The 143,312-nt window shown below is 40.6% G+C and overlaps 8 protein-coding genes and 1 pseudogene across 14 annotated transcripts in view; 4 read left to right on the forward strand and 5 right to left on the reverse strand.

The window, feature by feature from the left end:
- The first annotated feature begins 14,392 nt into the window (after positions 1–14,392).
- On the forward strand, positions 14,393–59,891 carry lzts2a (leucine zipper, putative tumor suppressor 2a). Of its 2 annotated transcripts, XM_072390951.1 has the most exons (9): positions 14,393–14,683; positions 35,303–35,417; positions 51,502–52,152; positions 54,279–54,935; positions 55,063–55,185; positions 55,352–55,498; positions 55,822–56,337; positions 56,789–56,893; positions 57,008–59,891. In XM_072390951.1, the coding sequence occupies exons 3-9, from the start codon at positions 51,535–51,537 to the stop codon at positions 57,188–57,190; spliced, it is 2,349 nt and encodes a 782-aa protein (XP_072247052.1). In that variant the 5' UTR covers positions 14,393–14,683; positions 35,303–35,417; positions 51,502–51,534; the 3' UTR covers positions 57,191–59,891. The 2 variants fall into 2 exon arrangements, with proteins under 2 accessions (XP_072247052.1, XP_072247051.1); XM_072390950.1 differs by lacking the exons at positions 14,393–14,683; positions 35,303–35,417 and adding an exon at positions 39,493–39,850.
- Positions 59,892–62,455: 2,564 nt separating this feature from the next.
- Positions 62,456–78,836, reverse strand: pdzd7a (PDZ domain containing 7a). The gene is made up of 15 exons (XM_072390368.1): positions 78,606–78,836; positions 78,051–78,188; positions 77,748–77,922; positions 77,169–77,345; positions 75,605–75,752; positions 73,608–73,668; positions 72,497–73,024; positions 71,038–71,193; positions 68,811–68,971; positions 68,103–68,194; positions 67,927–68,018; positions 67,692–67,760; positions 66,085–66,720; positions 65,181–65,281; positions 62,456–62,890 (listed from the first exon to the last, which is right to left on the reverse strand). The coding sequence occupies exons 1-15, from the start codon at positions 78,796–78,798 to the stop codon at positions 62,714–62,716; spliced, it is 2,904 nt and encodes a 967-aa protein (XP_072246469.1). The 5' UTR covers positions 78,799–78,836; the 3' UTR covers positions 62,456–62,713.
- Positions 78,837–80,911: 2,075 nt separating this feature from the next.
- sfxn3 (sideroflexin 3) lies at positions 80,912–87,025 on the forward strand. Its single transcript, XM_072390952.1, has 11 exons — positions 80,912–80,984; positions 82,248–82,420; positions 82,699–82,869; positions 84,219–84,317; positions 84,976–85,051; positions 85,151–85,236; positions 85,320–85,447; positions 85,859–85,908; positions 86,074–86,123; positions 86,219–86,266; positions 86,357–87,025. Exons 2-11 carry the CDS (start codon positions 82,257–82,259, stop codon positions 86,451–86,453), a joined length of 969 nt encoding a protein of 322 aa, XP_072247053.1. The 5' UTR covers positions 80,912–80,984; positions 82,248–82,256; the 3' UTR covers positions 86,454–87,025.
- Positions 87,026–89,937: 2,912 nt separating this feature from the next.
- On the reverse strand, positions 89,938–95,193 carry selenou1a (selenoprotein U 1a). Of its 3 annotated transcripts, XM_072390953.1 has the most exons (7): positions 93,688–93,734; positions 92,959–93,208; positions 91,897–92,079; positions 91,380–91,471; positions 91,142–91,282; positions 90,769–90,933; positions 89,938–90,684 (listed from the first exon to the last, which is right to left on the reverse strand). In XM_072390953.1, exons 2-7 carry the CDS (start codon positions 93,152–93,154, stop codon positions 90,589–90,591), a joined length of 873 nt encoding a protein of 290 aa, XP_072247054.1. In that variant the 5' UTR covers positions 93,155–93,208; positions 93,688–93,734; the 3' UTR covers positions 89,938–90,588. The 3 variants fall into 3 exon arrangements, with proteins under 3 accessions (XP_072247054.1, XP_072247056.1, XP_072247055.1); XM_072390955.1 differs by lacking the exons at positions 92,959–93,208; positions 93,688–93,734 and adding an exon at positions 95,108–95,193; XM_072390954.1 differs by lacking the exon at positions 92,959–93,208 and having other exon boundaries at positions 93,688–93,762.
- A 625-nt stretch (positions 95,194–95,818) lies between these two features.
- Positions 95,819–97,737, reverse strand: LOC140312593 (peroxiredoxin-like 2A; annotated as a pseudogene).
- A 6,799-nt stretch (positions 97,738–104,536) lies between these two features.
- mat1a (methionine adenosyltransferase 1A) lies at positions 104,537–113,206 on the forward strand. The gene is made up of 10 exons (XM_072390956.1): positions 104,537–104,785; positions 106,144–106,221; positions 106,447–106,569; positions 106,655–106,767; positions 107,423–107,566; positions 108,435–108,560; positions 108,652–108,744; positions 110,146–110,328; positions 110,449–110,582; positions 111,597–113,206. The coding sequence occupies exons 1-10, from the start codon at positions 104,719–104,721 to the stop codon at positions 111,697–111,699; spliced, it is 1,164 nt and encodes a 387-aa protein (XP_072247057.1). The 5' UTR covers positions 104,537–104,718; the 3' UTR covers positions 111,700–113,206.
- A 295-nt stretch (positions 113,207–113,501) lies between these two features.
- Positions 113,502–133,574, reverse strand: LOC140313026 (transmembrane protein 150A). 2 transcript variants are annotated; one of them, XM_072390957.1, is made up of 8 exons: positions 133,350–133,574; positions 132,726–132,973; positions 127,787–127,834; positions 127,076–127,162; positions 125,993–126,060; positions 121,566–121,693; positions 117,313–117,490; positions 113,502–116,828 (listed from the first exon to the last, which is right to left on the reverse strand). In XM_072390957.1, exons 2-8 carry the CDS (start codon positions 132,788–132,790, stop codon positions 116,569–116,571), a joined length of 834 nt encoding a protein of 277 aa, XP_072247058.1. In that variant the 5' UTR covers positions 132,791–132,973; positions 133,350–133,574; the 3' UTR covers positions 113,502–116,568. The 2 variants fall into 2 exon arrangements, with proteins under 2 accessions (XP_072247058.1, XP_072247059.1); XM_072390958.1 differs by lacking the exon at positions 133,350–133,574 and adding an exon at positions 133,103–133,228.
- A 2,000-nt stretch (positions 133,575–135,574) lies between these two features.
- On the reverse strand, positions 135,575–138,584 carry ftr14l (finTRIM family, member 14-like). The gene is made up of 7 exons (XM_072390959.1): positions 138,122–138,584; positions 137,918–138,013; positions 137,555–137,788; positions 137,283–137,442; positions 137,052–137,165; positions 136,508–136,644; positions 135,575–136,204 (listed from the first exon to the last, which is right to left on the reverse strand). Exons 1-7 carry the CDS (start codon positions 138,518–138,520, stop codon positions 135,821–135,823), a joined length of 1,524 nt encoding a protein of 507 aa, XP_072247060.1. The 5' UTR covers positions 138,521–138,584; the 3' UTR covers positions 135,575–135,820.
- A 2,540-nt stretch (positions 138,585–141,124) lies between these two features.
- LOC140313030 (uncharacterized) overlaps positions 141,125–143,312 on the forward strand; it is a 6,183-nt gene continuing 3,995 nt past the window's right edge. The window contains exon 1 of one of the 3 annotated variants that reach the window (XM_072390961.1): positions 141,125–141,315. The gene's annotated coding sequence lies outside the window, so the exon portion shown is untranslated. The other 2 variants (XM_072390962.1, XM_072390963.1) reach the window with 2 other exon arrangements.

The following is a 143,312-nucleotide window of genomic DNA, read 5'->3' on the forward strand; positions in this document are numbered from 1 at the left end:
GGCTTCTGCTGGATATACGATACAATTTACAATATACAATAATAAGTCAGCGAGTGACTGGCTGACTGACTGTTTCTGGCTAGCGTCTCTCGCTCGGATCAAAAACAGAGAACCTTTCTGATTGCATGTGAGAAAAAAAGTGTGAAAGTTGGCAAGCCTGACACAGTCAGGAGAGAGCCAGGAGAGTAAGGAGATGGACCTGAGTGCAGACTGGGTCAGGCTCTCTGGTAAAAAAAAGCTTACAGGCAGGGTGGCAGACAGAGGTACAAACCTGGAGGACTGAGACAAACAAACATTGATGTCAAACTGATAGGGATTCTGACTTTTAAAAAAAGAAAGTATTTTCCTGGTTGATAAAAATGTCAAGTATGTCATTAACCACATCATACTAGACCTCAAATTGGCAGAAAATCCCTGCTGAGGTTATCAAACAAAAATTACCACAAAACTAACGCCCAAACTTTTTTTTTTTTGCTTTGCTCAAGTGAGTCTCTGCACGTTAGGACTCGTCCATGCGCCTGTTTTTGTGGAGTCCTCCTTGTTCATCGTCAATTAAGACCAGCCTTATGCACCATCTTTTCTAGTGCCTGCTTTGAGATGTTGGAACCAAAATTGCTCACATTCATCAGGGTGGCCCTGGCAGTGATCCTTGGATCTTGGATAATATTTCAAATATATTGAGCCTTTGAAGAAAAACTGGGAGGCTGCCTGCAAAAAAATAAAAAAATTGAGGCCTTGGGCAGCATTAGACCTTCCAACAAGACAAGAATGTGAAAGATACAGAAAAAAAGGAGAAGATATTACAAATAGAAAACAGTTTCACTCTTATTGAGTTGCTTAGAGTTTGTGAACCGAACTAAAGACCAAAGTGGTGACAAACAGCCCTTCAAACCCAAGCCAGAGCATCATTGGCAATTATACAACGTGTTTGACTGCTGTGATGGTAAATTAAGGTTTTCATACTGATCACTGGGAAAGGTTCTGAATGATTTCAGATATAAGGTATTGTTTGTAAAATGTCAACAAAAAAAATCGCTAATAGGCACAGAAGCCATTATAATTCATCTTCAATATCACAAACACAGCATTTTGAGTCAGAAAAAAACATGCTAGTCGAAGTGAAAAAATGTCACTGTAAACCAAAATTCAGTGGTGTTAACGTTCATTTTGAGTTGACTCTATGGTTAGGGACTTTATGAATGTCAATGCAATCTCTTCTGAAAGGAACACAACTTAGACAGAGAGAGTCCATACATGAGTGTTTGATGATGCTGTGTGAAACTGAATATAAAGAGCTGGCATGGAGTGATGAGCTGAAGCTGAAGTTGGGTTTAGTTGGAAGTATGTGCGTACGTGTGTGTTTGTGTGTGTGTGCATCCTGTAAAACAGAGAAGTTTAAATGAGTTAGAGAATCCAGCTTCAATCCTGGATTACTGTCCCACTGGAGCAACATGGGGATGTGACCTAGTTAGCCCCCCCCCCCCCCCCCCCCCCAACACACACACACACACACACTTGTACAACACAGCTGACAAAAGCACACACAATTGAGGCTTAGAAACTTCAAGGAAATTTAATGGAGATCACTGCTCTGGTGATTGATTAATAGAAAGAACAGTACCAGGTGTTGCAGCAGCAGGGAGCAATGAATGACTTGTTATCTTCACTTAAGACTCAGTGATGCTGCATGATCCTGTGAGATCTGCATTGCAGCAGATGAGTCCTTCCCCCCACCATAACATTGCATCCCTTCCATCTTTATCAATACCTGGTTGAATCACTGGGTGCAGTGCAGTCAGTTAGCTGGTTAAAGTGAACATTAACCAGTAGCCACCAACTTTAATCACCAAGTTCTATGGAGAGGTCTGAATTAGACTAGTATTAGAGTAGCTGCATGCCTGTAGCATGGAAGGATATTCCTCCAGATGTCACATTTGTGAGATATGAAGCTGGACGATTATATTTGAACTCCCCAGGGTTGATATTCGTGCAGCTCTGGACTTTACAGCACAGGGGAGACTTTTTATTCTCTTTCCGTCCTGAATTCTCTTCTTTCCCTCCTTCCTGTTGCAGCTGATGTAATTTTTAACGGTGTTGCAGTTTGGTGTTTTTATGTGCCCCCGGTCAGCCCAGAGGCTCCAATAACAACATGTGCTTCTCACACTCCCGGCCCTTCTGTGTTCTCTGTGTAGCAAATAAAACACGATGACGATGAAATGATGGAGTCATCCAGAGAGGCTTTTTGGCGCCTTCAGCAGAAGAAAATAAGCACAGGATTCAGGAGAGAACATGTGATGAAAATCTGTAAAAATCAAAGGAAACTTGCAGACATAAGAGTTTAAGTGGCTGAAATCTTAGAGCAGTAAGATAAAATTTAAACTATAAAATTGCTGTGTATTTATAAAAATGAAAAAAACGCATCCAGGCCCAATCTACTTATATAATAATGGTTCACACATGCACACACCCTTTGAATTATTTCTCAGGCTCTCAATGTAAAAACAATTCAATATTTTTATAGCATCGTGCTATGAGAAAGAGCGGCCCTGACTATCCTTGAGCTGCAGAAAAATGACTGCAGCCTTGCCGGCTCCACTCAACATTATCCAGCTCCACTGGGAGAAGATCCTGGTTTTAGCTTTCCGGACAGGGGCTGTTAGAGCACGCTATGGACACAAAATGAAAGGGAGGCTCAGAGAGCGATGGAGTAGTTAAAAATTTAGAAAAAAGCAAAAAAAGCAGAGGGGGTCAGGAAGAGGAGAATAACTGAAGAGGCATAGTTTATAATCTCCAAAAACAGCTTCTCCCTTGACTGGGCCTGTCTCCCCACATTAGTGCAGAGTACCCTCTTTGTTCTCCTTCTCTGGACTTTCTACTACCTCTAACTTCAAGCTCTTTCCCCCTGACATAAATGATATCTCTCAGTCCCTCTTTCCCTCTCTGATGCTGCCTTTTGCCGTCCTGAAACCATTTACATGCTTTGAACCCTGATGACAGATTACATTAGTAGTTCAAGCATTGAACACCTTCAGTTAAAGCATCGTCTTTGCAGTTAGATGTGTTCAGCTCCACCTCTTCTGAATGAGCTATATGAATGAACCACGAAACAACTCCTAATTTACTTAACTTTTCTCTCATGGCCTCAAAGTGTTTTATTTCTCAAATCAGTCAGCGTTGAATATTTCACATTGCACAGGGACACCTCTGCTGTTTCCTTGTGTGTGAGGAATACACAATGCTTCGGTTAAAATAAGAAAAGACTAAAAATCAACAAATCAAACCAGGCAGCCAAAAACAACAGCAGCAATTGCTTTTCCCCCTAAAGCTGCCTGTGGAATGAATGGCAGTTCCTGAGGAGCGGTGAGTCGAAGTCGCAGATGTGTCCACCTTTGAGAGTTGCTGCTGATCTGAAATGGAATCTGAAAATGTTCGTGTTTAAACACTTTGATGAGCCTGATGAGTGTCTGACTGGGATTGTAATACATTTCTGTTTCAGAATAAGCATGTTTTTGGCTGTTTTTTTTTAATTATTTTGTTTTACAGTGAATATCAATATTTTTTATGATTATAATCTTTGCGTATAAATATATTTCTCCTGCATATCTAAACTTTTCTTTTAACATTTGCTGTGGAGCTACATCTATGAGTTTGGAACTACACTGCTTAAAAAGATAAAGGGAACACCTAAACAACCCAATATAACTCCAAGTCAATTACACTTCTGTGAAATCAACCTGTCCAGTTAGAGAGCAACACTGATTGTGAGTCAATTTCACCTGCTGTTGTGCAAATGGAACAGACAACAGGTGGAAATGAGAGGCAATTAGCAAGACAACCCCTATAAAGGAGTGGTTCTTCAGGTGGTGACCACAGACCATTTCTCTGTTTTCATCCTTTCTGGCTTATGTTTTGGTCATGTTTGCATTTTTGTCAGAGCTCTCACCCTAGAGGTAGCATGAGGCGGTGTCTACAAGCCACAGAAGTTGCTCAGTTAGTGCAGCTCACCCAGGATGGCACATCAATGCGAGCTGTGGCAAGAAGGTTTTCTGTGTCTCTCAGCACAGTGTCCAGAGCATGGAGGAGATGTGGGGGGGCAACAACCCAGCAGCAGGACCGCTACCTCCTCCTTTGTGCAAAGATGAACAGGAGGAGCACTGCCAGAGCCCTGCAAAATGACCTCCAGCAGGCCACTAATGTGCATGTTTCTGCTAAAACTGTCAGAAACAGACTCCATGAGGGTCGTATGAGGGCACAAGTGGGGCTTGTGCTTACAGCCCAACACCATGCAGGGCGATTGGCATTTGCCAGAGAACACCAAGATTGGCAGATTTGCCATTGGTGTTCTGATGAGAGCAAGTTCACATTAAGCACACGTGACAGAGTCTGGAGCCAGAGAACGTTCTGCTGCCTGCAACATCCTCCAGCATGACCGGTCTGGCAGTGGGTCGGTAATGGTGTGGGGAGGCATTTCTTTGGAGGGCCGCACAGCCCACCATGTGCTAGCCAGATGTACCCTGACTGCCATTAGGTACCGAGATGAGATCCTCAGACCCACTGTGAGACCATATGCTGGTGCAGTAGATCCTTGGTTCCTTCTGCTGCATGACAATGCTAGGTCTCGTGTGGCTGAAGTGTGTCAGCAGTTTCTGCATGATGAAGGCACTGATGCTATGGACTGGCCTGCTCCTTCCCCAGACCAGAATCCAATCGAGCTCATCAGTGACATCCTGTCTCGTTCTATCCACCAACGCCACGTTGCACCACAGACTGTTCAGGAGTTGACTGATGCTTTAATCCAGGTCTGGGAGGAGATTCCTCAAGAGAACATCTGCAGCCTCATCAGGAGCATGCCCAGGCATTGTAGAGAGGTCATACAGGCATGTGGAGGCCACACACACTACTGAGCCTCATTTAGACTTGTCTTGAGGAATTTCCCCTGAAGTTGGATCAGCCTGTAATTTGATTTTCAGCTTTTATTTTGAGTACGATTCCAAATCCAGACCTCCATGGGATAATAATTTTGATTTACATTGATCATTCTTATGTTATTTTGTTCTCAACGCATTCCACTATGTAATGAATAATGATTTTCAACAGGAATATTTTATTTATTGAGATCTAGGAAGTGTTATTTTAGTGTTCCCTTTATTTTTTGAGCAATATATGATGAAAAATATAAATCATGTCTCTATAGTCAGCCTTTTTCACAAGTGTATTTAAAGTAAGAGTTTGGCAACATCCAAAAGTTAGAAAATAAGATGCATAATCAGTGAGAGGAGAAGAGAAGAATGTCTTAAATAGTTTCTCATCCAGCATTTGTGAGCTGAAGTTTTTGGTTCACATTTTAATCACACTTTTCTTTTATTTGCAATAAAACCTTGAGAAATGTCTTTGGTTTCACGCCAAGGTCTATTTCATGATTGCAACCTCATTCTTTCCCATGATAAAAACCTAAAAGCACCTCCATGGCAGAGTAACCGATTTTATTTTTCATCTTCCACAACACAAGAAGACCCCTTGTGCTCGACTCCTCCTCTTGACCGCCTCCATTTCCCTCTGGCTCCAACACACACAAAGAAACCCTCATCTCAGGCGTTTTGCCTTGACAAACAAAGAGGTGTGACTCGAACTGTGTTGCTCAAAGTTCAAGGATCCAGCAACAACAGTTTGTGTCTCCAGCCCTGACAGCATAGCATTAGCTGGACAGACACTAATGATAAATGTCTGTGTGTGAACATGCACGTCTGTAGAGTGTCTGGAGGCAGCCACACTGTTTGCATCATCACAGCCAACCCAAAGATTTCCACAGCTGCTGTTTTAAACTTAGACCTTACATTCTGTTTTCCACAGAGCGACACATCTGTGTGCACATGTGCTCTGCTTAAGAAATGTTTAGGAGACAAAGTTTTAATGCAGAGATGATTTATCTGTTTTTATATAAACCCACGCTCATTTTTAAAGCCATTTTTGAAGAGGTTGTCCTGCAGCAAAGGTCGATAACCTGTCTGGATGCTCAGACAGGCCAAGCACACAACCTGCAGCTGCACTTTCAACCAAGTGAAAACAGAAGAAGTCAGTTGAAAAAGAAAGTACACCCTCTTTCACTTGTGAGGTTTTATGTATAAAGTCGTCAGGAAAAAAAGCCATCTGGTCCTTGCATGCTTACAATCAGACAAACAACAATGCATGACATGTGCATCGTTATTAAATTCACATTTACAAAGCCAAAAAATGTCAGAAACTAAGCCCAACATTTACTGCTCCTAAAGGAACTACCGTGAGAGGGTAAACAGCAGCCAGGGGCTGCTAATCAAATGCATTGGCCTCAGTTAGCCTGTTAAATGTTCAAGTCTGTGACTATACAAGAAGAAAAAGATTGAATAAGTATGGCTTGTTTGGAAGGGCTGCAGGAGAAAGCCTATTTTCTCAAAAAGAACATGGCAGCACGGCTTAGGTTCGTAAAATTGCATCTCAACAAACCACAAGACTTCTGGAACAATGTCCTTTGGACAGGCAATGACGAAAGAGGAGATGTTTGGTCATCATGCACAACAGCAGCTTTAGTGAAAATCAAACACAGCATGTCAGTACAAACAACTCATTACAACTGTCAAGCACGGTGGTGCAGCTACAGGGCCTGGGCATCTTGCAGTCACTGAACCAGCCATGAACTCCTCTGTATACCAAAGCATGTGAGACCATCTGTCTGACAGATAAAGCTTGGCTGAAACTGGGTCATGCAACAGGATAATGATCACAAGCACAGCAGCAAATCTACAACAAAAAGACTGCAAAATAAAAAAGTATCAAGGTGCTGCAATGACCAAAGTGTAGACCTCAACTTGAATGAAATGCTGTGGTAGGACTTTAAGAGAACTGTGCATGAAGAAATGAATGAAAAGCTCAATGAAGAGGGAGACAACATTTCTCCACAATGAGAGAGTCGTTATGCCCTGCTGAAAACTTTTCAAGTTATTGCTGCGAAGGTGGTTCTGTAAGCTATTTGATCATTGAACATACTTACATTTACACACACTGCGTCTGCTTTTTGTTAAACGGTGTCACAGTATAGTATATCACGTGTTCCTAATCTGAGGTTGTGTTCATCATATTATAAAACCTGGTGAAGACCAAGTGATTTTTTTTCGATGCACCCTGTTAAGTAAAACATTACAATTGAACAAAGGTGTATTTTCTGTTTCACAACTGCCTTAACAGGGACAAATGTGTTGTCAGATTCAGGTGAAAAAAAAGCATTAAAAGTCTTTTTGGTTCTTATTAGGCTGTTGTAAAGGTCAGTAAACTTAGAATCAACCAGGGTCACTGAGGCACAAAACCTTATTATTCATGAACTGCTGATGACTGTGAACCGAACGTTAATAGAGAACTTGCAGAGTGTAAAATCTGTGTGGCTGATTCTTACATAATTTTATTTTTTCCCTCCAGTGCTCTCATTCATCATTTCCCAAAATGTGCAGCAATCTCATCATTAACCTCCAGCAGTGGGCCATTTTCTTGCAGCCAGATTTACACAATATGACAGCAAGCTGCCTGCAGCCTGCGCCTGACAAGAATAACCATCTGCACCGAGTTCTGCAGGTCACGGGCTGCCTGATTCACACACGTACTACTGACACAGACACACATGTGCACGCTCTAATCTGGGACTCCTACGATGACAACATAAACTTGTTTCATCGCAGTGTACCAGTTGCAGCTATTGTGATTGTATGTGTGACCTGGCTTTATCAGCTAGCAGTTTTTTTGTCATTGTGGGTGCTTGCACATGCCTTTGTGTAAGTAGTGACACGAGTGACATGTATGAACACTGCATAAGAATAGGTCAGGCTGTTTCTGCAGTGATTCTGATTTGTGAACAAACATGTCCTGAAGGCTGCAGCTGCCCCAGCAGCACAGGACACTATAGACTATATTGTATAGCTACTGCTAGTGGAGGATAATAAATCTGGTATTATCATCTGAAATTAGTATCCTGCTTATATGAGACACAGCAGCGACTTTGCACAACTCAAATATTTACTTGCTCTTAAACACACCGATGCTTGACTGCATGTGGAAGAATGTATTTTGTGTCCTTGAGTGCATAAATGGAGTGTTGTGTATTACAGGGTGTAAGATTACTTCTACTCAACCTGCAATCTACCTTCTCGTGTTACATAAAGCAGCAAAACCTCAAGACTTAAAGCACATTCGCTGCGCTTACATTCTCCATGTCCAAATACATATGTGGCAGGTCCTTACTGGTTATGATGACATTTACTCACTGGTTTTTCCCATATCAATGATACAGGATTAAAATTGCTCCCCTTTGAAGTGGCTGTTTAAATAATCCAGGGAGGATTGCTCTTGGCATCCTATTTTCAGCTCAGCGAGTAAAAATGAGCCTTTGGAGTTAGAGAAAAAAGAGAAAAAATATCCTGAATGAAGAGGTTGAAGCTGAGAAGAAGGGGCTAGCTACTGGAGGTAGTTAGCTTTAATCTTGCAGGCTGAAAATCTGCTCTGCTGTGATTAGAGCTTACAGTGAGCTCACATCAAATGGATATGCAGAAAAGGAGGCATTCTTATCGAGTGTTACCTGAAAGCAAACATTAGTTCAATGATCTTTAATGTTCTGCACACTCGGGCAGTTGAATATTAGTTGTGTACACACTTTATTGCAGTATATGAGTTCTTCAATAGAATGTGGCATTCATCTGTAAATTGTGACAGGCATAGAAAGTATGTATAATTGAAAGTGTATTGAAAAATGTGTAAATATTGAAAGAAAATTGTTGAGTAGTAGAAGAACAAAACTGAAGGTGCTGTGGGACGGATTCAGGCATGAAGAAACTACGTTTACGTGGATAGCACACTTTCATTGTTGAGCTAAACATGACACTATTTTGATCACCGGCACATAAACAGTGCTCTCTGTCCATCCTAACCTTAACATGGTCAGATTCAGTGGAAGTGATAATTAAATTAGAATTAGTTCAATTAAACACTAAAGACTCTCTTGCTACCCAAAACATACCCATGTGGCATTGTTCATGCTGGCAGATTTAACAAATACTTAATAATCAAAGAATATGCAACCTCCAGCAGATGTAAGAACAACTGAATGTAAAGAGTAACTATGGCATCCATGAAGATGACGGTTGCAATGTTAAAATTAATGTATTTTAGCCCTAAACCTGATCATTTCTTAACTCTACCTAAAGGATAATATTGCCTAAACAACAGAGTTATAATGAGTCATAATTAGACAATACACACATTTACATGGAAATATGAGTGAAATTGGTCATCTACAACTCATATAAAACACAGTTTTCGGAATATTATCTTATTTAGTTCGTAATAATAACTACATAATGGCTAACAAAAAACGGGTGACTGGCAAAAAGTAACTGAGACCTGGACTCTGCTTGAACAAACATTTTTGCTTAGGAAGGTTGTGAGCTGAATGAAATGACCTAGAGGTATCAGAGCAGCAGCCACAATAAGAGCTGTTCAAGCTCTCCAAATGCTGAGGAAAGGAGCTTCAGTGCTCCCTTTATCATCTCCATTAGCATTGGAAACAGTGGAGCATTCTTTATGAAAACGTATATTATTCTAATCCACAATTCCTTGCTGCCACAACTTTTAAAATGGTGCTTGATTATTTTCATCCAGTCATACAACATATAATATGATAACAAATAATATCTTATTACACTAATGTGATATACATGAGATTGAATTAGGCTAAAAGTATCTTTTATAAAGCATCTAAAGCATTTTTAATTCATGCTTAGCTTATCAGAACACTGCATGACCAAACCAAAAAAAATGCTTTTGAAAAACGTTACATCACCAATGGTTGTTTTCAAAAATGGAATTTCCCAGAAAGATACTTTCAAAAGCTGCTGTTCTTACTTATTTGTCAACTGTTTTAAAGCTGAATTTCATGCAACCTTTCAGGGATCCCTTGCAAATTAGCCTTGCACAATAGCTAAAAAAATATATATACAGGCCTGCATTTAGAAGGAAAGTTTTGTCACGTGCTGTTTTAAGAGAGACAAGTTGTTCTTTTCAAGGACACTTTCGAACTTTGACCAGGTATACATGGTTGTATTACAGAAAATCTTACAGGAAAAATGGCAAACTAAGTGAATGCATGTACTTTCGTCCTGTTTTCAAACTGATTTGGATGCCGTGAAAAACGTGAATACATCAGAATGCAAAATTGCATATAATGCAAAATAGAACAAATACAGGATTTTAATGATTTGCAAATCTGCACATTCCCTTCTTTTTGCTTTGTTTTATTTATTTCTCTTTTTTCAAATGAATGACAGTGTATTTATGACACATAAAGCAGATTACCCAGCTATCTTATTCTGGAAATAAGAATGTAGGCCATACTATATTAGTATAATACTATGTCTCTTCTATCCAGGGGTTTTGTTGAGGGCAGAGTTCAGCTACAGTTCCAGCTCAGCTGGGAATGATGGAACATATGAGACAGCAATTAAAATGTATGAAAGCACAAGTGGATGGGGAATACCAAGGAAGATCAAAGTGGTGGCTGGCGACTGAATAAATGATCTGTGTAGAATTTTTGTTGCACAGATATACTCTGGCAAACACGTGTAGAACAGTGGCATTAAATAACCATCTCCAGAGTGTTCCTGAGTGCGTTTGCACTGCAAAAGACCTGACCGCAGCAGCAAAGAATTCACAGAACAGACAGAAAATGAGCTGTCACATTTGAGAACAAGACCAACTTTGACGGCAAAGAGATGAGAGGTTCTGAACAGACGGCAGTATGAAAACAAATGAAGCTGTTTTCTGCCCCAGTTCTCGGCAGCCGGGCCGATTCTGTTCGTAGATAAAGAGCTCAACATTGGATGAGCTTGCGAGCTCAGACCAGGCCTGGCATCTGAGGGAATAGTGTTTCATGCTACACTGCATTCTCCTGATTTGACTATAATAGAAATATGTGAATAAACTTCTGCATAGCACTGGGTGGGCAGGGGAACTCTGATCGGTAACATAGTAGAGATGTCATTTTTAAATGGCCGAAACAGAAATAATTGCATCACTCAAAATAATTGCATCTCATACTGTTTTTTTTTTGTTTTTTTTTTAGTTTGGAGGATTCATCCTTGATGCTCTTTGAGCTTCATTGTTTATTCATCAGGTAAAATTCATCCACTTGGCAAATGAGGCATGAACAATTTATGAGCCATTAAACATAAAGGTTAGAGAACTAAGACATACACTGAAGAGAACCAAAACCTGTTGGAGGAATGCTGTCAAGTTCTTGTGAAAATATTTAGGAGCGCTGTTAAAAGCACTTTGATACCCCTGAATCAGGTTGAGGCTGGGGGCGTGGGGCCTTGGTCAGTTGTCTGGCGCTGGATGAAGACCCTGAGGGAACGGAGTACGTGTGAGTCATATGATCGGCTTTCACAGGGACAGCCGTACACAGAACAAAGCCCATTGAAGTCAAAGGCTTGCAGGGTAGTGTTTCTGCTGAGGCATGACTGTGAGGAATTCTCCATTAATCTGTTTTCATCTTGTTTTAAAAAGCCCTAACACCAACTTGTGTGACAGGATGAGTCAGAGGCGTTGTGTGTCAGAGTCCCCCCTCTTTGAACCCTATACCCATTCTCAGAGTGTTAGTGGTGAAGGAAGCATATGTGTACTTATGTAATCTAACACAATATGTATGTATATACTGTAGCACATGAAAAGAAGCAAACACATAAGAAGTCAGAAGTTTTTTGAAAAGTCAGCATGAGGAGTGCTGCCCTGAAATCCACCATAGAACATGTACACCTAAACAAAACTTCATGATGATCCATTCAGTGATTTTGGTGACCGCACCGTCTGATGTAAACCAACTTTGCTGAAAGCATTTTAGCAGAGAAAAATGACATGAGCATGATTCCTCCTGGTGATTAGAACATAAACATCCTTGTCTTGCTCAAACCTTACTGGCTGCTAAAGGCAAGGACTTTCATTCATAATACACTCTTGAGCACACAGAGAGCTGCGCTTGCACACATTTGGAAAGGTTCACATGCATTCTTTGCATATTGTGTAAAAAAGACAAACCAGCCAGGTCGCTCCACCCCGTACACATGAGGCCCAGCAAATGTTCAACTTCCATCCTCTGCAATTCAAATCAATAAGATTATACACCAAAATCTCCACCCACCCCTGTCAAATGAAGTGGACCCCATTGGGAGCCCACTGGCGATGAGGAGAGATGACAGCACATTTTGCACGTTTCATTTCAGCTGGAAATCGTATTAGTGTTGCAGCCTGCCGAAGCCTGAAGTTGAAATGAACCATGGAGATGATTTAAAGGAGAAAGGGGTTGAGAGAGGAGGGGCTGTGGTTGTGAAGAGGGTGGGTGGAGGTTGAAAATGCCAAAAAGGGAAAAAGAAGGCGATTAAATACAGGAAAGAGGGCTATTGAGACAGAGAGGGATTAGGCAAAAGAAAAGGAGCTGAGGTGGTTGTGACGAGAAAGAAGATCAGGGGGAGAATTAGGTAGATGAGAAGGAGGTGGCAGCAGGGGAAAGGTGGGGGTTACGTACTTGGCATGGGTGCAGAGAATAAATTGGTTTGTTGTACATGGAGAAGAAGAGGTCAGCTGGAGTTCAGCAGCGACAGGACTCCTCAATATTCTTCTCCTGAGGCAGGAGCGCCAGTTGCACATCAAAAGCAGGGTGATGCTGTGGAGGCTGCAGTGTCATAAAACATAATGCAAGTGAAGGTTTTTACAGTAATATGAAGACATTTTTTGCTCACTTTTTGTCAGGATTATTTTTTATCATAGAATCAAAGATGACTAGAAATCCCATCAAGATATAAAGCTGCACTACAGACGTTTCCACCTTAATGAGCTCCTTAGTGCCGCACAAAATCATAAAAATACAGCTGAGAAGGAGCAGAGGAAATCATCTGAATCATAATAAAATTCTAAACCATGAGAACTTAAGGGTTGTTTTGTAACTTTATAAGTGAAACAACAGCAGAGAGAATATATCAAATGTGGGTAAACAGTGGGACAGGGACATACGCCTACACAGACATTATTCCTTATGGTGACACAACAATAAATACACCTCTTATTTGGTTTATGGTAACAGAGATCTTCTTATCTTTGCTTGTTTTCAACTTTTCATGCTATGAACTAAATACCCCAATTCAACTGCTGCCACTGCTAAGTGGTAATGTGCAAAACCAAGATTTTTGTCCACACGCATGACCTAAAAACAGACAAAAAGACAAAGACCACGACAGGCTAAAATCTCCCACCTGCAGTGTACTATATAAACTTCTGCCGCTGCTCATTTTGACTGGCAGGGATTTTCTTTCCACCTGAAAACCTCGTGGAAATGAATCCAGACTTTCTTCTAACAAATTGGGCCATTCAGGCATTTGTACAGCTCCTCTTTCCTCGATGAATCAGGCAGGTGACTGTGTATTGTGAGGAGCAGAGGGGGCCTAATATTGTGTTTCCAGGGAGGAAATTAGCAGGAGTTCAAAGGAGTTCATCAGACAACTGACATGATTGACAATCTGGGACCAGGACGTTAGCAATAGATCTTTTGAGTCCTTTGGGTTTTGAGGTGGGTACTTAATAAATAGGCCCTTTCCCCCCACAGATGCCATCAGACTGGAATCTGGACAACTGGAGACTGGACTCTGTTGTTATTTTTTTAACCCTTCCTTTTTCACAGGACCCACAGCTGTCCTGCTGCTGGGGGAGGCTGCTACTGAGTGCTGCTGCTGTTGTTTTGGGGTACAGGGGTAGATGGCAAGAGGATAAATGTTAAAGTAACAGCCATGTGAAAACCAGGTGGTTGTTTTCCACAGTACAGTTGAAAGCACTACACTAAAACATATTGATACAAGACTTTCAAAGAAAAGGTAATAGTAGGGCATCAATGTGAAATCAATAATAACACTGACCTTGCAGCCATAACAACACAACCCAAAGAACTGGCTAAGTTAGTAAGAATTCAGCTTTGTTGCTCTGTTGTTCATCGTCTGTCGAGCCCCAAAAGTTTCAAAGTTTTATCTTATTTCACTGTTGGATCTACTTCCGTTAGTTATGAATTTACAGATGGATATCATAGCAAGTCAGAACACCTCTTTATAATAAAAACAATCGACCCACTAAAAACATTCTCAAATTATATGAATATGAGGTGCAAAACCAATATGACCCCTATTCTGTTATTATCAACACAAAGGCAGGACAATGTCACTGTGTGGAGTAGAGAAATAACGTCACCGGCTGTCGTAGGCCCCCTTTGCCTGGCCCCTGCCCTTCCTTCCTCGGTCTTAAACCTCTCTGTTGTGGACCAGTAGTAGAGCCTCTGCTGGAGCGCAGAGTGCGTCCGCTTCGCCGAGCAGCAGACCGGGCGCAGACGATAAATGTACCAAACACGCACTCAGTGTGAGCAGCTGACTCTCGGAACCGACTGGACGGGTTTGGGGGCAAAGACCAGGATAGAACTACAGAAAGAGGAGGAGAGTAGGCTGTTTAGGCTTGTTGCTGTTTGAAGAAAAGTTGTGTCTTTTCGGGAAAGGGGACCCGACCGGATACACGCTCAAGACATTTACTGCTGGAGGAAATACTGCTGCACAGACTGCTTAGAAAGAACATATTGACTGAGGTGAGTAGCTGCGCGCCACACTGATTTAGTGGATCTTGTGTTTTTGAACAGAAAACTTATTTACTTACTGTTCCAAGGATGTGCCACCCCGTGTCTGCTTCTCAAAAATGTGCTTGTTGATATTTCTAGTTTTGAGGCTGTAACTTAAAGTTGTTTGCTGTGCATTGGCTGCATTATTGTTGGGAAATTTGATATGTCCGAGCGGTTAAAGTGCTGGGAGTATTCAACCAGAACGCATAGATTCAGTTAAAAAAAGGAAAACAAATGGCACGTTTCTTCTGTTTTTCTTTATCTAAATTTACTTTTTTGTTTCAAGAGCTGATGTGTGTGCGTGTGTGTTTGAGGGAGAGACAAACCCGAGAATAAGCATTGCTCTGTTGTCATCTTCCAGCTGTTTCAGTGAGTCCACACTGTAGCTGGTGCACACACGGACACACACACGCAGCTGCTTTTGGAAACCACTGCTCTTGTTAAGCCATTCCCCGCTGCTAATATATGCAACTGCTTCAGTGTTGTGATGAAGACAGAAAGAAGCAGAAGAAGGGAATATGATGAGAAGAAAGGGTCACACTACAGCAGAGAGGGAGAGACCTCAGAGCTATTTGTTTTCTGCTCTCAAGGCCGTCTTAAATTTATGGATTGGTTTTGGAGTTGAATTGGAAACAGCCAGAGTCTGATTGGACCATAAATAATTCCCACAGGACGAGATATAAACGTTGGAGGAGCAGCATGCCTGAAATTCTCTCCATCGCTCTCTGGTCTGTGGTGAACTCTCTCCCTGCAGGTGATTGATGGCCTGGATGTCACATTGTCACAGCTTTAATCTGAACGCAAACATTAGTGTAACTGCTCTCCTCAGACTAGCGCCATTAAAGCTCCTGAATATTAACTGAGCGTTCGAGCGTTATGTCATTTCATAGTGAAACCCCTTCATCATCCCTGCATGGTCACCACAGCACATCCAAAGCAGAGCGAAGGAGAAGAATGGTGGTTTGGAGGATGGAAGAGTTGATAACCCAGCTTTTGGACAATCAGGATTTGAACAGCTAAAGAAGAGGGTGGAGGACAGGTAGGTAGGAGGAAGGCATGTGGCTGCCTCATAGGGCAAGAAGCAGAAAAGTGAAAATATGACCAAAGCTATTGTCAGTTCGTATGACAGCTTGAAGTCCTAAATCAGTTAACTTTATTCAGTCGTTTTTAACATGATGATGAAAACCTGCTTCTGCTGCAGAACAGGCTCACTTCCCGTGATCTTTGTACACATTTAGACTAAGCTCATAAACAGCTAGGCACAACCATAGCTGAAGCACATCTGTGAAAACTTAAAGACACTAAAAAAAATTCACACGAAAATTCATGGCAGCTTTTACAATGTAATTTGTTCATTTGTTGATCTCATCTGAAAATAACGCATTAAAGTGCACACATGGGCGCATCTATGCACTCCGATGCACTCTTACATAACAAAGTAGTGGAATATCCCGCGTAAAAAAAGGGAGACATCATAACCCACTTTAAAACGGTGTATAGAAGAGAGCAATCTGACACACCTCTGATTCTCATCTTGAAAAAAGCCTCTAAATCTATTTGGGATTGAAGGGATAACGTGACAGTGGATGGTCATTTAATGTGTTGCAGTGATAATGATGATGACATTAAGCATGCAGTGTAATTAAAAGCAAGCAAGCATAATCTTTCCTGCTCATTCTGCTCTTATTCAACATTGCTGCAGGTCCATTTGGGAGACAACAGGAAGAGTCCTGTCTTTGCTCTGCTGTGCAAAGTCTTTTTTAGTCCTTTATTCCTTTCAGGGAGTCATGCCTTTTCTCTCCCCTGTAACCCATTTCATGTTTTAAATTACATGCCAGATCAAGCAGCTGTTCGATGTAGTGCTGCAGTTTAGAGTCTAATGTGCAGTTATGGTTTGTTGGAGTCACTTTCAGATTCCTCCTCCAGCTCCGATGTACCCATCAGCAGATTTCCATCAGTCTCGTTGTCGGGTCATTAAAACCGGACAAGAGTGAACACACAGCAGGGGAGAGACAAGCTGTCAGTCAGACTCACACATGCGCACACATAAACGAACACAAAGGCCGCCCTTGTGTGTGAGACTGTATTTAGTAGCTGCCTGGGTTTGCAGTGACCTTTCTTTTTCTGCTTTCAAAGGTCTATTCTGGAGTGTCTGAGATGCAACATCTCCAGTGCCTTTGCTCTTACAGTGTGTTCACGCATTTTCCAGTGATTTTCCGAGTCACTTTTTCCGATGTGTTGCACCAGATTGACTGTTTGTATCCTCACTTTTACTGTTAATCCAGCACTGTGACGTTGTCGCTTTTCTCGGACATTGTTCACGCAGGTCAGAATGGGCTCATGATAACCTGCAGAGCTCCCTAAAGTTGACACCGAAAATGAGTTCTCAGGTGTCGTTTTAAACGAAGCATTCAAATGTGGTTAATTTGTAAATGCTTGCTTTCAGGGATTTGGGCTGTTCCTGTTATAGAAAAGGGATTTTCCAGTTGATTTTATTTTTTTTTCCAGTAATAAATCATCTCTGTCTGTCATGCAGATTGCTTTTAAAGTTTTGCTTGTAGAATGGCTCAACAGTACTGTGCATAAGCCCCTCAATGCTTTATGATACTGCCAGGAAAAAGGGAACTACAGTAGGTGCTGGGATTTGCTGGAAACATATCAGAGTTTGTATAATATTTAGTTTGAGCACGTTCATTCTTCAACACAGCCTGAACCCTTTTAGACAACCTTTCTTGTAATTTCTTTAAGTAGTCTTCAGGAATAGTCCTCCAGGGTTCTTGAAGGACATTCCAAAGCTCTCCTTTGGATGTTGGCTGCCTTTTTTTCAGTTTGCTGTCAAGGTGATCCCACGCTGCTTCAATAATGTTGAGGTCTGGGCTTTGGGGAGAATCCATCACTCCATAAGACCTTTTGCTACTGTATTCAGTTCAGTTCTTGTATCATTTGGCATACCTCAGTCTTTTCCCTTCCTTAAGAATGTTTTTTTTTTTTTGGTTAAGTTATGTTTAGATACAACACAGGTTCATCCGTAGAGTTAGGTGCCTTTTCTTGGTTGAATTCATAGGTTTGCGTTTAGTGTCTTAACAGACATAAAAGCAAATTCTCCTGAAAATAGTCAGGAACAAGGACTTGTTCGAAACTTTGGATTATGTCCAAAGAGAAAATTTGAAGGAAGCCTGGAGCGGTGTTGCACAAGACAACTTTAAAGGATTACAGCAAGGTCTGGCTCCTTGGAAGTCAGATATATAGAAAAGAGGAGTGGTTCAAGACTTTTGCACAGTGTTTTATGTAGAGTGATGTCCATGCTCTTAAAGTACTGACAGACTGCTATGACAAACATGTTCCACCAAAGCAGATTTGCAGAGCTAGAAGATTTATCTAAGAAATAATTTGTGCTGCTGTAAACATTTCAGATGCCTTGTGAAATTTGTTAGTAGCAAGTGAATCACTTTTTCTTTGGATTTAATTTAAGTTTGTTGCTAATGCCCCTCAATCATTTCTGCTCCTGACCAATGAGGACTGATATTAAATTACATAATTTAGCATCTATTAGGAGGCTCCTACCACAGTAAATCTAAATTATCCTTGTCTAATTCAAAGAAACGTTCCCAAAGCTCCCACATTGGATTTAGTCAACTGTTAAGTCATTGTGTAATGTTGCGAGCCAAAACGCCCCTCAACAAACAGACTCTGGATCTTAAGATAACACTCAGTGACAAATTATTCTGCCATCACTCTTTGTAAACAACTCAACTCTTTCATTATTTTCTTTTGGTGACATTACAGAGGCGAACTACTGAACAAATTAATTCAGTAGTAGGGGAACTATTTCATCAAGACAGAATATTAAACAGTCAGAATTGGCTCTTTTTACTGCATCACTCCAAATGACCAGCATTTGTTGAGTCATGAATAATATGTTGAGGCAGCTTATCCATCAAGCTACAAGAGGTCAGATCGGGTCTGCAGGGGGAGTTAAACAGGTTATACAGTGGTTTAGTATTATATTCCTATAAAGCTTCTGTACATTTTAAAAAAGAATGGCCAAAGTTAAGGCAGCAGAGGCTGAGATATACTGACTCTGCATGTAAGCGTGCTGTAAATTGTGTCATCTGTCCAACTTCGTGGGGCTCTGCAGGGACTCCCCTGCAAGATGTGCATGTGTGGCTGAAAAATGTGACTGTGCAGATTGTTTGTGCTTCAGCCCGCCAACTGAGTATATGCACGAAAAGAAAAGAGATACATGCTTTGAAGAGAGGCTGTGTGGCAAGAAATCATTCCAAATCCTATGATATGTGTGCTCACTGTGCAGACAAAAAAAGCAGAAAAAAAAATTCCTGCCGCAAAAAAATTCCTGCTGCAGGCTATTCCACAGTACTTGACACATTTTTGGAAATGATTTCTGACACTGTGCTTTAGCCCAATTTGTGTCTAGCCGCTATGCTTTACTGCCTTGTGTCTTTCTGTGTTCGGTATGAGAGGCAGTGCAATGTGTTTAACAGACAGAACTGTACCACAAAATTGTAGAAAGAATGGAAGTGAATGCACATTTGCTGTCAAAGTCTTTATCGAGTAGCCTTTCTAGTCTCTAGTGTGGACTAAATCACTAAAACACAAAATCCTTAGATACCTATTTCTTTTTCCTCCATCAAGGGAGACGGAAGAGTGTCTTTTAGTTAAATCTTTTCTGCTTGGTTAACTGCAAAGCCTTAAGCTTTCAATCCAGCCCCATCAGAAAACTAACCCCACCAAATCTAGTCTGCTATTGCCCACTAACATCTGATTTTTGAGTGCAGTGGTGCACTCCCCATCCCGTGTCAAACGACTCTGCAGCACTCGGGGATATTAATTGCATCTGACTCTAATTGGCACTGAACACAAAACCTGGCTGCATATGCTAATCTTTGCAGAAAGTGCTGCGCTCGGGGCTGCAAGACTGGGCACAGCTCATTTAGTCTTTAGTGAAGCGCATTTACCTAATGTACCGTTTCACGTGGAGGCTTTGAAACTGACAGCAACAACCTGACAAAAAGAGATTTCATTTACTTTAAAAACATGCATTTGTATATGTGCTTCCCAAGCTATCATTTTCGATTGCAGCTGAAAACAGCCAGAAATATATTGTGTTTGAAAATTAAATTTGATCAGTTGCACAACTAAAGTTTGCAGTTTTTTGCAGCTTTTTTTTCATCTGTAGCTACTCAAACTGATAGCTCAGTAAACAGAGCATCGCATTAACAGTTTGTAGAGACTATATGTGTCTTGTTTACATTTGTGAGGCAAAATATCCTATAGAGCTCATCACATAGTGATACTTCTTGGGGAACATGTAGGATCTTGAAAGGAATGTATTGTATGTCAAATTCTGATCTTTTCCTGAACATAACCAAGTTGTTTTGGTACCACAACTTAATCAATCAGGGGATAATCAGGGGGCATCCAGACTGAAACAGTCAAAGGCCAGACACCCAAAAGTAGCCATAAAATGTCCCATGAACTTGCACACTGCTGATCTCTTATAATGGCCTATCATAACTTTTTTAAGCATGAGAGGAGACTCAAAATGTGGTTGTTTTTTTTGTTTTTTTGCGCAAGTACATTGCAGTTCAATTAAATTGTTGTTGCAATCTGATAGTTGAGATGTCAGGCGGAGATGGACTCTGAAAGCCGTTGCAGTCTGTAAGAGGAGATGGAATCAATGCAAAGTGGAGTAAGTCTGGGTATAATTGATATTAGAGGGCAGAGGTCTGGCACAAGTCACATAGGAATCAGGAGTGCTGAAGTCTGCTAAGTGCTCCAAACATCCATTAGTGCACCAATCAAACTGTGTTTGCTCACACACTTGTATATTTTAGCTGAGCACCTCAGAGATACTGAAGAGAAACCTCTCCTTTAGTCTCCTAAACTGCAGTTAGGAGTCCTGATTATGCTACAAGAAAAAAAAAAAAAACTGCTGTTACTTTGTGTACAAAGATGTCAACCTCAAATATATGAGTGTCTTGTGTGGAAAGTATGAGTGCCATGATCACACTTTGAAACAGTTTTTATAAATCTGAGGACAGTGCTGGTTTTCTCCCTATCTCCCTTTCTCTTTCTGAAGAGCAGGAAAAGTAGCCTCATATGTCACAAAGTGTCACTTGTCTTCTGTCAGGAGGTTGATGTATGGGAACCCAAATGGCTAGTGCTGAAACAGCAGACCACACACAGATACAGCCAAGACTGATGGATGACACAAGCATTAGGTCCAGAATTGAGACTCATTGCCTTGTGGCAGATGAATGATTTGGGAAGCGATGACCTGCTTCTGCAGCAGTTGGATGTTTTTATTGGTTGCAGTTTTGCTTCTGAGTAGATCTGTTGACTCCAGAGACGTTTTCTGCAGTTTGAGGCTTGAGAAGAGATTCTGTGTCTGTGTAAAGCTCTTGACATTACTAACAAAGCCATCCTTCTTCACTAAAGTGAGAGCCATTGATTAATTTTTTGACAAATTTTCCTCTATTGGAAACTTGCTTTGGGGCGGAGAGGGAAACAAAACATGAATTATTGATCCGATATAAAAGCTCATCAAATGCTGCTGGTGTGGTGATGCCGTAAGTTACTTTAAACGCCTCAAAGAGTATCTCAGATATGGTTTTGTTTGTACAAACTCCATCTCAGTTGAACTGAATCTGGATTTTTTCAGCTTGTTACGCTTGGACCGCTGACTTAAAGACATAAGCAGAAAACTGTTTACACCCAGTTGTTTGGACATATGTTTGATTTATAGATTTGATTTATCTGCACCCTTTTGGCCGGCTTCTTCCCCTGTGTGTGCATGTTTTGTAGAGAGCCCAGCTTGGAGGATGCATCTGCCAGATGACCCCAGTGCAGAATGAGTACCACTCAGACTCCACCCCCTCCTGTGTCCCGACCAGCTTGGGCAAACTGTGGTCAGCTTGCCACGAGGAAATGAAGAGAGGCGGAAGATGGGGGAGTCTGGGAGGCATTAACCATGAAAAACATGTGTGCATCAGGGCCCTAGTGTATCTCTGCAGACTGTATCTCTTTGGTGTAATCATGGGATCAACTCCTCCTTTTTAATTGGTGACAGATGTCTCCCCCTCATCATCAATTACTCCACTCTCTTTTCGCATACACGCATGTTGGGTTCCCAGAATTCTTTAGAGAACCTCTGGGATGCCGTCCCAGATCTTGGTAACTCCCACCACCCTTTCGTCCGAGCCAGCCCTCTTCTCTCAGCCAGCCCAGAATCTGTCCTGCGCTTATAAAGCGTTTGGCACATTTTGAACTTTCTTGCAGCGCTGTTGATGTCAGTTCAGTCGGGCTCAGACTGACAGAGCTGAATCCTGAAGGTGTTGCGTGCCATTATGTCATGCCATCTTTGTCTGCTCTGCATTATCCTGCTGAGAGTTGGTTCTGGAGGATTGTGTCTATCTGCTAAATGAGATTTCTTGGAAACGAGAGACACTGAACAGATAGAAAGAAGAAAAACAGGGTTTGTCTTACAGCTGATCAGCAGAAAAGTGAAATCAAGTCCTCAGCATGAGATCTACAGTATGTGTGTCTCTGTGTGTTCAGCTGAATTTCAAATGCACTGTATGAGACCTGAGTCCAGCCTTCCATTCTTTCTTTTACATGCACGCGTCCTCAAGCCTCCCTCAGCTTCCCCCTGGGATTTGACATTCAAAAGAAGTATTGTTCAAGTAAACCTTTGATATTCATATTATTATCATTAACAGGCTGGATCAGCATGAAGCTCCCTGTGTTTGGATTCTCAATGATGCCTCACACCCCCCTTCCCCTGGCTTCTTGGGGCTCAGACTGTAGCAGACAGAAGTAGGTCAAAGTTTAGTGGAGCGTCCTGTCTGAGCAGGAAGACGGGAGAGGCGGAGGGGGGTTAAAGGGCATTGTTGGTCCCAGGGACAGCCTTCCTACAGGGTAGAGTACTGTTCTGTGTCATATTAAAACACCATAGACCATAAACATCTTAGAAATTACATACAGTTAAGTAATAATCTACCATGTCATGTCAAAAGATTGAGTTGGTCACAATGTGTTTCACATAGTTTGCTAATAGATACAAGCTTCTGTTCAGACAAGAAACGGACGAGAAAAATCCAAAACAGTCCAAAGAATCAGACAACGAGGAGTAACAGCGAGGAAGCGAGAGGGTGAAATCAGGAATGGACAGTATGACACAATAATCATGGAACTGAAAGAAAAGACAGAAAGCTTGACTGCGCTGTACCTAGATTGGCAAGAAACTGAAGAGTATAAATAATGAAGTCATTGATAATTAACAAAAATCAAGTTTGAATCAAAAGTAACACAAGTGCATGAATTAAAAAGGATTTCAAAAAATAACAGAAAGTGAACAAAAAGTTACACTTAGGTGAATAGAACTGGCGACCTGTTTGAGGTGTGCCCTGCCTCTTGTCCTGTGGCAGCTGGGATGGGTTCCAGCCCCCACTCACAATCTTCCCGTGAGGGTCATAGAAATAGATAGAAGACACTTTCAAGTTCAGTTTTTGCTGAACCCCAGCAGCTGAATTTCTCATTGTAATGCAGAAATTAGCTCCATTGTGTCTGGCATCAATGTTGACGGTGTTGGGAGCGGTGACAGGTGAAATGAAGGACTAACTCATGCCAGGCTCAGGGTGAAGCAACTTCTCACCTGAAGAGGGCAGTACTCCTCTCCAACGTGATGTTGTGCACATTAAAATGGTGGTAAATAGTTTGTTATGTGAACATATACTGTACAAAGAACAAAGTCATCCTCGCTCTGTGTGCATTGTACGAGCTTCTCTGGCACATGTCCATATTAGTGCATGTGTTTTCATCCCATGCAGTCTGGAGAATTCAGCTGGAGGCAAACTTCAAGATGTTTCTTCACTTAAAAAACAATGCTGAGATTGACATAGGTCAGGTTTTCCCAGCCATGAAAGAGTCTCTGAAGGGGCTCCAAGTGAGTTTGGTTTTCAGTTTTATTTGTATTAGTTGTATTAGTCTTAGATGCGCAGATTAGATTAGATCTTAGTCTTAGATTCACACTCCACTGTGACACACATTCTCCATCTTCATCTCAATCTCTATCTGCAAATATACAGATGTGAAATATTCCTTTAATTCATGGAGCATTTTACTTATTGATAAAGTGTTTCTATTCATTAACTTTTTATTGAAGACAAAATACACACTATTTTATTTAGCAAGCCTAGTTTTCTGAAATTTTCCTTGTGTTTCCTTGTTGGAGGATCCAGTCTGTGATTATATGCTGTTACATTGATTGGACCAGGATTATTGAGCACACTCCGGTGGTCATATCGACCCTTGTGAACAAAGCATACTTCTGTAGATTAAGATGTCTGGGCTGATAAAAGGTCAGACTGCTAGGTTAAAGTTTAACCGAGTGAATCTGGAGAGGGGGGATAGTGGGGCAGACCGTTATAGGCCTTAAAGATTCAAAGAATTCTATCCTAAACTTTGACCACTTGCTTTAGTTCCTCTTCGAACTCTCACTACTATAGTCTTTGTAAAAAATCATGTTTTGATCGGCGATTTAAAAAAAAAACACTCCTGAAACACTCCTCCTCTTGGGAAAAGCAAAAGCTATTGGACTACTTTTGTTTCCTAAGCCTAATTGAGTAGTGATAGTCATTGGAAATCAGTTGAGTTTTTGATTTGAACACCTCCAAATGTGTAATTTTCCTAACAATTTGGTGATAATGTCCTACTTGATCTCCTGGGTGGTGGTGGGTGGCATCACCTACTATGTTCACATGAGGGGATAAAAAATGATAGCATCTATTTTATGGGCTGGTAACCGAATGAGACATGTTTTTATTGCAGCTCCAACTGTAAAGTTTGTTGTTACCATGCCTATAAGATGTTATTTTTATGTGTTACAAGTCTTATCATAATCCAAATCAGCCATCAATGCTATTAGTGTGGATTGCTGCTTTGAATCAAAGGGGGGATGTCAGGCAGCTTGTGTGTGCCACAAAAATATTTGAAGAACCTATCCTGGCAACTTGCTGATTGGGGCTTTACAGCTATTTTTTATTTGAGATGCCAAATAAATTATAGGCTAATGCAAGCTATGAAGAGCAGTTAACACAAGCTAAAAAGACACTAGAAGCAAGGAGTAGAGGCTACTTGGTGTGTATTTTTTCTTGTTTTGAAGATGGCAGACCTCACATATTCTATTTATGGCTGTCCTAGAACAAAGTCCTCATATCTAAATCCAAAGATGTTAAACTTAAATATGTGGATTCCATTTGTTTGGAGACATATCGGTATCCCATCAAAAAACACCAGGGAGAACACTGTTCTGTTTCTTTAGGGCAGCCACTTCATAAATTTGACCTAAAGACAGCTGGGTTTTGCCACTAAAGTAATTAAGCCCAGTTCACACTATTAAAGTTGTAGTGGTGTTGGAGCTTCGCATTGTTCACACTGCTCTGGTGTTTTAAAATCTATTAAAAAAAGAAAAAGCACATTTCATCTTAGACAGAGGATCACAAACAAGGTTTTGCTACCATGCACCCCTGATTTTTTTTACCAATCTTTGTCGAGTAGATCCAGCTGTCATGCAAACAAGTCTGTTGTCATGAAGGTTACAGTACATTTAATACAGGTAGATTGTAATGATTCAGTCTTACCTCGCCTGATCATTGAAGACATAGTGGCAGTTTTTTATGGCTGCTTTGTCTCAAGTCTGTCATGATATTTAAAGACTAGTGGGTGTTCTCACCAAGATTTACCTAAATTTTAGTTAGTTTCCTGAGTAGACTGTAGTTTCTTCACCATGCTCGCTATCATATTTGCTAAGTATTTATTTTCTTTTTCTTGGTTTCGCTCCATCGTGTCCCCTGATCCCCTGTCTCCAGAATATGAAACACACTAGATGTTCTGTTGGAGGCCCATAGCCTCATAAATCGCACCTTTGAAACATTCACACTTAGAAATTGATATTCGCCGATCGAACCACCAATTTGCCTCAGATCTGGGCCATTTATTTGTGACCTTGTGTCTATTCCAAGTATTTATCAGAGAGTAAGACCAGAGCAGGTATGTCCATCAAACTATAACTTTATGTATTTATCAATTATTTTTACATGTTTTCTCTGCTCCCCTCTCTCGTTCTGTGAATTCTCATTCATGGAAATGGTCCATAGTCAGACCCAAGACCCATATTTATATCTAGCCATAAGAGTTTTTTTTGTCGTCTTTTTTTGTGATGTGAATTTACCTGGATTGGAAATACATAAAATGTTCAGTTTATTCATTTTTTTAGGGAATAGAAACTGCTGGAGTGAGACTAAAACACAAATTTCTGGCATCTGGTATTAGAAAGGATCTGGGGTTAGGGTTTTATGGATTTATGGCTATTGGAGTTTCTTTTTTTTTTAACAGGAATGTTATAAAAGTAAACATCACTCACTGTCCCGGTCGACCTGTGTTACATAAAAGAGCTTTCGAAAACCAGAGGTTGATACGAGGGTAAAATTGGTTTTCCGGGAGCATCACAGTTGATCCAGGAATAGCTCATCTGCTGCCTTAGACCTACACATATTGTCGACATACTGAGAATTACTGGTTTGCAGAGCTTACAACTATAACTGTAGTCTGCTGTCATAGATCAAACAGATAGATTAAGTAGAAGACCGAGTGGTGCTGAGGGGTAACAGCTGCAGATGAACAGATGAAATGAGGCCAGTGTCATCCTGTCTCATTTACTATGCAGGGTTGGGAGGGGATTAGCCTCACTTACATAACTCCATCTCCCTCATCTCCCCCCTTAACTAGCCTCTCTTCCCCTTTTCCCCACCACCCACACTCTTATGATCTCAAAAGAGAGGGGGGGAAGATTGATGTTGGCTTATTTGTTATTCCAGTTTTTAAGATTTATTTCTCTCTTCAAAACCAAAATAATTAACTTCTTCAAAAAGGAAGAGGCTGGGTATGGTGAGGGATTAAGAGAGGGACTACCATCAGGAATGGAAAGAATTATACAACAAAAGCAGAGTTTTATTCCCAGATGTGGTAATAAAGTGCAGATGAAGCTAAAGGAAACGAGGAAACAATAGGGAAAAGGGAGATTTTGGAGTTGGATGAGATGGTCTATTTATAGATTATCCCTGCTGTTGGGTTAGACCGCTTGGCCCAGTGCAGCACAGCTCAGCATCCATGTCCTCATGTCAGTCTATATTAGCTCTGCACACACATGCATATACATAACCTGAGGGTGTAAATACAAGCTGTCACGGAAACGTGGGTATGCTGACCTCTGCCACTGAAGTATGAGTAAAAGAAAATTACACACCAATAACTCTTACCATGTGTGTGAGAAACATACCGAGGAGTTCGAGTACAACAAGCAGTTTGGAACAACTATGAAGGAATCTGCTGCCCCTCAGCTCAGTGGGTAAAAACATACCATTTTGAGACAAACGATGCATTTTAGATAGCAATGGCTTCAATTTGAAACACACGCAGAATCAGACAAATACTGGACTTCTTGGGAATGAATTAGTTTCACTATCTGAAACTGTCTTTCAAGCTCCTCATTGTTCTGGGATCACATTTGCATATCTTCGCACTTCCCTCGTTTTTTTGGTTCTCTCTTGTTCATACAGCTGAAGGCACGTGTACCAGTGAATGCATGTGTTTCAGCTTTCATCTCAATCTAACTTCCCTTCTGGCTGACTCTGATGACTCATCATAGGCCCTGTTTATAGGTTCCGCTGCAGGCCAATGCGCACAAATTCACAGTCATTTGATTTAGCTGCAACCTTGTATCCAAAAAAGAAAAAGTTGGGATGCTGTTTAAAATGTAAATTAAAACAGACCTCAGTAATTTGCAAATCATTTGAAGTCTGGATTTAACTGTGAATAGTTCAAAGACAACATATGAAATGTTGAAACTGGGAATTATTTTCTTTCACAGATCTATGCTCACTTTGAGTTCTATGTTAGCAACACATTTAAAAAAACATTGCAACTTTTACATTGTATCATATGTTTGGGAAATAACGGGATGTCAGCAATACCTTTCCTGTACTGTCTGGAAGGCAGCATATGTTGCATCAAAAGCGGTTCATACTGTTCAGTATCAACACTGCCTTCACAGATGACCAAGTTGCCAATACCATCTGCACTAATGCACCGCCATACCCTCAGGGATGCCAGCTTTTGAACTGTGTGTTAAGAACACACTGGTTGGCTGCTCTTCCCTTTGGCCCAGAGGATTTTGTGTCCATGATTTTCCAAAATTAATGTCAAATTTTGATTCATCAGACAACAGGACAGTTTTGAGCTTCATCTCTGTTCCTCTTAAATTAGCTCAGGTTTTAGGTTTCATTTGTGGATACAATGACAAACTGTGTTAACTGACCGAGGCCATGCAGTGATTCCCATTATAGATATTTTTAATGCAGTTCAGTCTTGGCTCTTGGTCTTTTAATGATTATGTGTACCGTAGATGGCCGAATTTTCAGTTGTATAGTAGCTGAGTTTCCATCCGGCTGCAAAGTGAGTTTGAAACAAACATCAGATATGAAGAAGCAAATGCGCATGGTTTGAACAGAACAAACTAGACTGTGTGGTTTCTGATGCAGACTGCGGTGTAGGCCACGTTACACATGGCTGCCACAAACAGCAAAGTAATCTCTAACAGGAAAAGGAAGAAGGCACAAATAAAACCACTTGTCTTGGCTATATACGAGAGTAAAAGGGAGAGAGGTTTTCAGGAATTTCTTTCACATCTGTGGTTTTGGCTGATTATGAGCTTTCTTTCTTTGTTACAACACTCTGATCTGAGTGCAGACTCGGGGTTGGATGGCCCTGCACCATCAAGTGAGTGTATAAACTTTTAAATTTTTTTTATTTTAGCATTATACAACTTTATTTTATAATTGTGTGGCTTCTGTTCCACATTTCTTTAAATGTATTAGCGTCAGAGTTCATATGAAGTAACTTTTCAAAAGTGTATATGTTATCTTTTTAATTATATGGTTGAAATGATTTGCTAATTGTGCTGACGCCACACAGTTTATAAGCAGGATGTAGGAGGTGCAGGAATGTAGTATTTCTCTAGACATTTTTTTTAGTTTTGTTTTCATGTCTGCTTGGTCATATGGTTGGATCAACTATTTATATTTAGCTTTATTTTCACAGAGAATTCTAGCTAGATAAAACAAATTGGATTCCATTTCATTAATCAGTCCACTATATGGGAGACTTTCCATGGGAAGTTACTGTGAGTTTCAGTAAGAGAGAGCTAGCCAGCTACTACATAAGTTTTTGGGTGATTCATGGAACAGTCTCAGGGTTGCACAGGACCTCGTTTGTTTCTGCTGTTTCTGCCCCCTCTCACCCTGCTCCAATAACACACTTACTGTGGCGTGGAAAAAGACTCACATTCATGAAGACAAAAATAATGCAAGCATTCAGTATATGCACATTTCCCACATTGGAATCAATGTTGAGAATTTAGGCATCTAACAGAAGTATTACTTTTTTTCCTTTAAGATTTATTTTTATTCTGCAGGCAATGATGGTGAGCTGATAATAAAACAGAATTAAGATGCAAATATTTCAATTTTCTGCTGCTGATGTGAGGCATGACAGCAGATGCTCTTGTGTGTTGTGTGTTTCTGACAAATACATGCAGTTCTCATGTGTGCCTGCGCTGCAGCAGCGTCACCCTCCTCCCTGTGCTTCCAGCGATAAGAAAGAGCGAATCCGTGCACAGAAATGTTTTTGAAATTATGAGGACAGAGGGGCTGAGAATAATGGGAAAGGAGACAAAGTGTTGAAATGAAAAGCGATGGTCCACATCCTCCAGTCAGACAAATTGTTACAACTGTGGCAGGCTGAACCAGACAAAAGGCAAGACAAAGCTTTTGTTTCCAGCTTTGATTTAGTTTCTGAAAAGAAACATTTAAATGTTCCAACGATCTTTGTTTCTAATTTGTTCATTTTCCCCTGCTTGCCCCCCCCCCCCGTGTGGTCACCCTTAGCCTTTCTGCAGAGGTCTCACTGTCTCCGCTCAGGAGACCCTCATTAGTCATCAGCTGTCAGTGAACATGCAGGCTCATCATTTCAAAGATCATCATAATAAACGTGATCATGTACAACTGTGTCTAAGCTGCAGCTGCTGCTGTTAAGATTGGATTCAAGATAAACTTTACTCACCGCTGCTGCTGCTTGATCTCATGTCTTCTCATCTAATCTGGCCACCGAGGTGGGCAATTTAAGGTCTTAGAGGAGCATTGCAGTGGGGGAAAAAGTAGAGTTAGAGAAGGAGTGTAGCAGTGAGCTGTTTCAGTTTCTGGTCATATTCCTCTGGATTTGATTTTATGTTGTCAACTTCCTTTAATTTCAGAAGTAATAATTGTACTTTTACATACTTGATCTGTTTCTTTTCATATGAACAAGCTTTTCATGAGTAAGAAAAAGCACTATCTAGTTGGGGCCTCTGGTCATATGTCAAATGTGTAAAGCAGGATTCACGGTAGCATCTGCATACTTGTCTGTGCTGATCTCATCCCACACAGAGTGAAGGATTATGGGAATTCAACCAACACAGAGGCTTTGGAGAAAGGCTTGTTTGAGGTTCCAAAAATTTAACACCTCTGTTTCTGCACGTTGATCAAACACTTATTGGTTTAGGTTTGGTTGAACTGGACTGCAGATGATCACAACCGATTTCATCAGAAAGATGAGTAAGGATGAAAAACTGAAAAAAATTCAAGTAAAAAGCAAAGACAATTGCTGCACTGGACAGTCTTGTGAATTTTAGTTGCTCAATTTCACTCTTTCACAAAGCAGTTCTGTGTCTACTGTCACTTCTTTCTGTTCTACTGAGATTTAGCAGTAAGTTTGAAAAGGTGGGGCTGGAGTGAGGATGGGTTGCAAAGCAGCCTTCGGAGGAAGCAGCAAAGGTAGGCTGGATAAAATACCTTAGATTGTAAGCTGTGTGTGCATGAGATCTACCAGTTGAATGTGCAGAGGGGAACCAGTCAAGTACATGTACCACCCATCTGAACGCCGTTGCAGAACAAGCATGCACCTCCATGCAAACGGTTATTTGAGTGGCTTCCCACACCACAAAGCAAAAAACTGCTCAGGAACAGTTCAGAAAAGCACAACAGATAGCTCAGTGTGCTGGCCCTTGCTTAAAATTCTCCAGATCCAAACTGATTTGGCATTTGTGGAATAAATGAAAACCAGCCTGATCCAGGAGGCCCTGACCCACAGCTCAGGTCGCTAATGATCTGCTGTCAGCATCCTTGTACCAGACAACCATAGAGATCCAGTGTCCATGCTCAGATAGCTCAGACCTTTTTGGGTGGCATCAGAGGAACCTTATCAGTATCAGGTTGGTAGTTTTAACGTTGTAGCCAATCAGTGTACATACAACATTATCAGATTGTAAATTCTAAGGCTTTCTAAGGCCTTTAGAATTCTAATAATCTGTTAAAACACAGGTTTTTAATTAGAATTGCTATGCCCCTTGAGTGGTTTCGAGTATAAAGAATTTGTAAGGTGATTTATGAGAGTTAGAGGCCTTAATCTCAACAGTAAATAAAAGTAAAATGAATCTATGATGATAAGTGATTCATTATTATTATGTGTAAGGTGTCTATTGCTGAATAGAGTTGAAACAGGTGATTCAATTCTCTAATCCAAATGATACATTAGATTAAAGTTTACTCACTGTGACGTCCTCCATTTGTTGCTACATGAAACCAAAATATCAGATGAGCCTGAGAACAGCCACCAGTACAGTTGCCAGATTTAGACAGGGTGCCCTCTAGTGAACAATACTGGATCTACACAGAGTTTAATGTGATCTCCTTGATCAGAAGTGAAGTGCAAACTACCGGGATTGGAGTTTAAACTATACAGCACTTAGATCTATCAGTGCAGCACGGGCAAATACAGTTCACATTGTTCTCTTCTTAACGTATAAGATGAATGTCCCCCATTAATCATGGCCATTTGTCTTCAGTTCTAAGTCCAGAGGTCAGTGATTAAACCTTGTTCTCTGTAACAAAGCCAGCTCTTTCTCTCTTTTCCATCCTCACTCAGAGGTTCAGAGGCAGAGTTGCATTTTGCCGCTACTCCGCTCTGCTTTTCATGGCTCTGATGTTGTCTGCCACCAAATCCCATCTGAATAAAAGTCAGAAATTGATGCCGCAAATCATGTTTTATGTATGTGTGCTTACACAATGAAAGCAGGCAGGAAAGTGGGCCAAGCCTCACACAGGACATATTATGGCAACAAATCAGCTTTGCACTTTCTTGGAAAAATGACAGCAGCAGCGGACAATGTGCTGAGCACAGACTGGGCACAGGTTACAATACGAGTGTTGTGTTAATGACACAGGAAATGAAAGAGATACACAGAAATTGCATTATCTTACTGCTCTATTCCTGGGGAGTTATTTTTCTGCTTCCACTGATGCTATTCTGGTGTGGAAACTGTGCTGTTGACTTGTCAGTTTTTATTATTTGATAGATGTATGTGAGGAAGGGAAATATAATGATAATACAACTGTGAGATTATGGAAATTTGTTTTATTTATTTGTTCGGAGAGGAGCTTATATGTGCAAAACTCCAGTAGAATCAGACTTGTGCTGCAGCTTTTTCCCATGTTAGTCATCAATTTCTGTGGTTATTTTCATCATTATTCAGCTTAGTTACAGTTTGACAAAAATAAAAATATTAATTTTGCATTGACACAGAGAAAATTACTCAAAATCTTTCTGTCATTTTAATTTATGAAATTGACATTTGAGTTCTGTTTCCTCTGAACAATGCTGTAAATAACTTTATATCAATTGAGGATAGAAGTTGATTTGTTAAGGGTTTGCATCAGTCTGGTGAGTAACTTATGTGGTTTGTGATTCACGTATGATTAGAAAAATAAACTTGTTTTGTCTGGTAACCTTTAGAGCTAAAGCAATTAGTCATTTAACCAATTATCTTGTCAAGTGGGAGAAAAATCAGTGGTAACAATTTTGATGATCACTAAACTGGTTTTCAAGCATTTCCTCCTTGATTGTGTTCTCTGGTTTGACTGCCTGTTAATGTTTTCTTGCCTCTTTCGTCTTCTCCAGCAGTACAAAACTGAAAATAGCACTCCTTGGGCAGGGATGGAGGTCACCTGTAGGAGTGTGGCATATACCACGTTGTTTATGTAATTACTCTTACTGCCAGAAGCAGGAGGCAGAAGTTACACACTAAAGGTTTGACCTTTTCAAGATCCTCAGTTTACAGTAAAGTGTGCAGTCGACTGTTGGAAACAATTCTGTTAATCTTGGAAACATAATTTGCAAAAATGGCCAAAAACTTTTATAGGAATATGATTTGCAAAATCAAATAACCATTGATGATGTCCCCAAAGCGTTCTTCCCATGTTTAGCACTCAGCTGAGCACTTTACTCAGTTTACTGGCTAAAAGAGTCACCTTGACAGAGATTTAGTCACGCCTTTTCTGTGACGGCAGCTACTTTCCTCTTCACCCATCATTGTTCTCCTCTCATCCACACTGCATACTGTATCCCTCCAAAGTGAAGAGGCACAGTGGAGTAAATGTAACAAAAGAACCCTGAATCACAGTGTCTCAGTGTCCAGACATAAAGTGTCGACCCTGCACCGAGGACATATGCTGATATTGCAATGTAATCTATCTACCAGCGATATAATGGATTGTAATCTCTATCTAATCTGGTCCCATTGGTTTACATCAGTCCATCATACAGAGGGAGATCTCATCTTCTGATTAGAGACAGTGAATGGACCAGAATTCTATGTGTGTGTGTATGTTTGTGGGCGTTTATGGCAACATAGTGTTGCAGGAATAATGAAAACATCCCAGATCATGTCCTCTGGCCTTGCAGGGGGTTTTATGAAAATTAAGACAAATCTCTGCAGTGGTTTGCATACTGTAAATGTGTATGTGAATGTTTATGCAAATTACAACCTCGAAAGCTCTTTCCTTATTATTTAGGCTCTGTAGCAGCGTGTGGGAATGGCTATGGGTCACTCTTCATATTACTCTTATCTGTGAGATTTATGCATGCATTAGTTTAAAAATAAATCAGTTTAAAGAGGGAGGGACATCTGTTATGTCACTGATTTAACCCCCAAAGAGACCCCTGAGTCCGTCTATGAAGGCCTTGAACCCCCTCCCCCTCTGTTAGGACAGACTGATGCACCCACCGCCCTCCTCTTTCCCCTGCTTTGCTTTATGCCTCGTGGTGCTCACAGTTACAACAACATGGCTTTCAAATCAGCACTGAAATAATCTTCTAATGGCAGAAATCCCAGATCCTCATCGCCACTTTATTTGGTTGTAGGTTGGCCCGAGGCCTGGCTGAGCTCCAAATTGAACAACAATCCATACGTACTGCATCAGATTGGCGGACACAGACGACTTTTTATTTAGTGTTTGATCTATGTTTATGATATCCGAACATCCACTCAGGAAAATATCAATAATTGTGCTTTATCTGGTCGTTTTTGTCATAATAAAACCGGTTATTGTTTTTTTTTGTTTCACAAACAGATATGACCATAGCTATTCTCCACTGATGACTTTTTCCAGTTCATTTTTTTTTTTGTCTGTTTTTTAATGGATAGGAACCATATGAAAGTAGTGTAACATTTAAACTGCTGTCACCAACATTCATGTGTGAGCCTCATAACACATTCAGCTTGTGTTGATCATAAACTGACCATAAAAGATGATTTTCTGTGCAGCCAAAGTATATCAAACTGGTAAGATTTGTCCGCATAAAAAAAGGAAAGTCTGTCAGAAAATCTGTCTATATTCTTACAGCCTACCTATTTGTGACAAAAGCTGTGAGAGAGCCCAGTCAGCATCTGTCTGTGGTTCTTGACAACAGCTCTTCGGCTAAGCCTGGCAGTTGGGTAATGTGGCACAAATGACCCCTACAACAGTAGCATGAGGGCCAAAATCAATATAGTATCACTTATCAGACAGTAACAAGCTGACCGATTACTTCATCTGCCGATAAAATGAAGAGGTTGTTGGGAGGGAGCAAAGAAAAAGAATGGTTTGTACAAGAAGATTTGTAAAAGTACAAATGAAATCAATGTGCATTTTTGGAAAAAAAAAAAAGAAGAGATAAAACCCTCCGAACAAGAGAAAAGAGCCTATGTTTTCTGTCCATGCATACTGGCAATCTTTCTTATAATCACCACATTTCAGCTCAACTCAACTTATAAAGTGTAGTAGCTTTTTTCTTTTTATTGAGGTACTCTCTAGCCCCATTATCAAAACACCAGATGAATGGAGTTTGAGAGATTTGTCGCCTGACTGCCAAGGCACCTTTCTGTTCTGGTGGCACATGGTCCGACCCATCGCTTTTTCTTTTGATTTGTGGTCTACACGGACAGATTCCCTCACTGCTTATTTCGCCGATTTCAAGCATGAACGGTTTTATTTTCCATCGATCATTGCAACTCGCAAAACTAGATAAAAACTCTCAACTGATGTTACATGAACTGCTGAAAGCAACATTTTAACATACTGCAATGCTGTTTTTCCTCAGGCCAAAGTGTAAGGGGAGAGGCCCAGAGAGAAGTGAGTTCCTGGGATGAGAACTCCCGGTCGTTCCACTGTCTCTCCCAGACCTCCAGGAGGAGTACGCTGGGTGACACGCTGAGGTAAAGAACCACACAAAAGAAATAAAACTCTTCTGCAGACAAAGCCCTTCTCTGATAACGATGACCTTCAATGTTTGCTGACTCAAGCATCCCCCACTCCTCCTACCGCTCTTGTTTCTTCTCCCTTTCTCACCCTCCCCTTTTGGTTTGGTTCTCTTTCCCTCCTTTCTTTTTGGGAGTCGAGGACACTGATCAATAGACTGATATGGTAAAGGCTAACTTTAGAGTGACATGCTGACCTGATCACACATTTATGGAAATAAGGGTCTTGTCCTCTTTGAAGAGTCTAGTTAGGGATTAAGTTTGGAATAGCAGTTGCCATGTGTGACACGATGGTGGTGGGGGGGTGTAAAAGAGGAGATGAGGGGTCAAGGGGTCAGAAATTTCTACCAGAGCCCATTTTGCTCCATACGGCTGCCAGGTGCCTCACATAAAGCAATAAAGAATAAAGATGTGTTTGTATCTTTGCTTCTGCGACAAATCAAATGTTCTCACAGTGCTAACGCAGTTTTCTGTAAACTGCACCTTTTTGTGAACAATGCAACACAGAATCAGTTATGTCCGTATGCAACACTGTTTTTGAGTTGTTTTCTGGCCAAGAACAATCAAACAACACGGTGCTCTGACATGAACTTCTTATCGTGTCTATCAGCTCAAGGCCTCACAGTAAAGGGCGGTGTTTGTAAAATATGTGGGGTGATAATAATGTGTGGTCAACACAGCAGCAGCAGCTGTCTTCCTCTCTCATTTCCACCATATCCATTACCGATCCTCTGTCTTTGCTACGCTCAGTCCGTCTTCCACTCCAGCTGTCCGTTTCATTCATTATCTGTCCTGCTGCATTTCTCACCATCTGTGTTTAAGGGTCCCTTTCAAAACACACAGACTTTGTGTCAGTGCTTCATTTTTGGTTGATACATAAACAGTTATAAGCTAAAGATTAAAAAATGTGTAAAGATGTAATGCGAGAGACAGGACACTTGTTGTGAGTTGTCACAGACATGGCCTCAGATGCTTTTGGATTTTTTCTTTTAGTACTGTGAAGTATTCATGAGCAGTCAGTGCCTAACCTGCTGTAGACGTAACTCAGATCACTCTCAGTTTGGAGAATCAAGGAGGAATTGTGACAGGGAACCTAAGCTAACAGCTGCTCACAAGGAGGCCAGCCAGTTTTCTCCTTCTAGAACAACTCAAAACTCAAAATGTTTACAGTGGATCAAGAGAACAATACATAAAGGGGATTTTACACCATGTCACTTTTGCATCAGACAAAAATGGTTTGTTTTGCCACTATTAACTTAACCAAAGAACATCCTTGTTGCTATTTGTCACAATGACTGTCCAGCGTATCCCTCCACTGAATAGCTATGACTCACAGTTCCATCAGTCTAATCCCAAAAGCCTAACAGTAAAATTCATTAAAAACCCTGGAAAAGAACAAACGCTTCCATCTTTTAAAGGATACATATTTTTAGTTTTTCCAGAAGTTGACACAATTTCCTAAGGTCTTAATGAATGGTCTGTGACATGCTTTGGTCAAAATAACAGAGACACTTCAGCAATAGTTTTTCCTGCCATTCATTTACACATGTATTCAGACAGGTTATTTTATTGTTACCTAATAAGGGGAAAGGTATGTTGAAAGAGGTTTTGTGCCTAGTTGAAATTTTGGTGAGAGATGTTGTTAAAAGATATATGAATGCACTCCATACATTCAAAACAAATTGTGGCTAAATATGACTGTCGAGTTTTCACGTTAATATGCTCATAACGTAGTGATCTGTTTGGCTGTACATTAGAAGCTAGTAGTGGTTTGTTTGTCTAATGCCTACTTATTTTACCCTCTGACACACGTTGTGATCTCTCAAAAGTTGAAGTTAACGTACTAGAGGCAAATTCTAAAGGAGAAAAACAGGGAGACAAAGTTTAACTGGGAATTATGGGGATGTGCATAGATATGAATGGACTTCCAACTGATTCTCATACATGCATACATGTATGTTGAAACAAAGCATTTACAGCAAGTACGAACTTCTGACTGCAAAAAATGCAAAGGCACAAATGTCTTTTCTCTGAAAAAGATAAATGTGCATAACTTATTACATGATTTGTAGTTTCAGCTTTTCTTATCATTCTTTGATACATCCAGGGTCCTGTTCTGTGCTGACTCCTGTTATTCTGAGCTGATGCACTCAATTTTTAGGTTATTATTACCTGTTCAGAGGCTGAAATCGAAGCTCTTGCTGACTCTCTCTCTCTCACACACACACACAACCACACACACTCAGTGTAAGACACATTTAAAGCTTTCTGGTGTGGGCTGTGTAAATGGCAGTAAAGTGCCAAGTCAGAGTCCACAAGTGGGCTCTTTTCTCTTGTTGTACCACTACAGAGAAGTTCCAGTAAAGAGAATCAAAGGACACATACACACACAAGTACACACACAGCATTATTCCCTCCACCTACTGGTTTTTCCATGGCAGCACACAACAATACACCAAGACTGGTCAGTGTTGTGCGAAAAAAATAAATAAAGGAACTGGATGTCAGTGGTCCGCACTTGTTGTATAAAAGTACTTTTACCCTAACAAGGTTCTACATGGCACTTTATGATGTCTTTATACTATTTATCCTTATGCACCACTTATGCACACCAGTAGGGATGACAATAGAAGGTATGCTGTTGTCAGCCATTTTATTTTTGTCAGTGTCTTCAATAAATGTTTTATTCCCACTTAAAACAGTGATGCTGATGTTGACCAAAAATGAAAGAGTTCTTCCTTTGCCCCTGCTCCACCTCTAACCCGTTCCTTGAAATTCGATCCAGTGGTCTGTAATCTTGCTGCTGATAAAGAAAGGGAGATGACGTGCATTATGAGGCCAAAGATCTAGACACAAACCTGAGCCTCCTTCTACAAGAACTTTCAGTCTCTGCACAACCAGTTCAGCTGCGTTATGCTTAAGTCTACAAGGTTTAATAGAATCTGGTTGTTTAGACATCTCAGTATGAAACTTTTAGCCAAGCCTAAAACGCATGTCCACACTTTATTGAGGGATCACAAGTGGCTTTATCTGTCGGGGGACAGCTTTGGAAAGCTTTGTAAAATGCTCAGGCAGATTAAACGATCATTTGTTGTAACAGTCAACAGATCAGTTGGGGCTTTCTAATTAACTTGAAAGTTGAGAATTAAGTCAGACTCCAGCTGACAATGACCTTATTAATAAATTGAATAATTAGTTTGTTTTACTCACTGAACAGGTTTAGCTACTCTCTGCAGTACCAGTTGACAAGTTTTTTTTTTTTCCTGGTGGTGAAAACTGATTTTATGAGGTTTTACATAAACTCTAAATTACCACTGCTTCAACACTTTACACGAGGCAACCATATCAAATGGTGAGATTGAGGTTGGACAGATTCGTCTGACTTTCTGATTTGCAAAATGTGGCCCGAGTGGGCAGTTCCAGTTCAGATTTCACAAAAGGAAATAATCTGTTCTTCAGATATGTCTGTCTTGCCTTACTCTTCACTATCATCAGTCCAAAGATACAAGTTTCAGTGTTGTGATTTCCCATTCTACTGACTTATATAATAGCTCTAATGAATAATAATACCCACACTCACCTTCATGTGCATAGGAGAGCGCGACGAATGGGCAACTACCAAAATGTGCAGAAACATGTTATGTAATTTACCCCATCTGAGTTTATCGACCCGCCCCCCCATGCTCCATATGAAGCGGCTGCAGCTCTTGATGTAGTCGATGTTGTTTGGTTATTACTCTGCTGGGGGTTACTGCAGTGCTTTTTATCCAGAGTGTAAAAACTGAAAACTGTTGGGGGATTGCAGTGTTCCCCTGATGCCCAGGGGCCGGAAACAGTGAATAATATTTCCCCCAAATTTTAAATCTGACGCAAGATTGAGTTGATGCAGAAAATCTCTGTGAAAGAGAAGGGTTGGTTAAATCTTAGGCTAAAAAGAAAAAAGGGGGAGGAGAACAGTGTGTGTGTGCTTGTGTGTTAAAAGAGGCAAACTAGAGGCAGAGGGGCTGGCAGACAAAAGTGGTAGAGGGGAGGGAGGACTGAGGAGGAGGACAGGGGAGGCGGTGCTAAGGCAGACAGCAGGGAAGGAAAGCTGAGAGGAGGAACAGAGAAGTGAAGTGAGAAGACAGGGGAGGAGGAGAGGACAGGGAAGCAGAATAAGGGGGCTTCCATTTGAAAGTCCTCGTGTCAGGATATGAAGCCCTGGAGCGGTGCAGAGGCAACGTCAGGAAGCTGGAATGTTGTAGTGGAGAAGTAGACGACGGGACAAAGAGGAGGAGACGACCTAGAGGAGAAGATTCCCAGCTGACAGAAACCAGACTGATATTTTCAGTTTTCTTTTTTCCAAGAGATACGAAGACAAGCGAAAGCAGCAATGCAGGGCTCTCTTTGGGGTGTGTATTGTTGGATGTGTCTACATAAGTGTGTGTGAATCATAAGTGCATGTCTATCTTAAATTCTCCAAACTCAGGCTCTTCTGGCACTGTGTTCTTAAGCAGTTTGGAACGTTTGCTTGGAGAAAAACTTTGTATTCATGAGCACCTTGAATCAATGGGAAGCCATTTACGAGGGTGTCAATTGTGGAAATTACATTAATGGAAGGAGTAACGGAAAAAAACAAAAGTTGCTTGGCACACTCTGTCACACAGACGGGAAACTAGTTAACTAAGGAGTTGGTAGTGACTCCTAAAATATGAGATCAGAATGGTCATGAAATTAAAAACAGTTCCTTGTAGTTTTAAGGGAGCTTCTTGTTTCAGAGTCAGCTGACTGGCCCTAGCTTAAAGTTAGTGTTATTTGCTCTGACTGACCCTGAAGAGTTTGGTGCAGGAAACTGAATGAGTTTAGACTCATTGAGTGTTGTCTGACCCTGTGTAATTTGCTCTTTACAGACTGTTGGGGTATTGATTTGAAATTTCAGCCTTGAGAAAAACTGTTCCACCCTCTGGACAGTTGGCCTGAAGGAGGAGGGGAAAGGAAGAGGAGGGTGTTATTCATTCTCTCTGAGCATGTACTCGTACTAGAGATAAGAAAGAGCATGAGGCAGCATGCACAGATCCACTAAAGCACATATCTAGGGTGCATCTCAGAAGTGTGACACAAATCATGTTTGTTTGTTTTTTTTTATCCAGTAGACTCAATGGGAATCTTTGTGTTTCTTTTGATGACAAAGCACTTTTGAAGACAGAGGCTGCTTCTGTGTCTTGTATGTTTTCCCTGTGCGTGTAACTGCGAGACTCCCTGTGTGCTTGAGGCCACATATTGTACTTTCTCATCAGGTTTGTTTTGGCCTGAGAGTGATGTGTCAGCAGATATGTTCATAGACAACTCTTAGAGGGCTGTCCATACACTAAACTCTTTACAGCATCCATCTTTAGAGAGACGCTTTCATGTTATGGTTTTATTCAAGAGCACAATGAGAGAAGACTATAATTACGCAGACTGGATTTTGGATCAGTTCGCACGAGTGACGTTTTACTCTATAAATACTTAAATGTTGACGTGAAGATTAAACTTGAGGCAATGAGTTGAAGGGGAGTGAGAGCGGGGAAGTAGAAGATGGGTTACCTCATCTGTTCTGAACAAAATAAATGAGGTAAATGTGTGTCACGTGTTGCAGGTTTCAACCTGTTCCAGACATGTTGACTCATGCTTCCTGTGTATGTGTGTGTATTGTGTGTGTATTTTAAGATGGCAAAGTACCTACAAATGAAAAACTTTTTTTGCTACCTTTAGTTTTTCCTCCCTTGTGACCTCTTACATTTTGGACGAGGTTTAGTTAGACGGTTCCATTTTGGATCTGTTCCCAGTTTGGTTACATTTCCATTAAGTTTGTGGGAGTCCAAAGCCAACAATTACAGTCATGCGAAAAACAAATCACACCTTCTTTCAGTTCAGTTTTACATGTCAGAATTTTAATGAAAAACATCTAGTACTCATCAGGTCTTAAAATAGATAAATAGAACCAAAACGCAGAATCAGTGTATAAAAAGACAATTCTGCTCATTGAATGCACTTGATTGATTGATCATCAGAAATAGTTAGCACAATTTGTTGCTCTGGAGCATTCAGGTGAGTGTTTACACAATGTCAAATAGGAAAGACATCAGCAATGATCTTAGAAAATCAAGTGTTGCTGCCCATCAATCTGACAACTCTAAGAATTATATAGTGAGAAAGATTAATTATAAGTGGAAAACATTCAATATAGTTGTCAATCTTCCAAAGAGTGAACCTTCCAGCAAGATAACCCCAAGGCCAGACTGTGTAATGTTCAGGGAAATTACAGAAAGCCAGAGAGCTACATCTCAGACTCTACAGGTCACAGTTAAAGTTCATGACAGGACAATTCAGGAAAAAAAATGAAAAAGTATGGTTTGTTTGGAAGGTTTATTGGAGAAAGCCTCTTTTCATTAAAAAGAACTTGGCAGCACAGCTTAGGTTGCATCTGAACAAACCACAAGACTTCTAGACCAGTGACCTTTGGACAGACAAGACCAAAGTAGAGGTGTTTTTGGTCATAATGCACAGCAGCACATTTGCAGAAAACCAAACACAGCTGATTAACTAGACTGACAGAATAGGGCAAACTGTCTTAATGTAGCTATTCCAAGTAAAAAGATTAATTGCAAAATGCAGCCTTTGTTTGAAGGTACAACAAAGCATCGTGACATTAAACACAACTGTGTAGGTAACTGTAAATGCATCGAACATGGAGAAAAATCAACCATTGACAGTAGAATTCATGTTAATTCCAATGTGCTGCTTTTAGTCCTGCTTCTGCAGAGCTCCCACTAGGGAGTGAATGCTGTTTTTGCTCACTGATACGCGACAAAAGTAGAGTAGAGGCATAGGTTCCCTATGGCGTAGGTTTGATTCAGGGTGACAGAGAAACAATGTGTCACCTAAAAAATGTGAGAAATGGATTCTAAAGGATGCAGAAAATGCAATCAAACTCATCCATTATTTTCCAGCAATCCCACTGAGCTAAGTCTCATACACGGTGTTTATGCAAAGCTTTTGTCGAGAAGCATTGTGGAGCACTGACGGAGGGAGGCTTAGACAGAAACACAGGAGGATAGAGAGACAGCAAGAGATTAGAAGTTGGCCTGGCCTCTGCTCAGTTTGCTGAATGGGTATTTTCCATGCCAGTCTGTCTCCCCTCCATCTCTCACAAGCTTACAGAAGCACGGACACCGTGTCTGAATACATCTGCACATGTGCCACTTTGCCATGTCAGATATTTTCTCAGAAGAGTCCGTGTGAATTATACATTGAAGCTGGCACAGTTACACTGAGGCGTTGCTGCTTATGTAATAGCTGCTGTGAAACTCATTTGCACAGCTGTAGTTAGTAGCATGAGGTGTGCGAGTTTATGTTTCTGTGGGTGGTATTGTCTCTGCTGTGTTCTGCTTCAGCTCTGATCAAAATCCCATTAAACCTGTAACAACTTCTGTGAAATATTTATTCTTAGCTAAGCTTAGCTATTGCAGATGTTGTGGCCTACTTTTCCTCACTGAAGGATGTGAGAAAGTAAATAGTTCTTCTGCCATAAAAAGTCGCTGCCTCACATTATAGGTCAAAGTGTTGTTGCTTTCAGTGTAAGATAACAGGCCCTTTCTCTCTGCTCTCTGGCCTCTGTTAAAATGAAACAATAGCCCCTCCACCATTCATACAGCCAAAGCAGCAGGGGAAGAGAGGAGGAAGGAAAGTTTAGGAGGGAAAACTTTTCTCTTCTCTCCTCTGTTGGGACAATGTGAGGTCAGAACTGCCTTGCTATTTGGATTTACAACAGCAAATTCCATGTTAAAGACAAAACGACACGCTCCTGCACTGATATGAAATCTAAATGTATTAAATCCAAGTGATCCTGACAAACAGTAGTCCACTGGCCAAATTAATCTGCCCGTCCGACCAGCATTCTTGGTATTTCCAGTGTCTGTGGGTTTGACCACTGACCACTGCTGGATAACTTTCAGTGGCTGGAAAACCTCCTGGAAAATCCAACATTCGGAGCGAAACAGGAATGTCAGCCTATTTCCACTTTTTACATAACTGTAACCTCAATTTCCTCTGGTACCAGCTAACTGTAGTGCTGTTAAAGGCTGCATTAACTTCTCGTGCAGATTCCAATGCCATCTGAAATGCAGCCATGTGTCAATCAGCATGAAAATGAACAGAATCATGACTATTGAAGATTTTACTATTTTTGTTGGATTTTGGAATCAGAAAAAGGTTGTGTACAGGTGCTTGTGTTGAGACAGCATGTGAAATGTTGTCATCACTGAAGTTAGTAGCAAGAAGAGGACTGCAGGAAATCACTGTTACTGGTAAAAAGGCGGCCTTGATTTGTAATACTAACAAGACTAACGTGCTAAGATGTGAACTTTAGAGATTCTGGTAAACTGATTAGACTCACACAGACTACATTCCCCTCTTTTTAAGTCTTTATGCTTGGTTACCCTACTCATTTGCAGATATTAACTTATTAAACAAAAAAGACATTGCCATTGTTTATAACTCCTCTTTGCTTTTTTGTAAATACATCAGAAGAGTCTGTGTTATCTTTGCCAGCATGTGAGCTCTGTCAAGGATGGTTTTTGGTCTTATGGGAGCTACGATCTGTATTTATGTACCATTGCAGTCAAAACTGGTGACTCCTTAAGCCATTGGAGTATAGTCTCTCCACAAGAGAGTATTTACTGTCATACAGAGGTCTTGCATACAATTGTTGGTGAATACACTGGTATCTTTTAGCATGACTCTAATGTATGTATCGTGTCAATAAAGCAGTCACCCCAAGCCCAACTGTAAAGCTGTACATCAGCAACGAATCAGGCAATGGTGACATTTGACCCCACTGACATTTGGCCAAGTTGTTGTTGGAAACCCTCCAGTATCCTTATTTTACCATGACGCCAAACCAGCGCTCAGGCCTGTTATGATGCTGCTTTACTGAGTGCTCTACAGACTTTATTTCCAATATTCCTTCCTTTTATAAAATCTAAATCATTTCCAGATGCTTGATTTGCTAGTATTTTGTAAACAGAGTCAGCATTGGTCATTGGACGTGTTTTAAATTTGATTACCTTAAAAAGCGGCGATGCTGGGTGTATACGCTGCTTTCACCTCCCTGATAGGGCGATCAGATGGAAAGATTCACTCTTTAAATGGTGTGCAAACTGTCCAATATGCACAATGTTGGTTCAGTAACAGTGTGGACCCACTCCTTCTGACCCACATACACCATTTTCTCTCTTTTTGTGGAAGAGGAAAGCTCACTTTGAGACTTTGTAGAACCTGCAGCAAAACCTGACCCAACTGGATTTTAATGGTCGAATGTGAGCATCAACTAGTTTATAGCACTTTTCTATTTCAGCCAGGAGTCCACGTACCGATATAATTACATCTTAGATAATAACTTTGAGCCCTGATTCATATTAGTTCATCTTTACACCTCTGGTTTAAACATTTTCACACATCCCACCGGAATAACAACAACATTCAGGTACATGTGTGCAGGAAATGATTTACTGAAGTTATGATGTTTGTGATTGTTGTGTCGTTTTTTTTCTTTTTGTTTGTTCACTTTTTTCTTCATTTTTACAGTAGTTTGTGTATCTCTGCAGTTATATATGAGTGTATGTGTGATGGAAAGAGAGCGACAGACTCTGGTCTTCGATCAGTCTACTCTCACGTCCGAATTGAGGCCAGATGCTTGGAGATGTCAACGAGCCAACCTGCCTGCTGTCAGACTGTGGACGCACACAAAGCACACTCCCTCATTCACCTATTCACTCACTCTTTTCCTTCCTTCCATTTTCCACTCTTCCTGTCTTGCCATCTCATTTCGCCCTTTGCATGAAAAATGTGGGCCTCTGTAGCCACGGCAACAGTTACAAACAGAGGGACAGGCTAAAGTCTGCGACAGCAAAAAGCTGGTTATAAAAGAAGGAAGAAAAAAAATAAACGGACAGAGGGAGGACCTGTTGCCAATTAGCCCTGTGCAGACTCACGTGTTTTAGAAAGCTCATTTGTTTCACCGCAGAAAAACTGCTTTAATGAAGTCAGAGCGCTGCAGCAGCTTGGGCGCAGAAACTTTTTGGTTTAAAGTTACAGTGTCAACCTTGTTACATTGCCAAAGAGCTCTGCATCTCTCTGGTCTGAGTGAAAAGAGCTTTGGCACTGACACAATAGGTTAACAATACACACTCGCACACACACTAGACCTTAAAGCCAAGCCATGTGGGGGTAGGTGACAATGAGCAACCACTCAGACAGACAGTCATTGTGTTGGAATGGAGGCATAATATAACCTCAGGTCCTTTGGCAAAACATTAAAAGGCTTCTCTCCTTCTATAGTGGAGTTGGCTGACCTCATTACAATACCATTCTCTTGCTCGTTTGAAGTTTTATTGCGGAGTTTCAGTCAGTAGATGCATGACAAATTATTGAGGGAGTACATAAGGTGTGTACTGAATGCCTTCCTGAGGTAATGTGTGTTGCTGTCTTGTCTGTACTTGTGGATACTTTTTCGTTAGCAGTCAAATATAGGATTATATGACTCATGTTGCTGTTTGATTTTCTCTTCACCTCCATTCAGTGGGATCACTGGCCCCATATTAATCAAGGCCACCCAGCCTCTGTGTGCCGTGTAAGAGCTGGGATTCTGTTGGTTTGAACAAGCTCTCAACTGCACATCACACACTTTCAGGATCTTGCCTTTTTTGGGAGGTACTGCTTGATTACTGTGAAACCCATTGAAGCGGTAGAAAAGTTACACAGATGCATTTTTTTGTGAGTGCTTCTTACTGCCAATTGCACACTGATACTCTTGCCCACATTTTCTCTGATCTGGGATTTTTTATTTTTTCCACCTGTTGCTCTCATCTTCACACTTGCTTTGCCTTTGGTTTGTCACGCTTTGGTGTTGCAGTTGAAGAGCAGGCAGATGAAATCTGGCTGCATGGGCCATGTGAGCTGGGAGTTGTATGAAAGAGGGGGGTGGAAAAGAAAAAAAATGTGGAGTGGGGCATTAATCCAGTGCAAGAAATGGGGAAGTGGGGGTGTGTGGGTAAAAATAAGCAGGAACAGGAAAGAGGATGAAAGTGGAGGAAAGAGGTGAAAGACTCTTAAAACATGGAAGTATGCCAGGAAGATGTCACCTTTGCTCAACATTAAAACTCCTCTGAAGAATCTATACATTGTTTAATTTGTTTCAATAGTCTCACCACCTTTAGGCAGCTGTTTTCAGTAGAAAAAGTCCATTGGTCAGTGTTTTCTCATTCTTAGATGTGAAGCAAGCACAGTTAGCAACAGGGAGCTTAAACTGGACTTTAATTAATTAGGTCAAATACATCTGCTTAAGGCAGGTTCAGATAAACAGGAAAGACCCTGCAATTTTACCTGATCAGTAATTTAAAGTTAGCTAAAATGTTCTTGTTCCAATCTCATTACTGTTAAATTATAAAGACTTTCTCTGTAAAGTAACAGAATACTGGAGCTTTTCACTGTTATTTTACAGTGCATTTTCTGTAGTTTCTTCATTTCATAAATACCCACAACAAAATTGGCTGCATTGTCTTTGCTATAGAGTTCTTGCTGCTGTAAGCGGAGGCAACATGCACTCACAACTCTCTTGATTCAACAAAAGCGTGCAGTTTTTAAAAGTCATCTCAGGGCACTTTACAGGATGCAAAAAAAAAGTTCAATACAAGTCCAATTGGATTATAATTTAATAATCCAATTTAGTCCAATTCGTGATAATTGTATTCCTATAATGACAACTCAAGAAAAGTAGCCTTGTTAAACAAACTAACTCTGTCTTGTGCATGTACAGGATGACGGGCAACCGTGGAGAGATTGTAATTCTGTGCTACTTTTTAAAATCATTATATCTAAGAAAAGGTACAGATATTGAAAGAGAAGGTCAAAGAGTGCCTTGATCTGGTTTAATTTGTTCAGCAGCGGAGGAGATGTTTGAAATAGGACACAGTTTTTCTCAGCACATTTAATTTTGTTTGAGATCTTAAGGGGCTCTGACCTCTGTGCTTGCCAAATAATAATCAAACTGGATTATAGAGACTTGGTTTTCCCAAGCACTCATGCATCCTTGGAGCCTCTATGTGGACTACCTGTTATTGGAAAATCCCCTAAGACCCCATCCATTACCCCCACCCACAGTCTGCCTTTGTGTCCTCTCATCTAAACCCCATCACCCCCCCAGCCTTTTCTCACTTTTCTATCTCAGTCCTTAGCCCAGCAGAGTCTATGAAACAGCTTGGAGGATGTGTGTCATCTTAAGAGGCGATCTTCTGCTGTAGAATAATGGGCTTCCTCTTTTGCACTGTTAACAGACTTATCATAACAGGATTATTTCCCGGTCACAGAACCCACTTCTGGATCTTGTTAGACAGCTACCTGGGAACTTCTTTCTTTTGTCAGTCCTGCTCTAACTCATCTTGGGCCAGTTGCTGCCTTGTGGAGGGTTAACTCCCACAAGCTCTTGGTGTCTTTGCGGTCCCTGTCAGAACAAGTGAGGATACCTTTAAGCTCTTCAGCATCATTTAATAGCCTTAGAGAGTCAGGATACAGTGCCCCTGAGTTGACCCACACACAACCTGCTTGCAATATTATTGGAGTTATTTTTGTATGCCGAATCAAATACCTGAGAGAAATGCTTCATGAAAGACTATCAGAATGATTGCAGGCACTTGAGACTTCTATATTTAGCATTGATGACTGTTTTTTTTACTACCTGTGTTGTGATACTGACAGCCGAGGAAAATGCTGGTAATGAGGAAGAAAGAGGAAGCGGTGAGGGCAGATGGAAGGATAGTTAAAGTGTTTTCACTTTCTTAGAGGAATGTTACAAGAACGAAAGGAGGGCTTCAATAACTTTAAGGAACAACCAGTGAGCAACATAAGAGGGGGAAATTAGCCTTTGAGATTTGTTGCCAGAGTAGCCAGAACAAAACCCTACCCCTGGAGGTCACGGTTTAGGGGGGGTGGGGGTCACGGTTGCTGGTCACAGAGGGTTGTTAATTCTATTATCCATGCCTGAGAGGTGCTTGTCAGGGCCTGGAGTGAAGAGGAGGAGGAGGAGGAGGAGGGGGAGACGGCTGCATAAAAGGTAAAGGGAGGTTGTGAGGCTTGTCTATTTTGGCATGGGAAGTAATCACATACCACACATATTTTTTTCTCCTTGACTCAAATGTACTCACGGAGTCGGTCTCCTCGCTCTAACTCCCACTCACTCCCTGTATTTGCAGATAACTTCAGAGTTTAGTCAGAGAAGAGTGAACTGGCAGGTATTGAATCACCCGGCTGGCTGATTATTAACAAAAAATGAGACCAACCTGAAATTAGTACAGATCAATAGAGTATGAGCTCTTTAAAATTCTGGACTTCAGGTTAATTTTGATCCCTTCATTTTACTTCCTGTGCATATGACTTCATGTTTCAGTATGGTTGAAACAAGATGAAGTGCTATATCACTCTTCCACGTCATGTACTGATGCTTTCTGAGGAGGATGCATAGTTGTGAAAGTTTTTTTAAACAAGATATTTTCTTCTACCTAAACAAGTTGTCTAAACCTTGCAAAAGAGTGCGAGTTTTGCGAGAGCAAAACTAGGAAAATCAATTATCTCATACAGGATTTAAAGTCCAGTTTCTGTGGGAGAACTAGTGGAAAAACACTGGTGTCCACTGGAATTTAACTCAGGACAAAAGTCACACAACTTCAAGACAAAGGTCCTGCAACTTTGTACTCCACTACCCCTCCATCCTTCTAATTCGAAGTGGTTTCTGTTTCATAAGTGTAGGCTCACAATTACTGGTTTCCAGTAACTTCAAATGGTAACTTGGTACTGTATGGTTTGGAAGTAAAGAGATACTTTTTTTTAAATTAATTTTCTAAGTTGCATTGTATTGAGTCCTCTTCACCTGCTCTAGACTGTAGTCAGAGCACTCTCAGTTTGCAGAATCAAGGATAAATTCCGACTAAACTAAACTAAAGCTAAACTAACAGCCACTTAAAGCTGAGGCCAGAGTGAATTTTAACAATCTAAAACAACTCAAACCTCAAAAGATGTGGGAATGGTTTGAATAAATGCTATATATAGTGACTTTTACACCATGCCTTTTTTTAAAAAAAATTTCAATTTTTTTCTCAACCGAAGAACGCTATGCATCATTGCATGCAGCCAGATGTCTCCTGCCACTGATCAGCTGTGACTCACAATTACTAATCCTAATCCTAAAAAATCAACTATGAAACAGTATAGATGAGAGAAAAGCCTGCAAAAGCAAAACCACTTACACACTTGCCAACAAATGTTCTCAAAAATTATGCTCAGGATACATTGGCCAGCCACCTTTCATGCAATGATGTGTACCAAGACCAATTTGCTCCTCTGTGGTGTCGTTTTGGTAGCTTCTTTAGCTCCCTGAATGCTTCCCTGTTTCTACAAACTGAGAGTGCTCTGATAGTATGAATTAACTGCTAATAATTACTTCACACAACTCCTCTTAAAAAAATGAAAATGCCTTTAATGATATTGCCTTGGGTTAAAGCTTGCATACTTTATTCATCTTCTTACAACTGAATGTTCTTTATGAATCTGTCAGATTGTTTGAGAAAATTTCACAAGCTTCTAAACATTTTCAGACTCTCGGCTTGAGTGTGCTTCAAAAGCCTGAGCAGACCCCTCCCATTTGACAGTTCCATATGTGCTTAACAGTTTTCTATGAAATAAGAGATAAAATAAAACTGAACTTAACATATCTGACCATTTTAAGAAATGACAACTGCATCTGTTACTTTTTCTGTAGTTCAGCACTGTGAATAGCTTCAATGGAGACGTTATCCAAAAGCATTTGTGTAATCTGGGACAGCTTTTTCCCCATTGTAATATTTTTGTTTGTTTGTAAAATGAAAGTGTTTCCATGTGTTGCCATATTTGAAATCAGACAGAAATGTACACTGTGATGCATCCATTTTGTGTGAATGGAGCCCTGCAAGTCTGTGAGCATCAGTGTGTATGACTGTGTTAGTCCTGGCAGTCTCTCTGTGGCCATGGCACCAAAGGATTATTCCACTTGGCCAGACAGGCTTGAGTTTGGCACAGCAGGCTGAGGATATGTGTCCCCCCTCTGTTCCCCTGGGTAACAAAGACTGATAAAACTATCTGCAAATGGAGGAGTTAATCTGCTTCCACTCATTGTGTTAATAATATCTGCTCATGTTTCTCCTCCTAAAAATAGTGCAGCAACCAAGTGAAGCTACTGTTCGTTTCTTCAAAGCTGTTTTGATAGGTGTGAGTATTGTTATGGTTGAACAACGAATTTCAAAGACCTTCAGAAGCAGTACACAGATGACAGCTCACAGTTTCAGATAAGGACATTCAGGAAAATCACAGAGCAGCTTCAGATGTGATGACTGTGACTCGTTCCTGTCCCTCTGCCTGCGTTGCCCTGAGCTTTTCCCAAATCCAGATTTTTTTTCTTCTCCTGCTCCAAATAATGACATTGGAAGGTAGCAGTGCTGTCATAAACAATTTGGTGTCATGGTTGCAAAGAGGATTGTTTTTAAGGGTAATATGTTTGCATGTCAAGGAAATATACATATACATATATGTGTGTGTTTCTCTGGTGTCCCTGTGGTCTTTGCTTGGTCACAGTGCCAACATTTTTTATACATGATATGATTTTATGTCAAATTTTTTGCAAGAAAATGAGGAATAGGTTATTTTATAAGGAGGAACGTTGGTCTAAATAGCCATTATATTGTTGGGAGTTGTGTAAATATTTTGAATATTTATATTTGTATGAATACAAATTCAGTGCGCTTCTGACTCATTTTGCAGTATACTGACTTTTGTTATGCACAATCCAGAGCCTGAAACTGCGCATGGCTCACATGGTGATTTGTTTTTATGAGAAGTAGTGTAATAACACGCAACTGTAGGGGGAGCCAAAGAGCAAAACAAATTGGCCAAATTCTCTATTGTTAGTTTAAACTGTTTCTGTTTTCTCTCTTATCAGAGTGTGTGGTGCGTCTGACGCTGTCAGGCTGCCATGGCTCTGGTTCAGGCACTACCAGTGAGTGACCACCCCAATCCAGGTCTCGACGTCCAGCAGTGTGGGCCGCTATCATCCCATTCCCCCTCAGGCGTCTGCACTGACCCCTGTGGGCCTTGCAGTTCAGAGACAGCCATGGGTTCAGTCAGCAGTCTCATATCGGGTCGGACGTACCAGGAGAGGCACTGCAGGGCTGCCAGCGAATTCTCCACCAAGCCACGGCGCTCCACGCCGGCTACCAGTTGCTTCCGGCTCCAGGATAATACCCTCCGCAGTGGGAGCTCCCTTGAACAACTGCTGGTTATCAGCAACCAAACACAGCCTCAAGCCAAGGTTCTTCCTCCACCACTGCCTACCAAGAAGCAGCCACGACCTGGAAACTCTGCTGGGGCGGGTGGGGGTGCAGCAGTTGCTGGAGCAGTAGGTGGTGGCACTAATAGGAACTTTGCATTTGTGAGTGATGAGGCGGTGGTTGGAGACTGGAACGACAACCTGGTGCTCACAGCTGCCAGCCCCTGCAGTGACTCAGAGGACCAAAGGGACAACAGGGCTTTGAATGGCAATATTGGTGGACCTCCTCCCAAACTCATCCCAGTGTCTGGACAGCTAGAGAAGGTAAGGAGAAGAATCTAGCTCTAGAATGATAAGTTAGCGTGACACTTGTGTTATAGGTTTGTGTCTGTGTGTGTACTAAAAGTTAGCTGAAATAACAACGATGTACAATACATTCACATCTATTATCGGTATTTGACTAAAACAATTGTGTAATTGGTTACATATTCTGAAAGTTTTGCATAAATATGATGTAAAACTTAATCAGATTTTCCGGTACGTCTTAAAAGAAGATCCAAAGAACAATTTATTTATGTCATTTATTTCTGAATGTAAATTATCCAGTATCAATATATTTGAGACAAAAGTGTGTTTATCTACCTTTCAAGATCTGTTGTGAATCTCAATTCCAGCATTAACTGCAGCTAAACAGATCAGGTAAATGATCTAAAATGATTGAAATAAGGTTCTTATGCTACTATGTAGTGTTTTTCTTTTAGCAAACTGCAGTTGGGCAGCACTGCTCTTTATGGTAAATTTCTTCTTGTAGCCCTGCGATGAAAAACGTTGTTTAGTGTTCTCGTATTGTGAGAAAGGTCTTTAGTTGATTTAAAGTTACCCTGGATTCCATTTTGACCTCACAGATCACTACACAACTCCCTCTTAAAGGGATCTTTCATTCTAAGGAGGTCTTTAATTTCCTCCATTTGTACACAATCTCTTAGACGGTGAATTTCTGAGATACTCCGAAATGTCTTTTTCTTGTGACATTATACACTTCTGTAAATATAAAAGGTTTTGGGGTCTGATGATGTTTTGAGCCATTCTTATACAGAGTAACAGAAAACCGGTTTCCAAACCTTTGCTACAAACTGCACCATGTTAGTGGCAAAGTCTGAAAATTCTTAACCTTTGAGACTGTTGTCATCATCATCATCATCATCATCGTCATCTTATTTCTGGGTCCAGTCTTCTTTGCAAGCTCTATTTACTAATAAAGTGATGATATGTGGTTAAAAGCTTTAAAAGAAAGGTAATAAAAGGAATTAACAAACAAAAAAAAGAAGTAATCTATTAAATCTCATCAACAAAACTCCTCACAGGTTCTAAGAATGTTTTACCTGGTAAAAATATTTTGTTTGTTTAACATGCATTTAAAGCATTTGGATGACAGAAATCAGAAACAATACCTTACTGGACATCTCTAAGTGATTGATCAGCATGACACTGAATCCCTACACGCTTTCTATCTACAGATGAGTTTGTGTCCATGACCTTTGTCCTATTTATAGGACAATGTCGTCTTCGAGTGCAGCTCAAGATTACACTGTGGATCATTAAATATCATAGTGAGGATTTTTCTCTGCCCTCCCAAGCTTTTAATGTCCGACTCTACCACTTAGTAGTGCAATTTCTTTTCTCACACTCATTGTCATACTGTATTATATCAAAATTGGTGAAAGATAACCTACTTAAACCAGTTTGAATTTATAATGCTGTCAGAAAGTATGTGTTATAACATTACTTTCTGAATTTTCAATTATCACAGCATAAGCTAAGGATTTGTGAGAAAATCATTGATTCTGATTGTCATCGCCCCAAGGGAACTAAACAATGCACAGAAACATTTTTCCTTTGCTTTTTTTCCTTTTTCTTCCCAGTAAAGACATTAAAGGGCTAAATTCCATACTGCACTCAAAATTGCGGGGCATATATAGGCATCTGCTTCCTGTGTGGACTTTTTATTTTAAAGTAAATTAACTCAGCTGTCTAATTGACTATTTAATTTCTGTCGATCCAGAGGGGAGCTTAATCACTACCCTGACAGGCTTAGATGGATCATTTGACAGTTACTCACCTTGCAGACACATCATGATCAGTGTCAGAGCTCACTTACATTCAATAGCGTATTCAGTGAACCCTGAGGAAGATCATTAACAAAATGCTTACAGAACAGTCTTTGTCGCATCTCCTCCACTCTCTTTTACTTTTCAAAGTATCGTTGAAAAATGTACTTGATAACTCAAAAATATCAATAAAATCAAATAAAGCTAATTTAGAGGCTGGTCAGGTGACCTTCAAACATATCAGTTATGCCTTTCTAATGTGTTTTACTCAGTCATTACTTATTTGTACAAATGAGCTTGTCTCAGTCATTGACATTCATTTTTAAAATGTTGTATTTTCAGAACATGGAGAAAGTGTTAATCCGTCCTACAGCATTCAAACCTGTTGTTCCCAAGAACCGTCACTCTGTGCAGTACCTGTCGCCAAGGCCAGGAGGCAATAGTCTATCCGAGAGCCAGGCCAGCCTCAACCTCCTGCTGCCCCTCGGAGGAGCCGGCAGTGCAAGCGGCACAAACGGTAACAGTGGAAGCTGCAACTCCAGCTCTGAGGGGAAGCGCAACTCATACAGTCGCAATGCTCGCAGCAGCCAGTCCTGCTCCATGTCAGATTCAGGGAGGAACTCCCTCTCCAGCCTCCCTACTCACAGCAGCACAGGTTACAGTTTGGCCCCCAGTGAGGGCTCCAGCTCGGGGTCTGGCTCTGGGGGTCAAGTGGAGCCTGTGTCAGGCCTGGGCCGCACCACTTCGGGTGGGAGTGGGAGCCATGGTCACAGTAACTCAGACAGCGGGCGTTCATCGTCCAGCAAGAGCACAGGCTCGGGGTCGTTAAGTGGGCGCGGGCAGCCCCTGTCAGACAGCGGGTCCTGTGGCCACTCACCGCCACCTGTGGAGGGATATGAGGTGGTGGTGAGGGAGTTGGAGGAGAAGCTGAGGGAACGGGACCTGGAGCTGCAGCAGCTCCGGGAAAATCTGGATGAGAATGAAGCTGCTATCTGCCAGGTGAGACACAATGGCCTCAACGCACAGACAAACTGTCCTCCAAGTGCCAAATAAACATCTTAATATGATGTCATTACAGACGAATGACCAGTGTCTGACCTCTCACTTTTGTCTTCTGCTGTGCAAGGTGTATGAGGAGAAGCAGCGTCGCTGTGAAAGAGAGATGGAGGAGCTGAGACAGAGCTGTGCTGCGAAGATGAAGCAGGCCTCTCAGAAGGCCCAGAGAGCACATCAGGTGCTACAGTTACAGGTAGGTCAAGTTTGTACTGAAAAAGAAGATAAAATGTTGTTGAGTAACACAATTCATCCACTATTTTCCCCCTTACTCATCTAATCTGTAATGCCTCGATTATGATTGGCATATCTTTTTACGTGTGTTAGTATGTTTGAAAATATACATTCCTATGTGCTGTCAGGTGTTCCAGCTACAGCAAGAGAAGAAGAAGCTGCAGGAGGACCTCTCGTCTCTGCTGCAGGACAGAGAAACACTGGAAAGGAGGTGTGCCACCATCCAAAGGGAGCAGACTCAGCTGGGCCCACGTCTGGAGGAGACAAAGTGGGAGGTGGGTTAAAGTCAGACACAGGAGAAGAGTCAGGTCAGCAGCAGTGTAACGATTAAAGGTTCTAGATGTTAAAAGCAATGCCTGAGTTTATCAAGTGACCTTTGTTGCATATCCCTGTCATTTTGTCTTATTCTCCCTGCTGTGTAGTTGAAATGAAATGCCACCAAAAGAGAAGCTGACACCTGGTAGCTTAAATTAATTAATTTGATATTTCCCTTTTAGGGTGACACAAAGCCAAAAAGCCATTCTGCCACGAGGAGTAATAATTGAGTTTTTTCAGGGTTTTTAGCTCACTCTAGCTCTTTCTCCCTCCTGTTCATCAGGTGTGTCAGAAGTCAGGAGAGATCTCCCTCCTAAAGCAGCAGCTGAAGGAGATCCAGTCTGAGCTCAGCCAGAAAGCAGGGGAGATTGTTGTCTTGAAGGCCCAGCTGAGGGAAGCTCGGTCTGAGCTGCAAGCGAGCCAGGCTCGAACCCAGGAGGCCCAGACTGCCCTCCGGACGAGGTCGCTGGAGTTGGAAGTCTGCGAGAATGAACTCCAGAGGCGCAAGAGTGAAGCCGAGCTGCTCCGGGAGAAAGTGGGCCGATTGGAGGAGGAGTCAGCTCACCTCCGTGACACTCTATCCAATCATAGTGGACCCTCTCTACCTGGAAATGTAACCATGAAGGGGCACTGCATGGGCTTCTCACTCCAACATGGTAGAGGTGTAGTTGGAAGGGGAGGTCCCAGTCCTGCAATGTACCGTGATGGAGATGACACTCATCTGGTGTGGGGAGGAGAGAGTGATGAAGCTAAGGCACAGAGGCAGAATGCAGAAACACTGCTGGGACTCAGACAGCAGGTACATGTTTTTTTCTGCAGCTTTTCCAGACATAATTGATTATAGGAGTACATGCTATCCGGATGGCAGCATGTGTTACTGCGAAAGCATGTCACGGGCAGTAATTTGCCACTATACTATTCCAGATGCTGGCATTCAAAGTTCGCCTCCTGCCACAAGTAAACAAATTGGATGGTCTCTATCTCTATCTCTAGCTCAATAAGGACATATTTCTTTCAGAGTTTTCCCTGCATTCTCTTAAATGGTGTGATGTACCACAGTCAATTAAATACCCTAATTCTTTCGTCCACACAGTCTTTCACAAAGTAGTGGTATCCCAACGCTTTGAAAATGTTCTTGTAGAGATGTTGTAGATACTTAATAATAAAGATATAAATATAGTATATACAGTTAAGAAGCTTACAAATTATGCCCTTCAACACAGAGATATTACAGTTTCTCTTTATTTCAGGTTGATAGACTGAAAGCTGAGCTCATGTATGAGAGGAGGACAAGTGAGGGTCAGCTGTCACGATTTGAAGATGAAAGGAGGGTTTGGCACGAGGAAAAGGAAAAAGTAAAAATTTCACATTTTCTATCATCGATTTCATTCAGTATCACAGATGTTGAGATATATATTCCACTCTGATTCTACGTATTTACTCACATAGCATTTTTCCTTGCCAACCAGGTAATTCGCTACCAAAAGCAGCTGCAGCAGAACTACATCCAGATGTACCGTCGCAACCGCGACCTCGAGCGAGTGATGAGGGAGCTGAGTCTGGAGCTGGAGAACAGGGACATGGAAGACTATGAGGTCCGCAGTGGCAGCAACGACATCCACTTTGAGGAAATCACTGCCACCGAGATCTGAACACACACACACATTTACAGTAAAAATGTGCACAGTAACTTGGAAATACAACTCACAAAAGTCCCTGAAGATGTAAACCAAACATTGAACTCCAGGCCAAATACTGCACTGTCTTCAAGGTGGCGTTACCTGGAAGAAGCTCACACCGTATGTCACTGTCAAAAGGGACATCTCTCACAAAGGTGCATTCTTAACTTCCTGCTTACAGAGATGTACTCCAGTGAATCCTTATAAAGTGTCTCCTACAACACTTTTACTACATTTTATACCACTACAAAGCCAGCACAAAGACTCCTTTTGTCTGTGAAACTAAAAGCAGTAAAAAAAAATGTTTCGTTGTCACACCACTATCAAATCAGGGTAATAAAAAAAATTGAAAAATCACTAGATGTAGCGCAATCTGGTCAACGAGCAATCACAAGCTTCACTGGCCACCAGCATGCATGTGATCACGCATCAGTACAGCCATTCAGTTAATGATGGCTCATCCAAACTGTGCTCACTGGCATCCATCCTCTAACTCTAAACTAAAAATGACCATTAATGTTTGCTTTTTGTACCTTATGGAGTTCACAATATCAGCTGCTCATTTAGTTGTTTTGGAGGCATTTTCTCAGCAGTGTGTGTTTGAGAAGGAATGTCCATCACTTCAGAGAAATACAGTATAAACAGTTATAGACGGCAATTACATAATCAGCTTACCATGACAAACATGGCACTATTTTGCACAACTTTCCTGCGACTGTTTTCCCATGAAGCAAATCATCAAACTGAAAGAAACCGAATTTTATATTACAGCTCTTGGTTTGTTTCTATGTGGAAATCCTACTCTGTCATTTCCTAAACCGTGGGGACACACATATGGAACTTTCCAAGGAAATGCTTCGTTTGAACTCTGCTCATGTTTTCTAGACCACCAACAGTCCTGCTACGGCACTTGATCAATGTAAGCTTGTTCTGACAATGCAGCAAGTTGTTACTTAGCTCTAGGAAGCAGAGCGTCTCCTGGTTTGTTTTTCTTTCTGTCCCCCCACCCCCAACTGCTCAACAGTGGGTATAAGGAAACTAAAAATAAAGAGCATCTACAGTCTGGTTGGGATGTCACAGAGATTTAAGGCATGCTTGTTTAGAGTTTTTGTTTGTTCCCTGTCAATCCCATTAGTGCCCTTTATGTAGCTACTGGCAGCCCAAAGCCAAATGACACTTCAAGTCTTCCTAGTTCCTGCTAGACTACATAATAATCTTCACTGACTGCTATACAGGTAATGAGAGTGGCATGTCTGCATGTCTTTGTTGTATGAGATTCAAGAAGAAGCTGGCTCAGGTGAGGTGAGATTCTGCAGAGGCAGAGGCTCCAGAAGGGAATGTGTTCAGGGCAGGTTGTGGGGCGAGTAAACATTTGAAGCCGTGGGCTGCTCTGCTCTCTTTTCTTACAGTAAATGCAGGGTTGTGTACAACACTGAGCAGTGTTAGAGGGCTGCTGAGAACTTTTATTTTGCAAAGAGTCTTTATCGAGGAATAATAGTTACATGGAAATCTATATAATGGAGGAGATGTTGTATATTTTTCTATATACATATATATATAAATATATATATATATATATCGCACCTGAAGATATTTTGTTGTAGTGCTGGTGTAAGTGAGAGTTATTGTATATCGGCTACCAATATTTCAGTTGATGGATCAATTACAAATGGAGGCATCAGCATAGAAAGCGTGCACCTAATACTGTAATGCATGACAAGTAAATGTTTACATTATATAGTCTGTGTGGAAAACAGTACATTCTAACGACCAAACTTTCTGAAAAGCAGGCGACAAAAGCAAAGGGAGCTTTTAGGTTTTTGGCTCATTTCTGTTGTCTGTTGTCTCTCCATTTTGATTGATCTTTCACTTGATATTCAATATCATAATATCACAGCGAGTCATCTCCTCATTGTTGGGTTTTGTCACATCCTTCATTTATAAATGCATGTGATTTATATTTTTTGGAAAGATGTTTTTGTTTCAGTGGAGTTAGACCAAAGCAAGCCAAAAAGTGTTTGATTTCCTGTATTTGGAAAAATCAGGCAAATTTTGTTGATAAGTTTGATCAGGACAACGATTGCATGATATTACCACACGCAAGTGGTTCAAGACACATCGTTGAGTATTAAAAGCCTGCACTGTGTACAACTTCTCATGGTAAATTCATGGGAAGTGGCCGAGTTTTGTTCGTCCAACCACATTCACTGTAACCAGACGTAGACTGTTACTCGCCACAGATGCACATTAACAACAAGCACAGGTGATGCTAAACAAGCTGACTCACATGCTGAAAAGTTCTGTTTCCATCTCTCCCTCATTCCTCAGTTCTTTTCAATGTTAAGCGTTTTTTCTATGTAAATATGTAAAACACTAAATAGTATAAAAAGTGACATTGTCTTTTATTTAGTCAAAATATCTATTTCAAATGTAGCCACTGTGACTAGACCAAAGCAACGTAACACGTTTCTTTCTTCTTTTTTTTTCATTGTGGCGTTCTGTTTCTTTGTTCATCCTTTAGTGAGCATTTTTTTGTATGTTTGCTTGCTTTGTGTTTTCATTCATTCAAAAAGTATGTAGCTGTCCATGTATATTTTTCTGTGTATATTTCTTGTACAAATGATTGTGTTTTTAATTAAAGAGCAAGTCGTCACACCTTAAAATGACTGATGTCATTGTTTCTTGTTAACTGGAACATAACTGGATCGCAAAGTGTGCTGAATAAGCTTTTCTTTGGCAATGAATTCCATTATCTGATCAAAGGATAATTTACATGCAATTAAATAGGAATGAATACTATACTTGGTGATGACTGCTATCGGTGATAAGGATCCAATGTTACTTTTAGTCGCTGATAAGCAGTTATTGCTGCAAAAGGTGACAAGATACTGAAAGCAAAAGTTAACATCTTTTTGTTTATCACCAATGCGTAATAATAATGGATCATTTTCTTCAGTAAGTATCATATTTTATAAAGTCAAAGGCAAATTTATTTGTATAGCACATTTCATGTACAAAACAACTCAAAGTGCTTCACATAAAATAAAAGCATTGCAGCAGGGAGCAGAAAAAGCATTAAACTATGTATAAGAATATAAATGGAAAGAAATAAAATAATTAAAATGAATAAAAACAAGCAACAGTCTCGACAGTTAAAATATAGCGTGCAGATTTCTTGCATAGACACATGAGAAAAGAAATGTTTTTAACCTGGATTTAAAAATGTCTACATTTGGTGACAGTTTAATCTCCACTGGCAGTTTGTTCCACTTGTTTGCAGCATAACAGCTAAATGCTGCTTCTCCATGTTTAGACTGGACTCTGGACTGGACCAGCTGACCTGAGTCCTTGGATCTAAGAGCTCTGCTGGGTTTATATTCTCTGAACATATCACAGATGTATTTTGGGCCTAATCTATTCTGTGACTGACTGGAAGCCAGTGTAAATATTTTAAAACTGGTGTTTTAGTCCTTAGTCCTGGTTAAAACTCTAGCAGCAGCGTTCTGGATGAGCTGCAGATGTTTAATGCTCTTTTTGGGAAGTCCAGTTAAAAGACCATTACAGTAATCAAGTCCACTGGAGATGAATGCATGGGTGAGTTTCTCCTGGTCTTTTTGGGAGAGAAAACCTTTAATTCTGTTGATGTTTCTGAGGTAAAAAGCTGCCTTGGTAACAGCTTTGATGTAGCTGCTGAAAGTCAGATCTGAGTCTATCAACACTCTTGGTCAGTGATTGTAAGGGCCCGAGTCTCAAGGTATTTACCAATGCTGACCTTCTCTTTGCTACCAAACAGAATGATCTCAGTTTTGTCTTCATTTAATTGCAGTCGTCTCGAGACACATACAGTTGTGTATCGTCTGCATAACTGTGATAATTGATGTTAAAGTTCTGCAATATCTGATCCAAAGAGAGCATATACAAGTTAAACAGAAGAGGTCCAAGAATTGACCCCTGGGGGACTCCACAAGTCATGGCCACTTGCTCATATTCATAGCTGCCAATTGTAACAAAATAAGTTTGGTCTTCTAAATAGGACCTGAACCAGTTAAGGACCACTCCAGAAAGTCCAACCCAGTTTTCCAGCCTGTGCAACAGGATTCTGTGATCTACAGTATCAACCGCAGCACTGAGATACAACAGAACCAGGACTGAAACATAACCAGAATCAGTATTCAACCTAATGTCGTTTAACATTTTGACCAGAGCTGTTTCAGTGCTGTGATGACGTCGGAAGCCTGATTGAAAGTTATTGAGACTTCCACTTTCATTCAGAAAGTTGTTGAGCTGGTTAAATACAACTTTGTCAATAATCTTGAATATAAAACAGAGGTTAGAGACAGGTCTGTAGTTGTTCATCACAGAGGCATCTAGAGTTATCTTCTTTAGGAGTGACTTAATGGCAGCTCTTTATACTCTTGCTTAATTTGGTGGTTTTCTATATTTGCTTTTAGGGTTTATATGGAAAATCTGATGTTTTAGGGTATATTAATGCAAAAAAAACATAACCAAATAAAAAGGGTTCCCAAACTTTGAATCATATCTACATTTTGTAAAACCTCAAAAGTACAGACACAGACTTTCATCTTTAAACTTTAATAGCATACGGGGATTTAAACATTTCACCGTAGACCCATTTATGAGTCACACTTTATCAGTGTCCACCCCCACTTTTCCACAGAAGTAAGGCACTACACTCTCTACATTCTCCTGCACTTATCTGCTCTAGCCTACATAGATTTAAACCGCCACCGGCCTCCATGTCATGCATTTCTCATTGACATGTTTTTCCAACTCCTCTGCATCCCTGCATAAGCTCTGTCTACAGCATGGTGTAATTAAACCACTAAAGTGGTGGATTACTTCAGAGCACAAGTACTTCTGCCAAAAAAATGCAACCAAAAAATAAATAAATTAAGCAGCAATTTTGTAATAATCCCCGGAGACATCCTTTAACACCAAACTATCAGTTTTGACATTATAAGAGGGGTTTAATCTGTGTATAAATCTATAAATCTCATAACACAGGCTGGGGTAATCTCTCTCTCGCAGACCTGCAGGTCTGCAGGGCTGAGGAGTGCAAAGTGCAGACCAATGGCTCCACTGTCAGAGAGAGCTCAGAGGTCACGGCAAGGCTGCCATGCGTTGTACAGTGGCACGCTTTCAACCAAGGACAGGTTTATGAATTGGATAATCTTATCATCAAACACTCTTTAGAAAACAACACATGAATCACTATTAATCAAGCTCTTGTGCAACTTATGCATTTGATAAAATTTTCACTAAAAATGATCGTAAGTAGGGATAAAAAAAGTCGTACACTTACAACATTTAGGCTTCACATCACATTTCATCATCGCAAAAGTGATCCATAAGAATCTTTACAACAATTTGTATGTGTCCCATATCTCCTTTTCAGGGGTGAACCCTGTAGTTTTTTTTAGTACCACAGGAGTTTCAGCATTTGTCGCAGCAGTGTGCTGGTTAGGCACATAAAGTTTACTCAGCAGGTCTCTTGGGACCGGTGTGGGTGGTACGGATCTTCGGGACCTTGACCACAAAAACCATCGGGTCTTTGGCCTTGTTGCTGAAGGTGCGGCGAATTACATCCACAGCGTGCTGATGAGTCACTCCCTGCAGACTCTCCCCATCCACAGACAACAGTTCATACCCTGCCTGTTCATGCAAACACATGCAAACTGGTTAAATTAAACAGAGGAAAAATATATATATGTATATATTTATTTCATGATTTTCATTTTTGTGTGTTTTCCTCTGTCTCTGTAGCACACATTTTTTTCCAGAGCGACATTACAAATCTGCTCTGATTGTGTCCCTTAGTAATAAAATAATGTATGCCAGAGAGATTTGGGGCTCTCCCTTCACTTTGATATATTCACACTGAAGGCTGCACAAGTTTCCCCTTCAGCACAAGGTCGGTGGAAAAAAAATAACATACACTGAGACAACCACACGTGCACACACGGATAGAGAGCATTTGCTCGCCATTTCCTGCAGGATGCAAGCAAAGAGTGGCAAATCTTTGGAGCCCCAAGGAGGGGAACTTCCTCTGATGTCATCAGCATTAGCTGAGGATGCACCTGCCAAATGTGCTTAACCTCAATGAAGGTTGGTAACACAAAGACACACAAGGCTGCATGCTATTGTTGTATCGCTAGCAATCAGGTCTTTTTTCCTTTCCCTTTTCCGTTCCAGACTTTTAACTGAAACATCATTCTATCCCTCATTCTCCACCAGCCTTCCCTACCTAATATAGTTTAAACCCATTTGGTTCATATAAGCAGTTATAAGTAATTCAACAGAATTAAATAGATCACAATCTCATCTCTCCTATCTTCCTAAACAGCTGTAGGCCATCGTATTTGTTTCTACAGCTTGACACCAAATAATTTCAACGGGAAATTTTAGTTGAGAAGAGAAGATATATTTGCCTTTCTAGGTAAATTTCTAGAATCAAATATCAGTGGTTCAACTCATTGATAAAATTAGTGGGTTATTCTTCTTTTCTTGGTCCACTACCATCATTTCTAAAGTCTTATATCCTTCAAAAATGTTCTTGAAGTTACAATAGTTTTCACCCATGACTTATTCCTTCAATCTATCCCTAAATCCAACAGTGATGTGAGGAAAAAGGCATTCAAATATACTCTTCTGTCTACTTAAAATGTAGAAATTATACATGTGTTAACAGGCTCTCACTATTATAACAAAAAAAAAAAATTAGACTGTTAGACTGCCACTTCAATACAATCTTGACACACTTGTGTCCAGGTTTCTCCAGATCAATACTATTTCAGAGGATTAAGAACAGGGAAATATTTGTACTAATAACTGCACATGCATGCACAATGCAACATTCAGTGGTTATCGTGAGGCCCTGTGGAAAGAGGTTGCATGTTAACACCAAGCTGCCTGTGTCTCACTTCCCTCTGCGGGGTAGCAGAAGATAGCACAGAGCCATAGAGCTGATATGAGGTAAGCTGGTATGTCTAGTTGTGAGGTGTGAGGCTGAGACAACAGATAGCATGAGGGTGGAGGCATCCACCAACCTCTCAGCCAAACTACTTGTGTGACTAAAATTGGAAGTTGCAATTATTCCCCACAGGATTAATTGCAACCTCTGACTTTAGCATCACCATCATTGTCATCCTTGCCTTTCCAGACATTTTTACTTCATATCCTCCTGTTCTAAGACTGGATACAAAGTATGTGTTTGTGTACATGTGTGCTGTTTGTGTAAATGTGAGTGCAGGCATCTGTACCCTATTAGCTCTTTTGAATTAGAAATGCTCAGCAGATACTGGATCCCTCCCTAATGTTTCACACTCTAATTGGGCTTAAAGTTGAGTGGTAGTTATGAGCTTGCTGTTAGGAAACATTCAAATTGACCCACAAACACACATGCTGAGATTAGTGACCTATTATTGCATGTTCTGTTTCAAACACCCCACTTCACATGCCGTGTATGCGCACACAGACACTTCTTTTCAAGCTTGTTGAAAGGAAGTGCTGTTTAACTGCTGTATATTTAACTCAGGTTAGAAAATTAGCCTGCAGTGAAGGCTTGTGTGTAACATGTCTTTGAAAGAACCTTGCCAAGATCATCTGAGACTTTTAAGCAAATGTGCTGGCAATTTATTACCAATATATTAGCAGACGAGCAACCATGTACCTCATTAATAATGGAGATGATGCGCTACCTGAGATGGCTCCCCACTCATCTTCTCACCTGTCCTCACTGCATACCTTTAACTTCTTAATGATTGCTTACTTATGGCAAAAACAACTCATAACCACACAACAAAGGTCTGACACACACTTAAAATACACTTCAACCAGAATGGATGTCTGAGGTGTTCTTAAAATTGAATTTATATGGATTATTTTTTTCTCAGACTCCAAAGCAGAATTCAAGTCTAAAAATACTGATGTTTTGAATGCTCACCTTCAGAGCCTCATTTGTAGATGCAGCTCCTCCTGGGAAGATTTTTTCAATTTTTATCACAGGCTGGACCTTAGACTCTATACCTCCAGAGATGCTAATACCTGTAAAGGAAAATGGAAGTCATGTCTTGTCATTTGGTCTTTTCTGTCTTTGTGGTTACTTTGCAACTTTCTGTAGTTGTGTTTCTGTTTTACCACTTTATTCAGCTGTTTTGTGCTTCAGTAATCCTTGAATTCTCATATCATTTACCTTTATGTTATGCTATGTTATGTTCTGTCCCTTTTTTGCTGATGTGTGTGTCTTTGCAGCTGTTTTGCCACTTTTGTGCTTTGTCTCTCTTTGCAGTCAGTATGTGTCTCTTTAATGATATTTTGCATGAAAGCACAAGGTAACACCGTCAGTATTTATCAGTTTGATGTGTGGTCTGAGCTTGAAGCCTATATACCACATGCATTATTGTATATTAGTAACGTGCTTCAAAAGTTTTTAAATGCTACAGATCTAAGAAGACAGACCCTGAAGAAGACAGGGTTGGAGTAGAGTTGGAGCAGGGAAAAGAGGGTCACTACGCACCCTACAATTATCCACCTGAGAAGAGATGTAAATCAATTGAAGAAAAATGGTGTTATTTTAAAATGACAACTCATGTCACCGACATTTCATTAAGGCGTTAGAAATTTTGCCACCTTATGAAAAATGTCTCTGTAAAGCATTTAATTCTGTCACATGCTTTTTAGTTTAGCAGTAACACCATGACCTCTGCTGGTGACACCTCTCCACAAGTCACTCAGCAGTTCTTATGTAACTTACAACCATGTGGAACAGTTACAATTGCCAGCACTAAGAAACTTTAGAAATATATTCAGTTTAACTACAAAATATGGATGTTTTTGCTTGTATTTACCCAGTGATTGCTTGGCCTTGGAAATGGTCAAAGTGGTGATGTCATACTCCTCGGGGGGTAGAGTTTCCTGTTGACCGCTCTGTCTGCCCGTGGAGGGGCTCCTCTCTCTATGGGGATCAAATACATCAGCTAGAGGGGTTCTCCCTCTCCGCTGTGAGGGGACCCGGACACTGACCTCAGTGTAGCCCTCTTGCCTGCTCTGTCTGCCCTCCATGCTGTCAGGACTCTCCTCTTTCCTTGTTCTTCCACGGCCATTCTTTACAGGCGACCGCCCTCGCTCAGGAATGGCATCTCCACGATCAGAAAAAGACAACAAGGAGACATCATCATACCGCGGCGTACCGTTTTCTCTTCTGCTTGGGGAACGATGTGGTTGGCGCCCACGTTGAGTGTTATGTGGTGACTCTGTGAGAAGAAAGCTGCGAGTTGGGGATGTGCTCGGGGAGCGGGAGTAGGAGCGTGCAGTTGAGGACGCGTAGCTGTCCACAGGTACATCCAGCAGAGGGGTAAAGGCACGGGTAGGCGGCAGATGGCCTGAATGCTGGCTGGCCAAACGAAGTCTCTCAAACTCCTCAATCAACTGGCGATCCTGCAGTGTGTCATGGACTGGCTGGAGGTGGAATCCACCCCTGTAGTCTGGACAAACAAGGAACTGGACTAACTACAGTAAATAAAGACAGTGTTTTGTTCCTTAAATACAGAGTACCCCAGTTTAGAAATGCATTCCTATTATCTGTACTGCTGCACTGACAGCTGGTATATTCTGCCTGTCTTGCCTGGTGAAGTAACACAGCGAATGTCCATTTGCCACGTCCATTGTTGTTGCAGTCTGTGTGATATAAAACTTTTATAATGATGGCAAACTAGCAGATGCAAACTTGTGACACAATGCTTGTCAAATGTCCATCTTTACTAAACAAAACAGGAAAATTACTTTCATTCATTCTTGCCAATATGACCGTATCTTATTTCAAAAGCTTTACTGAAATTGACAAATTTTGGTTATATTATCACTGACATTACTCACGACTCATTACTCATCAAAAAACATAAAGTTCGAGCCTCAATTAAAGTCTACCTGCCTCTTTTATTGATGATCCAACCCTCAACTTGTGATCCCTGACAGTGACAGAGCTGCAGTCAGTCTAAAGTAAATCAATATTGATAGTGTCTTAATGACTCTTGAATGGTATAACTGCTTAAAGCATCTTTGTATTGTTGAAGTGTCAAATATGTTAGCACAGCATGTCTCAGTCCTTTCTGTAGGCCACAGAATTGTAACCCAAGCCTCTGCCTCAGTGCAGGTACAGGAAACCAGAGACGTGGTGTAAGCACGCTTGTGTGTCTGTATGTGTATAGAAATTGATGGGAGATAAGGTGGCCTTTGTGAATAGCATGCCAAGGACAGGATCTGGTCTGTGTGTGCAGTTGTTTCAGTTTGAAACTATAAGTGAAATGAGACAGAAGTGAGGAAAAGTTTAGCTTCTTCGTATCTCACATTCCAGCAGAATGACAAAAACGTTAACAACAAAACAAACAGATGGTCAAATGAAAGAGAGGAGGTATGAAAGGCTAGAGGGTGAGAGGAGGAGACACAACCCACGTACCTGGGACTGGTGTGATGAGGTGACGTCGAGGAGTTCCACTGCGAGGAGAGCGCAGAGCTGGAGAGCGCACTACAGAGAAATAAACACTAATCGTATGACTGATGTTTTTTACAGACTTCTAAACTTCTTATTCATTATTTTCAGTCATGCAAACAGATCACTGTGCATTTCTGATTAACTGAATGGATTAAAAACAATAATAGAAAATTGATGTTAAGTGTATTCTTCTGCTTACAAGATCGACTCTTCAGGATATCGTATGCTTCCAGTTCAAAAGGCATCACCATGTTGTCAAAACGACCCAGCTCAGTGGTAGGTATCAGCATTCTGCAGAAGAGGTAATGACAATCAGTCAGCCTATATTTGTACAATATTAATAACTATATAAGAGTATAATACTCTGTATCACACCTTATTTCTCTGAGAAGTAGTAGCTTCTCTGGCCTGTCAAAGATTGCAAGAAGCGGACGCACCAAATCGTCAATCGCAGAGTCAGATAAAAACTGCAGGAAAAAACAAGAAGAAGAGCAAACAAGACAGGTGTCAACTTGATTTTACACTTGACAATGACCAGCTTAAGAGCTTGTTATGTGCGGTTCTGGGACAAGTTTTGAAATGTCTTTACTTATGCTTGAGGTTTTTTAAAAGAAAGCCTGTTTCAGATTATTTTTCAGAACACAGTGAATTTCCACGACTGGGAGCTGGTTGTCCTCTAACATGATGTGTTTAAGTGAGATATTCACTTGTCCACCGGCACTGCTGTTTTCAATCTTTGATGTTTAATTACTGTATGAAAAGGTAAGCCACACGGTGGTCTAAGTAGATTTTATATTCTCTGGAGTGAAGCAAAGTGCTGGTCAAGCAGCTGAAGTAGTTTGGATGGATCGAGAAAGACTAAAGGATCGAATTGTGGCTGATATTTGATCCTAATCCTAAATGACAGGCCAAATCTGTGTTTTGTCACAGCTGCTGCCAGACACGTCTATCACTAAAGAACACTCCATGATACAGGGAGTAGCCCGTCACTCTTAAGCCTGGAAGGAGTGCAGCTGATGTTAATTCACTGAGAGGCAAAACATTCAAAGGAGGGTGTGAGAGAGTTTCAGATTAACGACTCACTCGCTGACAGTGCCTCATCACAGCAGCCACCTCATCTGCGCTGAGCAGTTTCTTTGCCGTGTCCTCCACATGCTGCAGTGTTTCAGTTCGGGGCAACGGACTGCCAGCACGCGACTCCCTTGGGGAGGTGACGAGCTGGAATGGTCGACTTTGTTCCTTAGCTAAGAATTAGATTCATAGCAAAAATAAGATTTAAACATGAAGACCTGTTGATACAATGAAATATGGGTGAGTTGGCTGCAGAGGGTGAGTAGGCTGAGTGGTCGTCCGACAGTTATAAAGTCCTTAACCTTATCATTACCTTGATACTAATAACCATTGATTTCAAACATATTCCAAATCAAATTAATTTACCTCACACAGAGATAAACCTTTAACATCTCAGTGGGAAAATTTTAATTAATCCACTGTTACAATTTGTCTCGTAGTTCACAAGACAAAAAGGACACAGATTCAGATTGACGAAAAATCAAGGTTTTATTTTAATCTGAAAAGATAACATGTTGTAAAATTAAGTTCTAGGAGCGTAGCATCTTCACGCTCTAAACATCCAAGAACCTTCAAAGATTAAGACACAGACCCTGTCCTGTCTTAAAGTATTCAGACCTAGAATAACATGATTAAGAGATGAGGAAATGAGTCAAGTGTAGCAGCCAAAGATCCAGCGTACCACCCACACACTGACTCTAACCACCCAACAAAGCAGCAGACAGTCAAACAAAGCTGGCCCAGCCACTACCAAATCTCTTAATGATCCAACAACTCTACTTTAGCACAAACGACTTTCATGAAAACATGTGGATCTTAGTCATTGCATTCACATGCAGAATGACTTATGTAATCATAGAAACCAGAAAGCAAAACTAAATTTAAACAGTAAGATTTTTCTTGGATTATCCATTACTTTATCATTACAAAACAGAGCACAAAAGCCACATAACAGATTACTATCACAATGTTCCTGCTATCAACCAAAAGTAGCACAATATAATCCAAAAAACGAACTATTGTCACACCACAAATGCTCACATAGACAGCGAGTTCAAACAACACAAAGTAACTGTGTCCACAAGATTCAACGAAGCAAACAACCACTGCAAAATACTAAAGGTCACAACACACAAAAACACAAGACTTGGACTTTAAAATAATATGGACACCAATAATTGCAGACATACCTACAGTTCAAGCACAATGTATACACAGTCTGTACTGTCCATACACAGCGCTCACACTAAAACAAAACATGTTTCCCCACCTGCCCGCACTGAACACCAGGCCATCAGTAGCAAATGTTCTCTGAAGAGCTTAAAGCTCATTTTACACAACAATGACTTTCCAAAACTACAATTTCACATTTCAAATTGAACACAGGTCAAAGAGCTTGCTGCTCTCAAAATACCCAACAAAACTTCATGTCCACCGATCAGTCATGCCTTAAAAAAAATGCCAAACTAAACCAACCTATGGACTTCAGTTGTTCAAAAAGTTAAGAGTCCTTTTATACATATGCAGACAGCAGACCAGAGATGCAGTCCACTGCCAAATCCAAGTGTCTTCTCTGGGACGTAATAAATACATTTAAGGCAAAATAACAAAGATGTGTTTTGATGTAAGGCCAGTTGTACAAGACAAGAGGAAAATCTGCCATCACTGACTTGGGATTTTTGCTTTGAATCTGCAGAACACTACCTACAGCCTCAGAAAAGCCCAGTCAGACAGCTTGTGAAGAATGGAGAAACCTATCCTGACTACTTGTTGGATGGGTTTTACACCTACTTTCCATGATGGAAGGAACTGATAAAATGACAAGTTTGCACACGTTGAGGAAGGTGAGGAAAAACTACCAAGCCAACCACTCACCAGGCTGAGCAAGTAGCCACAAACCCCTGCTACCACCTTGTACACCTTCTCCTGATAGCATGCGCTAACTTTGTATGTCATTGCAAGGATCGGTCGAGATTAGCATTCACGAAATGGAGAAAAAGGTGTGTTGTCATAACCAAGCCATTGTAATGCTGGGAAAGTTTTTTTTTCTTTTTTGTGCCAAAAACATCCAAATACACACTTTTGAAGAACTTATAGTTTTTAAGAGCTTAATAGTTGCTGGAGAAGATTTTTAAATAAGCTGAAATCAAATGGCTTCAGTCTAAAATGTTTTCTTTATTTTGCTATGTGTGATGACATATGTGTAAAAAAGATAAATGCCCAGTGGCAGCCCTCTCACCTTTGTCAGCATGGTGAGACGGTGACTTTGAGCGACTCTTCTCTTTGCGGTCTTTCTTGAACAACAGGTTGACAAAGGTTTTGGAGCGCTGGAGGTTGGTTTTACCCTCTGCTGGGCTCTTCTCCTTCTGGTGCTTTTTCTTCTTCTTACTATCTTCTAAAGGTGGAAAAACAGACAAAATTGTCTCTCTTTTGTCTCTGAATTCAGTATATATGGTCAATGCATTTTTACCAACAAACTATTGAGAAAAGGTACCAAATAGATTTTAACAATGTTTTGAATGCCACACAAATTTTCACCTAAATTTATAAACTAGGGGAGCAGTGATAGGTCATCTTTGCTGCAGTTATCGTCTTGGTAATAGGAAAATTGCTGATCCATTGCAATACTAAGACATTCTGCATATCTGTTTATGGTGAAAAGATCATTTATTAGCCTTTGCGCAGCTCCATGTTAAACTGTTGGCCAGTAACACAAGGTGGTACACTCTTCTACGAACACAAACTGTTCATTTCTCTCCCAGTCAGCTCCTCTGTTCAATGCAGTAAATCTGCCACTGTGGCGAGTTACACAGTCGTACTGATAAATTGCAGCTACACCAATGCGAACACACCCTCATTTATAGCAAGCACTACAGTAAAGTGCTCCAGCATACCTTACAAATATCCAATCAGCCCCCAGCTTTGCCCTAAGCCCCTGCCAGGTCCTGGAGGTATGAGGGAGCTTGATAAATTGAAAAGGAAAGGCTAATAACTCAACTGCCCCTGCAATTCTTGGATGGATCTTTCTACATATGGTTGTTCTTAGTAATTCCTCACAGAGGTACAACAAGTGAGTGCAAAGGGCAATGATTAATTTGAGTCTGCGTCAACTATGTTTGTCTAGACAAATTGTGGGGTGTGGATGCTCGTGTTCTCATCCTAGAGTGAAATGTGGAATAAGGGTCAGAAAGATCACTGAATTAAGAGTGCATCTCATTACTCGGAGCGCGCAGCTACTGCCACAAAAAACACTCATTATCTGATTATCACTGCACTATTAACTGTGTAAACTAGTCTGGAAAGGCTGATTCTGACACTGTTGTAAAATAATAAATAAATTAATAAAATGCAATACTGAGAATGCCTTCAGTGAATATTTGAGACCAATGATAATAGTATAGTAGCCTATAGTGCTGTGGCCCTGGGATCTCAGTATCAGTCAGTCCACACTTTCCTTACTGAAACATATCTTAAATAAACTGTAATAGAAATTACTGTAGTAGTTTGGTAGCAGATTGGAAGGGGATGAATGGTAAAGCAGTTTTATAATGTTTCATGGGCCCAGAATTAATTAATGCATTAGACAACATCTTCCTTTCCTCTCTACTGTGTCTTCAGCTCTGCCTCCAAAGTTCCTCTTTAAAGAGGAAGTTGTCATATATGCACTAGCTAGCAACCAAAACAACTTTATCTCTCACCTGACACAGTGATGTGGCTCTGAGAACGTCTGATTGGCTTTCGTGGTTTGCTCAGAGCCATGAGCGCTTCTGTCTTGGGTGAGTGTTTCTGAACTTCCAGGTTCCCAGCTGACAGTGTCCTCACCTGTCCCTGTCCTCCTTCTCTAGCTCCTCCCATGTCCCTTGGCCCCTCTCCTTTCCCACGTATGACAGTGTCCTTCAGCACCACTGTTGCACCCACAGTCCGACTGGTTTCTGCTGTGACCAGCCTTTCAGAGCGTGTCCCATTTGGCAATGGGTGGTCAAGGCAGTTTGTAGCTTGGGGGTCAGTCTGTATGGCGGTGTCAGCAGTTCGCTCAGTACTGCTTGGACGTCGGGAGCGGTCTTCTGTGGAGATGGCGACATCTACCATTTCAGAGCCAAAGATAGGAGGAAAAAGGACCTGGGAGAGTCCACTAAGAGAGCTGAGAGGGGTGTTGGAGGACATTGAGGAAACAGAAGAGTTGGAGTCTGAACCGTGCGAGGATGGTGCAGGGCCGCCATTGGCTACTATGGAGAAAAATCCACAATTTCAAGTATCTCGGATTAGTGTGTGTTATTATTGTGATAGTGCAGTACCTTGAAATAAGACTTTGCAAATGCAACACACACTCGTGCACAAGAAGATTTATTCCTGATTTTTCACAGTCTGCTTTGTTTGTATCAAAACCTTTCTGTCCTTATATCCTCATAATACTATAAGCTTCTGAGAGGGAGACCATGAATCAGGAGTTCTTATGCCTCTTTTTTTTCCTAATGAAACTCCAGAGTAGCTCTGTGTCTTAACCCAGATGTCAGATCATGCTCCATACCAGATGACTGAGCTGTCTTTGGCTATACTGAATTAATCCCTGGCTGTGTAGAGAAGTACTCATATCAAACTGAAATAACAAGAAAAGTGAGCCTTGTTAAGGAATTGAATGACAGTTCAGGGTTTTAGTACAGCCAGGCTACACATGATCAATGTTCCAAATAAGAACAAGAATAGAAATTCCAAATCAAATCTTCTGCTATTTTGTTTCTTTCTTTTTTTTGTGTTTAGTAATATTTAATTCAGTGTAGGTTGATTTCCCTTTTTGTTTGACCAACATACGTTTGTCAAGCCAGCCATACTCTGCCACCATCTCTTTGTATGCAGGGTATCTCCCAGCCTCCTGTGGAAATATAAAGAAAACCCAACATATTCAACAAGAACACAAAACAGTCAACATAATCGTGTAGGAAACCATATGCTTCTGATTAACAGTATATGAGTAACTTTCTTGTTTTTTCCAGAATATGCAAAGAGACGCAGCATTTTTTTTTATTCCAGTTGGTTGCTACCTTTAGAAAAATAGGCACATTTTTATAAATTGTTGCATTTGAACTGCTGAGCAAGAGTGTGGAAATGACTGGGAGGTCGGCATAAAAATATGCTCACAAAAACAATGTGGATGGAGAGAAAGTGTTTATGTTAACTTGTTAGAACTCGTCATCTGGATATCACAATTTTACAAAGTTAACTTAAATGATTCAAAAAGATTTCAGGAAAAAAAAAACAATAGTGACAAGAAATAATTTGTCTCAAACCTACAGGATGTACTCTATCAGATGTATTTCGTTCTTGGTCACAAAATACTGGAGCTTTAACCTGTTGACTTCATTAGAATGTCTACATTGTTTTGATTATATATTAGCTCATATCTTGTGTGTCTCATAAGTGACAGCACTACAACTTAATGACTTTGTTTAAATAAATTCACACACATGTGTACTTACATGCACTTTATAGGTTTGAGTGGATGCCAGGGAGAGCCACAGTTAACAAAGGTATGAAAAATATTGTCTAAAGCAAGGAATGAGCCATGTATCATGGAGATTAGTGCACAACAGCCTCTCAAGTCTATTTTAAGGAATCCTCTCAACAACACACAGCTTAAGGTCAACATGAAAACACTCAAGGTTTATATCCTTATAAGCCTTAGATGTCCAGATGTAAGAGATACTCAATACATAAGGTCAATACTTGCTCAACTCAGTGTGTCTTTGATCCATAAATGGGTCTAATACAGGACAGGAGGAAGCTATGAAATAAGGCTTTCTGCTGATTATAACCTGATCCCAGTCTGCCTTTGAATAATGAACATCGTCCCTGGCTGTTTTTCACACGTGGAACCTGAGATCAGAGAAGTAAAATGAGCTAAGAGAGCATGCAAACACATACTCAAGCACACTGCACAACACATACATGTCCATCCATTCATACACACACATACACATGATTCCTTTATCTAGAAATGATACAGGTTAAGTGGTGCACACAGGCATGCGTACAGTGACACACATATGGATTTCAGGAGCTGAAAGCCAGCTGTCTGCTCTGCTGTGCAGGCTCATTGTGAAGAGCTGGTGTTACTTAACATGCTAACATTTAGAACTGTGTCCACATTCAAAGCATAAATCAACTGTTACATTTAAAACTTGAGTAAATTATTCATGTATGGAAACGCAAATGCATGATTTTGGGGGCACGTTTTGGGAATCTGAAAAATCTCGGCTTTTGCTCATTTGGTCTACAGTTAATTCCTGAGGGCAACATTTCGCATTTTAACAGGTACATTTTCCACTATTATCCCTTTCCCTCCAAATAAACTCTCTTCTTGAAAAGGCTCTTTCAGGTTGTTTTTTTAAGCTTAGTGGAAACTAATATCTTAATTGCCAATTGATAATATTTTCAGGACCGCTGAAATCAACAATGTGCCATCAACAAACAACAAAAATAAAAAATTCCCAACAATTCAGCACTGGGTGCCTGAATTGAAACAGAACCTGTCCCATGTTGTTCTAAAACAGGTAGGTGCTGGTTACTGGAGCAGCTGGCACACCACTCGTATAACAGAGCACTTTTGCTTTGATTCAAGTTTGATTCAATTTATCATTGAAATTCCAGTTTATAAAACTAAAAACAAAATAGCTTAAAAAAATTATAAATTGAACAACAAAGCTGACAGTAACTGTGGAGTGAACTGCGGAGTCACAGATATTTAATCTCTTATTGATGCAAAAGCGAAACTGAGTTTTACTAAAATAATCAATAAGATTTTTCCTCACCCTGATGGTCAACATGATATGGGTGTGGCTCTTCAAGACCTCCACTGCATTGCTGTGGGTGATGTCATCAAAGCTCACCCCATTGGCTGCAAGGATTTGGTCACCCATTTTGATGCCATGTTGCTCTGCAAGCCCACCTGGGTCCAACCTGAAGATGCGTATAAAAACACATACACCTTTATTACATATGCCCATACAAATGTTATTCAGACTAAAAGTACAAGCGCAATATACGGCCATGTTCAGTAATTGAAGCCTGGCTGGGCTGGAGCATGTAAAAAAAAGTAGGTTCAACATATCCAAGGTAACCTCGAGTTATTTGGCCAAACCATCTTAACAATGGAGATCTCATTGAACTATACTGCAACGCTGGCTGTCGACTCAGTGAACCAGCTCAGGTTTTCCCACCCTGGATATGTGCATGTCCACGCAAAACAGGTGGAGTTGGCATCAGGTGACCAATCCCAATCTTATATTTCTAGCAGGCTGGAAAGTGGTCTTACACAGCTGCTGCAACCAAAGCAAGAGGGAATAAGAAAAAATAATGCTGACTTTGTAAATGTGTAAGTTAATGATCTGATCAAGATCACTGCAACATCATTAAAAGCACAGCAGATATAAGAATTTTGTTATGTATGACCACAGATGTAATGAACTGTCAGTGTTCGACTGTGATATACAACACTACCTGTTTTAAAAGCTCTTTGCACCAAACAAAGAAAAACTAAAAGAAAACAGAAAAAACATTCAAATCAGTCAGAGGGATTACTGAAAATATCTGAGTCCATTTTCTGTCATCCAGCCTCTACAATGTTAAGTAAAAGGAGCTTTTAATTGATTGTAATTAGTTTTTGACACATTTAATAACATGGGTCCAGATATGAATGTGGAAGTACAGACGTCATATGATGCATCATTTGATATGCGTACGTTATCTGTATGAGAAAATAGCAAGAAAATCTTTTATAGTTCAGTGATTTTAAGTCCACAGGAATTAGCTTTGGTTAAAAATAGTTGGTACCAACCAAAATAGTTGGTATTTAACACTTAGTGAGTGGGACTGAGACTCTCACTTAAATCCACATAAATGTCTGTTTTCACTTTTTTCATTTTCTAAGAAAACTGATTTGCCAGGAGCCGGTGCTTCTCCATGTGTTGCTCTCTTATCTCGAAACCTAATCTGTTCCCGAGCAGGTTACGTTTTCAGCTGAAGTTGCCATGGTGATACAAACGTGGTAAGTAGTAAACCAGCTTCATGACACTGAAAACCCAGAGTTGAACCTTAAGTTACCTCGCTAAGTCACTAATCCTGCTTCACAGCACAAACGCTTGATCAAATACAAAAGTAAAAAAACAAAACTGCAAATGAGATTATAATGAGATATTTAATTATTGTGGCCCCTCTGCTTCCCTCTAGCTCAAGGACACCTCAGCAGGATGGGCTGAGCCTGCGTGCACAAATTGCACTACCCGGCTGGCTTAATCAATCTTTTTTTTTTTGTCTTTTCGAGGGCAAAACAACCATTAGCTTAATATACTTTAAATCTTCTTTTTGTATTCATACTTAGAGACATAAATGCCCAAGCCGAACTCTTTGCCTCCTCTGATGTTGAAGCCCAGACAGTAATCATCTGACGTGGTGAAGAGATGCACGATCCTGCGGAGAGCGCTGTCTGAACTGGTCTCTGACGGTGTACGACCGCTCTCTTCCACAACCATCCGCCGGTGAATCAGATCCACCCTAAAATGTATGCAAAAGAGAATCTAAGTATGTGAGCAAAACATCCTTCCCATACACTGCTTTCCCTTTATCCACTGAGCACAGGTCTGTCAGTATCAGTTAATCAAATAGCCATAAAGGTCACAGCAGTAATCCATCCACTGCTGCCACATGAAACCAAGATACAGTATATCCCAACAGATAACCAGTGAGAGCTACAGTCGAGGAACCAGACTCACAAAACAAGAGTCGCACAAAGCTCAGTGGTGCAAGAAAACAATTAAAAAGTTATTGTCTCTAATTTATAGAACAAAATATATAGTTAAGAGTAAATAGTCATATTGTGCAGTCATTTGACATGTGACATTTAACTGTGGGATAACTTTTAACCATTATTCATATTCGGGCCCCTCGGAGTCTCACCAAGTGGTCTTCTCCTTGGAGTAGCGGATGCCAGGGATCTTGCCTACACGCCTCACCACCATCCTCAACCTGTTGTTGCCCGTCAGGACCTTCACAGCGCTGCTCATGGTGATGCTCTCCAGGCTGACCCCGTTCACCTCCACCAGCTTATCGCCCACTGTCAGCCCAGCCTGCGCTGCAGACACAGGTGGAAGCCAGCATGATAAACAAGAACAAATGTCACATGTAAACAAAGCACCGCGTGCCTGGGTGTAAACACACTGAAACTGACAAACTAAACACGTACACACACTCCCTCCTTACCAGCGGAGCTGTCGTCCTCGACCTTGCTGACAAATATGCCGAGTCCATGCTCAGAGCCCCCACGGACACTGAAACCTAGGCGTCCATCTGGGCTCTTATCAACTGTCACTGTGTGAATGTCTTCACTGTCATCCCCTCCTGCAAGCACACAAAAAAGCATAAAACACAAAGATGTGTACCATAGATGTCTGAAGAGACTCACAGCAAATTGTTAACACGGACTGCAGCAGTTAAGAAGAAATATGATTTGAAGAGGAACGGTATTTAAACATCATGGAGTCAGTTTAAGTAGAGAGGACACTGAGATCAGTATTACATACTGAGTCATTTTTTTGCGTAAAAACAACAACAAGAGACAGTTAATCAACATTCATAATTTTGTTAAAATAATTCCCATAATCAACTCACAAGCTCTAGCATCTACAGTGTGGCTTACTCTGACCCAAACTTGGACTTATTTCAGACTGGCCAACTGTCTTAAATGTGCTTCAGTTGCCAGTGGCACTGCATGGGTTACCATGGTAACGAAGACCTGGTACCGTGTTGAAACCTCACCATCAAAAGGGACGTTGATAAGAATGACCCTGCCCATAGGTGAGGAGGACCTGCGTCTGTGGCGCTGTTGTTTCTTCAGCATGTAGCGTGTGGTGCTGTGGGAACCCCCACTCTGACCTCCATTGTTGAAGTGGGGGTACCCCCCTCCATTTGTCATCTCCCTCCTGGCCGAGGGGTGAAGGGAGTCAGCCATGGTATGTGTCTGGTAGGCCTTCCCTCAGTCATCCAGGCAGGAGGATATCCAAGGCTGCCTGTCAGGATGGAAGTGGTGCAGCCTGGGATTTGGGAGGAAGGAGGTGAGGGACAGCTGTGTTGGAAAAGTAGGCTTTTTTTCCCCTTTCTTTTTTTTCTATCCGCTGGTTCAAACTGAATTACAGAACAGTGGAGTTGGCTGCCATCGGACCAGGTATCTTATAAAGCTGTTGGTAGCCACACTGATCCTCACTGATACCACTTACAGACTGCAAACGAATGTTTGAAAAGGTGAAAACAAATAAATCTGCAGGACTGAGCTGAAGCCGGAAAGATGCATAGCTACACTTCGCACTCCTTTAAAAAAGATGGCCAAATGTGGTCCTCCATGACTGAACAGCCCACTTCAGGATAGGATCCAATTTGTTGGTAAAAGAAGTTGATACAATCCACAAGTCTCCCCTGAAATCATCTCCTTCGAGCCCATGGTGCTTGTTTGACATCACCTGAGAAGCACGGTGCATGATGATTCCCCTGGAGTGATGTTTAATTAAATCGATATCTACAGTGAGAAGAAAATACAGATACAATAACTAAATAGACTCAGATGATACAGAAGAGAACTTATAAACACTCCAGTTTTGACGCTCTAATAGCCTACAACCTGGGATTATGAATACAAGAAAAATACATAAGAGCAAAAAGTTTTTCCTCTCAACCAGTGAACAAGAGTCTTCCTCACAGGACTCCTGTGGCTACGAATTAATTCAGTACCATGGACAGAGACTGATGGGTTATGAAAATCATCTTCAGTTCATGTTGACTCAATAAACTTCTGGACATGTTAAAGTAATGACGTTTGCTATAAATACCAACCTCGCTGCCACAACGAGACACGTCGCTCAACTCCAACTTGAGTCGAAAGTCATCCCTGCTAAGCCGTGAAATGCTGCTGTGAACAAACAATAAAGCAATGACATTGTGTTCAAAATAAAGTGGGGAAAAAGCACGCCAGCATTGCCTGCTGTGTCCGTGTTGTGTCGCACGAGCTCCGACAGGCACTCAGTGGTCTGCCTCGCTGACGCATTAACGGACACCACCGGGGTATTAGTGCCACCTCATTTGTTCTCCAGGTGACCATTATTGTCTTAAGAGGTATAAGCTCTTATAAGCCTCTGCAGCTGAGCAGTGATGATTAAGAAGCCTGCGCTAATTGCACAAACACTAAAGTATCACTTACTCATATCTGTTGCAGCTTGTCCTCAGATAAACCCCTGTTATAAATGTGTTATTGAAGTTTATATATTTTGGTGAGGCAACAATAGGGGAGCAGCAGGAGCACGGGCAGTTTTCTTGTTCCTGCTTAACCAGGCTAAGATGGATAAACAACCCCACCAGGTGGCCAGTCTTATCATATGATAAAGTGACTTTGAATTGAGGTTGTTTCATGTACTATAGATATAATGCAGTCTATGGGTTTATTCTATCTATTATTTTGATATTTCAAATAAACACATTTCAGATCAATCAATGAATAAATAAAGTTCAAAAGAGTTTAAGTTTGGCAGGGTAGAATGCACTTATTCTATGGTAGCCTATGTATTAACTTAGCACCACAGTATGACACACTTTTCAAACACTAAACTCTAAATATTTGCAAAAATGTTGGACAGGCTTGTTGAAAACCACGTGACAATTTAGCGTTTGTTTTTAAACCAATCATGTGCTACCTACCCCTCACGCCCACGCTTTTCTATCAACTCACATCTTCCATAACCCACCCCCTTGTGTGTCATCGCGCAGTGATGCATTCACTTACTCTAATAAAGTTTTTATTTTTCATTTTAGTTTATCTGATTTATTTGGATGACTTTTACACCATTTGAGACGGATGTCAAATCAACATTTTCGTTTATTGTTTCAGACATAACACGAGGAAAATATGTATTGTACTGCAACTTTATAGTTACTTTATAATTATAGGAATGTCTTCTCCAGCTCTCATATGTCAGATATATTTTTTTAATTATTATCGGAGCTTATGCCGTTTACACTAGCACCTCTAATACAACTGTGGTTGTTTTCTTTAGGACACTTTCAAAGGTGCATGAAGGCATCATAGGTTCACCCGGTGGTGCTGTGATATTGAGAGGTCATACATTTTCAAAATCTAAGATTTCAGCGCAGGTACGTTTTAATGCTGAACTTACTAGTTTTCTAAATTACTTTAAATCACAACCCGACTAAGTTTACGTCTGCTGCTCCGTCTCGATATGTTTCGATATGCTGACTGTGTTAGCACAATTGTAGTAGCATGTAAACCACCCGTCTAGCCAACTGGCCACTTAGCAAAATGTTAGCAAATTATTTGTTGTGATGACAGCGAAGCTCAGAATCTTCATTAACATTGGGACATTTGTTATCGTCTGCATTTACTTGTTGTTGCCTTGTCTGACTATTTCTGTACTTAAATATTTGAGTTTCGGCGGTACCACTGGCTATCTTGCTAGCTTGTTGGCTACATTGCTGTAAAGGGGAACCGGTAGCATGTCGTGACTCCTCCAAGCCCATCTGTCATCATGTGTCCTCCCTTTGCTCTGATCAGTGGCTTTCATTTTAAAATCGTTGCATCTGAAAGCAGTATAACAGCACCCAAATCATGTGTAATGTAGCCTCTCATGCCAGGCTCTTCGTTGAATCCACATACCATGTATAATTGTTCTTGTACGTGGTGGAGGTTTAAAAAATAAAAGTTAATCAATTTGCAGCCTGCAGATTTTACTAGATGTGTACAGTTATGGCAATAATTTTGCTGTGCTTACATAGTGTTGTAGTAATTAATGGTCATAGCATTGTGTAAACGGTAGCTGTACATTCTGCAGGAATGCTACACCCATAATGAATGACAACACATATTTACTGTAATGGTTTGACTTCTCCTGGGTATTTCGACATGAAGAGGATAGAATATTTGTTCATAATCTGTTTCGCAATCAACAGATTACAAAATGTTTAGCCGTTTTTGTACTCACAACAACGTTAAAGTCTTATTACAAGGAAAAATACCACTTGGGCTGACAAATGACAAATTGCTGCCTGGCTTTCGAAAATGATATTGTTGAATATAGATATTAATTATTTGAAAAGATCATTTGTGAAAATCACTGTTGGTGTTGTCTCTAAACTATCTTTTTATTATTGTTATTTTCTTTAACTGACCTATTGAAAATGAATGGATTAATGTTGGCACTACAAACACTGCCCTACATTTTAGACCTTTTATATTTCAGTAGGGTTTTTTCCTTTATCTTGAGCTCACAGCCACAACTGACACAAGCCTCAGCCTGGTCTCTGCTTTGAAAGCTTTACTGCTTTGACATGTAAAAGCAGTAGGTTGATTTTTCTCTCATCACATGAGCACTAACTAGAATTCCCGCCTCTGATTGAAAGAGAGCCAGGATGTCTGGAGAGTTGTCCCTCAGCATAAACATCAAGGAGCCGAGATGGGACCAAGGCACATTCATGGGGCGCGCCAAACACTTCTTCATGGTCACAGACCCCAGGACCGTTCTGCTGTCCTCCGAGACTCTGGAGGAGGCCAGAGTGATTGTGGAGAACTACAGGTGAGGATAGTAGAGTCAGAGTTGTTAATGTAATGGGGACATGACTAGATATGAACCTGACCAGGATGATAATGTGGCTTCTTGTACAATTTTCCCAGAGACTCGAATGGAAAGTATGTCTTTTTGTAATGGGACCAGCGGTCAGTTTATCACATTGTTTTAGATGTATGGGTTAGAAAGTTAGATAGAACAACTCAAGTGCAGGTAGAACCTTTTCTCTTTTCTTTGTTAAAATAACTCTTTCCTCTGCTGTTTTGCTATTTTTTTTTTTCTTTCAGAGCTGGTATTGTAAGGCCCGGCTTGACAGAGGACGAGCTCTGGAGAGCCAAGTACGTTTATGATTCTGCCTTCCACCCCGACACGGGAGAGAAGATGTTTGTGATTGGCCGGATGTCTGCTCAGGTGCCAATGAACATGTCCATCACAGGCTGCATGCTCACCTTCTACAGGTACAGGAGAGGCTCCAATACACCGTTTCCTACTTTCCCAACCGTGCACTCACAAATCATACATGAGCTGCAGCTGAAGAAGCGGATCATAGGACAGTTCGGTGTGATACAGTCTCCGCTCGAATGTAAAGTCAACTGTAATACTGCATACAGCGGTGCATAAAAATAGAAAGTTTAATCCCTGCACAGTGAAAATCCTCTTAAAGAATAATAGTAATGAAATAATGTCACCGTCACTGCTGAACACCGATAAATCACTGTCAATCGCTGCCAACATTTTGCTGATACAGCAGATTGATGAGCGACTGAAATGTCAATAAGTTCTATATGTGATCCAAAATGAAAATTTGCTGATAAACAGTGCTCCATAGATTAATAATCCAGACCCTTTTCAACTGGTTGATAGAGCGTGGGATTATAAAATCTTAAATAAAACTAAATTAGATTCCATCTTTATGCATGAAGCTTTAAGCAGGGTGAAATAATTACCAGATATAATCTGAACTTTTCATGGGAAACTTCAGCTTCATTGTTACAGATTGCGTTTTGTCTGCGTGTTTCTTGCAGTTTTTATTTGTTCATCATTAAACGCATTGAAGCTTTTTTTTTTTTTTATCATCATCCTATCCTTATTTTATCAGGGCTGGTTAAAAACAAACTGCTGCCGTGTTGTTTCTGCATGTTACCACTCGAGGGCATCAAAGTTTGACAGTCGGAATCCAACGCGTGCTGTCGGGTGTGGAGATATTTGCGCACCTATTCAGGTTAAAGAGCCTGAATGGGTTTTTTATTAAGAAGGCTTTCAGGTTACAACTCTTTAAGATGCAGAACTGTACTTCTCAGAAGCTCAGTTGTCATTGGACAAATCACACATAAAATCGAATTATTCAGCACACTGATGAGAATACTTTGCAGGCAGAGACATTTCTTCAGAATAGGTCGCCTTCTTTGTGACATATAGCCAGGCTTTACTGCAGCCATCCTCAGTTGTTGTCGTTTGTTTGTGGCTCCTTTTAATTTTGTTTTCAGCCAAAGAAATGCAGCTTGATGTCAATCCTCATGTAAACTCTTGATTTGCTTGACTCCCACATGTGTCTTAATCTTTGTTTTTATGCATGTGAACTCCTTGGTTGAATGGTCATGTAAGTGATTGTTTATTGGACTCAGTGTTACTGTGGAATAAGCAATGATTGTGCACACATACTGTCAATGTCTAATTTGCTGAAAGTTTTGACTGAAGGCACCTGCCGGGACTTTATCGTACAACTCTCTGATCTATCGGTAGCTACGTTGTCACCGAATTTTTTCACTTCCTCTAACACACCCTTTCTGTTTCCTTGTGCTTGCAGGACTACTCCAGCAGTTATTTTCTGGCAGTGGGTTAACCAGTCGTTCAACGCTGTCGTCAACTACACCAACCGCAGCGGAGACGCCCCCATCACCGTGAAGTAGGGAGGACTTCTCACTTCCCCTCAGCTCTAAGTCATTCCTGTCCTCCCTTCTATAAACTAGTGTTTTTGAGGAGGCTGTGGGAGCTGCTCTCCTCTCCCTCACAGCGGTATTACGTTCCACTGTTAAGCATGTTCGGCCTCATGTCACCATGACCTCATGCGAACATTGGTTGGTTGTTGACTCCCTTCTGGTGTTAGGTCAACCAGTGCTCTCATACTGACCCCATTGTACAAAAAAAAATGCGGACCGTGCTTGCATTTGCTACCGAAATGCTTTGAATGCCTGAGTTTTTGAGGAGCAGAGGGTTCGCCTTTACGTCGTGTAAACGCATGCTTTGGGATCAAGTATGAAATAAGATATGAATGTCATTACGTCATCCTCGGCTTTGGAAATAACTGTTTGGATGTGCTTCTTTGCATTTTCATACGTGACTTTGCACTTAAATCGGTGCTCAACCTTCAAGTGTTTCACTTCAGTATATACTTATACATATATATATATACTATAGTATATGTAATCTAGTATATACTTTTATTAGCCTCAACCTTCATATACTGTCGCATAAGTCAGCTATTTTTTGTGTGTGATGATGCTTAGAAAAGGAAGTAGATGGTTAATGTGTGAAATGTGGTCACTCCATCTGTCTTCTCACAGCCAGCTCGGTGCAGCCTACGTTAGTGCTACCACAGGAGCTGTAGTCACCGCCCTGGGACTCAAGTCTCTAGCTACGGTAATGCCTGCGCTTCACCTGATTAAACGCATACAGACACACTGATCTGGGATGCGATGCCAGATGTCTGAATGTGTCTTTGTTTTCCCGTCTTGGCAGCGCCTCCCCCCAATTGTCAGCCGGTTCGTCCCTTTCGCTGCGGTCGCCGCTGCGAACTGCATCAACATTCCCTTTATGAGACAGAGGTGAGGTCACCAGAATATTGATCAGTCAAGTGGCACGGCTGAAGCCTTTCTGACATGAACTTTTTATTGGTTCCTTCTGCCAGGGAGTTGAAGTGCGGCATTCCTGTGACGGATGAGAATGGAAACCGGTTAGGAGAATCTGCAAATGCTGCCAAACAAGCCATCGTGCAGGTGGTGGTGTCAAGGATCGGCATGGCGGTGCCTGCAATGGGTAATGGCCACCTTGCATCTGATACTCCATACAGTTTTTCGTTGTAGTTTGTAAACTGAGAGGGAGATATCTCACAGGATTTAACGGGCAACAGAAAACCGGTTTTGGTTCGTGTTTGAACATCAGTCCAACAAAATTCTGGCACAAATGCTCGCCTGTTTTGCCACAAACATCCCAACATGTTCCTTCATACGCTGTGCTGTAGCCTTGTCTGCTTACTATATGAAAGCTAAGGTTTATAATATACACCAGTGTCTCTATAGCCACTCAGATAGTCCGCTCCCTCATCGTTAAAACAACACCTGATCATCATCAAGTGTGGTGGCATCTGAGATAAAACATTTTCTCGCCCTGAAGTGTGACATTTTTACTGTGTTACTTCCCTAACTCGTTTTTCTTTTTTCTTCACAGCCATCCCCCCCGTGATAATGAACGCTCTGGAGAAGAGAGCTTTCATGAAGGTAAGCGCCCAGTTTTTCTGGTCAGACTTACTTTGATTGGCAGGCTGAGGAGTCTCGCCACATTACACGGCTGTCTGTGGATTGTTCCTGTAGCTAAACACAACAAACCCCTGATCTGTCTGCCTCATTTCACTGCATCTCTGCCTATATGTTTTTTCCTGGTAGCGGTTCCCAATTCTTAACGCTCCAGTCCAGGTGGGGCTCGTCGGTCTGTGGTAAGCGATTCACTTTTTTTTTTTTTTTTTTTAAATCTCTGAGAACATAATTCATGTATTTAAACCAAGTGTCTAAAACGTCCTTCTGTTTTCAGCCTGGTGTTTGCAACCCCTCTATGCTGCGCCCTTTTCCCTCAGAAAAGGTACCGACAGCCACTTTGAGCTCTCCCAAACATTGTACAAGAAGAGTTCTCTAACAGCATCTCAATAATGCTTAAACACTCTCTCCGCAGCTCCATGAGTGTGAGCGGGCTGGAAGCAGATGTACAGGAGACGATACGACGGATGAGTCCTCACACTACGACAGTCTACTTCAACAAGGGCCTGTAGACGCAGGAAACACATCTCCAAGCATATGCACAAAGAATCAAACACACACACACACACACGGATGCATCGTGGGCACAAATGGGAGGGCAAAACTAAATGTATTTATGCTTTTCTTTCTTTTTTTTTCTTTATTTGACTGTGTAGAGCTGCTCCTGGTCTAAAGGTGGAAAGTTGGGATTATTTTTCAAAAAGAGGATACTTTGAAAAGAGAGATTGCTCGAACAGGGTCTGCTCCCGGGGGAAGAAATTAGTTTTTGATTTGATTTGTTGTTACTGTGTTGTGGTGTGCGGTTTCTGTCTTCCACCGGTTAAAACTACATATTGTTGATGATTACCGATTTGTGTTTGAGTTACTCTTATTTCATGTTGCATTCAGGTCCTGTTAAATCGCACCAGCTTAAAGTAAAGGCTTGTGCTTGTGAGTCGCGTTTGTAATTGCCCCTGACTGTAAATGTTTGGTTTGCCTTGTGTCGTCGCTCTTTAAAGTTTTCTCACTTTTTGGAAATTGTCAGTTAAAAATATTTCACACTAAATATGAGGTTAGAATTGTTACCTTTAATGTTTTTTTTTTCTTTTTACTGTCATTTAGTTACACACACACAATTATAAACAGTCCAGACCTTGGATTAAAGAAAAAGTTCCCATTTTGTTGTACTTCACCTCTTGTCAACCAGTGCAGCTTCTCTTTCTCTTCAGCTCTCCTTTAAGTGTACTTATGTTTGTTCATATTCCTAGACCAGCCAATGAGGTGCTAGGCAAGAATATATTGGGAATTATACAAAAAGCACAGCCCTATAAACCCATACGTAAACAGTACTGAGTATAGTCTTCATCAGCCTACTATTAAAGAACGTCCCGATTGTTTTGGGTGCTTGTTTAGCCGTGGTGTCTATTGGAGAGGATTCTGTTCTCTGCATATTCTGATTAAGAGGAAGAATGCAAAACAGCTGCCGCTATCTGATCTAAAATCCCCCTTAGACTGTGTCCACTTCCACATTTAGATGCCATGACGTTGATTTATTGCCGTTGTCATTTGCAAACTTTGTTACTCAAAGCCCTGTTTGGTTTTTTTTGTTGATCTTGTAAGAGATGCAGGGTTTATATTTCCAGAAGTCAGAGAAGATGTGCAAAACCGCTCAAGCCATTGGTATTTGTTTTGTTTTGGGGTTTTTTTTAGACCAAATTAGAGTAGAAAGTGTTGCATGACAGGATCTGTTTGTTAGCAGGCCGTTGTGTGCACAGTGCTTGTTGTTTGCTTCCTTTGAATTGGACAGTTTGGTTGAGTTTGAGCGGTTCTGAACATAAAGCCACCAAACACGTGGCTGTCCAGGGTAGTTGGCGGTGATGGTGTTCGTGAAGAAGTAGCTCAGTTTATCTTTATTGTGTGAGACATAAGTATATTTTTCTTGGATGTATTTATATATGCAGTATATATGATGTATTGAGCACATCTGCATGGGGGGGGTTTAGTGGATCCAGTAGACACACATATGCACTGGAAAAGAACTGATTTGCTGCAAATGAGTGAGCGCTCCTCATGCTGTATGTTTACTCAGTTCTCAGATTTGAGATGTGCTCCGCTATCTGTACTTATCTGGATACAAAAGATGCAATATATCAGCAAGGATGTGACGTCTGTGTGGTGGGATGTTTTGTATACGAGCAGTTTAGAAAGAATCTATATAGATAGATATATATATATACCCCATCATAAGATTGTTTAGGCCATTTCATTGTTAAACTCATCTAGGTTGTGGAATTTGTGGTGGTACATGTATCTGGAACTGAAGGGACTGCAGCAACTGCACAGACTGAATTAAACAAAGATTATGCAAAAGTGTGAATGGTGCTCTCACTTTTGAAAGAAATCCACCCTCAGCTGCTTGTTCACGCTGTTGATCTTTATATTTCCATGCAAACACTTAATTCTCTCACGCCTCATCCGTGTTAACAGACACTGGCGACTGTTCCGAGTGTTTGAATCGAACTGAAGTTTATGATCACATGCACTGCAGGACGTTGGTTCGCAGTGGGCCTCACGGCTCTATTCCAGCAGGCTCGCAGTGCTGCTGGCTGTTACAGTGTGTTGCATTTGAGAGAACTTCCTCCTGAGGGTGAGGTTGCACTACATAGCCTGTGCTGTGCTGCTGTAGGAGCTTGATGGTGTTGCCATTTATAGATAAATGCGTATGTTGAAGGTTGTCTTTATTGCGTTAATTTTTTTTATGGTCTGGAACTTTTAATCGCCCACGACCAAGAGGCTTCCTTCGTGCTTTTGTTTTTTGCCCTTTGAGCTTCTGCTTGTGGAGTTTCACCGTAGAACTCTAGAACAAAACTGGTGGGTTTGAATCACCTTGCAAACATTTATGCAAATTTCATCTGTTTGTGACCGTGCTGTACCACCACCACACGTCCTGCCCTCAGATCCAGCCAAAGATGTGACAGGCATGAATCGTACGGCGTTGAGAGGAGGAAGTTCGTAGCTTTTAATGTTTTTTGTTTTGTTTGTTTGTTTAAGCTTTAGCATTTGGACCTTTCGCCTGGATTTTCTTGTATTTATAAATCACTAAGAAAGCCGTTCGCACTTGTTAACGACCCTGATTTACGCTTCATTAATGCTCGCTTTTAGTGCTTAAGTCACAAATATAAAGACACACTTTGTCCTTGTTACACTCCATGAATGTTTTGTGGACATGCAGCCTACATGCATGTAGACTCGTCAGTATTGGTGCACAGTTTTGTCCCTCTTGTTTTGTATGGTTTTGAGACGTGTTTCCTTGATGTGAAATGTATTTTACTCAGAGCAATAGAATAAAATGTGTAACAATGTCCGCACCCGTCTGCTTAATGCAGTAATATTAAACATTGTCAATGATCAATGCCTTTGAAATATGTCTGTGCAGCTGTAACACGCTTGAGGAAATTAACTTTGAGAAATTAAAGTGGAGATGCCCAGGAATGACTATGCAGGTCACATCTGGTTTAGGTGTCTTGCAACATCTGCAGGATTGGTGATTTAAACAGAAATCAGCAGAACATACAGAGCTTTATAACGGGTTTGGAACATTTTTGGCTTCAGGTTACAGTCACAATATGTAGAAGAATAGCTGAATAAGCCACTGGGTTGTTAATCAAATTAAAGACACTCACTGTATAGCTAAATGTACATTATTTGCAGCTTGACAGAAATCCAGATCTTGGTCATTCTTGTGGCATTTTTACTCCAAGATGGCCTCAGCTCTGTCACTTCATCCAAACATTTTGGATGCAATTCTGATCAAAAATAAACAAACAAATAAAAAGGGATAACTGATGTTTGTCCTCTGTGGTCGGAATTTAGAAAATGAGGATAATTAATGTAAATTAGGAATGGTATAAAGAAACGGTTGTTTAGCAGCAACAGTTGTTTTATTTCTTTGCATCAGCAACATTTGAGGTTTTCCTGATATGTAAATGACAACAAACACAAGTACAACAGAGATAATTGTGATCAACTCATTTTCATTTATTCATCTGCAGTAAGAATGCACTCGTACCAGCGAAACCTGCTTCAAGCACCAAGAACAAACCCCAGCATGAGGACAGTAGCCGAGCCGGTGTGTGTGTGTTTGGGCATCAAACCTGCTCCTCTCAGCGCTGAGTTTAGAGTCAAGTTTTCATTATCACACACACTCCTGCTTTTCATGACAGAGGATGTTCAGGTGCCTAACCCTAACCAGGAGAGAGAAGTGAAGCTTTTACAGTTACGACATTAAAACGTGGTACCTATAACTAACAGATAAATAGGACATGAAGTCCAGCCCTTAGACTGAAGTAAGTGCCTATCTAAAGGACGGATTTCAGGTGGAAGGATTGTTGAACCTGAATGAATTGCTTTTTAATGCCCGTGTCAAAACGTTACCTTGTGGGTGATGGCAGACCTAAAGAAGAGAAATCATTGTCAAGAGCTGGAATAATGTTGGCCCTGTCCTGCATGTCTCAGCTCAGTTTTCATATCCAACAGCAAAGTGCAAAAGACAGAGTCGTATCGTGATAGTAGACAATGCAAACAAACGGCTTAAAAATGTTGGTGACTTGTTCATTTTTAGCATCGATCGAATGCGGCGTACATTCCCTTTGTCTAACGCCACAAAAATTATTTCGCTGGCACAATTTTCTTAATAGCCTCGAGAACATCTGCCGTCTCCACCATATCGCCGAACTCCTTCTCGCGGTGTTCCAGGAGGATTCCCTGCCGCGCAAAACACGGGTTTCAGTTGCAGGCTCGTTTAAGCAGGCACCGCCAGATCAAATCATTTGGATTGTGGTGAGGTACCTGGTCTCCGGCTCCGATGACGTACACTCCTCCCAGGATGAAGCCCTCGCCGTTCATGTTGCCCTGGTATCCAGATCTCCAAGCCCGCATGAAGTTCTGCCACACCCCGAGACGAATGAAGCCCAACCCGCCCATCTTCCTCTGCAGCGGGCCGTAGAAATGTTTCTACAAACGCGCAATTTAGTTTTACTCAGCAAAACATCTGAACACACTCCTTTTTCCCCAACTGACAGAAAAGTGCTTCATCATTTCACTTCTCTTATCTGAGGTTGGACAAAAAGGTGAAGGAGCAGGGGAGATGGCAGCCATTACCTCCACAGCAAATGCACAGGGGGGTTATTATGACATTTTGGACACTTATTCTGATCTTCACCTTTTCATCGATGTAGATGTCCCCAGCAAAGTGCGGCCTGAAGTCCTGGATCTCTGTGCCGACGTTCTCTTTCACCACAGCGACCAGAGGAACCCCGAGCTCTTCCAGCTGGGGCTTCAGAGAGGACAGCTCGGAGGCCTCCTGCAGTGAGGCAGAGGTAAAGCGTCACGGTGAATCTGAACTGACATGCGCTCAGGTTAAAACGTGACACTTTTCTACCTTAAAGTCAGAATATCACCTCTCTGCACAAGAATCATCCAGGTCGCCGTACGGCCATGACCACAGCGCCGTTCTTCTCCCACAGGCTCTTCGCTTTGATGACCTTGTCATCTGCAGAGAAAGCATGAACAGACTGTCCGCAGCTGGACTCAAACTTGACATTTTAGTGATAAGCTGCACGCGCTCTGTGACTGACATGAGTCCGGTTAAGTGCGCATGATAAAAGTCACAGCCCTTAAAAAGAGGGGGTAAAAAATAACCTGGGACGTCCAGTATAGTACAAAACGTCATTTTATGGCACTTAAGAGTGACGTAACCTGTAATACCAGCAGATTTTTAAAAGCAGCTTTTCCTCAAATGCTATACAAACCCTCATTCACTGCATGTACAAAGCATGCAAACATGCAACCCTAAAGCAACCTACACATGACTGATTCCCTGATTCCACAGCTGATGCAACCCGAGTTTTCTTCTTAGTGGGTTTAGCGGGCTTATTGGTGGATTACATTATTAACCTGCCTCTGAGAGCTGCCTACCTTCAGTGGTGGACTGCAGGTCAGCGTCTTCAAGGTATTCCAGTGATGCATTGGCAGCTTTCGGGAGACACAGATCAGTGTTGGCCAGGAAGATCCCCGCCAGGGCTGCTCCGACAGCTCCCAGACCCAGTGACCACATCCCGATTTCAAGCAGTTCCCCTTCCAATCCGGATCCGGCCGACACTGCAGCACAACAAGGAGAAAGCTTGACGACGGATGCTTGCCACAGCTCCAGTGTAAACATGAGGAAAATTAAAGACTCTTCACCTCAAAAGATACAGATTTCTCTCACAGTGTGTATTCGGAGATGTTGCAAACACAAACTTGCTGACTGAAGTAAAATCTTGCAGCAAAAAAACAAACAAACAAAAAAAAAACAATCATCAAGGACAACTCAGAGACCAACAGGACCCAGCAAGCCCATTACGTGCGAGCAGGGTTTGAGCACGCCGCTTCCTGTCAGCACGGACTGTGACCCTTCTCTAATCGGAGTCTCCCTCATCAGATTAAATACCTCAAATGCAGTCACATTTTGTCTGTGTCTGGTGTGTGCCTTGATGGGGAACTTGGAAGCCAACCAGTGATCGTATCGTCTTTCGTGCTCCATTTTTAGAAAATCTTTCCGTCGTATTGGGCTAATTTTCATCTTCAGTTCTTCAGTTTAGTCTTTTTTGGATTACCCGAATTATAAGAAGATAGTCCATCATATTTTCCCTGAGCCCAATGTTTGTCACTAAATTATTCCAAAAGCTAAAAACACACAGACTCATAAATCAATTGTATCAGTTCAAGGTCATAAAGTTCATTAAGTTTATTCAAAGCTCTTGTCAAAACATGTTGCGGTGGCTGATAGAATAAATCAATGTCAAATTAAGTGATTCATTCTGGCTTTTATAACACTCCCCCCCCCCTTCCCTTCCTTGAAAACTTGGAGTCGTTCCAGGACTCAGTAGATAGAAACTAGGAAATAACTATGCTCAGAACACAAGTGTTTCCACATCAAAGTTCTTTAGGTTGTGAGAGAGGACAGCTGATGCTGTGGGGAGTCAAATATGTCCTTGCCTGAAGTGATCTTGTTTGGATCGGGACTCGCTCTGGCTTTACTTTGGTGAAACAGAGCATTCTGGGCTGCTCGCCACTGGGGTTTGGCTGAAGTGGGGGGCTGGCTGCTCGTGGCAGAGCTCCCCAGAGGGATTGCGGCGCAGCGCAGGTGAAGTCTCCACCTCACAGCTGTCGAACACCTGGACAGAGCCAGCATCCTGGACTGCGGTAAAAGTCTGAGTTTCTCACTACACACACCCTCAAGATTTCACTGGAAAACAAAGAATACAAGGCTCCTCTGAGCAGGTTAACCCTTCCCACTGTGCCATGCCTTCCACGCACAATTAATTAGACGGGTTTAAAAGCAAAGGGCTGCATGACATTACTGTTCATTTATGGAAATGTTACACCTTCCGTTAAACCAGTCAGCCCAGTTTCATTCACAATGAAAAGCCATCACCCTCTCATCAGACAGCAGGAAACACCGTGCCATATCAGAATCAAAAATACACCCAAAGCACCAACCCTCATCTTCGCAATCTCGCAGTGCGAATGCTCTACATCTAAAAATGAACTTCCTATTTTTGCACTCTACGATTTCATGCGTGCGAAAAGCACCAACACATGAATTACACTGGAAAACAAACAAATTAGTCAGATCACAGTATGCGACACACAGAGGGGAACGAAAAACATTCTCTGTCAAAACAACTAAAAGGTAAAAAGAAAACTAAAAGAAAAAATACTAACTTGTCTCCGTTGCCAACTAGTGAAATACAAGTTTTGTTTCTTCAAGTGGTGTCAGACGGTAATTCACTGAGACGCATCTGAGTCTACGCACTTTATATCTCGAAGGAATTGAGGGGGGGGGGATGATACGAGCAGCAGCCAATGGAGGAGCCGACTTTGTCTGCAGAGGCAAACAAATGACCCGTCAACGCCTACGCTGTAACACAAAATGTCACTGGTCTTGCATGATGCTCGAGCACGACACCTGCTTGTAAACACCGAATGCATTTATTCTCTTAATGAAATGCCTCAGCAGTGCGGAGGTAAACAACAACAACGCGGAAGAAGCTGGTGCTGAAAAGGAACGACGCAAACTTACTCAAAAGTGCATGTTTTAAGGCCATTTTACAACTATCTTGAGTTTGATTGCATCCAAAACATTTCCCATGGGGGATTTTGTAGCGTTTAACAGTATTTTAATCAAAAACTTATGTCTGCATTTTGGTGAGAACATGTCTGGAGGTGTACAGAGATTCATCACAGGGTCAGTCCTCCCGGTCCAGGGCTTAGCTCACCCATTGTAATGCTTTGTCTTCAAAAAGATGGTTGAAATTCAAACAACAGCGTACACTTTTAGTCATACTAAAAGGGGGCTTTGACAAGACAGACCTTAAGTGCTGAATATTTAATAAATGCAAAATATGCCTCTTAACCCAAGCCTCCAGTTTTAGACAACTTTCTCCATGTCTGTTTCATTTAGTCCCAATTTGTGAACAATGGAGATTAGCTCATTTTGTTTTACTTTTTGACATTTAGTCTTTTTTTGTGACTTGATTTGGATGGTTTAAACCTAAAAATGCTGCATGTTTTCGGTGACCCACTGCACGTCACCATCATTTTCACACTTGAATCTAGTCGTTTTCACTTTAGCCTTCGTAGTTATGTTATTATCATTATTACACTAATATTGTTAGATTATAACACTTAGAAATGGAGAAATCATAAAACATACCGTCATTTTACTCGAGGATGCTAATATTTTCACAACTCGCTAAAAACTAAGATGTGAAAGAAAACCGAACCGTATTAAACTCATAATGACCTTGATATACATACGTTGTGTAACTTACCTAATTGTCGTAACTAAAAGCGCCTAACTGCGTCTGACATTATTTTTTTGTTGTTGTTGTTGTTTTAGGAGCATGACACTAACCTCCAGGTTAAGATTACTGTGGTGGGTTGGCCGTCAGCCAGACGTTATGGATGGCACGTAGCCAAACAGTCGATGAATTAGCAAAAGCACTCAGATTAGTCCTTGGCCTACTGTGTCTGGATAAGAGCTAGAAAAGCCATCGGATACAGCAGTACATACATTTACTTGTAGACACTTTCCCTGTGACAAAAAGCTTGTTCGTTAGTTTTGTCGTAAGGTAACGCTTACCAAATTCAACGAAGCGAGAAGAAACGCTTGTCCAATCGTTCTCTCAAAAGCTTTCTGCGCAGGCGTACTAAACGATCCAGAGCGCAGGGGAAACTAATCGAACGCGGTGGGTTGAAATCGATGCAGAAACTTGGAAAAGAAAGTGGCACAGCGGGGTAAATCAAGATTCAGAGACAGGTACATAAGGAGATTGGTAATTAGATAGCAAGGCCCCGGGCACAGTGGTGTTGAGCGCTCCAAAAGAGGAAAAGAAGAAAAAAGTAAATAATTTCTGTATATATCACTATATTCATGTGCTCTGTGTTTTTGTAGTGCCTTTGGTGTCATTTAATGCTTTCTTGTCCTGTCTTGTCTTGTTTGTTATTCCTTTGTGTCCCCTTTACAACTCTCTGCACTCAGAGGACCCGTTCTTGTTGTTTTTACATTCCTTTGTGGTCTTTTAAATTTTTGTCTACTTATTGCAGTTACATGTTTTTCTCATTTTTCTCTTTAAGGGTTTTTTGTCCTCTTTGCAGTTGCTTTTGTGTCTCAAAATCTTTGCATGGACACATTTTTGTCATAGCCTCCTCCCTCTGTGAACTTTAACTTTTTCTGTTACATTTTTCAGATGAAGCCCATGGGCGGCCTTTACTCTTTGGGGCCGAGGGGACCTGCACCCAGAATGCTCATTTAGGGATCCACCCGTGGGGAAATATGACGACAAACTCTGTGTCAGCATGACTTTTGCATTGATTTATTGCCAACAGTTAGGCAGTAGTAACAGCTGAGCACTTTAACAGTTTATTCTCCATCTTATCAGGCCCAAATAATCTTTTTGTTTATGTGTTGGATTTGTGTGCCAAAGCATCAGAGCTGTTCTCTCAGCAGAGTTTAGAAACAAATCGTCATTAAGACACACAAAAGATCGTTACACAATCAAGACCAGATGTGCAGACAGTGGATCGATAAACAGTTCAAATAGCACAGGTAAACCACATTGCATAACATAATAACAACTTGTGAATGTTGCTAAAACTGAGTTAATTCATGCTACATGCAGTTGGAATGTAAGTAGTAACTAGTTTGAGCCTATAGTGATGTAGAGAAGTCCCAGCTTAGACCAAAGACATGCATAGATAAGCATGCAAACAACCGATACATGATGCGTAATGTATTTCAGATCTATCTTGCCATGTCTTCTCGCATTTTGCGGGCCGCTCTAAGTACTGCCAGCATATTCACTTTGTCCCCAAATTCCTTTTCACGGTGCTCTAGTAGAATACCCTGAGGGAAAAACACATAATTAGCAAAAACACTCACAGACACTCACAGTTTTTGTTCTGTCATTTACACCTACTACCTGATTTCCTGGCCCAATGACAAAGACCCCTCCCAGGACGAATCCTTCACCTTTCAGGTTCCCCCTGAAGCCCCTCCGGTAGGCCCTCCAGAGATTCTTCCACACACCAATCCGCAGAAACATGGAGAGAAACATCCATCTCTCTTGGGGGCCATAGAATTTTTTCTGAGAGTGATGTAGAACAACTTGATGGCTTAAATTGTTACTGAGCAACTTAAAGTCTTGGTTAAGGGAGTAATTTAACAAAAACAGACCTGCTGATCTACATAGACTTTCCCAGAAAAGTACTTCTTGAAGCTGTCCAGCTCCTTGCCAAGGTTTTCCTTCACCACGGCACAGAGAGGGACTTCAAGGTCCTGCAGCTGGGACTTCAGAGAGGACAGCTCAGCGGCCTCCTGCAGACACAAGCAAAAGGGAGATAACGTCATGCATGAAGTTCGGCTGATCTCATTACACTTAAAGTCACCTCACAACATTACCTCTCTGCATAGTAATCATCCGGGTCGCCGCACAACCATGACCACAGCTCCAGTCATATCCCACAGAGTTTTGGCCCTCTGTTTTTCATGCACTGAAAGAAACCGAAGAACATTATTTAAACAAAATGTCACCGACTCCTCTTCAGAGGGGATGGCTCATAGTAAAGTGAAGAGGTCCCCAACATATCTTCATGATATATGTTATATCTAAAGTTGTGTATTTGACCAGTCATGTTGTATTATTTGAAAATACAACACGTTTTTATATATGTCATGTTCTAAAGCAGCTTCATATTTTCAAGTGCCTGCTTGTGTCTTGTACTCACCACCTCCAGTTGTCTTCAACTCAGTTTTCTCCAGCACTTCTAGGTTGGCCCGTACTGGTTTGGTCTGGAACCAGTCTGTGATGGAGCTGATGAGCTCTGCAATGAACAGGCTCAAAGCCTTCAGGACTGTGGTCACAGTCACCATCGTCCCACACCGGCTTCACAGACCAGCTATAGAGGAAACAGGCACAGCTTTCAGATGTGCCCCTGCGCTACAACTTTTATCCAGATTAAGATGTTTTCTCACTTGTTAAACTGAATCTTTCTGAAAAACAAAAATACACTCTTCCATGTCACCATTTTACTCTTACTCAAAATGCCAGACATGCCCAAATTTACTTATTACTAAAAGGAACATAGAAATCAAACTGACAGGTTTCTAATGGCTTAGCATTTAACTCAACAAAAACTAGGGGGAAAGAAGGTGATACTCACCAGACTGTGACTCTCAGCTAATGTGGTGGAATCTTATGTTTTCAAGCAGCCCCTTAAGCCTTCTAAACTCAGATCAGGCCAATCACAGTGAAAGCCTTGCTTATGTGAACAAAACATGATAGGAATTTCTCAAAGACTGCTGTGAAAGGCTCATGGTGAGCTGGTACCAGGTTCTGCTTGGTGCAGAGAGGATCCCTCATCAAACAACAGCAGAGCCTCTGCAGCTGAACTGTACTTTCAGATGTTTATTTCATCAGTTATGCCGCCAGGTTTGTATTGATGCTGTTAACACCGAAAGACCAATTGCAAATCAGCTCTATAAGTGAACGTAAATTAATTTATATATTCTCACTTTTTCATTTAAATTGCTGAAATATTTAGTGGAAGTCATGATAAATAATGCTTTTGTAAGATTTAGCTTTTCAGTGTTTGCCAGCAGAACAACCCTGAAGTTAGTGACAAGATCAGACGTGGAGCAACACTGCCGCCAGCAGGTTAGTGATGTTAAAGAGCAATGCATATTTAGTTCATTCACACCACTGCGTTCTCTGTCGATTGTCATACTGTTTTCACTGTAAAAAAACTGCCAAAGTGTTCACTTTTATAAACCCTTTTCAAACTAAGTGAGCAATCTGAACGAAGTCCACCAAGGTCAGCATCAAATCCCCAAGTTTGCCAGGCAATTACTTTTTTTATTGATTATCACAATATCCGCTCATTTCTTTTATGTAAAAATAATTTATATAATTCAACAATACATTAAAGTCCTCACCGGTCCTCAACAAAATAGGTTCACCTCTGCATCACCTCGATGCTGGTTTTTCTTCAAGTCCAGCCTGATAGCCATCCATTTTCTATACCCACTTTATCCAATCCAAGGTCAAAGGGGCGGCTGCCATCGGACAAGAGGCAGGGTACACCCAGCACAGGTCGCCAGAAACATCCCAGCCCAAGACGGTTTTGTGTAATCTTGCTGTCAAACGGATAAACAAATCAGCCAAGAGAACTGAAACTATACCTCTGCTTAGCTAGGGCCTGAATATAATGTTTCATTAATGTTATCATGAAAGTGTTTTCAGTCGCTTTTCAGTTTTGAGCCAGTTCTGTGGTCTTTGGGTCTTACTCAGAGCAAATTATTTTATTTAATATTAAGAGTCGTTTTCCTACCAGGTTGTACAAACCCATCCATACAACAAAAGAGAGAAGAATGCTGGTCAAGTATTGCAGTTCTTCTTAAAGCTGAATTACTACATCTAAAGGGACAGATCGCACTGTTGTTCGTTTGTTTTCATGGAGCCAATGCTTTAAAAAAAAAAAAAAGCTGTCTCTGATTTATGATCATTTTTACAACCAACAGTTGTACATGATAGCAGCATGATAAGAGGAACCATTAATAAAAAACAAGACTCTGGTGCAGTCAGGATGTATATGAAGGGGTGAAGGTACACTACATCTCTGACCCCTTGTTGTAAATTAGTTATGCTTTTCTACGGTGTATCATCTACAGACAAGTCAAGTGTAGACATTGTCTTTCTCCTCCACAAAGTGCATGCACACAGAACATTTCTGGAGTGGTACTGTGGTAATTATTCCCTCACTAGTGGCAGCTTCACACAGGAATGCGCTGAAGGTCCAAAATGGGCTAGAATAGGTGGGATAGGATGACACTCCTTGAGCCCAGCTGCTGCACTCCCTCTGGCTCTTCTGCTCAGCAACTACTGGGTTGTTTCCCTGCCAAGATGTCTGTTTTTGTAGTTCCATTTTTTTTAGGCCACTTGCTATGAAAGACAATGAATGGCAAGTGGATTTTGCAAACGTAAAGTGACGCTTGTGGTTCACCAATCAAGCAGTTTAGGCTAAAATTGACACATGACAGTGCACAAACCTTTTGTTTGTGAGGTTCAAATGGATTCTTGGCTTGTTTTGCCACTGGTATTCATCCCACACAGACACACATGCAAGGCATACACACAAATGTATAACAATCTCCTCTTTGGCCAGGGCTGTATTAGCAGGGAGTATGTGGGTCAACTAGCCAATCACAACTGAGGATTTGCACCCCACCTCCTGTGGAGTGTTCCTGCTCACTGGCATTGGTTGATATGTCAAAGTCTTATTGTGCAAGTGAGGCCAATCAGAGAGCAAACTGGGTTGTTATGAAACATGGGCAGAGAGTATGATAGTAATTAGTGTGTCAATGTATCTGAGAAGAGTGGTCAACTTTTGGATCTGTTTCAAGCCATGTGTGGCTTTTTGATGGCAGATATAGCCTTCCTCTTCTATGTTTTTAGCAAATGTTAAAGAAAACCAAGAAGCCAAAAAACATCGACAGAGAGAGAAATTACCTTCAACTCAGAAAAACAGCAAAGGCTGTAAAAACACAGAACATCGCTGATAAGAGGAAATTTCGATAGATCTGTGGTATGCTTCCTCTGGTGACAGGCTGTGTTTATCTACTGTTTATTGACAGGTAACTTCTTATATAAGAAGCTGTACACACTAATCGCCCCCTCAGTCTTTGAAGTATTAAGTGAAAGGTCATGCCTGGCAAGATCCAACTCATTCTGCCTACTCTTGATTAAACTGGTTGGAGGTTAGTCAAGCTCAAAAGAGAGACAGGCAAACTTCAGGGGAAAACTGTATGTCCTTGAACCTGAGGAAAGACAAACAGGTGTTAACTGTGCCTGAGTGTGACAGGGGGCCTTTATCTTATCCTGTTCTGTCAAGTTTGAGTCTGGCTGACTCTCATACGGCCCCTGACCCGACTTTTAAATGAAAATGCACTGCTGTTCAGTGTGACACACTCATTTCAGCCAACAGGTACACTGGAAGGTACACTGCTAAGTGGCTAGATTTGGGATTGGTCATATTCCAGCCATGTGAGAAGGGGATGGTCAGAGTAGATAATGTGTTAAAGACAAGGGAACTTGAATACATTCTGAAATAGTTATTTCAGTAGTTGTTAAATAAATAGAAATTAAATTTAGGTTTAAGTATGACTTGATGGCTTTACTTTTCATCTTCTGAGGGTCCCAACAGCTCTGTGGATAAAGGTTCAGGAGGAAACAACCTTTAACTAAGGTGTACCCTCAGTACATGAACCTTTAGTAGATTCAGTGAATCCATGGCTTCCCACTGAAGTATTGAACTCATACGGACACAAAATAGCAGCAATGAACTTAATTTTACAGTGTGTATCAAACATTTTTCCTAAAGGATTGTGTAAATGTGTTCACATGTATCACACCTTTGGCTCAAGTTTCAACCTTATCAGTTTTCTGAGTAATTATGACAACAAATGGATGGTGCAATGCCTGCCCACTGACTCCAGACAGCCAGGTGTTTTGGAGACAGTGTTGTGGTTTTATGCCTGTTCTTCACACCTTTTTGTGTTTGTGTCATGAACATATTGCTGAGATGGTTACCTTACAATGAAATAAGATGGTTTACTAATCTCTGAAAATATGTCTGTACAAGATTATACTGAATTAGTGTGCAGTTGTATTATTATTATTAGTAGTAGTATTACATCAGTATTTTCTAGGTAACTAGAGCTGGAAGTGTCTGTAGATTTCTCTGTTTTAAGGATTTTACAAAATCATGTGAAGTCAACATAGATAACTGGAAATTGCTTGATCAAAATGAGGTTTCAGAGGTGCAGAAATTGATTTAAGTAGTTTATTAAATTACATGTACATAGTATATACAAAGTTCCTGGTATACTGTGAACAAAAGCCTATTTACATAAGAAGCTAATGATGTCTCACAAATTCAGATAAGTTCTCATTTGTAACTTAGTTATTCCAAATGATAAATACTGAAACTTGGTTAGAAAGTACCACATGAGATTATCTCTAAGGACAAAACGAAAGATTGCTTAGTCATCTCTGTTGTGGTGACTTGGGGTAAAATGTAATTAGCTTGGATTCATTCAAGAATCATTGAGATTAGTTGTTGTAGTCCCTCTGTACATATTAATTTTCTTCATGGTCATTAGGCTTCAGGCAGTCGAAAGTCTAATTGCAGTTATCATTTTAACATAGGTAAATAAAACATTTTCTGTGTCATCATGAACAAGAGCAATAACTGAGTCTCTGCGTTTCAGTGGGCGTTCACGTGTGCACGTGTAACAAGTGTGGTTTCCTCTGTGTTTTTATCCCAGCAGATTAGAGTGAGGTCAAAACAGACCGACAGAGGCGTATCATCCAGAGGTTGCTCGCTTTGGAATCGGGCAGGAATTTCATGTCTTCTCTAGTTTTATCTAGTTCAACTTTGTTACGCTGAACCACTTTAGACCGCTGACCCCGTCTCAACATACACTGCTGTGTGTCTGTTTTGTACTGCGTGCCAACTCTAACCGGGTCTTGCATACGCAGAGTGACGGCAAGGGAAGTAACCAAATCAATTATGAAATAATACGTATACATATATTTAGTCAATTTTCTTTGACATACATATCTGTAACAGTTCCACAGTACAAAATACTGGTGAAATGAAGGAGTGGATCAGAGCAGGAATGTGAAAACAAAAAAAGTTTGCTATTTCAATTCATAAACTTACCACAGAAAATTACAATTGTTTATTCTTCAAGCTGTTTTTACTTTATTTTAGGCAATTATTTAAAGTGTTAAAACAAGACATTTAGCTAATTCTACAACATTTTATTGTTGTTTCAGATGGATGACCAAATAAATTAAATGAAAATCAGCTGACAAACATTTAGAAAGTTGAAATGTAGCAGAGAGAGGTGGTTATAAGTCCATAAGTCCTCTACTGTGGCTCTACAAAGTCAGTGCTAACTAACTCTGTGGCTACTGTTGCTTGTTTGTTCTTCACGTCAAATCTGCTTTAAATGAGCCTTAAAGCAATCAGGAAGAGTGGTATTTTATTCACAGCAGAGAGCTGCTTAAAATTCTCGTCTCATTTCACAAGGCCAACTCAACAAGAGCTGAAACTGGACCCGGATGAGGGCAAGCTGGCGAGAAAGAGTTTGTCTCTGGACCGTTTACACTTCGGTAGAGAAAGATCTGTTCGTCTCTCACTGCATTCAGAGCTTGTACAACACACAAACAGGTACTCGCTGACGACAACCCCATTATTTCTCCCAGTGTATGTCTGCGCATATATAAACTGTGTGTGTGTGTGTGTGCTTGTCAGCATCTCTGGCAGCACAACTACCGACTGTCTGCAAAAACACAGACACAGTGAGTCACCTGAAAGGCCATGAAATATCTGAGAGACACATCTTCGTTATTTGATCTTCTCTCAGGAAATGGCTTGATATATTTTGCAGTTGTGTACGAAACACAAGAGCCTCAGGCTGGGACTTGGATGGAAAACAACATTTACACAACAGACGACAGTCTGCTCCAAACTTAATTACTGGTGGTGAGTGAAAGTAACTAATTACATAGAACTGTGCTGAAGTGCACATTTGAAATATTTAAAAATTTTATTGTGTTGTAAATTACTCATTCTTTATGCCTCGAAGGGAAATATTGGATATTTAACCTACTTTATTTATTGTGCAAGTAACAGTTGAATTCTCTGCTGGAAAAGATCTCACAGAGAATTGATCAAAAGTTTTATTTGAGTATTCCCATTTCATTGTGCATAAGCAGCCTTTCTTAACTGAGCTTTTGATGCTTTAGTTAAACACACTGATTGATTGAATTCTTTGAACTGCAACAACATAATGTTTGATACTTTAAGGGCATTTTGCAGCCAAAACCAAAAGGTAAATTATGTTACTTTAACTTCTGTTTGCATGCCAGAACATCTGCAAATATCTGAGAAGGCAGACATTAAACATATAAATTATCTTACAAAGTAAACATTTTAAGAGCCATGATTTTTACAAGTATCTACATGAAGACTATGAGCCCTAAAACAGCTGATTGGGCAGGATAATTGGATTTTTTTTTAGCTACCATGGAACATTCAACATCCCCGATATTAACCTGAACAGATTTCTGTGGCTGAAAATAATCATTATTTTCAACACGTGTTAACCTGATTGTAAATTAGTCACACAAGTATCTGATGACTCATCTGGTTTATGAATACTAAGACATTACATCCATTACTGTACATGTGGGGTATACCTTATACAGACCACCAGTGCATCACAGTGAGTCCCGATTTAACATAACATGGATGTTCTTTTTGACTGTGACACTCAACACTCAAAAATATATCACAACATTCAGAAGCTTTACAAAACCCAATTTACCAATGGTGGTAGCATCGAGCGTCAGTTTACTGAAAGAATCTGACCAAGTCAACCATCTGGAACCATGTGAAGTATTCATCCTGCTAAAAAATATCATAGCTGCACATGAATATTCTTTAAATCACTTGTTTTTTCATCTCTATATATTTTACCTTCATATGTTCTTGTTTTGATTATGATCTAGTCAATTTTTCTACTACACTACAGGAGTACAGGAGTACAAACAGGAGTAATTACATCCTCTGTGCTGTTATCAACAACAACAATAACAACCTGTTTCTCTTTACCTTTATGTCTATAGGTAGTCCCACTGTTGGGCTAAAGGAAGGGGAACCTCCTTGTTAGGATGTGTCTGCCTCTACCCAGGAGGAAGAGGTAGACATAGAGCCAAAGCAGGTAAAAACTGTAAACACACACTCAAGCAACATGCTGTACACAAGGGGTTAACAAACTGTTTCAGAGAACCAAAATACCCACCCATCATCCACTCCCCCTGGAATGGACTGTCCCATGGGTTCGCATGACGTGTGTGTGTGTTTGAATTGGAATTACAGAGAGTGTGTGTGTGTGTGTGTGTGTGTATGCGCGTGTCCCCTTAGCCATATATATTGAGCCATGTGGACCTAGACTTGGAGTTTTGCAGGACAGACTTTGCATTGGCTGTTGGGCTGTGTGCTCTCCGTTCTTGATTACTCCGGTGAACAGAAGCAGCAGGAATATAAAGCCACCTTCAGACCTCTCTGGACTGCTTTCTTGTGGAAATTGAGCAACCTCGCAGATTACCTGGCTCTGTAGAAAAAATGAGCGATCAACTGGAAGACGGCTCTTTCATGTTCACTTCGGAGTCCGTAGGAGAAGGACATCCAGGTGAGTTTTCAGCTTGTATAAAAATTTGTATAGGTTAAAAAAAAAAATTCTTTGTAACTTATCAGCTGTTTCCTCTTTTGCTATAAAAAAGTCCTCAAAAAACTTGAATTTATGCCTTTGTCTTTCTATACTCAGTGTAATATGATGACACGTGTGACCAAACACAACATGAGATGAGCCAAATGTTGTACATAAATCAACAGTGAGGCACATTTACTCTTCAGGCATGTTCGGTATTCCATTCAGTGCAACATGTGTTTACTGCCCCCCCACTCTCACTCATAGGCTGCTGGAGATGAACGTGTACAACAGGCTGGTGTAAGGTTGTACACTGGAGAGACACGAACAGAGCTGGAGCATGAGCCATTCACAAGAAAGCCTGTTTAACTTATTAACTAATAATAAAAGTCAAAGTGCACTCTGTCCTTCACACTTCTCCATACAGATGGCCCTCGTCTACCCCTGTCAATGTGTTGTAATCCCTTTACAAATATGTAATCCTACAAAGTCTCCTGTGCACAATCGATTATCAGCAAATGCTGTTTTGCGGTAAACCAGTTGTACAGCTTCACAGATAATGACAGAACATGACTGTTAGCTCTCAATCTTATACTAAACGACAGTGTTTGATAAAAACAAATCAATTGTTAATTCATTGTCGTCTTACATCTTACATCTCACGTCATTTCTCACTCAAATGTGCACCAAGCCGCCAATTAAAATAAATTAAGTGAAAAATCATGTAAAAGTGACAGTGAACATATGAAGATGGGTTTAAGTGGTAAAATTCAGGATTGAAATTGTACATTCACAGAGGTGTGCGCAGGACATATCTTTTAATTTGATAACGCACTGCAAGGTCTGGACTGTTCCCAGAGATAGAGGCCATTTTTTTTATACTTTGCTTCACACCTGCAGGCAGGAAACTAAGTTAAAGCCAGTTTGAATTCATATGAAATTTCCATTCAGATGTTGAGGTTGTTTCTGATGTAACCTGTGTATTGCATTGCTTCAGTGGGGTGACAAAGAGAGATGAATGGGGTGGCTTGTGAGGCATTGTCCCACTGCTGCACGCAAATCACACAAATGGAAGTTAAACACAGTGCTCCCCATTTGAAAAATGACTGTGTGACCTCTTGGAGAAACATATGCAAGCATGTTCTCCTCTCTTGTTACTCTTGTACATAACAGACAGCAATAATGCTGCAATGGGTAGTTTTCCTGTCTTTTACACAAGAATCCCCATCCTGTTAAATGAACAGGCTGGAAAATTTCAGTTTAACTATTAAATTCAAATTGCCCGTCTCTGTTTTGGATAAAAAAAACTTTTGGTCTGAGGTCTTGTCATTTCTCTACAGACAAGATTTGTGACCAGATTAGTGATGCAGTCCTGGATGCTCACCTGAAGCAGGACCCTGATGCCAAAGTCGCCTGTGGTGAGCAAACTAAAATTCAGATAGAGATAATGTCATTTTTTTTTTTTAAAAACACCCATGCATTGAGATTTTTATCTTAGTATCACATTTTTTAACCGCACTAAATAAGGCAAAACTGTATTTGATCAGTTTATTCAAACAAACTCACAAGATGACCACTGATAGCTACTACATTAAAAAAATAGAAATAAAAAGATGTATTTCATGTGTTCATTGTGTTGACAGAGACGGTGTGTAAGACTGGCATGGTGTTGCTCTGTGGTGAGATCACATCTCGGGCCAACGTGGATTATCAGAAGGTGGTGAGGGACGCCATCAAACATATCGGCTATGATAACTCAGAGAAGGGTGAGAAAAACATGTAAAGCAACAAAGACAGAGGTTTGCTTTGCTGCCTGCCACCAGCTCTGAGCTGTCCACTTTCCACCTGCAGGTTTTGACTACAAGACATGTAATGTGCTGGTGGCTCTGGAGCAGCAGAGTCCAGACATCGCTCAGGGCGTCCATGTTGACAGACACGAGGAGGACATTGGAGCTGGTGACCAGGTGGGACAATTACAACAGGAAAATCCATCATTTGGCTCATGTTGACTTGAGGGCTGTGTGATGTTGGGGGGGAAAAAAAATCACATTTATTTAACACTGTATGATACGATTAAGCTTTTAAACAACATCTGATGGGACGAATGTTCACAAAGCCTTAAACTCAGTTGTGGTGGGAAAAGTATTTCGATCATTTACTTAAATAAATATGAGCGGAAGTCCTACATTTAGAAGAACGCAGCTTTTAGGATGTTCTTAAAATAACTCATTCTGACTAAAAATGTCCCCCATTCAGAATAAACCTGATGCGTTCATGCTCACTTTTCACTTTTTTGTTAGAGCTTGTTTCAACTATCTTATGTATAATAGACTTGTGACATTCAAATTGTCACAAGATGGGAGATCAATTTACCTCTTTGAACTTTACACTAAGACAGTTTGAAGGGAATTCTTCCGGTAATGGAACTTCATAGGACTCAGAAAATGTATTATTGATGATTATTGATGTTTTATCAGTGTAACAAACTGTAGTTTAGGCTTTTTTTCAGTATTGTTTTCTCATTGCCTACCTTTTTGTTACATATTAGGTGAACTTTACTTGTCCCTGCTGATGATTAAATCCGTTTGCATATTTTCTGACTCTTTTTCTCCTCTACAGGGTCTGATGTTTGGCTATGCCACAGATGAAACAGAAGAGTGCATGCCTCTAACCATTGTCTTGGCACACAAACTCAATTCAAAGATGGCTGAACTCAGACGCAATGGCACCGTCCCATGGCTTCGTCCTGATTCTAAAACTCAGGTGAGATTATTTGTACAATCCTCGCACAATTTGCCTTTTTCATTCCCGAAGCAAAGGCAACACGAAGGCAGTTTTCTGAACTGCTTTCCTCTCTGCACTCTGGATGTCCTCCAAAAGATTATTTTTGGTGCCAGCAGGCAAAATCGGATCAACAGTAGCTGTTGCAAGTATTTCAGATAAAGCTGTCTGTCCAGCAATAATACACCTCTGACTGCTGTAGAGGCAGTCAGCTGATGAATGCAACTCTTTGATATAAACTTACTAATGCTTTGGTTTCCCAAGTCAAAAGTACAGCCTCATTTCCAAAAAAAAAAGCTGTAATACTGCGTGAAATCTCTACAAAATACAGTTATGTATTAATCATTTATAACCTCTATTTTGTTGAGAAAAGAAAATTAAAAAGTAAATGAACAGATAAGTGTAATTATTTTTCATGTATATGCTATTGTTACATTTGATGCAATCAGAATGTTTAAAAAAGTCAGGGAACACAAATATGAAAATAGTCGTGATTCCAGGCCCTCGGGCAGCAATGCATTCGGGGAAAAAAACAAGATTTGGGGGTGGAAATCCCTGAATGGGCTCAAGAACAAAATTCACAGCTGTATCTGAAGTCTAAGTTACAACACAATCATGTAAAGAGTTGTTCAAACATGAATAAACCCCAGGCTCATTTCTAATTCACTGTGAGGTGAAATTAAATGAAATGGTCTGATGATTCCAAATTTGAAACGCTTTTTTTTTTTTAAGTCTGCTTTTCACCAGTTAAGGAGAAGTGACATCATCTTGTTTGGTATCAGCACACCATTAAAAAGTCAGCAGTCTCTAACCCTGTTTACCAGCTTTTGAGTTTGTGTTTATCCAACAGGTGACAGTACATTATGAGCAGAAGGATGGAGCTGTGATCCCCAAGAGAGTTCACACCATCGTGATCTCTGTCCAGCACGATGATGGTGTCTCCTTGGAGGAACAGCAGATGGTCCTGAAGGATAAGGTACTTGCATCACCTGGTTTTATTGAATTGTAGATATAGAAATAAAGTCACACTTTTGACTTTTCTTTTAATTCTGACCTATTTCTGTCAGGTGATCAAAGCTGTGGTCCCAGCCAAATACCTGGATGACAAAACCATCTGCCATCTCCAGCCTAGTGGTCGCTTCGTCATTGGAGGACCCCAGGTTGATATCACACACAAAAACAAGCAGATATCAAAATGTTCAGCCCCTTCAGGACATTTTTGCTATTTCACTATACTTTTACTATACTATATTTTTAGTTTATTCCAAACTTTTAGAATTATGGGAATGGAATATAGTTTTATGACATTTTTCTTTAATGGAAAGCTTGTTTGTGCATTTTCAAAGCTAACTAGTTAAGCATACCTTCATCAAGAAACACTACATGTCAACTTTAAACTGGGCAAAACAGATTGGGCTTTTACTCAGTGATTTTTTTTTTTCTCCTCCCATTTTTGTGAAATTTCAGTTCAAGTTTAATTGCACTATTGTCTGGTTTCTAAGTTTGGGCCCATGACCACGTGGTGCTCTTCTCTGGCAGAAAAGCATGGCAGGGCTGTCGGAAACACTTTTTTTTCCCCTTATTTCTTTGTCATCAGACTTTTAACCATTGCAGCATTAATGGGGTTTTGATTTTATAAAAATGTTTGGGTCAGGGAGTGACATCACAGGTCAGGTGATGCATTCTAACTATCCAGCAGGTTTAAGTGTAATTATTAGTTAGTAATTATTTCTTAGTTAAAGGTAACTATAGTACAACATTTAGTCCTCACTCTACATACGCATGCATACTCAGATATAACATGTGGTTGCCATGTTAACAGGAGCCCCCTATCAGTTGGTGACCTGTCAGCTTTTGGTCCCTCACGGGAAAAATAACACACACACACACACTCACTCACATGTACCGGTACATGTGATTATCACACAGTGAGGATCCATTGCAACACACAGATACACACACACGTGGAAAGACACTCAGAGGACGAAGAACTTAGTGTTGTTTGCGTGGATCGCTATGTCAACTCCGTTTCAACACACATATAAACACTTACATAATCTTCTGGGTTAACTTTCAACAAGAGAGCGCAAAACAGATAAAACAGCCTAGTTAGAGAACCACGTGTTCTCTCAGTTTTTTTTCCTTTTTCTTTGTAATGTTGAACTGGTCCACTGTAAATCTCAATTTAATCTTTAACCCCGAAATTAATTTTTTTTTGCCTTGAAACAAACTTCTTCTCTGGTCATAGTTTAAAATCAGTTGCTTCAAAGTTGAACTCGTATATTTGTTCCTCTTTCATGTATTTATCTTTTTTTTCACATAGAAAGGTGCTTATTCAGGTGTTGCAATTTAGCTCTGTGCTGGAATGGAGCCAGCTTTCAGTTTAGAAGGAAAGAAGTTTTAGCTTCAAGTTGTATTTAGCTTTTTTACTTGTGTGTTGGTGAAAGTTCAACCTTCTACCACTGTTGCAGTTTAGCTCCTCAAGTAACTTAGTCAAGATTTCTTCAGCAGAGCCGCAGAACTTAATTCTTTTTTTTCTTTTCTTTTCTTTCACCCATTAGGGAGATGCAGGTGTGACTGGCAGAAAGATTATTGTAGACACATATGGAGGTTGGGGAGCTCACGGTGGCGGAGCTTTCTCCGGCAAAGACTTCTCAAAGGTCGACCGCTCTGCTGCTTACGCTGCTCGCTGGGTGGCCAAATCTCTGGTGAAAGCCAAACTGTGCAGGAGAGTTCTGGTTCAGGTGAGCACTTGGCTCCATTGTATGATAACGCAGCCAGATAATACAAAAGGTTTGCTCCTGTGAGTAGATGACAGTGTTGTTAATAAGGTATTTCTGTCTGCATGTCTTTATGTGATACAGGTGTCTTATGCTATCGGCGTGGCCCAGCCTCTGTCCATCTCCTTGTTCACATATGGTTCCTCCAAGAAAACAGAATCAGAGCTGCTCAAGATTGTCAACAAGAATTTCGATCTGCGGCCTGGAGTCATTGTCAGGTAGCATGGAATGTTCGTTTGTCATAAGCAAGAGAAGACTGCCTCCTTCAGGTCTGCTGTGTGCAGGGGAGGCTGATTCTTTTCATTTATCATAACGTTATTATAGAAAGGTTTGAGAAAGAGTTTTTCTGTCACCCATAGATCATGGAATACTTTAATCAGCGGATCCTGTCAATAATTTTTCAAGTAAAAATGTGAGCTATCTTCTAAAAGAGAGGGATTGGCTGTGCTTTCATGCTAATTAGGATAGTAAATGAATATACAAATGAGTTTTTACTATTTCATAGATTAAATAGTTGACAAAGCAGAATGATAATGATTTCAGTACAAAGTGCTGCACAGATTTGTGTAACAATAAACAACACATTTGGATTAATGGTGTTCTTTTAAAAAACTATGTATGCATAAATGTAAAAACTATCATTAGAAACTACTGTATGTTAAACTATTTACGGTTGCTCAAGATGCATCAAATATTACATGTAATCAGCATCATGAGCTGGTGTTTCCTGATCCCACCACTAGGTGGCATCAAAGTGCGCTGATCTCCCATTTCTAATCCTCATCTACATTTAAAATGGTCCAAATTATTATTTACCTAATGGTTTGAAGCAGCGCACAGGCCTCACTGTACATTTAAACCTACTTTTCTGCAGTTGAAAACCCTCAAAGGACAACATGCAATCGTCCAAACAGACACATGTACAGTAACAGTGCAAACCCATAACGATGCAACATGCATCAGGGGATACTTTCACTCTTATGTATGGGTTAGGTGGTACACAATCTTTAACCATGACTTAGATTTTCCGAACATTTTTCTAACAAAAGCCTGTAGAAACGTTTTTGATATATCTCTTATACCCAGTCACAAACAGGGCAAACATAACTGCATGCATTTTACATACTTAAATTAACATAACCATAAACTATAGAATATACTAAATGTGCTATCCTGTAACATGCTTAATGTCTGTTCCTAACTGAAGTTACATCCTTTTGTAATGTTTGCAGGGATCTGCAGCTGAAGAGGCCAATCTACCAGCAGACAGCCTCCTATGGCCACTTTGGACGACCAGAGTTTTCTTGGGAGGTGCCAAAAAAGCTTGTCCTCTAATAACTCGATTTGCCTGTCCCAAACACCCCCTCCCCCCAAACACACCCCCATGGAGACTGAACAAGGTGCCCCTTCATGGGCTGTAACTTCCATCTCCCTCAACTAATTTAACATGTTTTATAGAGAGATTTCAAGCCAAAGCTAGAGATAAGTAAGTCAGCTTTGAAGATGTGAGGAGATAATTAGAGTGCTTGTAGTCAGTAGACATGTAATGGAAGAGAGACGTGCGCAGACGTTTTCCTCCTGTTCTTTTCCAGTTCCCTAAACATCGAGGTATTGGTGCTTGAAAATGTAGGTACTGTCACAAATCAAAGCTCCACGACACAGCAAGAGGCAATCAGAGGCCAAGTGATTTACCTCACAGCTGTTAATATTGCTTTATGAGGCCAGTATGATGTACAAAAACAACATTTCTACTTATAGGGTGCTGCTGACAACAGAAAGTATTGCATCAGTAACGTTCAGTGTGACTACTGCTAAACCAAAGACTTGGCTTTAGAAAATGATTGCATGCTTCTGTGATGACAGTTAAATGCCTTTTGCAAGTCTTATGTTGTAATTGGTGCTACAGAAAGCTGTTTGCACTGTTACAGTCACCGTTAGACATGAGGACAGGTGTCAGGGCACAGAGGAGCTCTGGTCTCATAAAAAGGCATTTTACGGTTAAATGTAAAACAGCCCTGCAGTTTTATGTTTTCTCGCCACTCGTCTTTACTGTCATCCCTTTATCCCCGCTGTTTCACGAGTTCAAATGAAGCTGCTTTTGTCACAGCAGAGCTCAACTTGTGGATGATGCTTATCTTTTTTTTTCTTTCTCTTTTTTTTTTACCTGCTTCTGTAAGTGTGATACATTTTAGCAAGATATAAGAAGTTTGAAACTTGTGCTAATTGAGGATCATTCTCTGCTCTCTTTGCCCTCTGAAGTGGATTACCAAACTGTTTTAAGTAAAGTATTAAGCGGACCACTGATATCTTAAAGTTGCACCATTTTTACAATGATAAAGATCTAAGCTGACTTGCTGTGTTGCAGATGCACACTTAACTTAATTATACACTGTCAGCTTCCCTAATGTCTTAATGTGAAAGTTTGCTGTATCTAAAAATGTCTGGACTCTTGTTAAGTTCACTTGATTTCTTCATTGTCACCTCAAAGACTGTAAATCTGTTGTTTCGGAGGAAAAAGAGGATCAGTTTATTAGAATATTTCTTGCAGGGTAATTGGACATTTTTAGTGATGGGCTTTCACTGTTGTGGAATCACAAAGTATTTTATCTATTTCCTTCCTACTTAAGCACTTAAGATTAAATCTTCATGTCTTTTGAGACCGAGGATTTTTGTGGTCAGTGTAACAACCTGTGCTTTCATCTACGACCAGCATTGTTTTTGTAATTGAGGTTTTCCTCTGTTGAACACATTATCAGTCTGTGTCATCCTCTGCCGGCTTTGTTGGCTGAAAAGCTGGACGATGTAAATAATTGAACAATAAAAAGAAGATAAAAGATGTAAAGCATTGTCTGACTCTTTTCAAAACTACCTCATGTGGTAATGGTAAAATAGCTTTTTGGCAGTTTTTTGTCAATTCAACCAACTGTTTTCTAAGTTTTCCCACCTGAAATTTACATATATATATATATATATATATAGAGAGAGAGATGTATGTATTAGTTAGAATACACTTATAGGGTATAACCTATATAGTATAACCTTGTATATGACAACCCTATGGCTTTAATATTTGAGATTTCGTCATCATGTAGAGTCACTTTTCACCTGAAAAGAATGAGCACAACAGAAAGCTTGAGTTGGGAATCACTGGTTTCATTAAGATAGAATGACCGTACTTTTTTGTATTTATTGAACAATAAGGCATGTATAGTATGTATACAATCATATGACTTTGCATCAAAATAGAATTTACAACCCAAACCTCTTTGGTCATCAATATAATACATAAGGCACAGAGAACATTTTGCCCTTCAATGAATGGGGTACCGAATATCAGATTTTTGTGAGGTTTACACATTCTGGCCAGTTTGCCATAAAACTCTCACCAATGATCTACTGATTGCATGAGTAGCACTTTTTTTTCTTTTTGGCAGACACTTAACCACTTTTGTGTGAGCAGCATAACGATTTTTACAAGCTACAATCATGGGAATTTAATTTTTAAGCGTTGCAGAATCTTGATTAACAAAAATAATCTATTATATCATGGCTAACATCAGTCCTATAACTGAAAAAGAAGTTGCACCTATAACATATAAAACCGCTACAAACAACAAGTCCCCATCATCATGGACAAACACAACAGAAGGCAGAAGCTGACAGATTTCAATCTTCTTGGAATTAAACAATGTAGCTGGTGTCGGAACATTTTCCTGAGTGCAAAGATCAAACAGATCCATAAACAAGAAAACAAGGACAAAGAGTGGAGATGCAGACAAAGCAGAATGTGAATCTGACAAGTGTCCAACTGGAAATTAACTAACACGCATGAATGACAAAGTAAATTAAATCACTTTTAGTAAATACCATAAGAAATTACCACATGATCCTTGCTAGAGCAGCACAGGCAGCATCATCATTTGGCTTAAGATTTGGAATAAATTTAATGGTTGCTACGATCTGCTAGAAGAATGCGTACTCTAAAAGTAGTGTATAATAGAATGACGAACGATAGCCACAAAATCTGGCTGCAGTTCAACTGTTTGATATCATTTGACATAAAACAAAGCCATATTTGGGTAAAAGTCTGAACATTTTCGGAAATTAATGCAAAAATGTATAATTTTTCAAGCAGACAACAAAACCTCTTGTGAGTTTATGTGATTTAAATGTGAGCTTGTGCAGTAAGCTGTTTGACCAGCAGAGAGAAGTGAGTGATCACTGGGGCTGGGGGTGTTTCTACCTTCCAGCTCATTCCACTCTGCAACTGCACAAGCGTCTGTTGAAAGTCTACATTCGATCTGAGAGAAACTCCCTGCGCATCAGAACTTCTAACAGACTGTGAGACTGTGTTTTAAAAAAACTGTATGAATGAAACCCCCTTCACCAAAAATACGATCAATAAGCTTAACATGTGGCCAGTTGTGGCATCAGGGAGGGGTGACAGGCAGCTTACTGTTGTATACTCTCCGTCTAGTTTTCAGGACCACAGTGTGTTAATGACACATTGAAATGTTAACAATTTTCCAAAAACAGAAACAGTAACTCTGCTCTATTCTCAGGTAGCATTTCTCTACATTCTGCTATTCCTGGACCTCACATGGACCTTCTGTCTGTGCTCCCTCTATAAGCAGTCAGTCATGGAAATGACAGGATGAGGCCTATTTAAGCCACAAAATGCTAATGATATCATCGAATACTTCTAACTTGTTTTCAAATAGCACAGAGGCTCGACTCTCAGTCATTTTTTATTTTACCAACCCTTCTTTTTCCCCCCTTCGTCCTGCTACACCAGATAGATATGCAGAAAAGATGCAAACTTCAAAGAACTTCAAAGAGAAAGCACGCAGGTAAGCCTAAGTAAAAAAAATAGCTTTTTTTTTGCTGTCCTTGACAGGAAATAATAAGATGCAGGCCTCCATCGCTGGGCCCTGAAAACACATGCGATGTCTTGTTACTAAACTCAATAAACCCAGTGCTCTGGCTTGAATTAGCGAGTATGCATTTGGCCTCTGGATGCTCTTCTCCCTGTTCTTCCACTGACAGAAAGATGAGTCCGATATTCTTAACATCAGTCTCGTGTACCTTGTGCTCCTTGCAGGAAAGACACTTTGTTTTAAGAATCATTTCAGACATTTGAATGACACAAAACATAAACAAGAAAACAAGGACAAAGAGTCCTATATATTCTGCGTATATTCTGTGTAAAGCACTTGAAATAGAGATATGTAACTAAATACAATGCACTCTGGGTATGAGCAGCAAGGAAAGTAAAAAAAAAAAAAAATTAAAAAAAGATGGTGTTAGAGATGCAAATGTGAAGCCACAGATCAAACATAAATGCCACGTATTTTAAAGATGAATGACCTATCACCAACACCAGCACCAACGAGGCACTTTATTATCTTAACTTCCACCTAAAAATATTTACTTTCTAGTTAGCCTTGGTCAATGACTCCTGAGAAACATTCTGAGCCTTTAGCTTTGCCATACATATATCTTTGGCTTTAAGGGAACATACAGTTGAGTATACAGACAGTATAATGGATTAAAGCAGCTGAAAATAATGAAGAGTTGGGTGTTATTCATTAGAGGTCATGGATATCAGAAATATTGCTTAACTGAGTGCTGCCCAGATCGGTCTCCGGGATTGACTGAAACATTTCTATTGTTTTCTGTTTGACAGACAGAATTCCCACTGGAACACTTGAGCATAACTGACTTTCTGTTTCATGACTGGAATACTGTCTGCTATGGCCGTCCAGCAGCCTCACTTCTTTGCTGTACAATGAAAGCATCATGGCAGTCACTTAACAAGAAATGGTCCAAGGCGTCAAACTGAGCTTACAGCTTACAGCATCTCGAGGGCGACAGTTCATTTTCGTCTTCTGATTGAAGAAATGCTCCTCTGCTGCCAGACACTGGCAACAGGACACAGTTGGGAGACAATTCGGTGCCACACTTGTGCGATGTGCAAAATGCAAACAAGTTCTTCGGAGACACAAATCCTGATGTGAACATGAGACAAAGTGAGCTGTCCACTGTGGCAGCGGATCAACGCCCGCTCCACAGCTCCTGCACTGGCCTGGTTTTATTTAGTAGCTTTGGACAAATGTGGCTGGAAATGAATAATTAAACTCATTCAGCAACCAGTTTGAAAGGAATAAACAAGGCAATGGCGAGGTGTCCAGAATTGCCAGGTGGCTACAGTATGGACATGTTTTCAGGCTGGTGTGAATGTGGAAGGGGTCCTCCCAGTCCTCCAAGCGTGTCCAATTTGTGTTCTCTCCCAGCAGATCCCAGGGACCCTCCTCTGGCCAGCACCACCATGGTGTCTCCTGACATGCTGGCAAACTCAAAGGCAAATGTCCCGTAAAACAGCATGATGATGACGCAGAACACCCACTCGAAGATGGCGGAGACATGTTGCAGGACGAAGCTCTCCTGACAGAAAAACACGCCACCTGAAAACCTGGTTAAGGAAAGCAGCCGCAAAGCGGTGTGAGAGGTCAAAGCTACCCTGACACGACAAGGAGCTTGCTCAGTACAAACGTCTCTAACTACTCTACTTTAGGCGATGAAAATTCAAAGATCTCTTCAAATATTCCTAAATACTGACTAGGGAACTGATCCTGTTCTAGTCGCAGTAGTCTCATTAAAATACATCAGGGAAGGACTGTTTTTTTTTTTTTCTCTTTCAAGGACATTAAACTACTTGATGAAAGCACTACCATAAAACCATTTTAGATTAGACAAACAAAATCAACATAACTCTCAAAATGTTGTTTAAAGTGTGCCGATAAGATGCTTCACATCTACAACACTACAACAAGTGTTTGACTAGAACAGTCCGAGTAGAGGACTTGACATTGAACACTGTATATTTCTCTACACAGAAGCACATATCAGTCATGTAGGCTGCCATCTGTCAGTGGCTGGAGAGGATACTGAGCACCAAGGCTATGAAGGCCAGAAGGGTCATGAAGAGCCGGAGATGGGCCAAGTTGTACTCCCCCTGCGTCTTGGCCAGTCGGTACGTCAGAGCAGACTGGAGGCACACAAACAGCATACTGGTGGGGAAGGCGATGCCTGCTCCGACATAGTGGAGAACTTTGGCATTATCCACCTGTCAGGTGAGAGAGGGTAAGGAAGAAAGAAGGGCTGAATTAAAATGGGTATTAATAACAGCATACCAAATCTTCAATATCAATCAGAAGCTGGCAACAAATCAAGCTGATGGGTCAGATAATTTGGCATTGTGTTCATTCTCTGAGGATGGAAAGATGTGAAAAAGAGATGAAAAAATACAGCTAGCTGAAAGTAAAGCAGCAGAATGCCTCCTTTACAACGCTGCTCACAAGAACGATAAGGAACAATACACAAAAGAGCTGTTCAGGAGCATGTGACCACAGCTCCCACTGAAGGATCCACATTCTCACACACAGAGCTCAGATGCACTGATCTGAACTGAGATAAGAGAGTCAATGGAGCGTTAACTGAAATTTTAGGACCTGACTAATTTAGAAAGATGAAAAAGAAGAATGTTTATTGGCTAATGGTCGATGGAATATCAATGTCCCTCTGCTCCACATTCAGTAATTAGAGCAATAGCCTTGAAGTTAAGTCATTTTGGCTTCTAAGCCATTTGTCCACTGACCCAGCAAGTACATACTGAACATTCTTGTGCAGTGGGTAAATCCCCGAAATGACAAAGTGAAGTTTCTACACATTTTCATTAAAGAAAAGTACATGGAGCAGATATAATATCTGTTTGTTACATCTCACAAGCTGGAGAGAATGACAGCAACACGTCCTTCCACTTATCTGTCCAAAAAGCAGGGCTTTGTTAATAACTGCCATATTTTTATGTACGGGTTTGCACAGTAAATTGATTAGAACAAAATCCAATTTCCTTTGATATTTTCTTTCCATCTTCATCATATTGGCATAGTGAGGCAGTGAGCGTTGCTGAGTTAAACTGTAGAAATTACCATTTTTGATCAGGTAAAATGATCAAACATGCCGACTTCCACCTTCTCGCTTTTACGTTTGAGTTGCCTGGATCTTTAGGGAACTGTAAGTGCGAAGATTTTTACTATTTCACCAGTTTAATCTGTGGTTAAAATGACGATCAGCGTCAGCCAGTAAGAATGAAAACACATAAGAGTCATAAAGATGGAAAAGGGGTTGAGGAGAGGACGGGGCTGCGTTTGGAGGCAACAACTGTCACTATGAGCACCTGACTGCATTTTCTGCACGAAAAGTGTGTCTACGCTCGTCACATTTTCTAAGAAACTGGTCAGCTCTTCTCTCCGTTTCTAAAGCTCTTAGACGTGATCCTGCGCAGTATTTTGTCATAACATTAAAATGCGAATTGATGACTAAACAGGATCAGCTTGATAAATCGATTCCTGCAGGCTGACAGTGACCAGCAGCTTGCCTGCATAAATGAATAGTAATGGTGCTCACACAATCATCTCTGTGAAGAGGCGAATTAGTCACAAGCAGTCATGTGCAGTGAGGACTATTCAAAAATGGTTTTGCTGTGTACTGCATTAAAAAAGTGTAACATTGTGTTTTGCAGTGTTACAACATATCAACAGTGTGCAGTGATGATGAAAGAAGTGAGGATCAACATGTGAGAACAAGCTCTGTTAGTTTTGATTTTCACTTGCTGGAAACAGAAATAAATGAGATGAAGTGAAACTCTATTGTCTTCCAACGATTTACAACAGACCGCAAATGCCTGCCAAAATTTGTAACAGAGAGTCGCCACTACTGATTACAAAACCCCTTTAATCTGACTTTCCTGGAAAACGTTTGAAAAATGTAACTTTGAGAAAAAGAGCATAGTAACATTTTAGATTATCAACTTTAACAGCGCCGGGGAGCTTATTTTGTCCACTTAAGATAGAGTTTTTTGATCCATTTCCAATTTCTGTGCTGAACAGCTAGCTGCGTTCAGCAGACTGGATCAATCATCTCATTTAAAACTCAGAAAGTAATGTGACCAGTAATCCAGCCATCTATCTGGCCATTCACCCCTCTTTCTGCAGCTTTTGGCCCTGCAGTGTGACACTCATAGGCCTCTGTGGGGCAGCAATGTGCTTCTCTGTCGTCTATTTATGTGCTTCTGTTCCCAAACTATGAGGCCGCCTGACAGGAAAAGCCTCAGTGGCCACGCCACAGATGTGCTGCCAAAGCTTTACATAACACACAACTACAAACCGCTGCAATTGACGCTTCTGAGTTTGTTGTCATCTGTTGCGTTTCTGATGCTTTCATTCACCCATATCTGTTTTGGTTTTCAGGCACTAGCATTGCTTTCATCTGTGATTCAAACATATGTCATTCGAATTTGCTTGATTTTGTAGCCAGATTTCCATTCCTTTCTGTGGGTTCCACAATGTATTCATTATCATTGTCAGCCCTATTTACATCCTCCTGTTATGTCCGGGAATGAGCGGCAAGGGTCGGAGACATGATTGGTTATAGATGGGGCCTCTGCTACACACACCCTGTCTGCCAAGCTCCTCTCCATGCATGACCAGACTTGATGATTCACTTCCCCCTGGCTCTTCCCATAAAATTCCACACAGTTTTGCAGCATTCAAGCCTCGCAAGAGAAAACGGGAAGAGATGAAAACGACCTTTCCGCAGGCTCCCAAAACCTGCCACATCTGCACATCTGTTTCACATATGCTTGTAAGATAATTCTTCTTCTTCATCACAAAGTTACCTTGAGGTATGTACACTTTGTTTTACAACAACATGTCATCCTCAGACTCTACTACGCCTGTCAAACAGAATCAGAGCAGTTCTATATCACAGAAGGCTCGTTTTTTTTTAGTAATTTTGTATTTACATGACAGACAGTATTTTAAATAAAAGATCTTGAAGTTGCAGGACAGAAATACAGTATATGGTAGAAACTATACAAAAGTATCATGGGAAAATATTAGAAAGAGCATACAAGTGGAGGACAACATTTTTACATGTGAAAGAAAAGAAATATCATTAAGAAGCGAGTTGGTTTGGACATTCTGGTGAACACATGCTAAAAATGGCAGGAAAGATGAAAGAATTAAATAATAATCACGCTATGCTTTCATGAACATGTTTTCATTTAGACTAGCAATTTTTCTCAATTGTTTCTTTTTTTTTTCAAAAAGTATTGGCAATTATTTTAGCATCACTATCAAAACTGAACTGACATTTCCGTGGTCATGAGTCACCTTTCTCTGCTTCCTCTTATTCTTTAAACAGTCAACTATTTCACAACGTTCTAAAAGTGCAAGGACAATAACAGTACGGTAGCAAGAAGACACTGAGGAACCAAAGTACACTGTGACTATTTAATCTCTAAAGTGACCCTGCCAATCTTGAAAAATACCGAGGAGGTTTCAGTCAAGCAACTTGTGACGCCTCTTATGCTCCATGGTATCTTTTTCTTTGTCAAGTAGAAACACAATCATTATAGAGAACCTTAATTTTCTGGAGAATTATATTAACCGAACCCCTACCGTGAAGTTAAGCCAAGTTCCAAGTACCCCTAATATGTGATGATCTATATTAGGGGAGCATTTGCTTTGTTGTCCAGTAAAAGGTCCCCAATAATGTGAAAGTTGATCAGATTGCTGTCCCCACAACATGATACAAGTATACAGTATAAACACACAGTCCAGGCGCACAGCCAGGGCTCCAAATATCTAAACTTCAAGAAATTCCTTCCCACAGAACAAACATCTTCAGAGAGGGATTTCAGGTTCAGGTCCTTCACTTGACGTTTTTACACTCAAAACTACAATACTATGTCTATCGACGTAGAGCAGAGTTCTACAATTATTGAGGAATACTCACTCTGAAATGTTTGAGTCAAGGAAAAATAAAAGGAAGAGCCTGACAGAGGCAGAGTTGTGCACAAGCTTAAATATAACTAAGAAACTTTCAGTTCAATTAATTGTTTTTCTATTTTAGCCTGAAAATAAGTTACTTTCGACGTCAGTAGACCTGCGATGAAGAAACCTGTCGCAGATCATTTTTAGCATTTCACATGAGAAGCAGATTAAATACATATAAATATTTCATACTGATGGCTTGCTTGTCCCTGGGATTGGTTGATTTATTTCTGTTTCTTTTGATGTGGCTGTGTATGCACGTAGCTCTCTCATTGCTTGCTTTAAAATATTGAGGTTTCCTACCTGAAAGTTTCCCACCATGGTGAGTCCAGCAGCACAGATCCAGCCTGTGGAAAGACTTGCAGTGTTGAGAACACAGTTTTGATGTTTTTCAATGACTTGGGCGTAGCGGAGCAGCACAATCACCATCACTACAAAAAGACAAAGATGAAAAAAGTAAATTAGAGGAGTAACATAGCATAAATACTGTTAGAGCTGAAGAAGAGAGTGTTATAAGGGACATAGGTAATATGTTGTTTCTTTTGGAAGAGTACCATGCACAGCACCTGGGTTCAATTTAATGCAAACACTCGCACACTTTGCTTAGCCAAGAAACACATGAATTCCTTGAGAACTGAGAATTACGGGCAGTCAACTTTCTTTTCCTAATGAGGTAAAAAAAAGAAAGAAAGAAAAAAAGCCATTAAGAAATGGCGGGAAAGTGAGCAAAACACACCAGTGGGTGTTGGTCCAAGTCCTTCATAGCATTAGAAAGTGAAGAGAAATAAAGTACAGTATATGGGACAGATGAGTGCTGATGAGCTAACAGGGTCTGACTGGGTCCATTGTTGGAGCAACGTGGAGTTGACCCCTGCCTGGTTTGTCTTTGTTAGCTCCTCATGGCTGGTGCTTGATAAGGGCTGATTGGGCTTGGTGAAAGCGGGACACAGCAGACAAGTAGAAGAGAGGAAGCTGAGAGAATTAGAGGGGACAAGGGGTTGGGGACCTGAAGCTTAGACATTGTGTCAGAGACTAAACTGTTATGTTAACTCTGTCCCCATCTCTGTGCAAGCGACGATTTGCAAGAGTTTGTGCCGCCAAAAGAGAGTAAAAGGAAAGAAAAACCTAACAGTTAAAGCTTTGTCTCCACTAGTCTCACTTTGGATATGTTGCGGTCTGTCTGGCTGTGCGCCAGCGTCTCAGTGTCCAGACCCATTTCTCAACCTGGCGACAACCTGTGTATGGAACTGATTTCTCACAGGATGTTTTGCATACATTAGAACACTTGCGCTCGACTCTGATTCTGTGTTTAGTCCCTTTGCTCACAGTTAGACTAAATTATATTGATAAATATAAATCTGGAAGGAAATTGCAAGATGACAGGACACATGAATACAACAGTATAGAGCCCTTTATCATTTCCAAAAAGAAATGACACCATTATCTAACAGGATAATTATGAGATTATTGATTCTCATTCATTTTCTTGTGATCATGTATGTTTCAGATTTGTTTTGGGAACACTTCACATAATTTAGAGTAAAATGCAATTTCTTACATAACTTCCTCTTAGTACAGAACAGCAAAGATCATGACTTTGCTCTGTCAGCATTATCTTTCTACTCTTTGGTATTGTTTGAAGGTACTGTCCACAGGTCTTAAGACAGAGCTGTACAAACTTTATCTATGCCTTATATTCTGTATTTCTATTCATACTTGCACATGTTTCAATAAAATGATGCCCTTACTTATCGTTTTTCTGGGAATTTATAAAGAAGGCATGCTCCAGACTTTTATGCAGTACTTTGGGAGGATTTGGGACACAAGAAATGTTACCTTTTTAATGTTGAAAATACACGGTGGGAGTAAATTCCATATGAGCACGAAATAACTGCATTTTTTTTTGCAAAGTTTAAGATGCTGAAATTAATGAGAAAAAACACCTGTTTAACAGATAAAACCGTGTTGCATTCAAGTTGGAAATAAAGCAGATGTAATGAGTACAGAGCTTCTCGCTGAAGCTAATGTAATAATTATGTTTGTTCTTTAAAGTGTATATTTTTGATAAAAGCATCTTGTGTGTTTTTGTCCTTGCGTGAGCCTCCTTCTTCTCAGCACTGCAATCAATCTTTGCAAAGTGATTTTGCCTATAATCATGGAAAAACAAACAGTCTCCAGGCTCAGAAACAACCCTTTTGTTTTTTTGTTCGAGCTCCTTTTACAAGGGAGAACATACTGTATTGCTGAGGGGACAAGAGAGTAAGCGGCACTTTATTTCATTAGATTACAGCATGTCATTCTTGCTGTAGCAAGACTGGCTGTCTGTGTCTTAAAAAATGAACATGTTTAAACTTGCGTGGCATTTAGCCACTATAATATAAATTATAAAAGCTTGGCCTGAAGGCAAAAGACAAGCAAACATTTCTCATTCTCTCTCTATGAGAAAATTCCTGTTTTTTCCTCACTTTTCTTTTATTCTGAGCATTCGAGAGTTAATCTGGGTAGGATATTGTTTTGTTATTCTTCTTTGAGGATGCATGTCATACTGAGATCACGTGTTCCTCCACCTTCAAACTCTGATTAGTAAGCAAAATAGCTGACCTCCAAGTGTCCTCAGAAAGTCAGAGCAAGCAACTTCCCCACAGCTTAACAATAGAAATCATTTCACATAAACATGCCACAGCCTCTAAAGGGTCCCACCTTTGGCCCTCTTCTTACTACGGTTCTCTGAAGTCAGGAAACTCAATGGAGGAAATACAAGGCTGTTGCAAACACTACTGCCTACAAACCAAAATTACTCTTGCATTTAAAGTCATGTGGCAACAACATGAACGTAATGCGATGCACACGAAGCTATCCAAAGCAAAGGCACTAAAGCTGGGGCACGCACACACACATGCACAAGAACATAGTCCCACAAAAGTCACCTCAGCAACTCCCACATGTTTCAACTCACTGGCACTGGCAGAAAAGTTGAAACAGCTATGACAAGGAAAGGAATAATTCTGAGGGAATATACGGTTCACCGGGTACATGTGATTCCACCACTGAGCCAACTGTAGCTGGCACAGTCCTCCAAGTAAGACATAAATCAATAGGCTAACAAGATAAGCGCCGATTATTTACAATAGCCTGTTGTAGAGCTACATACCACTACAACTTAGCCTAGTTTTGCAGACGTAATTGCTTGCTTCTGTTCTATGTACAGGCCAATTGGATGGAGACTGGAAATGTAAAGTAAAGGGAAAGCTGCTTATGCAACCAATATTAAATGACAATTCAAGCGTCTAAACTACCAGAAGTGGTGGTGGCAGATCCGTTAGACCATGTGTGAATGCGACTGGAAAAAGACTTAAATGAAGTGCAGTCCTTTCAATTTCACTTTTGTCAACAAAGATCCCCAAAAAGTAAGTTCTTCAACTATCTCCAAATGTCTCACTCATTGAGAAATGTAAAGATGAGAGATCTGTAACAGGACTGACTGCTTATGTTGATAAATGGTAGGATGCACATTGGACAGGATGTCAGTCCATCACAAGGCCAACATCAGCTAACCAGAAGAACAGGCATTGGAAGAATACACAAAGCCCCTAGCTAGCCAACAAATACAAATCCAGACAGTACTAGCAGTGAATCAGTGCACCACCCTTCCATGTCTGATGATATCTTCATAATCCCTTGTTTTGTCTATAAAGTAAAACTAGTGTAAAATGTCTATCATGGTTCCCAAAAGTAATAACAGTCACATTTTATTTCCTTGCAATGCTTAATCAACAGTATATTTATTTATTTACCATGCAGTACAACCAAACTGATAACTTCATCATCTAAATTCCTTTTTTTAATCCATTAAACAGCTGATCCCTATGAGTAATGGAAATGTTTCTAATGACTCATTTTGATTTGTCCCCGCAGTATCAGTCAAGTTATAACCCAGAACTATGGTTATCAGAATCCAGCATTAACAGTTTGGAAACCACAGTCATAAGCATCTACAAAAGCACACATGGAACTGAAAGTATCTCCCATTTATATCATATGCAAAGATTAGAATCTGCATATAAAAATAGCGTACAGTAGTCCAAAGTATATATATATATACACACATATACAGTATATGTATATACATACATATACATATATATATATAGTAATATAAAGCTCTTTCCTTCTTTATATGCATGCATGTGTGTGAATGCACACTCACACATACACACACAGAACAAGTCTAAAACACAGCTGGGAAACATTAACTAGATCAGGGAAGTCAGAACCACCAGTGAGCGCTGGGCAACAGCACGTGTAGACTCACAAAAGACATGCAGAGCAGCACATGGGAGCTCACTCTCTTCTTTTGTAACACGTCTGTTTTCCTTGTGCCAACTAAAATACACACTTGCTGCCGATACGTGTCTTTACCTTAGTGCAAAGCTCTGTGTTACAACAACTCTGGGGCAGAATCTGCTTTCCTTTCTGCCCTCCACCCATTCAAAATGACCACATGCAGGGTTTTCACTGCCTCTTGATTGATATGATTGTGAGCGCACTTGTGCTGCACACATTGTGGGGACATAAGACTGCTCACACTTCCTCCATTAAGGAGACACCCACAATGTAAATCCATTTTTGATGGGGTTAACAGCTGAATCAGGGTTGGTTTAGCATATATCAGGGTAATGTCCACTGAAGCGATGGATTTGTGCATTGTGCATGTTCATATGAAGACTTACCCATGAATGAACCTGTGCTGCAGATCAGGCTGAAGAAGCAGCTCTCAGGGGGAAGAGTCCCACATTTACTACAAGAGAGAGTAAATACGTATAAATCAGAGATAAACATTGTGCAGTGTCAGTGTACACCAGGCAGGAATAGAAACAGTACCACCATTTCCAACCACTGCAATACAATATGTTGTTTGAGGCACACATATGCTTGTAGAATACAGTCAGGGTAGAGCCATGATCCTTCACATCCCGTCGTCAAGTCTCTGACTTTTCACCTACTGCACACTGCCTCTCTTCTAGGAATGGGAAATGTTTGTAAGAGGGGAAGCCAGGAGACAGTCAACACTGGCCGTCTGTGGCAGAGCCCCCGCTGCCTACAAAGTCTTTTCAGCTGACTACAGTCACACATTCTTCAGTATATATTGTACAACTCATTACACTGCCGCTTGCACTGATAGCTTTTAAAAGATACTTGAAATAGAAATATTTCAGTTTTGAATCATTTGACATTGTCTGACTACAACAGACAAAACATGCATATCTTCCTCTCTCACCTCGTCAGCTGTGTAGCCATACTGCACTGTCAGCACCACAAGGTTGGCGATTACCTCCTCCTTTTTCTTTAATCTGTGGTCGCACATACTGATTGAGGGGTCCAAATAATTTGAGACTTCATCTTTATCGTGTTATTTGTGTTTAAATAAAAACACACACACACAAAAAAAAAAAACAAGTCTATGTTGGCACAGAGCACAGTTGGCCTTTGAAGTTGAAAGCTCCAGAGGCCAAAAGCCAAACAAAGGAACATAAGTGTCTTAATTTCCTGCCAAATGTGCGCCGACTTCTCCATGTGAGTAAGTCTACATGGCTAAGTGTTGCCTCTGAACTGCCACGGTGGCAGGCAGGATATTTCAGCCTAAAGTTATTTTCAGAATGCTCTCAGGAGAACGGTCTCCTCCTTCGAGCTCACTCGCTTTTTGTCAACAGTGTGCAGACAGGGGTCATGTAAAACAATGGGACAGTGTTCCTGTTTTTGTTCAGGAAACGTAAAGAGACAGTGGAGTGGTGGGTTTAGGTGGCATGTGTTACCTGATGAGAGGTACATTATCTAGCGTGCAGCACAAGGACGGCCCACTCTGCAAATGCAGCTCCTCTTCACATGACTGGTTGTACAACCTGGGGTGCAAAACATGCATTAACATAAACACAGTTACAAACACAGGAAAATACATATACAGAGGTAAATCAGAGTTATTCTAAGTTATGTTAACATCAGAACTTCAGTCCTACTAGAAAATCACTGACCTACAAAATGAGATTGTGAAAGATTCTCAAAATGTCTGCCACTGATATTTAAAGTATTGTACAATGGCCATATTCAGTCAGTAACAATATATCCCCTTTGTCTGAGTGCCATTTTCGTGGGGTTGTAACCTTTATTATTTGGGCTAGTGAGTCAAAACCACTGTGTCCTGAAACAGCTTGTCCAAAACAAATCCAACATCAAGAGGAGCACTCAGAGTCTAAAAAAAAACACAGTTCAGATAAAGGGACTTTGGTGGGTCTGTCAAACACTTGTTTGTTGACTGATCCACAAATAATTTAATTTCCTAATACAGCAAAACAGGTAATTGTGTTTGCTACAGAAAAATACTGGCAGGGGAAACTACCCTCAGGCTAACTGAGGGTAGTTTTCACTATTCTGATCAAGTTAAACTAAATTCTGACTCCAAGTCATGAGTGTGTTGGGGGCATCAGAATGATGATAAGGTAGAATACAGGACAGATCAAGCAACATACCAGTTATCCACAGGGCACACATGCTGGTTGTATAGGGCCATGGCGTATCTAAAAGAAAGACAGAATGATTAAGTGAAAGCAACAAACTTTCAATTTCTGTTTTACGCCATCATCTTCAAATGTGGCCGTGGCTGAATGAGCAACAATTCAGGGGAAGAACTGATTTTAAAGATAACAGACAGTGAGGAAGGCACTGTCTGTTCAGAGCCGATGCGGCATCTTGATATTTTACAGTGACCATGGAGCTGTCATATAAAACAGACAGATTGGGATAGTGGGGACACATAAGGTTAGTGTGGGCATATATCCTGAACAGAGCAATGAAAACCTGATATTTGTCTAGAGCTTAAAACTGATATGTAAAAGTCTTTAATCAAGCAAGCTATATTGTCTTAATTAGTAATCTGCAGTTTATATGAGATTTATGGTGCCTTTAGACGCCCATGTATTTCAAAATATCATCAGTTTTTTAATTCATCAAACGTAAAAAAGGGACTTCCACAACACTACGATCTTTCAAGTCTGAATGTACACTGAGAGGCACCTGATCAGTGTGACATGACATGACATTTGGCAATTTCTTATCTCTCTGTGCATGACACAGGGTTCAAATGCAAGAGAGACTGGTTTGTGTCAGACAAACTGGCCTGACTCATACTGGAAATTAACTTTAGTGTTTACTTATTCAGGTCACTGACCAGCAACATCCTCAGAAAGTTCAATGACCACAGGATCAAAATTTAGAATCTCAATTAAGCAAAGTGGAGATCCTTATCATACTTTGAGGATTGGTTATTTTATACTGAGTATGACTTCAAATGCTATCATCCGTTTCAGTCTTCACAAAAAAGATTAAACATTTCACACTGTTATTTGTGTTGAAATGATCCGCGTCAGTTAAGCGAATACCAGAACTTCACAGCTAAATTAACCAGACCACGTGTAGCACTCGTCATAGCAAAACACTAATGAGGTTTGAAATCACTTACAAATTATTTCATCTTAATATCAGTCGGTAAGAACAAGGCATGCACGAATATATCGCTCAAACAGTCGCATGAGCCAATAATCAGCTTGCTTGCTGCAATCGGCCATTTGGTAAAAATGGCTGCAAAAACCAGTGACAGTGGCAGATATTTATCTGGTGTGTCCTGGTTGTGTTGCATGACTTCTTTGCTGGGTCATGTAAGCACTACAAAGTCATTGAACTGACCGCAGTTTAACAATCTTTAAAGTCTTGAGTTGTTTGTTTCCCAGGCATTAAAGGGGAAATAAATGACTATAATAAATGCTGTAAACTGTCTGCCATTAACATTGGTACTGGCCCAGAATTTCACAACTAGTGCTTGTCTGGTAAGAACTGAACTTTTTTGTGTAAAATGACTCAATATTTTTAATCAAAAGAAAATCTGCAGGTTCTGCGTTCAAATTATTTTCCATCTAATGAATATATATCGAAAGGGTCGAGTACTTAGTTTGAGTTCTACTTTTGCTTCTTTTGCTATAAATAAAACCTACCATGGGAACATCTTCAATTATGCGACAACAATCACATCTTTTATTATGCCTGACATTGTGACCATGACCATTTACTTCCCACAAACACTTGGAAAAAATCTTTCAATTAACCAAATAATTTTCAGGAGACAGCTCTTTCAAAGTAATTCAATAATGCTGCACTGAAGGGGCAGACTTGTTTGTACCAGTGAGCGAGTTGTTTTAGTTCAAGAAGTTCAAGAAGAGCACACTTTTAGATAAGGCTGTCTTGTGGCTTTAGAGTGAAGCCTTTAATCATTTCACCAGCAGTAACATGTGCAACTCAACTGCATCTGCTCTGTACATCCACACCCAAGTCCTCCACAACAACATACAAACCATAAATTAGAAAAATACACAGATGTCTGTATATTAGAAAGGAAGTTGCACTGGGAAGCCTAACGCTGTTGGTGGGAAAGGTAGGGTTCTGAGGTGGTTGCATGTACCAAACCATGATTTTCAATTACATCTATAATCTACTTATATAATTGCGTATGATTATTTTTGCCATATTTCCAGAGTGGGCTTCTCAAGAGGGAAAAACTGACATGCCGGAAGGAAATTATATCGTCACTTTGTCACATTATAACCCTCTAATCAGCACACACTGATGTACACGTTGGTTTCAACTGTCAGTAAAAGATGTGAGGACAATCTGTGGCAGACAGAGACTATCTGTCCTGATTTGTGAAAGCAGACTTTGTTCAGTAGAAGGTTAAGTATCAATTAGGAAGGTTGAGACGGTCGATAGTATCCTACTCACAAACCAATCTGTATGGGACAGGCATGTACTATATCACTAACACACACTCAGAAGTCACTAACAAGCACAAAGTGTACTCATTCAAGGCAGCGTTCGAGGGATTCGAAGCAGCACATATTTTCAGTGTGAAAAATATTCTATGGTGAAATTATTTTCGCAGTACCACATCAGTTACAGTTACAATTCACTTGTCTGTTTGCTCTGTGCTGTTTACCGAAAGCTCGAGCACTAAACAACCATCATGACTCAAACTACCGCATTTGCATTGAATTCTGGTACAGCTAAAGCCAATCCAGCACTAGTTGTTAATACCCTCGTGAGTTATTTTTTTGTTGTTCACCTTACTCATCTTCACAAGTGCCAAGTTACTTTTCCAACTGTCTCTTTAACGATGCATGCAACAGTTGGTTGGCTGGTTATTGGTGGGAATTAAGCTATGTGAATCCCTATGTGTTGTAAGAGTGTGGCTGTTGCAAAACACAGGGAGGAAACCCTCTGTGGTGAGTGAAATATGGCTGTCAGGTAGAGGACCATCGGAGTACGCCTCTGAGCTCTTTATCCATGGTTGAATAATACCAAAAAACACACACCAAAACAAAAACAAAACAAACAAGTAAGCAAACTTGTAAATAATCAAGACAAATATCAAGGGGCTAACAAACGAACCAGTTGAACTTTCCATAACTTCTGAGAAACTGTTTGCAGATTTGGTCCGCTTCCAGAGCTAAAATAACACCAGAGCAGCTCTGGGACAAAAACTCTAAATAAAGATGTTTTCAGCTGTGTGTGGAACTAAACCAGCGCATTATATGCTTGGAGGAGTCAAAGTAATAATAGGTATGTTGATATAATTAGCCATATATCAAAGCTCAGCAGCAGCTGTACACTGTAATTGCATGCCTGTGAGCAACATGAAGCAGACCGTGTTTTTTTCCTTTTTCTTTTTAAGGCTGAGCAGGGAAGACCAGAAAAGACTTCTAGTTTCTACTGCAAAATCTCCAAACAGTTGTGCAAAAAAATACTCCAGGAAAGGGTGTGATGCTCGAGCCATGGATCCATTTATAAAGCAAACTGTAGACCAGACTTCCTTCTTTTTTTAAGAGAAAGCAAAATATGCTATTCAAACTTAAGACAGCATGAAGAAAGGCTTCACAGTATCGTAAAGTCATTCGAATAGTTCAAACATAACTAATAAAAGGTGAACAGAAAATGTGAAGCTTAAACTCTTGGGTGGGCACACTGGGCATGGCCAACAGATGCTGAGAAAAGCTCTCTCTATTACGCACTTCCAAATTCTACCTTTCTCCCACACTGCAAAAAGGCATTACGCAATGCGTTACATCCGTCGGCATTCCGCTAGTCTGGAAAAAGCCTGTTGAATGCTCTTAAAAGCAAGGCACTTTTGTCAAGATAATGGGAAGGAAAAGGGTCTAAAGGGACTCCAGTGAAAGTGTTGTATCAAAAACAAATGCCAGACCTGAAATGAAGTCACCAATGACTAAAGCACACACTTCAGTAAAGGGTCTCAGCTTTGGAATCCGATCGCTTGGTGCCAACACAACTCATCCCTGATGCAGCACAGAGTTAAGAAACAAAACTCCAACAATTTGGAACCGGACCACATGTCTCCGTCTCTCCTAAGTGTTTACATTCCTCCACACAGAGAAATTTCCGAGCAAAGAGGAGTATAACCAGGAGGTACTCATAATATTTGCCCCCCGGTAATTTGCTCAGATACTGAACTGCAAACCCGCATGTCTCAGTTTTAAGAAAGAGGTGAAAATCCATGGACCTCACTGGAGAGACCTGATCCACATGCCAATTACCATGGCTCCGAGGAATTCAGCAGAAATATGCTGCCTTGCTCTGCTCAAGGCAGGAGAGACTGAGGTATCAAAAGGTTTTCGTTTTCATATTAAAGCAGACATACCATAGAATTAGTTTTTTGTTTGAATATATCCTGGGTACTGCTATGTCAAGTATGTTCTATGACACCGGTGATTTGGTTAAATCTACGCTAACACAACTTAAATATATGATCTACACAAATATCGGAGCATAAAAATGACTAACCAGGTAATGACTAACCAGAGGTTATGCAGGCTGAACTATTCTGTTTTAAGTGACATAAGAGAGAAATTAACACTGTTAAGACTACTGCACGTTTTTTTATGGTGGTAAAAAGACCATTTCTTGTTTCTGTACAGCTCTATATTAGCATCTCTATTAGCATTTATTCTGTTTGGGAATAACAAAACTTTCAGCATGTTATCAGTTGGCAGCTGGGAGTGCGTTTCCCGTCTGCCAAGTGGCTCATGGATGCGAATTCCTTGTTGCTTCAGAAGGTCAAGAGTGTTTAAAAAGCTTTGAACTTTGCGTTACCTTTCTTTTGGGAAATAATGTCTCATTCACTCTGTTGGCAGGAAGCGCAGTGTTGACATCGCAAAACATTATTACACCTCATTATAAAAAAAAAAGTGAGTAATGTTTAATACCATATAAGCAGTCATTTTCACATACTTCTCCAGTCTCATCCAACTTGACAACTTGCTTATCTACCTATGATGGTGAGCTTAAAGTTAAATGAGTCAATGGGTTAAAGAGTTAGATAAAGTCAAAGAGTCAAAGTGAAAGACTTACACAACCCATATCCCAGTGATGCTCAGGACTGGGAGGCTGACAGGCAGTATCATCCAGAGAGACATATTCCAGCACCTCAAATAGCCCCTTTCCTCTTTTTCCTCTTCAGCCAGCCAAGCGATATCCTCCGAAGTAGCACTAACATTTAACTGTTGGTGACAAACATCTGCATTCCCGCCAACTGATTCATTTCTTTGTAGATGGAAGACAGCAGATGAGACAGTGGAAGGACAGATGTCCCCTTTTTGCTGGTCAAAGTGAGGAGAAGAGCAGCAAATTAGGTCAGGGTGGTTCACCATTTTATCAGAAACTAATCAACATTATCACCATTACAAGTTGAACTAATCGACGTTTACAGTCTGGAATGTGATGCTTACAGGAACTGTGATGCAATCCAGCGCAAATTCACTTTAACAACATGTGAAGCTTTCCTGTTGTTTTTCCTTCAATGTTCTCCAAAAAAAGCCGAATTTCAGAGGCGAATGCATATCCTCCTAATATCCCAAACTGAATATCAAACTAAATATCCAATCTGGAGCAATCCAGATTACCTATTCAAAATTCGTGTTTGAAGCGAGACTGCAAAAACAGACACCAAAGCCAAATCTATGTCTGATTACTCACCTAATGCCCCTCTGCTTGCGAGCGTGTTTTTCTGTCTTTTTTCGGAAACTCGGAGTACGCCGACGTGTCCTCCTTTGACCACAAATCACTTCTTTGCTTTCCCGGAGCAGCGACCGCCTCCACGGTGGAGCGTTTCTCTTTTGAAGTGAGTAAAGGGAAACTCGGGCTCACTCTCACAGACACCCCAGACTTGAGTATCCAGCTGTTTGACTCCGCCCACGTTCGTTTACGCACGAGTGGGCGGGTCTGCCGGGGACGCCGCTCACGGTAGGTCCGTTCAACTGTACTCACTGCTTTGAATAGTAATGAAATGGAAAATAAACATGTCGTTTATTAATACAACACACAATAAGTTCTACAAAACACATGTCACAGCGTCAGAATTTTAAACTTTAACGCGAGTCTGGAGAACACTGGTTTTCCTCAGTTCATTCCAGCGGTACAACGTTACGAAAATGGACCCTTTTCAGAAGTATGACTGTATGAGAAAAGAAGGAACAGTGAACTAAACCCAGTTCATAAAACAAAACTTGTTTTATGAACTTAATTATCTTAACTTCATAAAACAAAACTTGTTTTGTTAACTGCTGCTGCCCTCTGGAGCTTTCACATAATGTCTCTTCAACAATGTCCCTCATTGTGCTGATATGCGTCCATATCATATAAAATGGCACATATTATTGTGAGCAAAGTAATTCATCTTTACGGATTTTTAAAAGAAAAAGAGTTTGAAGCAAAAATGTGCGTCCTGCGTGCTCAACACTTTGTAACAAATAAGTTTACAGCACTTACAGACCTGTGGGGAGTCTTATTATTTATTATTTGGGCATTTTTTTAACCATTCATCCTGCTACAACCCTCCTGCCCTGTGAGATTATTTGGCCAACTTACATGCACTGTATTTTGAATCCTATCCACTGATTTCAGAAAAACCTCAGCTTGCATTATTATCCCCTCAAAAGTAATCTTCTTATGCATTTTTACAGTTAAAAAATATTTGCAACCAGAATTTGTCCGTCCATTTTTTCTCCCATTTCAGTACAATGTTTTCCATGCCATTGGCTGAACCATGTTTGACTTCCTCCTTAGTTAACAATGGTAAATGAGATGTTCTTAACATTAAAATTTGTATTTCTCCCCCTCCAAACATACCCTAAAAGTTTCTCTTTGATTCCATGACTCCACCAGATTTTGGTTCTTAAATGCATCAATCTAACTGGATGTTAATTTGCAAACTTCTGAGGCTGAATTTTTCTGAAGGTTTTCTTTAGGGAGGGAGGAAGGCCATATTGAGCAGGTTTTTTGCTGCTCTGTAAAACTGTGCACTATCACTCAATATTCTGCTAAATCTCCTTAGACGTATTTTGTCGTAAAACGGGGGCTTTCTTATCTAACAAGCACTTATCTCAGGAATTATAAACTTTGAACTCCATTGTTCCTGATAACTGCTGTTTCTAGCAACAAACAAAAAGGGTAAATGGCCACCTGAAAATGAATTAGGATTAGAAGAGTATTATATTATAGTATTCATAAAAAGCTCGAATTAACTGACCTTTTTAATGATGACGTTATTGTCCTAACAAGCTGTACTCTGACGTCTTGATAGTAGTTCTCTAAAAGCTTTAAAAAAACTTTTAAAAGCTTGTACAGTACTTTATAATGAACAAAATTAGCCTGTGTATGATTGAAATAAATTACTAAAAGATTTATAATAGTTTGACGTATTATCAGTTTCAACATGTGATGGTTATATGATAGTAAATTGACTTCAATGCCTAAAGATTTTCAGATTTCTGTTTGTTAATTTTTTTCAAAAGAACAATATTCAAATGAACAAATATTTTGAGCCAAATATATCCATTTCCCTTTATTTCCACTTGATAAGGTATCCCAAAGCTCAATAACAGTAGCATGATTCTACTTCTTTGGGTTTTATGGAAAAGAGGCATTCGGAAGAATTTTGACATACAATAATTCTCTTCACCACTGCAAGACGTTGACATGAAACTTGAATGAACAATTTTAAATTTTTCTTGATTAAAAATTATAATGTAAGAATCAGCCCTTAAACCCTTTCCAAACATTCTCAGCTTCAATTTGACCAAAGCTGATGCGACCCAAGACGAAGCACAACAAGTCATTTTAGTTATGGTTTTAGGCCACTTCTTTCAGTGCAACAGCCAACATGTTGGTATCATAGACATAACATATCATAATGAAGTGAATTATATAAAATATAAAAAGAATTATCATAATCGGCTGTTCCATATTATTCAAAGCACACACATACTTGGATTCTATATTTCCCCAAAAACAGCAACAATTATCGAAGCAAAACAAAAAAATCAAACATAGACAAATAGCTTTTGGCAAAATGTGATTCAAACAAGGCAAAACCAAACCAAGTCTCCTGTAAATGTTGAGAGTAAGTCTGTACCCAAAGAAAAAAAAAGAAAACGGTCGGGACTCATCTACAGTCTTATAGAAGAGCCAAAGCCCCACACACTGAAAGCAGGGTAGAGGGGCTCCGTGAATGTAGTCTGGACTCTGTGCAGAAGGCGCATGCCATCAGAAACACTATAAAATGCAAGCGTTCCGGCTGTATGATCTAAGTAGACTCCAATACGGGATGACGTAGGCGCTGAGATGTCTTTGCTTTTATTGTTGTGCACGAAGGAAAATTTGGAGTCTGAGCAGTACAGACTCCAAGACTTATCATTCCAGCCCAGGCTGCAGTCATTGCCGTTTCCTTTGCGGCGGATTCCCCTGTACGTAACACCCACATCAATCTCTGTTCCCCTCCAGTCCACCTCCCAGTAACAACGAGTCCCAGTCACAGTCTCCCTGCACAACACCTGGAAAGGAGTGGAGATCACAGGTGGAGCTCTTCAGGTTATAGTTTTCATAACTTCGACTGAGAAACCTAAAGCACTTTGATGCAAGGAACACTTACTGAACCTAAAAAACTAATAATACGGACTTGATCTTGGTAAAATAACAATATTCACCAAACAGGAGAAAAAAACAGCAAGGGAGCAAAACATGTTTCCATACGCTGAATTGAATGTCTTTTTTTAATTACTTGATTATACTGGCTATCATCAGCATATCAGTCTTCCTACATCTTAACATGCAAATGGCGGGCTGTAAATTCTCACCTGCTGCCAATGATCAAATCGATCTGGATGGTCTGGGTAGTTCTTAGGTTCACTTTTCATTGTGGCTGTTCTGTTACCCTCAGAGAGGTGAAGGTTGGCGTGGACAGTGTTGATATCCAAAGTCAGCGGGTAAGAGTCTAAAATTAGTAGACATATATTAGAAATATATCATTAATAGTCCATTTGTGTGCTGTTTTTCTTTATTTTTCTGTGTGCGTTTGAGTGAGATTAGGTGTGGTACAAGGTACTTAACAAACAGCAGGAACACCTGTGTTTGCTTAAGTAATACTAAACGGTAAGTTTGCCTTCCAACATGTCACCAAACTGGTTCAGCAAACTAAATACCTTCTGTGCAAGTTTCAGTCATTTCACCACACAGTGTACTCGTCCATTTGGTAGGCCTGTATGCCAAACTCAAGCTAAATCTATGGTTCTTTTGCTACAATATGATGCTGTTTGTATCTTGCAGTCCTGTAAGGTTGGTGCTGGAAGTTTCATGATAGACCGAATCCAGCTTTCTGTAAGACTTAATCTAATAACTCACATTTCAAAAAGTCTTCTCTTGTCTTCGGTTCTTCTCTGATCTTTGGTTCTTGCCTCAGAATTGACTCTTTCCTTGTCTTTGTCTCAGCTTCTTGTGTGATGTAAACTTCCTTCACTATGAAGACAGATGAGAAAAAAAACTGAGCCATAGGTGACTAAAAATACAGCCACTTCTGACAGAAACCCCTCTACAGACAGAGGTCAGTGTTACAAGAAAGACTAATTAGTCCACCTGTTCCTGAGATTTTGCTCATTTCTGTCTTGCTGACTTCTTCTATTTGTAATTTCATCGAAGCGATGGCTCTTTTGGTAGCATCGAAGGAGTAGTACGGAGCCACGCTGATGTTGTTCAGGTCTTCATATCCGGAGGGGCCGGACAGAGACTGCCAGCTCTGTGGAAAATAAAAAGATAGAGATGAATAAGGAGAAACATCCAGCAAATAGCCATCTCTTTTCTGTGAAGACCTCTGACTTTGGCACCTCCTCAGCTCAGACGAGCCTCACCTGTAGAAAGTGTATGTGATCATCAGTGTTTGAGAGTTTGTCCAGGTCGTTGTGTCTCTTCTTCAGCAGAGTGATCTCCTCCTCCAAGCGGTCTAGCAGTATCTCAGCCCGGGTCACGGTGGTCTTTTCATGGGAGCGAATCATCTCCTTGACTTCATTGTGCTTCCTCTCTATAGAAAGCAGAAGCTCACTGAAGATCCGCTCATTCTCCTCTAAAACTGTTTGAGCAGAGTGCTGATGAGATACAAAAGAGGATGGGGTCAAGAGATGGTTAGAGTGCAGTTATATTTCAAAGCATAAAACATCAATTTCTTTTCAGAATTTCAGAAGCATGCAACTTCAGTGAGACAGATTTCAACTTACTTTAACTGATTCAACAGCTTGTCTCAGATCCTGCCACTTTTTTATTCTCTCGTCAATCCTGTGTTGAGATTTGTGCAGCGTGACACCAAGTTGTTTCTATGTAAAGACATTAAAGTTGGCTTACTTAAAGGACGATGCCAAATGAAAATGCAAGTTATATTCAGCATTCAAAGCCTTAACTGGCTGATTGGATTCACCACTCACTTGTTTCTCAGTCCTCTCAGTTCCAGCCGGGACAATGTCGTGGTGTTTGTGTTCATCCATCATACACAAAACACAGACAGATGTCTGATCGGTGCGACAAAAAGCCTCGAGCAACTTGTCATGCTGCGCACAGATCTTCTCTCGCATCTGACCCGTCGCTTTGACCAGCTTGTGCTTCATCAGGGCCGGGTAGTCATAGTGTGACTGGAGGTGAGCCTCGCAGTAGTTTGCCAGACACACCAAGCAGGACTTCTCCGCTTTCTGCCTCCTGGTAGTGCAAAAGTCACACAGAACTTCCCCATACTTGCTCTGTGCCCTTGTCTGGCTACGACTGGCCGACCGACGGGATCTATCCGAGCCGCTGTATCTGTCTAAATCCAGAGTGTTAGCGTGGGACATTTTCTTACCAGGAGATGAAAAAATGTATCCACTAGATTTGTTAGCAAAATTCCAATCTGAAGGTGTTTTTTTCTCAGCAGGATGGTGTTATCCTGTGAGCAACAGCCAGAGAAAAGACTTGACTAAAAGTAAGCAGAACGAAGAGTGAGATAAATGAGCTCTTGAAGTTAACTGCTTCAGTGAAACTGTGTGACTGACGCTGTAAGTGACAGAATGTTTGCTATGTGGTTCACTCTCAAGGTAAAACCAGTATTCCAGGTTAGACATTTAATTGTCAAGAAGTGGGCGTAAGTTTCTGAAACAAAGAGGGTAAGACAAAGGAGACGAAATGATGAAACCACTAAAATACAAGAGGTAGGTCCTTACAGACATGAAAAAGTGTAATAACTGTTACTTAAACAGACTATTAAGAGAGTTGGGATACAATTTGTGTTAGGCTTTTTTTTTTCAGTACATTGCATGTTACCCACAGCAGGACATTCACTAATGATGACAACAGCATCATCTTGTGGGACTGATTCATAACTGCACAAAATAGATGTTAATCTGCGAAGCCCAAATACCGTATATAGAATATACTGTATACATTTGCCAGAACTATATAGCACATAGACTATACAAGACTGTATTGTAATATGAATATGTAATATGAATATGTAATATGTAATACCTCTCACTGTATACGCTCCTACTGGGTAGAAATAATCTCCACTGTGCTTTAAACTATCACATCCAGGGTGCTAAAATATACATACATTTTTTCTTTCTCTTTTGGTCAAACAGAATTAATCTGGAGTACATGAGGGCCACCAGGGAGCCCAGCAGAGCACTTCAAAAGAGAATATTGTAGGATTTGCTAAAATCATTCTCTTGACATCTGTGACAAGAGCCATCAAATCCACTGTGGTGGTGTTCTAAAATCACATACATTTACTTTTCCTGTAAATTGCCATCAATCTGTATTTGCCTTGTTTGAGTAACATGTTTCTCGATACAAATGTCAGAATAATTTTGTTAACTTGAACTCGTTTCCATTCAGTTTCCATTATCGTTTAAGTCGAAACTTTAGATGCTGCTTTTTTTTCAACCAGTTTGTGGTTTCAGTTTGCACTTCAATAATCTACTTTTACACTGCCTGATACACTCTGTCTCAGAATTTTAGGACTCCACCCATCCCGCACACAGACTCCCCTCAGGCAGGCGGCTGAGGAGCTTTCAGAGCAAGACCACCAGGCTCAAAAACAGCTTCTTCCCTGACGCTGTCAGACTACTGAACTCGAGCCGTACTCTGTAGACTTCCACCCCTCTCTCATGTCATGCTGTCTCTCTCTCTTCACCACACACTGACCTGCACTAAAAAACACTTTATCCACCAAAGGTGCAATATTTAATTTATTCATCATAGGTGCAATAATGTGGACTACCTCCTGCTCTCACATATGTATTTCGTATTTAGCAAAGCTAATTTCAGCTTGACTATTTAACTGTTTATATATATTATTTATTTATTTATTATTATTTTCTTTCTTCTTATATTTTGCTCTTAAGTACTTCATTTTTATACTTATTTGTTAAGCTTCTTAAACCAGGACCTGAGTCCTAATTTTGTACCATAAACATGTAAATGTGAGCTGGTATGACAATAAAAGTTCCTTGAATCTTTGAATTTTACTGAGATTTTGGCTTGGCTGACAAAGTTTCTATGAGGTGAAGGCATCTGTTTGTCTGTCTGCAGAAACTACTGGGAATGTTTAATGAAACAGGCTTGAATTGGCAGAGGGAGAACCTATCAAATTTAGGTGGAGGAGCAGATTGCATTTCTTGAAATAATAAAATAGGGTACTGGACTTGGTGGGGGACTCCTCTCTTTTCAGTGTACATCTACTAAACTTTGGTATTTCCCCAACTAATGTTGGGAAAACACCCATGTTAGGGCAATCAGGACCCTGGAATGGAATGAGTTTGTATTTGAATTGTGACACTGCTTCTCTTTTACAGTGCGAGTGAAGTAGTGGAACATGCAAATAAAAAAAAAATCTATAATTTTGGAGAAAGTTTGCAAAATCATTAATTGTTACTGATAAATTAAATACTTAGATTCATCACTTTATAGAGTTTTAGACTTATAGGCTTACTAAGTTTTGGTGCAATCTGCTGCTTTCCTTTGCTCGCCTGTTTTTTTTTAATTGGCTTTGTATGTATGAATTGTACAAACATGGAATTTAATTAATTGGATTTGATTGTATTACTGTGAATTGGATTCTAATTGGGTTTAATTGGATTGTATCTTTGAAGAGCCTCGAGATGACATTTGTTAGAATTTGGCGCTAAATTAATAAAATTTAATTCAATTTAATTAAACTGTGGTCAAATGTAGTACTATGTTCATTAAGTTCATTTCAGTTTCAATATTTTTCCTGCAAAGTTAACCCTGGAGTTACTTTTGTAAGTGGTATTTGCCATTTTCTACATACAGATCATGAAGAGAATGTAGCCAAGCTTTAGTTTTTAATAGCGCACTGTTGACTCCCAGCCTCTAGGGGGCAGTAATAGTTTCCCTGCTGCAGTGGAATCCCAATAGTTGCTTTCGCTAAAGTGCGTCGGTGGTCCAACGTTGGCGCCAGATGAGCTGTGGCGCCAGCTAAACACACAGGCATAGAGAGGAAAGGAAGACACGCATAGCAGTCCGACGAGGCTCACATCAGCTTGCAAAGCCTTTCTTAACCCGGAGTTTGAAGCGTATTAACGATTTTCCTTATTTTCTCTCTACAGCTGTCACAAAGTAGGACATAGAGGTGGGTGTGGGTGTGTGTATCTATGAATCTATACATTCACTACTGATGTGATGATTAAACCTGGCAATGACTTCATCATTTAAATGCAACTCTACCCTAAATAGCAGCAGTGTGAGTCAAATGGACGGCTGTGTTCTGATGAATATGATCTCAGTTATTGTCCCTTGTGATTATATTAATAAGCGTATGGGTTGGCTATTTTTCATCAACAGTTTAGAACTTTGTGATGGAAAAATACAGGCCTTGACCCGCAGTAGTTGAAACAGTACGTCCTATTAAACATACAAGTGCAGCAACACGGTGGTTTAAGGGACTATTTGATCTTTGAATTCTGTCCAGGTTCTTTTTGGTATAGGTTTAGTCGCATTTTAAGAGGTAATGTTAATTTGGTCTTTGCATGTGAATCTAGCACTGTTGGATGGGCTGTATAGCAATGCTTCCGCTGCACTGTTTTACGATCTAAAAAGCTAAACTGGTATGGAGGCTTTAGCCGTGCTAGCAAAATGGATATTAGCTGGATTGTTAGCTTGGCATCAAGGCTATGTAGCTAGCAGGCTAATATGGTCGCGGCTGGGTAGTTGCTAACATCAGCAAGGCCGCCATTGAAGTCGTGTGTGCGGTTTGTCCGTTGCTGCCGCAGTGAAGGAGGGCTGCAACTCTGATCCATTTTATCTTCTGAAGTAGCGGTCCGATTCTTATTTTCTGACCAATTAATACTTGGTTAATGTGTTTTAAGTGCTATCTGCTATGTGAGTATTGTCTTGCGGGGATTGTAAAGTAAGTAAATTGTGTCCTTTCCCGGGCTTTTCGCACATAAGGGTTCACCTCCTTCGCGGTTAGCCATCTTTGTTTCAGCTAGCCAACTCCTCATTGGAATTATGGTATGATTCTTAGCTTGCTAACGAACTCGTCGTTAGCTTACATACACCTCCTACGAAATAACGACACTTTAGAAAAGCATATTTTTGGTCGTCTCCGAGGCTCTTTGTGTACATTTGGCTTGGTTCCGCAATTTTGAATTTGCTTCGGGGTCGCTGTAATTGAACATGCTGTGAACGGCGGAAGCTCACATGGCTAACGTTAGCTTGCGGCAGCCATCTTAGACGACTGTGTAATCTTGGCTAGCTGGAAGTGCTGGTGTGGCACAACAAGATGGCCTGTTAATACTCGCACTGGAGGAATTTCCGTGTCGGTCGTTGTCTCAAGTTGCACCAAATTACTTAACTCGTGTCCAGGTTTTAAAGTAAGTATTGGGTTGCTCTTGGATTCCTGACTACGAATAGTTACGTGTTGGTTTTCCCATGAAGCTAGTTAGCTGGCTAAATCGTGAACATATTAGCAGCTAACACAATGCTGTTTTGTCGTTAACCAGTCGCCCATCGACCGTAGCCAGCTAACTAGCGGCTATTGAGGCTATTTGTAGCTGTTTTGGAAGGGCTAGCAACCAACATTTCGAGGTTTAATAACATATTTGTATAGTTTATATGGCCATATACATCTAGATTGCTGTAATGAACAAGAGCCGGGGATCTGCGTGGATAGATGAGCTGTGCAGGCCAGTTTCGCCGAGGCTCGCGGATTAAGTAAGAGTAGAGAGCTCGGTCGTGATGTGGTTCACTTTGATTTTTATCAATTGTGTAGGCTAATGAGGTGAAGCTCGTCTTGTACGCTAACGTAGCTAACAAATTGATCACTTAGCTTGCTAAGTAGTGTTGTTTACATGTCAACTACATGTTATCACTCCTTCAACGTTGTAGTGTGCGAATTATGATTCCTTAGCCTAAGTTTATCACATAAAAGCCGTAAATAATTGGTAAATAAGATGCTGCTTCCTATGAAATCATATGAAACGAGGCTAATAGTTGTACAGTGGTGCAAACTATCCCCGAACTATTTTAATAGGGGCTTACTTTGTCTCCCTGGTCACCTGTTGTTAATTAGACATGCCAGCAGTCACTGTAGTTGCTGTCATATTACAAACTGAGTTGTTTCCTTTT

Source organism: Leuresthes tenuis, unplaced genomic scaffold (assembly GCF_036924035.1).
Source record: "Leuresthes tenuis unplaced genomic scaffold, fLeuTen1.0.hap1 SCAF_8, whole genome shotgun sequence".
Taxonomy (NCBI): Eukaryota; Metazoa; Chordata; class Actinopteri; order Atheriniformes; family Atherinopsidae; genus Leuresthes; species Leuresthes tenuis.

What these genes read in the sequence shown, in the direction of transcription:
- ftr14l (XM_072390959.1), bottom strand. Translation starts at nt 138,520, where the DNA reads ATGTCCCACGCTAACACTCTGGATTTAGACAGATACAGCGGCTCGGAT. An exon ending in GAGCAAAATCTCAGGAACAG is followed by an intron (nt 137,166 to 137,282) that starts GTGGACTAATTA and finishes CTGTCTTCATAG; the next exon opens with TGAAGGAAGTTTACATCACA. An exon ending in AAGAGAAGACTTTTTGAAAT is followed by an intron (nt 136,645 to 137,051) that starts GTGAGTTATTAG and finishes TACTAATTTTAG; the next exon opens with ACTCTTACCCGCTGACTTTG.
- mat1a (XM_072390956.1), top strand. Translation starts at nt 104,719, where the DNA reads ATGAGCGATCAACTGGAAGACGGCTCTTTCATGTTCACTTCGGAGTCC. An exon ending in CGTAGGAGAAGGACATCCAG is followed by an intron (nt 104,786 to 106,143) that starts GTGAGTTTTCAG and finishes ATTTCTCTACAG; the next exon opens with ACAAGATTTGTGACCAGATT. An exon ending in AGATGGTCCTGAAGGATAAG is followed by an intron (nt 108,561 to 108,651) that starts GTACTTGCATCA and finishes TATTTCTGTCAG; the next exon opens with GTGATCAAAGCTGTGGTCCC.
- pdzd7a (XM_072390368.1), bottom strand. Translation starts at nt 78,798, where the DNA reads ATGGCTGACTCCCTTCACCCCTCGGCCAGGAGGGAGATGACAAATGGA. An exon ending in TCCAAGGAGAAGACCACTTG is followed by an intron (nt 77,346 to 77,747) that starts GTGAGACTCCGA and finishes CATACATTTTAG; the next exon opens with GGTGGATCTGATTCACCGGC. An exon ending in TGATGAGGCACTGTCAGCGA is followed by an intron (nt 68,195 to 68,810) that starts GTGAGTCGTTAA and finishes TTTTTCCTGCAG; the next exon opens with TTTTTATCTGACTCTGCGAT.
- LOC140313026 (XM_072390957.1), bottom strand. Translation starts at nt 132,790, where the DNA reads ATGTCTCTCTGGATGATACTGCCTGTCAGCCTCCCAGTCCTGAGCATC. An exon ending in GATAATGTACCTCTCATCAG is followed by an intron (nt 126,061 to 127,075) that starts GTAACACATGCC and finishes TCTCTCTTGTAG; the next exon opens with TAAATGTGGGACTCTTCCCC. An exon ending in CAGCACAGGTTCATTCATGG is followed by an intron (nt 121,694 to 125,992) that starts GTAAGTCTTCAT and finishes GTCTTTTTGTAG; the next exon opens with TGATGGTGATTGTGCTGCTC.
- lzts2a (XM_072390951.1), top strand. Translation starts at nt 51,535, where the DNA reads ATGGCTCTGGTTCAGGCACTACCAGTGAGTGACCACCCCAATCCAGGT. An exon ending in TGTCTGGACAGCTAGAGAAG is followed by an intron (nt 52,153 to 54,278) that starts GTAAGGAGAAGA and finishes TTGTATTTTCAG; the next exon opens with AACATGGAGAAAGTGTTAAT. An exon ending in TGGAGGAGACAAAGTGGGAG is followed by an intron (nt 55,499 to 55,821) that starts GTGGGTTAAAGT and finishes CCTGTTCATCAG; the next exon opens with GTGTGTCAGAAGTCAGGAGA.
- sfxn3 (XM_072390952.1), top strand. Translation starts at nt 82,257, where the DNA reads ATGTCTGGAGAGTTGTCCCTCAGCATAAACATCAAGGAGCCGAGATGG. An exon ending in TGCATGCTCACCTTCTACAG is followed by an intron (nt 82,870 to 84,218) that starts GTACAGGAGAGG and finishes TTGTGCTTGCAG; the next exon opens with GACTACTCCAGCAGTTATTT. An exon ending in GACTCAAGTCTCTAGCTACG is followed by an intron (nt 85,052 to 85,150) that starts GTAATGCCTGCG and finishes CCGTCTTGGCAG; the next exon opens with CGCCTCCCCCCAATTGTCAG.